General features: G+C 34.0%; 2 protein-coding genes across 10 annotated transcripts; both read right to left on the bottom strand.

The window, feature by feature from the left end:
* Positions 1-28,785: 28,785 nt before the first annotated feature.
* LOC124359553 (rhomboid-related protein 4-like) lies at positions 28,786-40,904 on the bottom strand. Of its 2 annotated transcripts, none has more exons than XM_046812396.1 (4): positions 40,374-40,904; positions 34,090-34,417; positions 32,444-32,677; positions 28,786-29,118 (listed from the first exon to the last, which is right to left on the bottom strand). In XM_046812396.1, exons 1-4 carry the CDS (start codon positions 40,494-40,496, stop codon positions 28,919-28,921), a joined length of 885 nt encoding a protein of 294 aa, XP_046668352.1. In that variant the 5' UTR covers positions 40,497-40,904; the 3' UTR covers positions 28,786-28,918. The 2 variants fall into 2 exon arrangements, with proteins under 2 accessions (XP_046668352.1, XP_046668353.1); XM_046812397.1 differs by lacking the exon at positions 40,374-40,904 and adding an exon at positions 37,761-37,960.
* Positions 40,905-45,066: 4,162 nt separating this feature from the next.
* Positions 45,067-107,431, bottom strand: LOC124359552 (E3 ubiquitin-protein ligase RNF168). Of its 8 annotated transcripts, none has more exons than XM_046812388.1 (12): positions 107,136-107,406; positions 98,875-98,975; positions 94,273-94,645; positions 90,724-90,882; positions 79,746-79,903; positions 76,582-76,692; positions 74,927-74,977; positions 67,576-67,786; positions 65,343-65,426; positions 53,718-53,849; positions 51,569-51,701; positions 45,067-50,426 (listed from the first exon to the last, which is right to left on the bottom strand). In XM_046812388.1, the coding sequence occupies exons 3-12, from the start codon at positions 94,583-94,585 to the stop codon at positions 50,213-50,215; spliced, it is 1,566 nt and encodes a 521-aa protein (XP_046668344.1). In that variant the 5' UTR covers positions 94,586-94,645; positions 98,875-98,975; positions 107,136-107,406; the 3' UTR covers positions 45,067-50,212. The 8 variants fall into 8 exon arrangements, with proteins under 8 accessions (XP_046668344.1, XP_046668345.1, XP_046668348.1 ...); XM_046812389.1 differs by having other exon boundaries at positions 98,918-98,975; XM_046812392.1 differs by lacking the exons at positions 98,875-98,975; positions 107,136-107,406 and adding an exon at positions 107,413-107,431.
* Between the last annotated feature and the right edge of the window lie 8,342 nt (positions 107,432-115,773).

The raw sequence follows: 115,773 nt of genomic DNA, 5'->3' as shown, positions 1-115,773 counted from the left end.
GTTCTACAAAGTTGAAACAGGAGTATTGTTGAAGCTACCGTTTCCTGCCCTCCACTTTGAGGACATTCCACGTTGTAGAACATACTGAGTATGCCGGACAAATATTAATAGCGTAACCAGTGTGTTCTACAAAGTTGAAACAGGAGTATTGTTGAAGCTACCGTTTCCTGCCCTCCACTTTGAGGACATTCCACGGCATGCACGTTGTAGAACATACTGAGTATGCCGGACAAACATTAATAGCGTAACCAGTGTGTTCTACAAAGTTGAAACAGGAGTATTGTTGAAGCTACCGTTTCCTGCCCTCCACTTTGAGGACATTCCACGTTGTAGAACATACTGAGTATGCCGGACAAATATTAATAGCGCAACCAGTGTGTTCTACAAAGTTGAAACAGGAGTATTGTTGAAGCTACCGTTTCCTGCCCTCCACTTTGAGGACATTCCACGTTGTAGAACATACTGAGTATGCCGGACAAATATTAATAGCGCAACCAGTGTGTTCTACAAAGTTGAAACAGGAGTATTGTTGAAGCTACCGTTTCCTGCCCTCCACTTTGAGGACATTCCACGTTGTAGAACATACTGAGTATGCCGGACAAATATTAATAGCGCAACCAGTGTGTTCTACAAAGTTGAAACAGGAGTATTGTTGAAGCTACCGTTTCCTGCCCTCCACTTTGAGGACATTCCACGGCATGCACGTTGTAGAACATACTGAGTATGCCAGACAAACATTAATAGCGTAACCAGTGTGTTCTATAAAGTTGAATACCGTTTCCTGCCCTTCACTTTGAGGACATTCCACGGCATCTACGTTGTAGAACATACTGAGTATGCCGGAAAAACATCAACACGTTTCCTTTGTGTTTTTTGCCATTTTGAGAAATGTTTTTGTTTAGTCCAGATTTTTCATTAGGAAACATATTAGCATATTTAGTATTGGGTAGCAGTGAAGGTCTGATAACTGACAAAAGTAGGGCCTTCTTGTCGGGGGTAAACTACTGTTTGAAGGGTTTGTGGCAGCCCCCTCGGTGAAATTTAAAACTGCAGCTATTCATTAGATCGTTTCATATTCATATAGATATTTTCGATAAAACCAATTTCAAAGCCGTGGTTTTGCTCATGGTGCTCAATTAAATTGTTGCTTTTTGTAGGATTGTTCGTATTAGTTAATAGGTATATGAAGTTGATCTTTTCTGTGTAGCCTTTTATTAGTTGCAAATGAGGTATTAATGGAATACCTGTATTCTGGCCATATGAGGATAACTCGCCACTGAATAATGGTAATAACTCAGAAATATACTGTTGAATTTGTACTTCAACTTTGAAACAGTTCTAATACCTGATATATCATTCCGTGTAGCCTTATATTAATTGCAAATGAGATGTTAATGGAATAATCTGGTTATATGAGGATAACTCGCCACTGAATAATGGTAATAACTCAGAAATATACTGATGAATTTATCCTATAACTTTGAAACAGTTATAATACCTGATATATCATTCCGTGTAGCCTTATATTAATTGCAAATGAGATGTTAATGGAATAATCTGGTCATATGAGGATAACTCGCCACTGAATAATGGTAATAACTCAGAAATATACTGATGGATTTATCCTATAACTTTGAAACAGTTATAATACCTGATGTATCATTCCGTGTAGCCTTATATTAATTGCAAATGAGATGTTAATGGAATAATCTGGTCATATGAGGATAACTCGACACTGAATAATGGTAATAACTCGGAAATATACTGTTGAATTTGTCCTTCAACTTTGAAACAGTTCCAATACCTGATATATCATTCCGTGTAGCCTTATATTAATTGCAAATGAGATGTTAATGGAATAATCTGGTTATATGAGGATAACTCGCCTCTGAATAATGGTAATAACTCAGAAATATACTGATGAATTTATCCTATAACTATGAAACAGTTATAATACCTGATATATCATTCCGTGTAGCCTTATATTAATTGCAAATGAGATGTTAATGGAATAATCTGGTCATATGAGGATAACTCGCCACTGAATAATGGTAATAACTCAGAAATATACTGATGAATTTGTCCTGTAACTTTGAAACAGTTATAATACCTGATGTATCATTCCGTGTAGCCTTATATTAATTGCAAATGAGATGTTAATTGAATAATCTGGTCATATGAGGATAACTCGCCACTGAATAATGGTAATAACTCGGAAATATACTGATGAATTTATCCTATAACTTTGAAACAGTTATAATACCTGATATATCATTCCGTGTAGCCTTATATTAATTGCAAATGAGATGTTAATGGAATAATCTGGCCATATGAGGATAACTCGCCACTGAATAATGGTAATAACTCAGAAATATACTGATGAATTTATCCTATAACTTTGAAACAGTTATAATACTTGATATATCATTCTTTGTAACAGTAAAAATTGCGAAAGCCATTGCACTGTTTAATTGCCATATAGTACATATGAAATTCGATTCGTACAAAATTAGTTCTTTTAGTTTTTCATTTACTTGTGGTTATGTCATATTAATAATTAGTCTATTGTGACAACATGTGTTTTAATAGCTAAAATGGAATGGAGTGAATCAAACTTCCATAAGTTTTCAAATCCAACATTTTAGATGTCCCAGCGGAATAGACAGTGAATTTATCAACAATTGAAACCCAAAATAAGACGAGTCTCATAATAACAGCTTGGTATGACAAATCTTAGAACTACAAATAGTAGAGGTTAAGAATATCGAAAACATAAAACTATACTTGTACACTTTGGGTTGTAATATTGGTTTTACTAGTCAACCCGTAACGCCCTAGTGGTGTAATGTGGCCGATCAGTGTGTACAGTATTTACTCCCCAGCCTAGGCGAATCCAGGGGGAGGGGATTCGAAGGTTGTAAACCCCCATCTCATTGATACAATTAATATTCAAGGTATATTTTCATTTCAACTTAAACCCGTAGTCAAACCCGCGTAATAGCAACATAATTGTTTGTTTTCTTTGTTTTTACATTTTAACTATAACAGCTGACATAATGTAAAAAAACAAGACTCATGATTTGTAATAAATTTTTCGGAACGACTAGTCCGTCTGCTACCCATTGACAAAGATACGCTTCCAGACTTCCCGCGCTTGGGCGAGAGAGAGCGAGTAATTGCCATGAACGCCTGTCAACCGGCCATCTCTTTGAACGGCTAATTTGTAATGACGAATAAATAAACATATTGTAGTTCATACTTTATAAATACATGCTCATAATACATTATTATTTAAAAACAAAATATTGACTACAATTTTTCATTGGTGCAAGATAGGAACTTGATTATTAATGTATGAATAGATATTATAAATCAACAAAATTGAAGGGACACCAACACTGGAAGGCCACACGTTATAACCTAGCGAAAGCTGGTGAGGGGAAATATCCAGCAGGTAGTGGTGGGAGAGTTGCCTACAGTTTCCGGCTGTAGCCGCCACGCGCGCCACCTGACAGAGCGTTGAATAGCGCTTACAGACCTTTCATGTCTGCCTTATTGTACCTTTACTTCAGAACTTTTTTATACACAGTTTGAAGTTTTACTCTTACTATATTCCAATCTACGAATGTCTGTATTTAATTCTTTAATAAAAATTCACGTTTTTATTTTATGTAAACGTTGAAAATGCCCTTCTTTTAAAAACTTTCCACCTGATGTGCAGCTTAAGTTAAATCGAAATTGAAATTTCAAAAACTAATGCACGTATACAAATATTTAGTTAGGCTACTTAAATGACATCAATATGTTTGTAATAGCTCAAAAAATGAGCCTACAATGAGGCAGATTCAAAACCCTTGCATCAGCGTTCACCAGAGTGGTAGAGCTTAACATGGTTCTCATTGCTTCCGTTGTTGGCGCTAGTCGTGCATTAGTGACTTTTGACCGATAGTGGTAGTAATAACATTTATTTCTTATAAGTTATAACATTTTACTCCCTGTTACTGCTATACACTTCTCCAGTATTGTTTAACCAAAATTATGTAAGACATACCGGATACGAAATGCATATTTATCAAAACGTGTTATAAAGATTTATATCTTGTTCTTGTCTGTTAATTTGTAATTTTTTACTAAATAACTTTTACTACTTATAAACTGATATTGTTTACCGAATTAAGGGAACGCTTGAATAGTCTCTAATAGTTTCTATAAAAGTTGAATGCTTTTTTAACATATCTTTCATTGAACAATCTATTCAATGGTCTTGTTTCAATGTATTTTTATAGTTTTCTTACTAAACATTATCATTTTTATTTTTAGAATCAGCGTACTTGCTTCTAAGAAACCGCTAAATAAAAGGCTAATTTACTACGTGAAAGATTAAAAAAGATGTTGTCTATACCGTTCCTCCCCTGTCAGTAACCCTGTCAGGTTGACGCCTGTAATAGTTTGTCTAAAATTGAAACAAAAAATATCTAATATGGCATTAGAATCTTGTTATGACTAGTATGATGACTTTACAATCGCCAACAAACAAAGTAGAAGTTTTGTTCTTCGATTCATATTCTTATTCGATTATTAATTATTACGATGGTTATTTTCTAATAACGTGTCTCTGTCACACTTTGTGGATGAAAACCCAAATTGTTAAATCACTTGCTTTGTGAGTAATATTTAATTGAAGTTCATATCTTCTATGTATATATTTGTTCATCGCCGAGTGTGTTTGAGCAGCCCGCCTGCCCGGCCATTGGTGGTGGTTCGGAAGTCACCTTTAAGCCGTTGGTCCCCAGGTTAAGTGTTAGAGAGGGCTTCTTAGCCCTAACTTCGCCTGGTAAAATAATACTACTTTACTTTACTTGTCTGTCGCGTATATGCGTAATAAACGCAGTGGACGTCAACCACTCAGCGGCGGTAAAAAAAACAAAATTACAAATTTCATATCTCAAAATTTGTGTAGTTGTATATACATTAAATATATCCTCTATAAAATACATTTCAATTTATATATCAATATTCTTATCACGGATCGCATGGTTTGAAAAAAGAAAGCATTTAAAAATATAATGCATATTATTTCAGTAATAAAAACGTGCCTTATTTTCAAGTAAAAGATATGTGTCCTGGAAACTCCTTTTAGAACGTATAAATTCTAGATAAACGTTGGAAAATGTGCCTTGTAGCTCTTAAGATACAACCATTTTATTATTATATATCCCGACACTTTTATGTTCTCTTTAATACACTGTAGATTTCTTGAAATTCTTTTGTCTTATCGGGTGGTCTCTGAAAGGTTAAATCATTGCTTATGTTATAGCCGTTTTTGTAAATCATAAAATAAAAACAATAGTAGGCCTAATGCTCTCAGACACAATTTTTATAATATTAGCATTTAAACATATTCTTGGGGGGGGAGGGAGGGGATGCTCCTTGGTCATCCTAGATACACTTATGCTGCCCTGTGTGGTACTCTCACTGCATTAACAGGGCTGATAAGGGTCAATACAACCCAAGATTGTGATTCACAAATTCGCTCTCAAGAACAACTCAACGGGACTGGCTTTTTTGTTAAAAGGTGAGTGGTATCATTGTGACGAGCGCGTTAACTCTGTCACAGCAGTGGGCTGATATTTTAGATCGACCTCTAGTCGAATAGGCCCCTATCGACTTAAGAAGTTCTATAAATTATGTTGTGCGAAATCGTCGTCTGCTGAGTTTTGAGGAAAGACGATCGATGTGCCTGGGTCGATACTCGGAGACATCGATCTGAGGCACTGTGGAGGTTACAAGAACGATTATATTATTTATGAACCTAGTACAATACATGTCACATAAAAAGGGGGAGAAATCTCCTGCAGCGTACTCTAAACCTAAACTCGTGAGAGACGCACCCGCATGGATGAATCACCCTTTGATTTGCGACGCCACTATGAGGACGGGATCCTCCGTTTCGCCGATCGCACGCAATGTTTGAGTGGTGAGGGTCACGCGCCTGTAAGTCTGCCTGGCAGTAGCACTACCCGCATGGGGTGGTCACATGTCCCGTATAGGGTGCAATCACCTCTTCACTCTAACTGTGTAAATGTGTTGCGTCGTTGGTGAGAAAGGGGGAGAAGCCACCACGAGACAAAAGTGATTGAGGTGTTTGTCGAGGATGACAGGATTGGATATACCTACACGTCGTCAGCATCATGTTCTGTTCCACAAGCATAAGTCTATACATTAATGCAAGATTATATAAATGTGTGCCCAAATATAAACGGTTTCCTTTGTTAATAGGATCCAAACACGACAGTATCGATTAAAACACTGTTGACTCACGATTTGGTTATCAGGAGAGGTGGATGGATCTATAGACATAAAAGATCAAACATTTGCACCGATTTGTAAATATATATAATAGAATTTTCTATTTGAATCAAGGAAAAAATACTTGTACGCCGTATTAATACAGTCAAACGTCTACCTTAGTACTGGTTGGTTTACATCACATGATTATCATAATGTGTGGTATAGTACTGGTTGTTTTACATCACATGATTATCATATTGTGTGGTATAGTACTGGTTGTTTTACATCACATGATTATCATATTGTGTGGTATAGTACTGGTTGGTTTACATCACATGATTATCATATTGTGTGGTATAGTACCATACTGGTATTTCTTACTCTCATGAGTTATCGTAGCAACATGTTATATAAAAATATTGAAAGTTGACCAGGAGTTCGTTATTCCACCCCATGTTTTTCAAGTAGTTTGATCCGAATCAGTTTTCCCATACTCGTAAACAGTAACTCATTCTTAAGCTATTGTTTTATTTAATTGTTGGTTTATGCATTCGTCTCCTGAAAAATTTGTTCTTCATCAAGCTCACATTTTCAAAATAATTCATTTAGGTCCCTATTTTACTTACTAGTTTCATAACTATTGTCATAGCACATACACCCGGAAAAAAGAATGCCGGGATTTTGAACGGTCGTTACTTAAAAACTTTTCAATACAACTAAACAAATCAAATGATGTAACTAAGTTTTGTCTTCCGTGTAGCATGGGAGGAAATGTTGACCTTGGTATGCGCAGAAAGAAAAAATACAACGTAATAAAACATGATATTTTTATTTACAAACAAATTTATTTAACAGTTAATCTTGTTTTCTCAATTTATCTCATCATTAAGGAACAAACATTTTGTTTTTGTTTTATTTTAACTAAATACCGTACGGTATTTTTTTACAGCTAGTAATGTATTATAATGAATAAAATCGATTTTTTGGTACTTATTTCTGTTTTATTTTAGACTTTGATTATATCAATTTTCTCAGAATTAAATTCTCTACAATTAATGTTTGTTGATTTTATGTATTTATTACCAATTTAACAAAGTTATTGTACATCAAACTTAAAAAAACATTGTTTCGTGCCCCAATTTTTTGCATTTAACCCTGAATCCCTCAAAAACTACTACAGGTACAGTTCTGAAACCTATTTTATTAGCTTTATCAGGTAAAAATACATAAGAATCCACGATATTTCTTACTTAATTAACCTTTCCAAAAGTTCAGTATGGCTTTATTTTACTCTTTACCCAGGAATTCAGGCGAAATCTTTCGCTAGCTGTAACTCGCTAACGAAGCGTTTTCGGACCTATGTTTATATAACATTTTTTCATTATTTTTACTAGTACAATGTGCTGTAGAAGTGGGGGGAGAACTTCATGAATCACCCTGTATATATATAACTGGATTCATTTATTTATGTATTAGTTTTAAAAAATCTATTGCAATAGCCTAATAATGTTTGAGTTAAATAATTATATCATTACTTTATAAGATAAGTAGAAGTAAGTCCTTCATAACTAACGTCCTTAATTATAAACAAAGTAGTATGTTAATCACATTTTTGACAAGAAAATAGCTAATGAAGTAAACTAAAATGTCCTTAATTTAAAAATTATTGATAATAAAAAAAAATCTCTTTGAGTCTCCAATATGGTATTAATAATTAAAAACTATTATGCTGTAAGGATATACACATTTTTTAAATTGAAACTTTTTCTAATTTACAGAGGTAGTGTCTGTTTGGAATGACAGTTATTACTAGACATTACTGAGTTTATTTTTTTATTAAAACTCAAAAAGAGTTTCTGTCCTTCAAAATACATAAGTATACTTCACACTTTGTGCACTCACTGGATGCGGGTCTTCCTGAGCAACCAGGATTTCGTCATCGCGGAGCGTCCTTAAGATCCAAGGCTTGAGAGAGATGCATGCTCCTTGCACCCTATTTTGCTGAGAAAGTGACACCTTTCCAGGCCCTCCTGGTTGTGTTTTACGACATGATTATTTCTACATCACTTTCTGAGTCTAACTCACGCTCTGGTAGAGTTTTCTCAACATTAAGAAGCTGCGCTATACTTAATTTAAGAAAAGATGGTCCATAATATAGCGGGTGAGTTTTTTATAGTGATCCAATAGCTAACATTTTAATTACACGTCTTAGCACCACATTTTAAATTTGGAACTTGCTCAATTCTTCGGGAGTTGTAGGGGGCGTGCGGTACACCTTATCCTTATCCTCACAGAAAAAATCCAAAGGAGAAAGGTCAGGTGATCGAGGAGGCCACACTACCTAATGGTTCGGATTTTTTCGGACCGATGATGAAAACTTCCAGTCCACGTAGCTCCTGAACCATTAGAGATATTGTAAAAACTCTCAAAAGCAAAAATGTCTTATTTTGTAGAGTAGAATCTAAAAACAACATAAAATACAGGGTGTTCTATAAAAGATTTTAAAGTTGGCCGCCATATTGGAAAATGGCGGCCTTCTTCAAAAAATTTGAAAGTGTATTCCTGAGTGAAACTTAAAATTGAGCAAGTTCCAAATTTAAAGTGTGGTGCTAAGTCGTGTAATTAAAAAGTTAGCTATTGGATCACTTTATAAAACTCACCCGGTATGTTATAGGAACTGCTGCCTTAAGACAATCATATAGGTAAGTCTACGAACTATTTAAAAGCACCATATCTAAAAAGTGCTATACAAACGTACAGTCAGCTTAAAAGTTCTGTGATAAGACCTAGTAGATAATAGTTCGATTGTGCAGATCCACTCCCCCCATGTTAACACTGTATTAACTTCCTTAGCTTTCTTCACTGAACTTTGAACTGTATTGTTGTCATTTTTAAACAATTTCTGAAGGACATCAATATATTTAAAATGTTTCAAAAACTTTAATTGTGAGATGTTTTGTGACTATATGACAGCGATTTTCTTTGTTTTGTTTACAATAAATGTGTATACAATATTTTAAAATTACCATTAATTAATATTTCTTTTAGTATAATCTTACTTGTATATGAATGATTTGGAATGGTGTAATTTATAATCATTTGAATAGTTTTTTTCTCTCCAAATTCACTTGAGAAACCTTTCAATTTGTTATTTCTTTATAAAAACATATTTAGGAAAGGTATCTACAACATTTAAGAAAAAAATTTTAAATCATTGCTTTATTCCGAAAACATTATAACTAAAGATGCGGCTGTGATAATCGATTTACAAAGCATAGGTAGAATCTTTTTTCATTTAAAATTCTTTCTTGTGGAAGTATGAATTACTAAGGCTTAAATTCAAATTTATTTTTTATTCAGTACCTTTACACTTTTTCGGGGGTTTTAAATGTCTTGATGCATTTACTTTTATTAATTTTACATTTAGAATATTTTGCTGCAATTCCATGTAAATCAATCTGAATTTAAAAGCCTGTACTCTGTCTTAGGTGACCAACATTACTGAAATTGATTTAGGACATCAAGGTAAAGAAAAGTAATTAGATGAAACCCATTTTCGAAAATGGTTTGTTTTCCATTTGTCTGCCTTTATGTGTTTTATAGACAAATACTTTTATTTTGACATTTTGTAAGCTGTAACACTGAAGCAAAGCACTGTCGTAAATATGCTGCATTTTATTATTTCATTATTCACACAAAGTTTAGAAAAGGCTTATTTACTTTTTAACAGTCCAGCTTATATGTAAGAAAACTCTCTACTTGTAAAACCCAAATGCACATTTTAGGCAAATGTACTACCATATAAATGTACTCATTGCAATCGCCGGAAAAAAATGACTGAATTTCCGGGAAAGTTGTGCATTTTCTCCGATTATAACCCCTATAATCCAAAACTACCATAATCCGAAAATGTATATGTATATATTTCTATTGTCGAGTTAATGCCATTAGTGTTGTGCGTATTGAATATGACTAGTAACGCATGTTCAGTTTGACATTTTGAGATGACATATGAAAGCAGTAAGATACATTTTAAGTTATTGCCGATTTCAATTAGCCTTTTTTAGTAATTCCTTTTTTATTTGCTTAAGTCTTTTGTTCCAATTTATTCAAGAAGATACTAACTCTTATATTTTAAACAGATTATAACAAACAAAACTTAATATTATTAATATGCCTTAAGAAAGACTTTCATTTGTAAAATAAAATTATCAATAGGACTACCATTTTACCACCAAATAAGAAAATTACCTAGCTTCTAGCTAGAGAAATTCTCTGAATACTGTTACAATAAATCTGTGAGCTCAAACACGGTCTTGAGTCCAGTCTCACAGATATACAACTCGGACCGAGATTTGACGTGCTTACATAACAAGAGGACGGTGCGGACAGACGGACACGAAGCTCTAAGTACAGGGTACCTCACAGTCAAGATGGCCGCGGGATAATGCCGCTCCGCACGAAAACCTCATTTCTTAGTCTCAGTCGCTCCATTTGGGTTTCCTCCGCTTGGCGCGCTAAATTTCCCCGACCGCGTGATCTGGCCGCTCACGACCGGACAGAGATGCTATCACCGCCACACGCCTCGTCCCGCACCCTTTCTCTTTCTTTGTCTACTGTACACTGACACTGGCAGCACAGTGTTTGTTTATATCGCCTAAATCGTCGAGATAGTTTGCCACAAGTGAAGCGGTAATACAAACTAGTCAGAATACACAATTAAAGTAAATATTCTTTATTGCTGTTGACACCGTAGATCAAGCTATATTTCATATCCATGAACTGACATGCATACGAGTTGCGCAACACATCTGACGCTGTCACAGACTTGACTCCTGGAACCTGGTGTCCACGTTCTTCTGGAGAGATACAACTCAAATTGCAGGCGTTGCACTAAGCGGAAGGTGAAATGAAGCTGAACTCAAACTCGCGTTGAATCAAACATTCGCACCATAGCTACTTACGTCGTGTACATTCTTTTAATCAAATCATCAAATCCATATTTTATATTGTCAATTAATTGCCGTAGCAATATTTTAAGGAGCGTCCGGTCTCATTTTCCATGCAATAAACCACCAAATCCTTATTTAACATCAGGTAGATATTTTATTTCGAAGTTAAACTGGGTTAAATATTTTATAGTGTTATCACTTCATGGAGTCTGTAAAAATTTGGTCATACATCATAAAATTCTGACCAAACGTATCAAGAACAATATCTGAATAATTCTTCTACTGTGTTTTTAAAACGCAGACTATTGTGATACTAATGTTCAGAATTTTTATCTTGAAGACTGAGAGAGTAGGAACATTCCGGTCTTGTATATTTATCAATAATACAGTTTACGCACAAAGCTGTGCTGGAGTGGTTGATGTCACCACGATGGTGCGAATTTGCGAGTCTTCGGTAGGCTTGAGAAGCTAATGATATATGTAGTTATCTCGGACCTTATTAATGTTTCTAGTTCAATGGCGGAAGGAACCAAATCGTATTTTGGTTCACATTACAGATTAAAATTGAAGACATTGAGGCGACACAAAATCAGCATCCAAGCTCTCTCTAGAAATTGCTACACAGCTTTCTAGCGCATTCTTTCAAACCTACCTTATTTAAACTCTTTCCAAATTATTTATGGCACAACTGTTTCAATTATGATTCAAAAAACTAAATAAGGATATATTGTCAAAATAAAATTTAAAGGAATAGAATTTTACTAGGCTTAGAAGAACATTAATATGTAACTCTAATATAATTCTTCCATATGGACTTCGACAGGAGGCGGCCCCTATACCTAGCCTTACCCATCCAGAATATCCGGTCACTCCGGAAGCAGCACAATAGTTCTTATAGGACTAGGTTGCAATTTCTAAGCTTCTTGTCCTAAGAGAAAAAACTCTAATGTAACTCACTCTACTAGTGTAACTCTAGCATGAAGACAATCCAAACCTAACATTTCACTGAGGATAGTAACTAGATTCGCTTGAGGTGTGCAAACTCCAGAAAATTGTAATTCCTAGATCTGGAAATAAGATCACGCTATAAGGTGTGTTTTGATGTGTGTGAGTTTGTCTGTTTTATTTTTCTGTGCTGTGCTTTAGAGCGAACATAAGCACTTATAATTGGTATTTCATTTTAATGCATTTGTAGGAATCTCAAGGAGAATATTCCTTGTATAAGATATTGTCGTCATATTGTGATTGTGTAGTTTGATTCCCCATCTATTCCAGATTCTTTTAATGAGTTTGATAGAAAACAAATATTTTCAAATTCATGCCTAAAATTCGTAAACCTATGAACTAGATGAAATCGCTTGGCAGTTCGGACTTCTTATAAAGAATTGTGAAGTTCGGAAATTGAATTATCTCTCCATTCTAGAATAATAAATTAAGACTTTTCACGTTCACGACAAAACATTTCAGACCCAAGTATTGATCCTTGAGGAACCCCGTGTGCAATGTTTACTTTCTTTGATATAAATTTTTAGTCTGAAGATACTATTGTCTGTCTGCGAGGTAAGACACACTATACCGTTAACTGGTACATCATTTTCTGATAATCCACACAGTCAAAGGCTTTTTTGTAAAGCCAAAAAACAGGCTTTAATAAATGTTCTCGTTTTTCTAATTTATCTAGGATATCATTGAGATTAAAAAAATTACTAATTAATTGTACCTTACAGTGTTATAAACCACTGGTCCCGCATACAGAAAAACAATATATCGGTCAATCTATCAAGGAATATAGCCATTGATTTTTTTTGTAGATGTTTTGTTAATATGAGGCAGAATCGAATTTCCCGACATTCATTTCCAGGGTTCAGATATTATATATTTTAAAATAATGTAATCCCACTTAGCAGTTTTTTGAAAACTGTATAAAGTACATCTCTGTCGAAAGAGAAATAGATTAACTTGGTAAATAACAGGTACTCAGATCAATGAGTAAGAAAATAAAAACCAAACTATAACAAAAGATATGAGGCTACATGATTTAAATTCTCTATTCGCTCATACATAGAATAGAGTAATGGAACTAAGTTTTATGAAATGGTACTTTTAAGTGAAATGAAATGAAGTGTTATGATACTTGAACGTTTCTAATAGGTATGCAGGCATAAGAGTAATCTGAGTTTGTGACTTTTAGGACCGATTTAAGATAGTTTAAAACAACGACGCGTCACTCAGCCGCTCGCCTGGTGTAAGCCAAAAGGATTATGATATGATTTAATGAGTGTAAACCATCATAAGGAATAATGCTGATATTAACTTGGTTAGTTGATTGAGAATAACTACCTAAGCAATACACGTATTTTAGTAATGAGGCGTTTTATACAAAACAAAAATTAAGAATTACCACTTTAATATTGGAAGTCAGTGGGGCAGAGCCCTATAGTCGGATGTGTTTCAAACTCAGATAGGGCACATCTATATTGGAAGAGCTTTCGTTTGATGTTAAATATGTATGTAAAATAATATTTTTAAATTACTAAAATCGCAGTAAAAATTAAGACATAACTGTATACGTACCTAATTTAAAAACAAACACTCCAATAATAACATTTTTGTTGTGTGAGGCCTTCCGTTTTCAAAGAGAACTTCATCAGACCCACAGATTTTAAAAATTAAGGACAGAATGCCAATAAGAACGAAACTTCTACAATGTGTACATGTCAAGACGTCAGAGAAGGAAGCCGTGTGATCATTGAGTTGGAGCTGGAGGGAGATAAGTGGTTGAAGGGGTGAGTGAGGCAGCCTGCAGATGGTGTAATGGTAATCCACTAAATTAATGAATAAACGTAATATATAAATTCTATTACATTGTATATAAATTCTGTATACACTGTCCTACAGGTCTAGAACTCGCATAACAGCCACGCACACTTTTAATATACAAATATGCTATAAGAAAAAAGCCATTTCAAATTATTTATAAGTTCTAAACCTTTTATCAGTTTTGTTCTAAATAGTCATAATAACTGAGATAACTGTTGTCTTTGAAATTTTGGAGGGCCGCTCGATATATTAAATGTTAATAGAATGAGGTGGCTAATGAACTTATTCAATGTATGTGTTACTATTAAAAAGAATAAACCGTCAAACAAAATCGTGAAATATACACAACAAAAAAGTCCACACAAACAGTGTCTTTATGTTTATACAACATGGTGGTTAACTTCTGTTTTGTTCAAAAAGAAATTACAGCATGTTTACTCTAGTAAAACCGTAAAAATAATCAAACAATTTGTAATTAGAAAGTTTATTTTAGATTTTTCAACTTCTAAAAAATTTGATGTTTGGTCTATTGGCTAAAATCAAAATCCTACCACTAACTTGAATCTTTTTAATGAACTTATTCAAGGCAAGTATTATTCCCATACTGTTACCAGATAAAAATTAATGATAGGCATATTATAACACGAATCTACATAATTTTGTTATCGGCCTGCCTTTGTCTGTATGTGTTTCAGATTAGTACGCGATTCATAAGCGGTGTACGTAAGCCATAGAAAGGAAATGTAAGACTAAATTATATGAAAGACAACCTTTATATTACGATACCTTAATGAAACATTACACCCATAATTTCCTTCAAGAACAATCGAGCTAATTATTTGGTATACCCCAGCGTTGACAAATAGTAGCGTTTATTGGTAGGATTTCTTACGCTTTATTTGGTGGCTTCAGCCATTCGACACAGAAGTAGCGGTTTCGAACTCAGCGGAGCTCAAAGATATGTTCGGTAAGATGAGGCTTGTACAATGATGCAGGAAGTTAACTAATAAATGTACATGAACACCTGATTAGGAATAGTTTGAAAAGAATTGTAGCCTGATTATGGATCTTATATTTTATCAGACATAATGAGATGAGATCAAATATATAGAATTTGTCAATTATAATAACCTATAACATGTTACGAATTTACATGAAACTTGTAATATATATTAAACTTGTAAATGCCACTGAGATCAATAACGGTTTTGGAACGTATCGTTATTAATTGAAAGAGCCGGTAGAGGAGATGATGGCTAGGAGCTAGAGACTGGAGGAGGGTCCTGGGACCAGCACAAAGGTAGAGGATAATTGTGTGGTGCAGCATCAATCATGGAAGAAGAGAAAGAGACGGAGAAAACTGGTTTCGAGCCCCGGGGCCCTCGCTCCCTCCCCTCCCACCTACAACACCGGACTTCTTTTGTAACGATTCATTTCCGTTAAGTTCAAAATCTGGACCTGTTTTCGTCCTGTACCGCCCCGCCGCGCCACCCGGCACTGCGATGTCCTGACGCGGATAACGGCGACGTGGGTTGGTGCACTCTGAGCAGGAACCGGCCCTCTGAATTGTGATTGCTGTTCCAAACCAGCTTGCTTGTAATATTGTTCTAGGGTGTCGGTTGGCTCCCGATCAAAATGGTCTTAAAAGGCTGCTTCTAAACTGGAGCGCATCCTACTACAATGCTCAAGCTGAAAACGAGGTTCTAAGATTATCCCTGATTCACTTCTTCTTATATGTAAACTCACCTTTTCTTCATTAGTGGGTGTGATATAACTGAAGGATCAAGAGAAAGCACATTATGCAGGAGCTTGGTGTTCTAATAGATTCCAATCTGAACAAATAAACAGCTTAGTTTCGAAATCCAGGAGACACTTGAGCTGTGTTACACCCAATGTGGATCGTAACAATATTCTTGTCCTATGCTTTACACATACTTGCTCTGAATCCACCACTAGCGTTTTACCGTAGTCTGGAAAAAAAATTGTATACTCATTTGATCCTATGTAAACACATTCCTATCATAGAAGGCCTGGACTCTGCCGAAGGAGATTGTAGTATAATTGTGAAAGGGGCTTCATCTCTTGCTCTGAATTTGACTTGATTTTTTATGTACTTCAGCATAGCCATGATAATTAAAAACAAAATTACATAAAAATACAGCTCCAAGATTTCAAGACTATTTTGTGAGAGATCTGTTCGTTTACCTCCGAGATATATGTCCCGGTAATTAGATGTATTAATATCAGAAACTCTTCACAATTTGCATTTTGCTATCGACATCGATAGTTATTACGAATCATGAAAACTAGATTGTGGTCTATTATTGTGTGACTAGCTTTCATACTCGACTTATTCTCAAGTGTTACATACTTGTGCCTTGCTGATCGGTTGACATTGTCTACTGTCAGAATCTGGGGTAGGAGTGAGGTAGAGCCTCACAAAATAAACTATGTAGAAGTATTTTGTTTATTTACAAACGTATTTGTAATACGTTACAACTTTAAAGTAACCATTAATAAAACACAATTAATTAGTAATATCTTACACTAAATGCTTTTTAATGCAACGAACTTGTTTTAGAATCTTTGATTATCATATAACTAGTATGACAAAGATAAAATGGATCAGACGTTAGGCTCATCTGTGTTACTAATAATAATTAAAACAAATTATTAGCCTCTGCCTTTTTGTATGAAATGAAGCGGACTTACAGATAAATTCTAATTGTGACAACTACATCGAAGAACAACGAAAATATACCAGTTTTAAAATAAAATAATAAAGAATAATTTAATAAAAGCTGTAAAAAATTCTAAACAAACACGTCATTTCCTTCAAACGTTTTCATCACGTTAGAATAAGCTCTCAACAGGAAGATTTCACGTTCAGGAGACGTGAATGTGTAAATGGTAAATGGAGGTGGTAGTTATTCATCCACCAACAGGTTTTGTGACAAGAGAACTAATTTCAATAGTTCCCAAAAATTGTTTATTTATTCCCCGCATATCACCACCACTTCACGTGATTTTATGACGTAAAAGAAGTGCCTTCAAGAAATGAATACTCTTACAGTGGAGTAGAAAGGAAAAGCGGTGAGTATTCCGTAAATCGAAGGCGATCCTTACGTTACAACATAGATCAAGAAATACTCATATAATTTTATTATATTTCATCTTTTTTAGTGCATTGTGAAGCCCAAAATTACGAAAATTGGGTTTCGGTTTTTTTCAAATTAATGCTATAATATAAAATAGTCATGTGACTACAGAGTGTATGAAATTGATGAGAGTAATCACAGTCGGAATTATGTAGGTATCTAAATGGATACTAGCTAAGTAAAGGGTTAAGATGGTTCATCTTTATAATAATTAAAATTTGACAAGCTTTTTCTAAAATCAACATTTCTCTGTTACTTTTTTAATTAGAAAATACATAATTTTGTATGTCTAAAAGCTTTTTAAAATATATTGTCTGGTATTTTGAAAGTCCAAATCGGGTTGCTAGGATGGCCTCAGGGTGCTCCTCCTGTTCTGTTGGCAGTATCTGAGCAGTTGAGCTCAATGGCTAGCTGGTCAACTGGAACAATTAGCTCCAATTTTGAGGTATACCACACATCACAGTGTTGTTTAGTAGAAAAATGGAAATCTGTCCTTTTCCTTTTGTTTTAATCAATTTATACATATTAATTAAATATATGAGTATATTTTATGAAATGGATTATTTAAGCAATAAAAACTCAAAATTGTGATTTAAAATGAGCTAGAAAATTCTTGGAGTTCAGCAGGCTTGGTTAACTTACATATAATGACCATGATTCATAACCTTAGTTATGGACACTTTTGGAGTGCTAGTCAGGTACCAAAGTGTTTATTAATTTTTTAATCACCCAACTAGATAAAAACTTGATTCTTTGTTAATTAATTTCTGGGTTGATATCAGCAAAGATTATAAAATAAACAAACCAGTAAAATAGTATAAACAGGATAACTTTATTTCTCTTTACAAGAGTTGTCATTGTTAGTTTACATTGTACTCTGACAATGCCTTATCAACATTGTATTGTACATCTTTCTGTCTATGCGATAACTCTTGATAGAAAGGTCCTACAGATTTGAAACCTGGTACATAGTTACTCTTAGTCAAAGGAAGAACCCTACTATTTTTAAGGTGAGGACAAAAGTTTAAAGAACAGTCTTGTTTGTCTGAGAGCTACCTCTTTTATTACATTCTGTCAGGTCGTTTGATACTCTGTTGTATCGGGATATTTGTATTATTATTTTTTAATTTTCAGAAACATTTACAAAATATGAGACATTGAAAAAGGGGTAAAAAAAGGAATAATAGAAAGGAACACTTTTAATACACCATTACCAGTATTTGGATTACCCGACCCCACAAGCAGCCTCAGCTCTTGTAATCATTCTATTCCATCAAGAGAAATTCATAAAACTGCCTCTGGGAACTCTAGTTCTCATTCTACCGACATGTGAGACTTTTGAAGAGTGAGTTGTTCTGATGGCCATCTTGATTTTAGTCCAGGATCTTTCTCCTTTGTTTTTATTGTCGAGTTGTGGATGTTGTATCATGTTAAAGATGTAAATAGTACACATCAAAACATTTTTATGCTTTTTATATATTTTTAATTGGTTATTCAAAATTAAATATCAAACTTGTACTTTACTATGTAAATATTTAAAATGTATAAAATTTATAAGAAAAATAAAATCATTGGTATTTGTATTAATCAAGTCTTTAAAACAAAACATAATTCTACAACCAATAATAATAAAATCCTTTTCCTTCACAATAATAATGGTCAACAAGTAATACAAACAATTAAAAAAAAATCAATTCCTACTTTGCTAAAGTATAGTTCCTTGTGAGGATGCTGTTATGGATCACTCATTTTAATCAATTAATCATGCTTTGCATTCCTCGTGATTAGTTTTGTAACCTCATTTTAATTTCATCTAAGTGTAAACGCTTCTCTTATGTCTCATTTGCAAGCTTCTCCTTGCGTTCTTATACATGTCAAACAGAAACAGTAAAATTAATAAACAATAACATTCACATTGTTTACATCAGCTATTGTTTACACCAGCTGGTATATTTAAAACATACATATATTATTTATTTATAATTTTATGGCCTACATTGGACCACTTTAGTCACTTTATATTTTCTAGTCTTTCTTCTTTTATCCACCCAATATTTCTTCATCCTTTCCGAGCGTAATTTCCTTTCCTCCTCCGGAACCACTCTTCCTATTCGTTGTTTGTTTCTTTTCAGCTGTAGTGTAGAGTATTTGTCATTCAATATCTTCAATGTGTTTGTCTTGTGTTTTAAATCCTCTACTGTAATTTGTAACTCTCTCATATCTTCTTTTAATTCTGTGATCCATTTAATGTCACTTTTACTATACCACAGTTTTTCTACTATTTTCCTGCTAATTCTATTTTCAGGTGTTCTTAACAAATGCCCCAGGAATGATATTCGTTTCTTTTTAATTATACTTGTAATGGGTTCTATATTTTTGTAGACTGTTTCATTGGAAGCTAGTCTCCAAACTCCGTCTACTTGATAGTTTTTGTTTAAGCAAGTTCTGACTATTCTTCTCTCCATCTTAAGAACCTTATCTATTGCAATAGTATTTGTTGTTTTAAATATTGTTTCACTTGCGTATGTAATTTGTGGCAGAGCAACTGTTTTGTAGTGTCTTAATTTTGTATTTATTGAAAGACATTTTTTATTATACGTATTCTTAGTAGCATGTTTAATCTTAGTTAGTTTGTCTATTTTACTTTGCCAAGATGGTTTTTCATTCAGGTTATAAGTGATTACTTCTCCTAAGTATTTAAATTTCTGCACAATTTTTATATTGTGGTTGTCCAACCTTATTTTATTTGCAAGTGGAGGCTGCGTTAATAAAACTTCTGTTTTTTCAAACGATATCTTTAAACCAATTTTCTGAGCTATATCTTGTAAAGATTTAATTTGCTGTTTTGTTTCCTGAATGTCATTGGCCAAAAGAGCTAAATCATCAGCAAACCCCAGACAGTTCAGATTAATGTTGTCCCTTTGATATCCAATCTTTATGTTTTTTTGGTTATTTCTTTCCCATTCCCTCATGACGTACTCTTATGCACAGTTAAAAAAAAACATATATATATATATATATATATATATATATATATATATAAAAGAAAGTCTTAGTTATACCATTTATAACTTGAGAACGGTTGGACAGATTTTTATGACTTTTGTGTTTTTGGATTTGCCTTTGTTGGGGATAAGATAATAAGTATTAATGTATCATGAAAGTTCACAAGATTTCGTCCCCACTGGTCTCTTAAAAGTGGTGGAAATACTCATAAGAAATGCACACCAGCAAATGTATGTTATTAAGTGAAAGAGCCTGTTAAAATTTAATCAGCTTTTCTTTGTAATCATATAAAATGTGACAAAACAATTATATGTTTATGTCATTTAATTACCATTAAAAATTTCTTTCCATTTATAATTTGAAAGCACAGAGCTAGCTAAGTAATTGCACATTTTATTTAAACTGTTTCTGCAATCACTGTTGAGCACAGACTTTACTATCCAGATAATATAAAATCAATTTTAAGTAAACATACATCTTTATTAACTGTAAAATTTAGCTAATATTAACTATGCCCGTGCTTGATCAGTAGAGCAATGCAGATATCAAAGTTACTATCTTACGTTGGCTACAAACATAAAGAATGTTATAAAATCCCCCTTAGTTGTTTTTGACTGAAGTATGGTTTTCAGAACAATGTGCGTATATATTTTTTTGATCGGGACAACAAAGCAAGTTCAATGATAGCATCGGAAATATAATTAATTCAATCCAGAAGTGCTCATAGACAGGCAAATCCTAAAATAAAAACCATACGCAATTTCGCGCTTAACATCTGAAGCTTTTAACAATGAACACGGAATAATATGTACCTAAAATATATCTACTTCCATTTCAGAATTACATTGAGCACCATCATTCATTAAATCATATTACATCATAGTGTGTTAACTGAAAGCTAATGACTTCGAATTTATGACTCCTGTCTACGCTCGGCTAATATAGTTCAATTGTATACAAACAATCATAGAATATAGGAGAAACATTCGTTATTTCACAGATGCATATTGAGACTGTTTTAAAATTTAAATCTTAAATGGATCATGAGCTTGGAATATCTTTCAGTGACTATCAGGAGAGTAGTAACAACATTCAAAACAAATATGCCTCTTGTGTCCCTGTTTTTCAGTAGGAAATTGCGTGCAAAGCCGTGTGTAAGTGCTAGTTACTAATAAAACCACTGTAGTGACGCAAAGTATACTTTGAACGTGTGACTAAAATTCAGACTATTTATTCACCAATGCATTTATTGAAGACTCTTGGAGCAATTGGAAAAAGCTTATAAATATGATTAAATGTAAATAATACATATAATTTTCTAATTTATTTATTTTTCGGGCGAGGCCTTTAAAAACCGAAGGTTTCTACATCAGGCGACTCCACAAATAAATATTTATATCATTTTTATTACAATTAAAATACCATATGGTGTAAATATGTAAATACAGATTTTGGAAATATTTCAGCCAGTATGAACATTAGATATGGCTACGGTGTAATTTTTGAATAAACTGAGAAGAAAGAAGACTGGAATTTTCAATAGGGCCCTCTTCATTGTTTTTGAGTTTTTCTTTATTTATGTTTATGTGTAGTGTTTCCCAAGCATTTAAGTTCATTGTTTTTGTTACTTCTTTTATTAATTTTAGATTTTGAATTGATATTCTGTGTCCTGATTCGATGCAGTGCTTCGCTACAGCAGATTTTTCAACACTTCTATATTTTGTGTGCGATAAATGCTCCTTAAATCGTGTTTTTATTGTTCTTTTTGTTTGTCCAATATAAATTTTGTCACAGTCATCGCATCCAATTTCATAAATTCCCGATTTATTTTCATTTGAAATTTTGTCTTTAGGGTTTCCTAAAATTTGGGATAGTTTGTTGCTTGTTCTGTGAGTGACAGTTTTATTTGTATGTTTAAAAAAAATTTATTTGTGGAGTCGCCTGATAAGGAAACCTTCGGTTTTGAAAGGCCTCGACACGAAAAATAAATAAATTGGGAATATTTATATTTATTAATATTTAATCCATTTATTATCAAGATTTCTTCAACTTTACATGCCAGTGGGCGGAGCCAGGGTAATTTAATCATTCTAAATAACATGTCACGGGATTTGCATTTATATACCAAATTTCACCTTGATAGAATAATGGAAAGTGGCTCAATGCAATATATATTTTGTGTGATATTAATATATACATACATTGTATGTATGCAAAAACAAATTAATACTCTTCAAAAAAAGCCATTGTATGTGGTTTGAAACAAATTTTAAATGTGCCTTTGACACGTCTTCAAATAAATATAAGGAGCATAAATATTTACAACAAATATGAAAGAAACAAAAGTGAGGATTCAAACTAGAAAACCAAATGTTATAAATGAATAAAATAGATCAATAGGCGATGGTCCATGAAATTGCCGTTTGGGAATATTACATTTTTCACTGTTGGAACGCTATCATCACTTTGTATATTTTCATAAATAGACAATAGACAATACTTCTTTATTTACATGTTCTTCAATAACAGTGTTAGCGTCATAAATACAAGTTTTACAAGGTTGTAAAAAATTGTGATAGGTTTATACATTAGGTTGATTGTAATGTAAATGTTTTGCTGTTATCCCCAGTTCATGAATTCTGATATCGTGTAGAATGGGTTGGCCAGTAGCCAATTTTTGAGCTCTTCATGGAAACGTTGTCCTCCAATTGTCTTCAGCTGCAAGGGTAGGGCGTTCCACATTTTTCCTCCAGCGTAGCTTGGTTTTCTTTCTGTCAGTGAGCGGTGGTGGATAGGGAGACAGTAGTTTGCTCTATGCCGGGTATTGTAGTGATGCATCTAGCCTGCTGTTTTCAAAGGCTGTAGTGACTTTAGATGATGGTGTATTATTGTTTCCATAATGTAGAGGTTTACTACTGTGAGAATGTTTAGGGTTTTGAACGATTCTCTACAGCTTTCTCTGGGCTGAAGCTCGGCCAGTATTCTTATGGCACGTTTTTGTATGATCAATAGTCGATCCAGATTGTGCTTTGTTGTAGCACCCCAAACTGAAGCTCCATAGCGCAGATGACTCTCAAATAGTGAGTGGTATGCAGTCTTTGCAGTGTCTGCATTGGCTATCCACTTTATTCTTCGCACTACAAAGAGGCCTGTACTCAGCTTGTTACAGAGGTGGTCTATATGAGGTGTCCAAGACAGAGAGTCGTCAATTAGTATACCTAAATATTTTGTTACGTTGTTATCTTCTGATTCGGGTAGTCGACATGTGTTGTCTTTGTGCCTTCCCAGGATTAACTGTTGAGTCTTTTTCTCATTAATAACAAGGTCATTTTGATGACAGTATTGAACTGCCATGTTAAAAGCTATGTGTGATGCTACTTCCAGCTGATTAGGGTTTTCATCACTAAGAAGTAGGACAGTGTCGTCTGCATACATAATGCATTGGCTATAGCTATTCAGATATCTTGTGAAGTCACTGGTGTATAGGATAAAGAGAACTGGCCCCAGTACAGACCCTTGTGGAACTCCTCGGATGATACTCTTTGGCTTGGACTTGACCTGTTGAATGGTTTTGTTGGTGACATAGCTCATCTCAACTATTTGATTTCTTCCTGTGAGGTAGCTTTTGAACCAGTCATGAGCTCGTCCTCGAATTCCCAGCCAATTTCTTCATAAGATGGTCATGATTAAGGGAGTCGAAAGCCTTGCTATAGTCCAGGAAAATGGCAGTGGTGGTGTTACCGACTTCAAGTTGGTCAATTATGTATTCTGTTAAGTACTGTCAAATACTAGAATCATTGTCATTTTCTATGTTAATAAATATTAGTATCATTGTCATTGACTTTAAAATCGTAAAAAAGACTTACTCAGTAATGACAGACTGAGTTACTAACATGAACGTGTCTGAAAATAGACTAAAAACTGGTTACAACAATAAAAGTAATAAAACTCAGCAGATGACAATCATTCTGAAACTATCATTATTAGTTCCTGAAAATGCTGTATGATCGCAGCACCAATTGGAAACATACAGGTGTGTTGAAAATGAAGTAAAATCTATATCATTCCAATAGTGGATGCCGTCCAATAACAAGTGGAACAGCAAAATTGCGATGTCAGACGTTGTTCAACATACGAGTTTTAATTTTGTACTACTACAAAAGCTCCTGAAAAATCCTGGTCTTCAAGTAGTAGAATATTTTTAATTATATCATAACCCGTTAAAATACAACACTTATTAGTGTATCAATTTTTTTAAGGCTTCATAAAATGCATTAAAAATATAATAAGCTAATATAAAACATAGTTATGTATACACTTTTATAACCACTAGTTTGCTAAATAGGTTTTTTACTAAAAAATATGCAAAAATATATACAAACTGAGGGTGAAAATAAGTGAAAAAAACCAATTGAAAGTTAACAGTATTTATACCATTATAATGCGGTATGCTATACAGAGATGTAACATTAACGGTGAGTAGAAATGAGATTTTTTTTACCGATTGATTTTTTATAGTTTTTGCAAAGAACTTATTAGTGTACTTTATGTAGGATAGTGAGTATTTGACAAATCGTTGTAGTTGGTCATCAATAAATACAAATATTCTCTCAGTTAGATAACCATAGGTGACTACAATTGGACGTTCTGGAGGTGATCTAATATCTTTATGGATCTTTGAAAGAAAATTGAAAGTGGAAGTTCTGATTATTTAGGAGTCAATACATTTATTATCTTAAAAAATAATTCTTAATTTTCCCAATGTTGTTTTACAAATTTTATTAAATTCTTTGAAAGCATCTTTGTCAAGTGACTGGTAGGTATTTGAGTCAGATAATTGACTTTCTGGTTAGGTAACATAATCTTATATACTTTAAATTCATATTTTACCACCTTTATATCGCCCTCTATTATTATAATATCTTTGTTATTTTTGAGTGACTATGGATTTTATTTCAATAGGTATCAAGTTGTTTCTTTTAGATGTTTGTTTTGAAATGTAGGATTGGATAACTATGATAATATGACTAATGAACTGTTCAACTAAAAGGCGTGTTCAGAAAGTAAGTACCGTTTCATTGTTTTGCCGCCGTAGCGCTGCAATCAGTATTCCACAAAACCAAGAGACTCAGAAGTGCTTTAACTTCTCACATGGTACAGTGATGATGGTGAGGATTTTTAAAACAAAATTGTGACAGGTGACGAAACTTGGGTCTGTCATGTCACAACGGAATCCAAACAGCAGTCATGTGCACTGTCTTTTGGGATCGGGAAGGTGTCTTGCTGATTGATTTTCTCTCAAGAGTGCTGAGAGTCCCAGGTTGTAGCGCCAATTTGATGTGTGTCACCCCCACGTTGACTGCTGTAATTTGCTGAAAGCCCTTTACCTTGACTGCATCAATTTGCTGCGGATCCCCTCCACGTGGTTGTGTCAATTTATTGTGAGTCGGTTCTTTAGTGTTGTTGACTCACCATGTAGTTGTACCCCTTTTTGTCACCAGTGGCACGTTGTTGTACCATGTTGCTCATCATGGTATTGGTCGCCATCTTGCCCAATGCTAGCTGCATTCCCTTGGTACTGCTTAAAACTTATTAAATTTGAATGTCTGTGGTGTTATCACCAACAACAAGTCTGTGTGTATCTCAGGTTTTAAAATATGTTAAGTAGTGATTAAAAAATTTAATATCACTTCATCACACTTTTTATAAAGGGGATATTCAAAGAAAAGTCAAACCAAGTGACCATGAGATTAATTTATTCCATGTCACACTCTCAATACATATTATAATTTCACTCACCTTGCAATGCTTTGATAATTTAAAAGACTAAAATAATATCCCATCCTTCATTAAAATTTCAATACACTATACAACAGATCACTACTACGAGTATCCCAGGAGAATCAACACAACCTCCTTGCTTCAAGTCTGGTGAGAGAAGACCGAATCTCCGTATAAAACTACGGATACCGACTCAAAACAATACTCATCCCCTCTCTCGTTCAAATCAGCGTCTTCACGAATAAATATAATTTGATTCTTTTCTTATAATTGTCGAAATTTATCACGTTTACTATAATTAATCAATCTAAGTCTTTCTATTTTCTTTTTATTATTTTTTCAAAGCTTTTTATTTAAATTTTTAGCAACATGTGCTTTATGACGTCATCAATATACAAGTCATTCATCCCACAATTGGCTTTTCTGCGTAATTCTATTTAGTGCTTTTGTAAAACACGAATTTTGGTTATGTTTACTTCATTTTAATTGATCAAATCTTTTCCCGTATAAAGTTCAATAAATTTCGTTATTAGTTAAATAAACTTCAATTCCGACAACATGTGATTCACTGACGTCACAGTCTGCCGATTCATTGACGTCACAGTCTGCCAATTCCCCGCGAATATTCAAATGTCGTAATTTGACCTGTTACAAGAGGTGAAACCATTAATATGGCAAGGTATTTCAAAACCTCAAGAAAACTAAGGTGGGCAATTCAAAACAAACGGAAAGGAATGCTCAGTAACGGAATTTTGTTGCTCCATGACAATGCTCGGTCCCATACCGCTGACACTCAAACATTGATTCGACAATTTCGTTGGGAGCAGTTCGATCACCCGCCCTACAGCCCAGACTTGGCACCATCTGACTACCACTTGTTCCTGCACATGAAGCGCGAGCTAGGCGGCCAACGCTTTGAAACCAATGATAAAGTGAAAACTGCTATGGAGTCATTGCTACATTCGTTGGCGGGAACCTTCTACAAAGAGAATATAGACAAATTCATCACCCGCTATGACAAGTGTTTGAACATTGGTGGGGTGGAGACTATGGAAAAATAGTTTAAGATTTGGGCTTATGTAGAAATAAAATTGTGTTGAAAAAATGGTTTTACTTTAATAAGCCACTTAAATAGCCAGGGGCTAATAATACAGGGTCATCGAAAAATAATGCCTAGATTTTAAATAACTGTCATAAAAAAACTATTAAAGGTAATTTAAAGGTTGTAGTCTTAAAATGTGCGGAAAGAAATAATTTTTTTTTTCATACCTTAGTATGTTTCAATGTGAGCACCGTTCGTTGCCCTGCAGATATCAAGTCTGTAGTCAACTTCCTGCCACGTGCGTCCAATCATATCTGGCGTAACAGTTAAGATTGCGGAAGAAATTCGCTTCCGAAGATGGTCCAAATCCCGAATCTTTTCTGCGTAAACTATATTTTTTTTACCCCCAGAAAAAGAAATCCAAAGGGGTAAGATCAGGACTTCTAGGAGGCCATGAAATGGGGGCTGCTCTACCAATCCAACCGTTTGGGAAGCGTGCGTTTAGTGCAGCGCGTACCTCGCGATGGTAGTGAGGTGGAGCCCCATCTTGCATAAAAATGATTTGCTGTCCAGTCTGTCGATATCGTCTAATTGGGGGAAAACAAACAGTTCAAGCATGTCCAGGTAAACTAGGCCTGTAATGGTTTTTTCTACAAAAAAGAAAGGTCCAATAACTTTGTCATGAAATTACGCGCACCACACATTGAGTTTGGAAGAATCACGCACATACTCGTGGATTTCGTTTGGCTGTTGCGATCCCCATACACGGCAATTGTGACGATTTACACATCCATTTATGTGAAACTAGCTTCTTCACTAAACAACACTCTCTGTAGAAAATTTGGATTATCATCAATTTCATTTAACATAAAACTTGCAAATTCAGTTCGTTTAGGGCGGTCGTTAGGTTTTATTTGCTGTTTTATCTGAATTTTATACGCATGAAGTCTTAGCCGTTTGTGCAGTACATTTTGTATTGTTGTTTTTGGAATGTTTAGTTGAAGACTTCGTCGAGTAATGGATTTTTTTGGGCTCCTAACAAAAGATTGCCGGATACGCTCAACATTCTCTTCTGATGTTCTTGGTCGGCCTGGTCTAGATTTTTTGCCGACGGTCCCTGTTTCCCTAAACTGGTTAAACCATCGAACGATAGCTTTGTTATCAGGTGCTGTTTGACCCGGATATGTTCTCCGAAAGATCCGCTGTACACTGACAATTGACTTTGACTCCGCGTACCAATCACGCACTGTGCTTTTTGTTGCACGGTCAACATCGTACTGAGCGGCGGCGGCGCGTCTGTGGCCGGCTGACCTTGACGATTGCGCAGCTTGTCTGCCCATCACAAAGACAGGGAAACACAATCAGACGAACTAAAAACAAAACTTGCGTTCTCCAGTTATCGTCCAGTGAAAGAATTACTCATTTAACATGAAAGGTTTTGATGTTATAATTTTATTAAATCTAGGCATTATTTTTCGATGACTCTGTATAGGTATTTTTAAAACTTATTTAAACATAGAAGGATATAAGTATAAGAATCTGAGCATTCTGTAGAAATTGTTGATATGAACCTCATGTTCATATATAATTGAACTTGTTAAGTTATATATAAACAAGTTCATATATACAAGCTTATTTTCAAATATTAAAGGTGTTAACAAATTTACTGCAATGATTACAGATGGATAAAAAATGGAGAATACCTGCAAAAAGGGATAAATAATTTAAGAAGGTAGAAAAATATAAAACAGTTATTTACTTTATGGTAACTTATAAAATCTATATAAATATTCCAATTATTTACAATAATTACACTTGTTAACAACAATCTTAAGACCACATGTTAATTTTTAACTTCACACTAAAATTTAGTAACGCCACCCATACTCTTGCTCTCTTGTTGTATATGTCCTTTGAAATATGTTGGGACCGAAGCCGTTGAATCCACTATTACCAAATTGTGAACCATATGCACCTGCTCTGAAACCCTGTGAGTCATAATTGTTGCTGTAGGAACTGGAGCTGGGAGGAGTGAACCTGGACTGATGCTCATGGAAAATTGGCCACCCTATAAACACACATAAGACTGGTAGGTCAGATGAACATTATATCACCTATTTAAAACATTATTGATAGAATGTAGAATGTAGGATGGGTTAAACCTTTTTTTGAATTCATCAATTCTAATCTTTACCCCCCCCCCCACCCGAATCCTCCACAAGACATCTCCCTTGTTTATACAGAAGTGTTACTACTTATTTTTAAAACACTACAGGGATGATACTTTGCTGAAGTATCATATTGTAAAAGAATGATAAAAGCCCTACTATAAACAAATTATTTATTTTATAATTGTAACTGAAAATCCAGAACTATCCCCATATTCAAAATTAAAGTTTTAAATATTGAGACACATCTATAAACATCATATTCTGTAACATTTCACCACCTAAAATTAGAGTCTAAATAACCGAGACTGGATGACAAGTACTTATTTAAAAATATAGACCTATCCTTACTATTATTGTTGATATGATTGTGGTATTGACACTGGGAAATATCATCAATGATTTTATAGCTAGCTTGGAATTGACTCTTATTTCACCTCCAAGCTATAATTATAGCTTTATATAATTTATAAATATTTATATAATTATAATTTTGACCTCTGTTTTTCTCTTTTGATTATATTTCTTGCAGCTTTAAATTTATTATTAAAATTTTAAACGCATGTCATATCTTGCAGTTATTTCTGCCTGGATGGCTTAAAATATGTACTTTTTCAGTCGAAGTACGATACTTACTATTTGAGTTTTTTTACAAATCATACATAATCAGTAACATCTATTTCAATTTTGTTAGTTCATGTAAAAATTACTACTTTTGGTTTCTTATTAAAAGAAATAATTTTAACTTTCTTTAAAACATAACAGTTATTATACATAACATATTTAAGGAAGGCTAGTAGTTACATGATACTGATAAAAAGTGATATGGTCACAGATAGGATTTAACCCATTTAGTGCCAATAAAAATTAAAATATTTTTATCCTTGTACCATACCGAATTAGTTTCTCATTTTGCAATGAAAGTCGTCTTGTGGGTGATTAGGGTCAACTAAAAATATTAAACAACATATAACATATTAAAATTTTATTTTATTACCTTATATTTGAAGTACACTGTGGGACAAAAAAAAAGGGACAAGCTTTTAAATTGTTTTAACTGTGTAATATTTTATTTAAAATTAAATATTTCTACATTTCTCTTATCTGTACCTGATTCCTCACATAATTGTTTCAAATCTATCCTGAAACATCTTGCTTACTTTATTAATATTGCTAATCTTATCATGAGTCTAAAATAATGTCTTCCTTATCAGCTCAGAAGTGAACTTTCAACCCCTTTGTGATCATTGCCTGCCTCAGTCTGTGTGTCTATTCTTTACTGCAGGTCATTCCCAGCTTATACAACAACAGAAAATGCCTCTGTCACCAACAGATTGTGCCAGAGCTGTTGCTATAGTTGATAGTGGCTTAACATTGCGAGAAGTAGAAAACATCACAGGGTTCCCTAGATCCAGCATAAGCAGAGCTGTGATTCACTTTAGATTAACAGGAAGTTATGAAAGGAGGCAGGGATCAGGCCGTAACAGAACAACAAGTGCCAGAGATGATCGTATTGTTGTGTCAGTAAGTTTGCGAAATCGGTTCCGAACTTCAGTTCAAGTTTGTAATGAGCTTACGAGAGCCCGTGGAGTGAATGTTTCCACACAAACAATTAGAAGAAGGTTACAGGAGGTGGGATTTGGAGCTTATCGCCCAGCTACAGGTTCTAGGCTGCTCCCGCGCCACCGAAGAGCTAGTTTGGAGTTTGCTAGAACTCACGTAAATTGGACCGCAGAGCAGTGGAGACCAGTGCTGTGGACCGATGAGTCTCGGTTCTCCCTGAGATCACCAGACGATCATGAAAGAATGTGGAGACGGGCTGGAGAGAGGTTTGCTCAATATGCAATATCGCCAAGAGACAGTTTTGATGGTGGATCCATTATGGTTTGGGGAGGAATTTCAAGAGAGGCTCACACTGAGCTTGTAATTCTTAATAGAGAAACATTAAATACTGAAAGGTATGTGGAAGAGGTTTTGTCAGAACATGTAGTGGTTTTTGCGGGATTTGTGGGTTCTAGATTCATGCTGATGCAAGATAATGCTCGTCCACACACCGCAAGGGTGGTGCAAAATTACTTACGTGAAGTTGGAATTGAAGTAATGGAATGGCCCGGATCTTAATCCATTAAAACACATCTGGGATGTCATGGGAAGAGCAATTAGAAATCTTCGAGATAAGTTACTCTCTTTGCAACAGCTTGGCCAGGCCCTGCAGGAGGAGTGGAATAACTTGGACAGGAGGTGATACGGGGCTTGATTGACAGTATCGGTCGCAGACCACAGGCAGCTATCAGAGCCCGAGGTGGGAACACAAGATACTAAAACGCCTTTGGACTACTCCAAGTTCAAGAAAAAATCATTCTAACCATTTAATTTCTTTCTCCTTTTTTTGAATTTTATTTTTTTTTAGGAATTAACTTGTAATTACGAATAAATCTTTGTACATCGTTCTTCCTTTGTTGCAGAAATGTGTAAAGAACACTTTTTAATTTGGTTTTTGGTTTTACATCAGTTATAACATTAAAAGATTGAAAAATATTGAGTGTCCCACTTTTTTTGTCCCTAAGTATATATTCACACATTTCCAATTAGGTTTATACCAGATCTACCATTACAAATAAATGTCTGTGTCATTTGCTTGCCTTTTCCACTCCCAAGTTTGAAGGTTAGGCCATATCAAATAATTTTCTTGAATTTATTCTTCACCACTTTCACTACTACATTCACTCATAATATCGTCATCAAATTTTACCATCAATCACTTCAGAGTATGTTCTCCATAAAGTTATTAAAACTTTTAGAAGATATAATATGATCTTGCTGCGACGCCATTTCAGACGACAACTGGTCAAAGCAAATAATCAACAAATGAAGTTGTAAAACACAATTGATTTCAAGTCAGTCGTCCAGCTTCGAAACCAAACATGTAATGGTTTAACAGACTGATTATCGGTTTAATAGCATAAACAATTATGCATATGCAAACTGATGACGGGCAATATACGTCAGTTATTAATAAACAATAAAGTCCGATGTTGTAGATTGCAACTATCGGCTTTCCCAATTTCTTTGTTAAATCTCAGTTGAAACTTGTATAAGGGTTGCCATTAAGGTTGTACAGTAATTTAGAGGAAACATTCCATTGTTTTATTATGGAGTTGAACACTTGTCAGAGTATCCCTATATATGTATAGGCTAATAAATTACTATAACTAACAATAGTACCTGTTATATTGGAGATGATCGAATCAATTACTTTGCCAATAAAAGTGCTGGTGTAGAGGCAGCCTGCAAGTATACCAGCCAGGTGACCCATGAATGAGGCATTGGGCACCATCAAGTGGATGATCAGCAATTCTGCCCAGGCAGCGTACTTGGATGGCATGGGCAGTCCCATGATGTAGGCGGTGCCAGGTGCTGTTTCTGCTGTTGTTATTACTTTCAGGGCAAACAGCACACCTTTCAACAAAAACATTCTATGTTACTATGCTACTATCTCAAGGGGCGTTTTTCATTCATAGCCAACAGTACAGAAAAATGTATTCCTATTCGAGATTACAAATTACAAATAATTCAAACTTTAAGATGTGGAAGCCGAATCTTAGTGTTTCATGCTTTGTTGATTGCATGGTCATTAATAACTACTACCAGCACCATACTTCTGAAATCTTAGCTCTATCTAACTGAATACTGAGGGTAATCCATGTGACAAAATTATTAATCTTTTTTTCTTGTTTTAGTTGTAAGGGAATATTTTCTGTAATTTTTTTTATTGATAAGATTCCCTATTTTAAGTTGATTTTTTGTTATATCTCTAGGAGTAGGCCTACATCATGTACAGTCAAAATGTAGATGGAAGAAGAATTTAATCAACTAGCATCTTTCCTAACATCACCGGTTACCAGAATGACATTATCTTGAATAAGAGCTAATGGTTAACATGTTCAAATAGGATGTAATAGTTGGTCAACAAATGAACTCAATGCTTTACCACCACAGTTATTGGAAGAACTTTCCTGTCTATGGTCAAGCATTCTTCTTGTGGCTGTGTTCATTGCTTTTAATTAAAAGTTATGAAATTTTATATATTTCCCCCTACTTTAATGTCTTATTTAGGAGACTTGAAAAAAATACTGTATACTCGGTTATCATCACTACAATACACAACAAACTTAACAAAAGAATAAACATGCCAGTTTTGAACACCTTCCTGTTCTAAATAATTATCTAGGAAACCCATTTCCAGCTGGCATAAAATCTTGAGTGCCAACCACAGACAGATTAATAAAACAAAAACCACACAGAGAGCAGAGCGAGTATTTTTGTGTATACCCTTCAACGATTGTGCTAAAATAGCATAAAACAGAACTTAGTCACCATAGAATAAAGGAGATGACATATCCACAGTTGCTTGCATGAGACATCTGTCAAACAACCACCAAAACATTGTCACAGGAAGCTGCATTTATGGTAAACGGTACTTAGAATATTCTTAGTCGCATCAAAAGTTTTTCAAACAATATCAAAATTATGCTCATTAAGGAAAATAAAATCATTGTCCTACACAATTTATCTCCACACTTCAACTCTAGAACAGCTCACTACGCTTAGGCCACGGTTTTGGACACAAATATTTTTTTTATTTGGCATTTACACACAAATCTCTAAAATACAACTAATCCCTTGCACTAAAATAGTAAAATTGTAATAGAATTATGCAAGTTTGGTTCTGGCTATTCTAATTATTAGATCTGGCTATTAGATTATTAAGCATACCACTAATCTTTGGTAGTGGAAAGAAGTCAATTTGTAGAAAATCAGCTTCAACTTTAACTTAAAAATGTTTCTATTAAGCAACCTATATAACTTACCTGAAAATCCAATAGCACAGGATCTCATCATTGAGTAATCTTCTAAAAACTCACTCCCAAACTTAGCCAGTGCAATGTAAAAGCTGTTAGTTATCACCACTAAAAAAGCCAGCAACACTGCAAAATTGGAACTCCCGTATCTATTTTCTAATGTTCGCCCTTTGATGATGAATGATATCATGTTGTAATACAGATGCATGTCATCCCCATGTTCAAATGTGGAGAGTATGAAACGTCTGTAGTCCTTAGTTCTTAGGACCGCATCGCCACTGATACAGACGTCCCACTTGGACCAAGGAACATTTATCACTCCCAAGTACAAGAGAACCTAAAACAAATTTACATTGCAGTTACTTCTTATTTTAATCTTATCATGTAGTTATCACTGCAGGATATGATCAATATCAATATAAATTAGGTACAAATGTAAAATTTAATAAGAGCATTGAAAAATTATGGTTCATATAGTATTAGTTCTTCAAGATTCATTAGTTCTCAATGTTTTAGGGTAGTTTAACAGTTAGTTGTACAATGTGTGCTCGCACTTGTTATTTATCACTATTCACATCAATCACTTGTTTATTGGTAACCATTTCCTCTCACTATACTAGGGTATGGTGTCTTGTTTTTCAGCTTTTATTCTTGATTGGTTGATGACACTACAAAAAATTGTTCCCAGATATATAACCTGTAAAATTTCTGCCCAATCAAAAAAACAAAGGCTGATTGAGCATTTCACAGCTTTGAAAATATATTTGTTGTCAAAACTATTATCCTTATGTTTTAGCGTGAAACATCAGAAATTAAAATTTCTAATTTAGATTCAACGTAATTTATAAAAACGTATGTCATTAATTTCTTAACATCAGTGTCAATAAATATAATCAAATATAAAACATATTGTCTGTTGTGTGTTTTCATTTACTTTTATGTTTTGTGATGTGTTATGATTTAAATTCACCTGATGACTCCTTCTGGTTGATCAACAAATTCCATATGATGAAAGACCTGATGATGCATTCATATCAAAATATGTCCTGGGCAAACACTTTTTAATTTAGCTGAATGATGGAATGGTATATAAGTAATCTAGTCTGAAGGAAACAGGGTTTTTCCGGACATTTGCCATCGTTCAGTGAAACAAAAAAATCAGTAACACTATGTTTCGAGATCTGCAATCTGATCACTTCTACAGGTAAATAACTAACCTAACCGATCAAAACGTAGTGTTACTGATTTATTGTTTCACTGAACGATGGCAAATGATGAAAAATCCTGTTTCCTTCACAATCCCTCCATTGTCAAAAATAAACTTCAAACACAGAAGTGCAGTTCAGGGGCATAGATTATTATAATGACTACTTACATCTATAAATTTTACTACTTTATAACCAACAAAATGGAAATTGGCTACATTTTTAACTATAACATCATTTAACATTTAACAGCTAAACCGGAATGGATACAATAAGTACTTTTTTAGCCTACAAAATCTGGTATACAAAGTATGCCAAAGTCTTAAAATAAAATAAGGAACGATTATGCCACACCATGTGTCATATACAGGTTCTATTGAGGTTGGAAGTAAAATTTCAAGTCCTAGCTCAATTCATTAGGCAACATGTGTTTCTGTATCACAAGTTAAAATGTCATACTATGCCCGGTTAAAATAAAACTTCCAGACGATGAAGGTACTGTTGTACCTGACTCAGTAGCGGATTTTGCGGAAACTTTAAATACTGCAAATATATAGTTTTAAATAAAGACCCGACTGATTCATTTGAACACAAAGTAGCAAACACCTTAAAAAAACACGAAGCAAATTTTTCAGATATATTAAGATCTAAATTAACTCCTCACCATTCCAAAATCCCCATCTGTAAGGACAAACTAGTAAGTTTTGACGTTGAAAGTCTATTCACAAATGTACCATGTCATCTTATTTCTGCTGTGATGATCACCATTTGCTATTGGCCTCTGGTCAGTCATAGGTGGTTGGTCGATGAATGCAGACGTATTGTGACCTGTATTCTGTAGTTCAGTTTTATTAATTAGTGTTGTGTTTAGTTTTTTATGAAGTGCATATTTTAGAGTTAGTGAAGTTTACACACAACATGGTGGTTGTGATTCCTGACTTTGGCATGTCACAACGCTCTGGTATGATTTGTTTATTTTAAGCTGGTTTGTAATTATGTGTTAGGTTAGTTATTTACCTAAAGAAGAGACCAGATTGCAGATCTCGAAATGTAGTGTTACTGATTTTTTGTTTCACTAAACAATGACAAATGTCTGGAAAAATCCTGTTTCCTTCACAATTCTTCCATTGTCAAAAATAAACTTCAGACAAAGAAGTCATATTATGATTGTACTCATATTTACAAATCAATTTATTCTGTGATTTTCTCATTGCTATCATGATTACCCATAACAACCAATGTAAAAATATTCACCTAACCCTCAGCCAAATTACATGGCCAACATTTACCATCATCAAACTCGATGTTGCTTATATAGAAACGAAGCTTCAAGCATAATTTCAAGTCTATAGGTCAGTTCTGTTTTAAGACATTGTGCGAACAGAAAGACAAAAATGATTTTTTCCAGTCCCTTGGGTTTTAGACGTCAATAATTAACAAATAGATTCAATAATAACTACATAATGAATCTGTTTCTCAAAGATGTGGAAAACTTCAATCCTGATGAATGGTAAAAATATATTGACCAACCATGTAATAGGTATAATGGATAACGACAAGAAACTAGAAGGACTATAGATAAACTGTTTGCAAAGAAACATGTGCAGAAGCAAATATCTGAGCAGCCACACGCAGGAGGGGCCTCCCTTGTTTCTGTTTTATCAGCTGTATGGATCGTGTCTCACTCACACCATTTTGTTTACACTACAGCTATTTTATAAGTATATTGTATTTTTGTGTGTGGGCCTATGTAAGCGTAACATATTAATTGAACAGACATTAATGTAGCCATAAATGTATCCAGGGAGTTTGCGTTTTGGTGTGAGGTTAGCAGCTAAATGAACAGCAGTAGTGATGTACAATGATGAAAACTAGGATTATGGTATGACACACTGCTGTGAAAAATCCCATGTTGTATAAGGTTGAAATGGGAGGTCATAGTACCTTTCCCGTAAATGGGGGCCTTTAATATTTTTAATTACCTCTACAAAGCTCATATATCTCTAAATCCTCAAAGGGCATGCAAAATTAAAAAAAAAAATGGATCATGGAAAATGAGGATCACCAGAATTTCTTTTGGTCTAGATGGTCCTAGGTTTAATACTGATTATTTGAATAAAAAATTGATAGTTTTAATTCTATTGGTGGCTCAATACAGAATACTAGGTAAGGCAAAAAGCATTCATTCACTTAAATTTTCCACAAAGTTCACTTAAATCTGGTGGGCTTGTTAAATTCAATATTTACGTAATAAAATGTAGGTAATTGTGAAATTAATGCACAGAGCGGAAAAAGACGAGTTTTGCAAATCTCGTTACAGGTGTGGATAAAAATTAATTTGAATTATACAAACAAATTGAACCAAACTTTCTACAAACGAATAAATAGTGTAAAAAACAAACATAAGATTAACAAATAAGGAAGAATAACGTTACCATAACTTCAAATTTTGTATGAACATGTCTACTTACATACCATGAGGTAACTTGTGACCACATAAAAATAGCTTTTCTTAATTTAAAAATAACACACGATTACATGACTAACTTATACTCTCACTTTGAAAAAACACAATGACCAATTAAAAGGAAATTAATTAATTTTCTACTAATATTTTAACACGTAATCCACAATGAAATACGTAAATAACTTTCAAAACTAAATGACAGTATAGAGTTAATGTATCGCAGTCGCGTAATGGATGCCATGGTTATCCATGACGCAGTGATAGCTACTGCCTGGGACAGTTAGTGGTGCTGTACTATGCTGATCTGACCACAGAACACCAAGATAAGCTATTGAGAGCAGATAACACTAAAAATCATAGATAACAAGAAGCACAATACACACATATAACCACAAATTAACATTTACAATTAAATTATTAAAAATCATAGTTATTTGTGATTTGCACCCACTAATACCATATATATTTATGTTCAGGAGGATGAGCAGAATAGCTGTAGCGATTATGATTATGATAAGTAGCCACCACGACAATTGAATCATTGATATTTCTGATAACTCAAACTACCAAACAATAACAAACCAAAATGGTGAACTGAACAACCATATAGGTACTTCATATTACAATGTAGTTCAGTTGTTTTTATATCTGAAAAGTAATAATTTAATGATGAGTAAAACTATATATGTGTGTTTATTAGGCTAAATGTAACAACAAAACTGAGTAAAACATACTTACACTATTTTGAAGAATTAGCATGTCTGACAGCCAGTGACAAAAACAAGTTAATGCAAGGTCATCGCCAATGTAGTTGTGGCCATTACTCAAATACCGCAAGAATGATTTTGTATTGTTTGAATTCATTTTATTGTAGTAATAAATTTAAAACAGTTAGCTATAATTAATTGTAAACAACTAACTAAAATACAACACTTTCTCAGTTGGATCGCGATTGCGGTGTCGTAAATTTTGAATGTTTTTAAGTGTAAATTGGTTTGTATTGTTAGTATCTTCATATTATTTTGTTTGTGTATGTTGTTCTAGTCTGTGTGTAAGTAGAACAATGACTTGACCGTGAGTTATGATGATCATAAGCATCTAGTACTTTACTAAATACGTTTGTATAGTTTTTGTGTTTGTTCAGTGATATTAATTTATAAACTTACAATGAGTCGTTAAAACATCGCTGACAATGAAGACCATTGCAGGCATCAGATTCAAGCATTAGCAGTGTAGACAATACACAGAGTGTTAGGTTAGGGTTAGGCGAGGGTGACCAAGATACAAATTACCAATATTCAGACAGTGAGAGTGATCTTAACGTTTTTGAAGATTCTTCCTCAGAATTAGACGATACTGATGCTGACATAGATTACTAACCATCATCTGATAATGAATCAGATTCGTCTAATACCAATGTAGGCTTAATGTTTACATCCACACCTAAAAAGCCTAATAAGAGAACACATCCTGAATTACAAGGTAATCAGAAAAGGTTGAAATTAGGCGTAGGCCTACAAGGAAGAAGTCCTATTTATAGTGACCAGTTCCCCTGACATTGATAACCCAAACATGACAAACAATTTTGATGAGCTGGCGCCTATTGACGTTCGGTTGCTCGACCCCCCTCCGATTTGATTGAAGTTGGGCCTGACGAAGATTTTGGATACAACGAACTCCCTGGACCAAAACGTATATGCCTCTTCCTGGATCTAGTCCTGTTGTTTGTTTTAATATTTTTTTTTACTGAATTATTGTTTAGTAGTCTGACAAGAGAAACAAATAGGTATGCAAACCAGTTCATTCAAAAAAATTCGGACTCGATGAAAGAGGGTTAGGGTATGGTTGCCAATGACTACTGATGAGATGAAAGCCTTTGTTATTACTTAGGCAACAATTTATAAACAAGTCTTGATAAACAACGGAAATACTATCCAAGTCTTGAGACACTGTCTGTAAACAAGAAACTGTCTGTAGTTTTGTAGTGGTTCATATTTTCATATTTATTTTCCAAAAACTTTATTTATAAGTATAAAAAAAGTATTTTTATGTCTTTTTGTAAAGAATTAAATGGAGTATAAGATAGCATAACTGAAAAAGAAAAAAAAATCAATAACTACATTGTGTTAAATGTAAACAAAATAAACATTAAAAACAAAATGTTTTTGCTCACAAAATTTGTGTTAATGTTTTTTTTTATTGGTATAAAATCGTTAAATAACTAATGAGTTTATTACATTTATAAAGAAAATATATTTATCTACAAAACAAACAAAAACCTATAGGACATTATACCAATAAATAATTTTTTTATTAATTTTTAACCAGACTCTTGCAAAATCAGGCATTTTGGCTCAGCATTTTATGCATACCATATAGTCAAAGGGTTAAAAAGAAGAAGCTTTTTATGATCAAAAATAACTTTTAGGTACATTTTTTTTTTAAATCTTGTGTTTTCATCCAAAACCCTCTGGCATTTTTCACATAGTCACACAAAAAATAAATCATCACTTTTCAACATTATTTTTATCTCTGGCACTAAAAGGGTTAAAAAAGACTCCAGCCATTGACCTCACTGATACCAAAATGTACATATTATAAGTAATTAAAAAGTACTGTACCTGTCCTAGGATTGTAAACAGAGTAACTCTTGGGATTGTGCCAAAACCCATATTAAACATTTCTGAAAGCAACAAGATCACTCCTAATTCCAACCTAGGTTGTCTTCTGTTTCCTGGACGCATGTCTTCTTCCAATAATATCCTAGGCTAAAATATCAAACACAACTAATTTTAAAAATAGTTAGAACCAATCTGTTAGTCTTTAATTTCACAAACTAGACCATGGTAAACTCTTCTTGAGTGTTATTAGGGTAGTTTGATATCACAGTTTTCATTCAATTGGTATGGATAAATAAATTACATAGCACATATAACTTTAGAAATGACGAAAAGACAGTCAAAAACATTAAAAATATAACACAATCACAAAAGGACTTTCATTATGATACATTGTCTTCTCTGACAGAACTATACATAACCTCGTATAGAGAAACGTACACTGTTGTAGAGGTTAATAAGTTCTAACAACTTTTGAATAATAATGCTTCTGCTTGGATGAGTCAGCTGTTATGTTCCTGACGTAAATAAACTTATCATTGCCTCCGTAAAGCTGCTAAATTGACGTCACAATATCGTGGCCCAATCGTATCAACGCGACGCACACATTACGTACCTTTGTGATTGTCTAAAAATATGTAGTGTTATATTTTTGGACTCGTTCTTTCACTGCCATAGAGCAAATTTAAAAAATTGACTATTTTATAATCAAAGACATTAATTGTAGAGTATAAAAAACGTTACTCTTATAATCAAAGACATTACGTTTAGAATTAGGATACGTTCATGGCATTGTAAGTGACGATAGCAGCCAGGGCTTTCTGCCAATTTAAAATTTTCTGTGGAAGGCACGGCACCCACTGCGACTGGACAGGTCCGGATGTTTTGAGATGTCAAAATACGTAATTAAATGGAATGCCGGTCCGTTTGGATTAAGCACGGCGCCCACTACGACCGGACCGGCCTTTTATACTTTGTCAAACGCATACAATCAAATGGACACCCGTCCACTGCGACCGGTCCGGGCTGGGCTGGGCCGGGCCGGTAGCAGTGGGCAGGTGTCCATTTGATTGCGTGTATTTCAACTTCATCAAAGCCTCCACCAGGCCAAGAAAATAGCCGACCAAGGTCAAATAGCCAACTCAGTCTAGGCTGGGCCGGTAGAAGTGAGCGGATGTTTAGTTGTTTAATCTATGTTGACATCTCAAGGAAGGCCGAGAGGGTAGCGATGTTATGGGGTTTGGGAGATACTCTTCCTTACAGGGTCACCTCCACCTTCCACGTTTTTTTTGCTACTGCCCGAACTAATTTACTAGTATTCGCTATTTTGAGTGAAATTTCTAATTGTGTTTATTCGATCAAAACTTATAGAATTGTCTATATGAATATTCATATAATTATTATAATATTCATATAAAAAAATTCAGAAGCTACAGAGTGGAAGAAAATCTTTTGGAGTGGTATTCCTGGTTCACCTAAGAACAGGAAGTTCTTTATTGGATATGATTCGGCTCTTTCGGATGAATTCATTCCTTCTTCTGCAGTACCCCAGGGCTCCCATTTGGGAACTTATCTATTTAACGTCTACACGTCCGATTTGGTTGAGTACTTGTCCTCCAACGTCCTACTTTTTGCGAATGACTTGAAGATATTTCGAGAAATCAAAAATGAGTATGACTGTGTTGCTCTTTATGAGGACATAGATAAGTTAAATGAGTGGTGCCAGGATAACTCTATGACGGTAAATGCCAGTAAGAGCTTCGTTATATCTTTCAACAGAAGGATGTCTACTCAGGAGTTCATTACAGGCTACTGGGAAACAACTATATACTGCCAAGAGTTTTTTAAAATAAAGCACTCCTAATATTTAATTGCTTTATGTTGATCCTTGAATGTTCAAAATGTTGATTTTAAAACTAAAAAGTTTTCTCCAAATTTATCATTTTCGGCGTATTATATTTTCTACGCATAGTAGAGATGTAGCAAAGGTACTGGAACAGTTAACTTCTTCGGAGCTCAATATCCCGTCGGTACGGTTTACTAGATATACCAAATGGCGTTCTGGCAGAACGACTAGGCTGGCTAATGTTCCAGTTCCGCTCTGGAATCCAGGCAACCAAAATATTTTCTGACTGTTTAGAAGGAGGTTGTTTACTTTGTTGTGTCATTTCTCCTGTTAGTGTGTACAGTCTCCTGATTGAACACCTTGGTCAGTGACGTTTTCGTTAGTGGCGCTAAATATTAAATACGGCCTGACACACCTCTAACACATAGTTAATTAAGTTTATCTTACATAATTTATGTTCTCCAATTAAACGTTCTGAATTTCTGTTTCAATGTTAGTCAATATAATTTAGTTTTTAATTTGAAAAACTCACTACACTTATTTGGTTAAAAAGATCAAATACGTTACAGTAAAATTCACATCTTATAGTTTTAATATCTTACAAGAGAAGGAGAGGAAAGAACAACAGTTTTTAATTCATATCTCAGTGTCTTTATATAATTGTTTTATTCCACTAAGGAAAAAAAATAAGTTTTTTGAAAATTTATTGATGCAGTGTTTGTTTTTTATATTTAGACCATTTGATAAACAATTACACATTCTTTCCTTTTTATTTCATCAGCTCAATAAGCGTTATTTAATTCCGTCATTTTAAAATAAGTTAATGTACCACAATGGTCAACAGTTTTTATTGTTTTCTGGTTAAGACAAATATACTAGTGACATTCAGATCACATAATCTTGCCTAAATATCTCATTGTAACAATTGGTAACTTCTGAGGAAAATCTTGTTACTCTTCCATTTTATTACGAGGGGTATTAGAAAAATAAGGTTCCCAAGATTTTTTAAAATAGACAGCTCTATATTTCTACTTAGTGTTATACATCAATTTAAAACTTAAAAGTTAAGCTATTTATTCACCGTAATCACCGTTTCTGTCCAAACACTTTTGTAGACGATGCTTCAACTTTTCTGTCCCCATGTTGTATAATTCTGCCGCCAATCCTTTTAGGAATCAAGTAACCTCTTCCTTGACTTCATCATCGGTACTGGAGCGTTGGCCACCCAAGTGTTCCTTTAGTTTTGGGAATAAGTGATAATCACTTAAGGCTAGGTCTGGGCTGTAGGGGAGATGGGGTACAATAGCCCAGCCAAAATTTGTCAGCAGTTCTTGAGTTTGACGTGAGACATGAGGTCGAGCGTTGTCATGGAGAAGCCTCATATCACTGGACAATGTTCCTCTCCGGTGGTTCTGGATCGCGCTGGAAATCTCAGGAATAAGCAAAGCAAGTTCGTGAATGGTGATTTTCCGATCTTCAAGCAATATTGTCTTAACTTTTTCAACAACTCCATCTGAAACTGAAGGCCGTCCACTTCGGTTTTCATCATGAATTTCCATGCGACCTTCACTGAATTCTGTACACCATTTCCGAACGTGTTGAACAGATATGCAGTTTTCCCCATAAACTTCGATTAACTGACGATGAATTTCAATAGGTGAAATCTCTTTTGCATTTAAAAAACGTATCACAGCACGAATTTCGCATCTGGCGGTAACAACGATAGGGAGCTCCATCTTCGAAGGCAGCTAGGCCGGCAGTGTTGGACGTAGCGAGGCGCGAGTGGTATGGATAGAGAGAGGGACACCTGATGAGTAATAGTGTTGCCAGATTTCTCCCAACATATCGCATTCTGTCTCGGCGGCATAGGGAACCTTATTTTTCTAATACCCCTCGTATTAATAATGCATTAAGTGTATTTGAAATTGTTGTATTTTTTTATATGATCTATTTGTCAGCTATATGGCAAGAGATGAGAAAGTTAACTAAGGTTAAGGTTGAGAGGCCACTAGAAGGAAGTGCTCGGTTGTGAGTTTAGAATGGCTTCTACTTGTGTGAATAAAGTTATAAACACCATTAGAGTGAAGACCATCAACAATAACACTGTGGAAGATTTGGTGTCCAACTCATGGTGCATCCTGATGAAAGGCTGAAATCAAAGATAACACATCTAGAATTGGTGAGTCTTAGAAATTTGTAAAGAACCTAGGAGATTGGAGGGATAGCTCAGTGAGTTTGAGAAGCACTTCCTAAGAAATGAAAGAAGAATATGAAAAAATTGTGTTTAAGAGCATCAGAATTGTTCCTTTAGAGGGGTCATAGCAGATTCCAAATAAATAGTGAAAGCCTACAATCAGATACAGAGAAACAATGGTCACTTAATAATATAGGTGATCATGAATGGGTGACCATGGAATGCATGGACATATTGAATTGTAGTTGAAGGTTCTTCAAGATGATTTGAATTTGACTATATTGTTAGATTGTGTATGTCACACATAAAAAATAACATATTTTGGTTATAATTAAGTTTTGAGGGGGAAGGATCATTGCACAAGTATTATGTTCAATAACAAGTCACTCCTTAATAAAATGATTGCTGTTATAAAAAATATATTAACTTTTTGAGAGCATAACTTTGCAAAGGATTAGATTTAATTAGCGCACTTACTACAAAGTGCTACAGCGAGGCAATTACTGCCACAAACTCAGAAAGGGTGCATTTTTGTTGGAAAATGTATAGGAACAATAAATTGTGATCCTTAGAACTATTTTAGATGTTTATAGGTTCATACCGATTCTGTATACAATTTTAAAACACTAAAGGTTTATATTGAACACAAAGACATGGAATGATCAACAAGTTTTATTAAAAAACAACATCACAGCATATTATATTTATATACAATATTATAAAAATAGTATTAGTAATAGTATACTTATTTTTTATGATAATGAAAAATTTTACAGTACAACATAACAATCAGGCTGAGTAGGACCAAGGTTATCTACGTAATTATGGAAATAAATTAAAAATTTAATTTCCTTCAGAATCAAATACATTTCTTAAAACTTAGACTAGATTAACCATCCACATCTTGAGCAGTGTTCTTATATCTGTTATACCTTTCCCATGGGTTTTTGCCTATCCTTAGCTTATTCAACGAGTAATTAAAAAACTATTAAATAAATGTAACACATTTGATATATACAGTTCATAACCGAAATGTCTATTAGAGTAGGAACATTAACTTTTAATGTTTGTGAAAGGTATTGGTGGGTACAGCATGAAGCAGTTAGCTTCTTCTTCCACAACTAGTAATCAGTGTAAATATCATAGTTGTTTGACAATTCACTATGTAACAACACAAACTGACCATCTCTTACCATCTTTTACAATCAGTAAAAAGAGATCAGTTTACTCACAAGGTCTGCTAAAGAAAAACAAAAAACAGTAACAGGAATAAGTGTATAAAATTATAGGTACACTTTTACATTACTGTCCTTTTCATCTATTTCTTTATATTATAAATAGAAACAAATTTTCATAATTAAGCTAAACCTACACAGCTCACAAAACTATGAAATTTTTTTTAGACTCATACTATTAACTGTAATGACAAAAATAGATATACTTTGCAATGAATAAAATGAAAACCTAAACCATTCTAAATGGCAGCAAACATCGTATCCAGCCACGTTCACACAATCAGCTGATATAAATCATCTGTATGGTAAAATACCAACTAAATAAAACAAAAAAAATCATTTTAATAATAATAATAAAAAACAGATAGATTGATTTATCCTCTATCTAGTGAGACAGCTGCTTGAAATAGAGAAATATGGTCTGCACAAAAATGTGGCATTCACGTGAAACCACTGAAGCGCGGTGAGTTTGTCAATCAAGACAGAAATGTGACACTACTTTGAAGACGTAATAACATTATATTTTGTATTTTCTTGTGAAAATTAAGGCGTACCCTTTATTTCTGAGTCTTATTTTGAAAATGACTGTTTTATTTTATTCATTGTTTAATTATAAGCTTTATTTGTTTTCATCCTCATTGACCATTTTCCTATTAACTGACAATCTTGTTATCTGGGAGACTGTCAGCGTGTAACCATGGTTAATTGAGGTTCTACTGTATATTTTTTTATAGAAGAAAGTATTGTGATGGTTCCAAAAATCAAAGTTTGGATAATACTTTGGAAGTCAAAAAAAGGTTTTTATCGTATTATAGCCTGACCATGTGTTTTAGACTAAAGTGAGTGCTGGCTGATGAGCAGAAAGATACAAACTAACTGCCTGTGTGTTACTATAACAGAACTAGTCTCTGAAATGTTTGGTACTATCTTAAAGGAAAATATTAATATCACTAATTCTTCCATTTTTTACTCTAGGTACCTCATTATTGTAACATACCATGAAATAATCACTTACAAAATATAACAATAACATGGACTAATCAAATTACTAAGAATAATCAACTTAAAATATCATAACTTCTAAAACCATAAAACATACATTTATCAAAACCTATAAATTATTGATGACACAATTTAAATTATTGGAAGCACAATTTACTCAAAAAATAATTAAAGTAAGTTTAAAAAATATTTTAAATTTATACTACTATAATAATATAGAACATTAGAATTCATAAAGCTGAAAAGTAGGAAGATAATTATTCAAGTTCTGAAATTGTTGGATTCTAATAAAATAAAGAAATCTTTCGTTCTTGTTTATTCAGCAGATTTTTGCATTATTCTGATTGACTTGTCAGGAAACTACGGAGAGGAATGTCAATAATATTATTTCACCCTTCCTCAGCAGAAAACTTGACACTATGACAACAAACATCTAAACAAATGTCTCAAAATTGGAACAGCTGATTAATTCATCTCAATTTTCTTTTAAAAAGTTAACAAACACAATCTTGCTCTCTGACTTCTACATGTCTCCAAAAGTCACAAGTGCTTCAAAGGGTAAACGTTTTCAGCCTGAAGAAAGGTTGAATAAAAAGTAGCTTTGCGTGCACTTGTTGGCTGACAAATAATCTGTACATTGCTTTGAAAAAGCAGCATTGTTTACAAAAGAGGTGATTGGATTAAATGTCTTTCATAATACATTTTAAATATAGTGCATTTTCACACTGATTCCTCTATTTAACTGTTACACCTTGTATGTAGTTAGTAAAAAAAATAATTAGTATAGGAGCACTAATTATTGAACTAGCAGGAACTCATAACATTATTGAGCTTTTAATTCTACATTATGAGTTAATCCTGATACAGATAAGAGATTATTATTATTGATTATTTATGGATCTTAAATTAACATTGCAACAGTTTTTTTATGATTAACACGTTCGCTGCGGGCCACTGTCCGGACAGTGCCGATACGCACAATGCATTGCTTATTCGTTTCGCTTGTCACTTGCTGCGATCTTGCGGGAATTGTCTGAAACTTTTCAAGCTTGTTCTAGATGAAATATACTTACTTTCTGATATGTCAGTTTGTCCTGGAAATGCGGGCCTTCTGTCCCGACAGTGCCAGCGAAACAGCTGAAATTTCACATGTTTGTAGCTATTATGAACCAGTAGGAAAACAATAAAACAAGTGTTCCTAATTTCTTTTCTCTTGTGTTATTGTTTTCGTGAGTAGACGTATTAGCAGCTAGGCTTGTTTACAAATTGGATAGGTTATTACTACTAAATTAAAAGTAAGGTAATCTTTTACCGGCATTGCGATTTTATCTATATGTGTGGTGTTAATATTTTGATTGCACATAGTATACATATATTTTGCTTTTTTGTATACAGTATGTATTGTCTCCTTAGTAAATTCATTTAAACAATACTTTTATTTGTTTTACTGTGCGGACAGCACGCTGCGGCGATCTTCACCACGGGCTCTGTGGGTGTTTTACGCTATGTGCGGGACTACTGTCTGGACAGTAGCGTTGTCTAGCAACGGAACCTGATGCATATCAAAGTCGATTGAAGTATTCTTGCTACTTTTGGACATCACACAACACATTTGGTATTTTAACATAAATGTTGCCATGCCAAAAATGCGGACCACTGTCCGGATGATTACGAACGCATACGAACGTAATATAATACAATATCATTATTTTATAGCGCATCAAACCAAAATAACGCCAATTAAACAAAAATCGCAAGTTAGAATTTTGCCGCATATCGGGTACATAATTGGCCGCTCTTGCCGCAGCGAACGTGTTAACTAACACATTTCTGATATTATATTACATTTTATTGACAGCATCCTGACTGATGTTTATTTCATACACAATATTTTTTTAATTTTCAATTTTTAAGAAACTTACAATCATAATTTTGTAACTAATTACCTACGGCTACAGTATCCAGCATTACGTTAATTCCTAAAACGTATTATTCCATTAGTTTACAGTTTTAGATTAATCAATAAAATAGTTGTAATTTTATTGACAGATTATTCTTTGTATTAAGTTCTTTTACATCAATTTTATCATACTGTAATTTATATATTCATAGTTTTGTATAATAATGAAACACAAGAATAAGTAAAAATAAACAGTAACAACTTCATCACTTTACATTTATGGTATATAGTAAGTTTGAAATTTCTGAACAAAAATGATATTAAACCATTATATCATAGATTACAACATTACCATCCTTAAACATTAAGATTACAATAATCACTCGGCACCAATTTTTGAACGGATTGTAGTTATATGTTGTTGGTAACAACATTACTTGAAAAAAATATTTTTTGGTAGGGTTTACTGAGTATTAAAACGACCCATTTAGACCTTGATGAGGAATATTAACATCAAGAAAACACATTTCTGACTTCTCTTCTTAAACAATAGACACTTAATCCCCTGATTAGAATTTAAAAATGTGAGACAGAGCAGAATTTTAATAGAATGACGACTATGTTATATCTTACCATGTTTTCCACTGCAGAGCACCAGAGTGTGCTGGTTATTTATACTGCAGACAAATGTAAAGACATTATCAAATAAAAAAAAATAGATGTAGGGTACCTAAAACATTTTATCCCAGGAGCAGACAGGATTGTTCCTTTTATTACAAAGTGGAGAAGACATAAATTGTTACTCATCAATTTTAACTTTTAAAGTAAGTTTCTGTTTAGGATGTATCCCAGTCATGGGAAAGAACCTTTGTTGTTCAGGTCAGGAAGTTCGTTGTCCATATTCCAGAGGGAACCTCTGTTCAAATTATGTGAATCAAGAAGTATTACCATTTACTAAAATAGTCCAAACGTTCTAAATGGGTTGGGATGGCTCAGACGCTAAGTACTTGCTCTTCAATACCAATCGGCATGCACACATGGCATAGCAACCTTCATTGTGTCACTGCCAGATGGGTGTAGAAGATCATGTCACTACCCCCACCCGTTCAGGGATAGCATGCCTCAGCAATTTACTTTACCCCCACCTCCTTTAATAACTCCCCCTTGCATAATAATAAGGAATCAGGTAACTGGCAGTATGGCTTATTAACTGTTCTCCTTCTCTCTAACACCAACTTTAGATTTATGGTTTTGGAATTTCACAATTTCAAAAACCAATTAGGTAGGGCAAATATAACGATTTTTCCTAAATTTGCTAAATGTTAAAACCACAACTTTATATCCAAATTACTGGTCTGTGGAAAAAATAATATAAAACACGTATTGTGCATTTCAGACAGTAGGATTGGTTATTGTTTCTTTCTATTGATATAATTAGTCCAACGAGATATTAATGCTGTAAATAAAATTTAATTACATCTGTAATAAACTAAATTGTTGACACACAAAGTATTATAATGAACCAAACATTCTACTATGTGTTATTTATATTTATTCCAATGTAATTAACATCCATTCCATTTCTTGGTTTGATTTAGTCTGTTATATTTAATATCACTTTACAAAGGTTCTGTACATCAGTCTAAACTTCCTGGTAACTAACTACTATTTTATAAGCATACTATCCAATGTAGCCTGAGCCCTGTCTACCAGCACTTGCTTTCTTAGATTACCCTTCTTTCTCTTCCTTAAGTTGTAATCAGTCTTCTGTGTTGGAACACTTCGTTTTCTCTTGTTTTCCGAGTTTAGTTGTTTTTGAAGCTCAAGTGCCAGTTCTCTATCAGCTTCCAATTGCTTTTGTAAGAATATTGAGTTTTCCCTAAAAAACAGAATAGTATTTTACAATTATATTTCACAATAAACTAGGCTATCCAATTTCTAATTGTATCCTAACAGTATCTAAAAAACAAAACATAACACTAAACTTATATTGTTATAATTCACTGGAATATTAGCAAATACAATAAATTATTAATGGTAATTATTTGTATATTTTGTAAACTATAAACGTGAACTCATAATTAGTTTACAATCACAACATGGTGACTTTTCAGGTCTTGAGCTCTTCTGTAACTTGTAAAATACCTTGTCCCATACTGTGGACAAGCACTGAATTAGTGTCCATGAGTGTTGTTAGGACTAAATGTAAAAAATGGGCAGTTGTGAGAGCAGTAGTAACAAACATTAAACTACTATGAATAGCATATCTATATGTCTTGAGAGAATGTTACCTCAGAGAGATACAGTACCATCTGAAAACTATTATAAATAACATGGAGGGTGTTTTAGAACTCTTGATGGATATTTTAGGGGAATGTCCCTATGCTTATAGTAAGCTAACTTTTAAGTTTAGCTGGATTTCTAATACAATTTTCTTTAAAAAATCTTATTCCTGTGAAACGCTTGTGTTCTGAGCCATAGTGAGTCAACATGTTTAAATGTCTGCCATCACAAAATGTATAAATGAAATTTGTCAGTCTTTTAATAGATATTAATATTGAAATCCATGCAAAATTTGGTTCATGTATATTTTAAACAATTGCGTAACTACAGTAGAGCATTAAAAAAAACATAAAAAAAATACATACAGACAGAATACTATAAAGTAAGTAGAATCAAACTAGATTTAAAGAAATGTATTATACCATAGGAACAATCCTCTAGCATATCTGACAAGAGATCTGACTTTGTAAACACTAAGCATTTTATCCTTACATAAAATATAAATTTCAATAATATTTATCATAGGTGAATAAGTGCACTCACATGCCAATGTATTCTATGAATATTTACAGGTAAAAAAGTAAGCTGAATCTAAGATAGTTCACTATCAAAGTAATATCACATTTCAAAACATTATATCAGACCCATAATTTTTTTGTAACATCATATCAGACCCATAATGATGTTATGGAGTACAAATACAATTAAAAATAACTGAAAAGCTACCAAACAACTTACAGTTCTTGTGGTGAGATATCACTATCAGGATTGTTACAGAGAGCTGATAACACTTCTGTGACAACAACCTGAGATTGGTCCGTCCCCACCCCTCTCTGAGCCACTACTATCTGTGGCAGCCAACTGCTCCCAGCTGCAAAATACCATTCACTATCAGGGTTGTTACAGAGAGCTGAAAACACTTTGGTGTTAGCAACCTAAGATTGGTCCGTCCACACCCCTCTCTGAGCCACTACTATCTGTGGCAGCCAACTGCTCCCAGCTGCAACATAACATTCACTATCAGGGTTGTTACAGAGAGCTGACAACACTTTGGTGTTAGCAACCTAAGATTGGTCCATCCCCAACCCTCTCTGAGCCACTACTATCTGTGGCAGCCAACTGCTCCCGGCTGCGAAATACCATTCCCTTTCAGGGTTGTTACAGAGAGCTGACAACACTTTGGTGTTAGCAACCTAAGATTGGTCCATCCCCACCCCTCTCTGAGCCACTATCTGTGGCAGCCAACTGCTCCCAGCTGCAAAATACCATTCACTATCAGGGTTGTTACAGAGAGCTGACAACACTTTGGTGTTAGCAACCTAAGATTGGTCCATCCCTAGCCCTCTCTGAGCCACTACTATCTGTGGCAGCCAACTGCTCCCAGCTGCAACATAACATTCACTATCAGGGTTGTTACAGAGAGCTGACAACACTTTGGTGTTAGCAACCTAAGATTGGTCCATCCCCACCCCTCTCTGAGCCACTACTATCTGTGGCAGCCAACTGCTCACAGCTGCAACATAACATTCACTATCAGGGTTGTTACAGAGAGCTGACAACACTTTGGTGTTAGCAACCTAAGATTGGTCCATCCCCACCCCTATCTGAGCCACTACTATCTGTGGCAGCCAACTGCTGCCAGCTGCAACATAACATTCACTATCAGGGTTGTTACAGAGAGCTGACAACACTTTGGTGTTAGCAACCTAAGATTGGTCCATCCCCACCCCTCTCTGAGCCACTACTATCTGTGGCAGCCAACTGCTCCCAGCTGCAACATAACATTCACTATCAGGGTTGTTACAGAGAGCTGACAACACTTTGGTGTTAGCAACCTAAGAATGATCCATCCCCACCCCTCTCTGAGCCACTACTATCTGTGGCAGCTAACTGCTCCCAGCTGCAACATAACATTCACTATCAGGGTTGTTACAGAGAGCTGACAACACTTTGGTGGCAACAACCTGAGATTTTTAATGAAAATTATTACAGCTGTGCTTCGAGTAAAAAGTGATTGTCCCAATTTTGTTTTCTACAGTTATTTAAATGCCATGCTGTTACAATGGTTTAAAAAATATAACAAGAATTGATAGTACTTCAGATTTTTGTAGAATATTACTAAAAGATTTAATCAGCTGATGCCTAAATAAACGTTTCCTTAAACATATAATTTTTAAAATTTAATTCTATTTCCAACGAAACCTTCAATATTAAGATGTAATCATTAACTTCTGATGAAGCTGCACTTACTCTCCTTCACCACATCATCTTTTGTTCAAAGCATATTATTTATGATGGATGATCTGAAAGGATAAACCAATTTTGGATGTTTGCTATCGTTATATGTTACAAGGATTGAAATCTATCTTCTGCTCAAGGTGTTGAGTAAAAAAGTTGAACATAAAAATCCAAATATATACCTATAAATCCAGATTGGTAGGTATGAACCCAAACAATGTCACTGCACACCACTCAACAAATGTCATATGCACCAGGGAAGGTGAGAGACTGAGGAGAAATTAATCCGTACTTCCTATGGTATTACATTTTTATTATTAATATTCGTTGTTACATCGTTGAAAACAGCGTTTTATATATTTACAATTGCATTGCAAAGTTCCATTATTGTAAACGAATCATTACAGTACATTATTTGAAACAAAGAAGACAGGAAGGGAAAGGTTGGTAAATAGAGGGGTAAAGAGCAGACACTTTTAGCCTTATGTTTTGTTCATGGATCTTATAATCGTGAAGTGTGTAGAAGTTTTATTGTCTAGGTTTTGTTAGATTGTTACAACTCGTTTACATTTTCTAGTAAAAACCTAGAAATTCTTTTTTTAATATTGGTAGAAAAGGTGACCTACCAAATAGTAATCTCACAAAATACCTTTAGGTGGGGTGGTGGGGGAGCTGCGAATCGGCTTGAAGTGACGCAATTCCTGTCCTATGCTGTCCGCCCCACTTGAACATCGGGACATCGACACGGGCTGCTGCTGTTGCTGCTGCTCTGGCTCTTTCTCTGTAACCAACATCACCTTCACTGTATCTTCTCTAAAAATTGTTGTCCAAATTAAAAAAAATGTGTTCAATACAATTACTAAAAGTTATCATTTAAGTTGTTTCAAAAAGAACAACAGTAAAAAAACTTGAAGAGTATTAAAAATATTACAATACAACTTGATGTTTGCAGTACTTTTAAAATTATTACATTAGAATTATTAAAAATTGGCATAGAGGGTCAATTTGGTCTTTGCTATAATTAGGTCTTTAGTTTGAGTACATGCTAAGTGGATCAATTTAAATATCAGTAACATTAGCTTGAATATCTCATACTCTAATAACTCAAACATAGCTCAAGGAACATAATGCACAACTTCACTACTCGTAAATACTGCGTTTTTTCAGGTGGGAAAGAAACCCATTTTGACAACTCCAAACTTTAATGCGATGTATTATTGCAAATTGCATCACTCTTTACGCCACAGCATGACTTCTTGCGACAACATACATATCAAAATCATGTACAAAAAGGAAACAACGAATTGGATTAGTGACACAACTGACTATGCTATTTATAGATACTGCAAAGAGAGTGCAGCTGAGCACACTGTCTTAGGGTACTCCATTTTCAAAAGTGACTGGATCAGCATGGGTTGCTCCCAGTTGTCATTTATAAAATTATGAATAAAGAATAGTTTTCATCAACACCCCATGACAGCAAGGTATTTACATTCTTCCATCACGCTGTGTCACATGCCTTCTGAAAGACAAAGAAGAATGTTAATACTTGTTTCTGCTCAAGAGTGCAATTGTAGTCTCTAGGGAAACCAACAAATCCGTTGTCAACCATCCTTGGTGAAATCTGCATTGCTGAGAGACAAGAAGGCGGTTGCTATCCAAATACCAGACTAGTCTATAATTCAGCATTCGTTCCAAAAATTTAGAGAGACAACCCGTAAAGGAAACTGGCCAATAACTAGCGGAGTTTGTAATATCCGTTTCCTGGCTTTAATAAGGGAATAACATGCGATATACACCATACTGATGGAAAAGTATGTTCATCAAAAACGCGATTGTACAGAGTGAATTGGACTTGCTTAAATGACTTTGGAAGATTTTCAGCATGCCACAGTGTATATCATGTGGTCCTAGGATGGAGTTTTTGGAACATGTTTTCGCAAAGTTTAGCTCTTTTAAAATAAAGTGTATGTTTCTAGGGGACTATTTGTAAATAAACTATTGTTATTAGGTGTTGTTTCTTTATTATACTTTATTATCTGAAACTCAGGACAGTAAGAAGACTTCTACACTTCAGCTGTGACAACGGCAACCTGTTTTACTATTTCTTTAGGGTTATTAATAATATTGTTTTCAACTTTTTCCATGATATTGAATCAGTGAAAGCTTGCCTCAATTGTCTATATTATGTTTTAAACAGAAGACGGCTTTTGCTCTCTTTTGTTGATAATTCTCCTAATTTTCCAACATAGGTGTGGTTTTAAACATCCTCAGTGTTTTCTGCTATCTTGTTACGCTTTAGCACATTCTTCTGTCCACCAAGGAACGTTATTTCGTTTTCGTGATTTTGAAATACTGTGTTGAGCTTCTTGTATGATAGAATTATTAATATAACACTGCTGTATTAACATTTAATGGGTGTTTATTCCTGGGAGCTTTTTGTTACATGTGCTCCATTTGAATTTTTTTATAATCCAATGCGGTTTTGTGTTCCTTTGAATGTTAGTTTCTGGAAAACTGATCCAGATGGGGTGTGATTGCTTCCAATTCTGTTATCAGCTGCCAATCTACTTGGTACAGAAGACCTGGGCTGCACACTGACAGATCAATAGCAGACTAAGACCCAGTTCAATGCCATAAGTATGTACGAGTACCATTATTTAGAAGTACCAAGTTAGGTCCATCGCAATCTCTGACATTCGGGTTTCCCCTTGTCAACAGGTATTAAAGCCCCAGACGTGATGGTGAGCGTTGAAGTCACAAACGAGTAGAAATGGAGAAAGTAATTGATTAATCAGATCTAACATGCCACTTTTATCAAGAACAATTAATAGGTACTGAAGATATGTCTATGGAGCAGATGTTTATTTTAAATAGAGGCCAATATTGAGATACAGGACACTTGTAGAGGGATGTTTAGGTTCACACAGTTTGAGACCAGAGTTTCTTTGAATATACCAGTGCCCCCACAGACAATACTGTCATGGAGATTATTGTAACCATGAATTTTGTATCTCTTCAAAGAAAAATGGGTTGACCAATGTTTCTTGTATACAGACAATATTTGGCCTATGCTCCTGAAGGATTTGTTTTAAATCTTTTATGTTCGATCTTATTCAGTTTACATTCCACTGGCTAATGGTTAGTAAATTGTATATGTTATCTTACATTTAAATGAAAAAGTTATTTTGGTGTCTTTAGAGAATGGGGGATTTTTTAATTTTCCATGTTACTGCCTTAAATTCTGTATGTAATTAAGGTCCGTCACACTCTCGTCCTCCTACATAAATGCTTGATAGGGAGGAGAAACCTGACTGTAGAGGGGTGTTTGTTGTTCCTTGACAACGATTTTCTACTTAGGCTTTGACGTTGTGTTTTAGTTTGTCACTTAGCACTTATTCTTTTTTGGCTGAGATTTTCGTATCACTGTTGTGCTTGTTTTATTATTCTATTTTTTTAGATACGTTGTTCATTGGTTTTGTTTGGTAGCGTTATCTTTGTCTCTGCTGGCTGTAGTTTCTGCTAGATTTGAGGACTTGAGCTGATGTTGGCGGAGATGAGACTAATGATATTAGCCACTTGTTCCGTAAGCAATTTAACCATTACCCCCAGAAAAAGGAGGTGGAGTCGAGGTGGCGGCTTGTGCCTTATCCTTTGGTAGTTGAACTGCTCTTCTTCTATATTCTTTTTTAGCATCAGCAAAAGATAACTTATTCAAGGTTACCACTCAATGTTAATTTTCAAATTCCCTGCTCTTTCACGGTCAATAGTTTATATAAAAATTACAAATAAAAATAGAAAAAGATGGTGTTTTTCACACGAAGTGGACCATTTCAGTATCTAGCGCCAAACCACACCATGAGTGTGTGCAGTTGCCTAGTCCTTGGCAATTTGGCGTCTGTTGCCGGTTCTCGTGTCTCAACTCAGCTTGAATACAGGATGTGTTTCGTTTCTAAGACGTGGCGAAATGGTGAAACTATTTAAAACTTTTCCTTGTGTCACTAACAATGTAGACAATTTGGACAGAAATAGATGGATGCAACATGCTTGTGTTGTAGCCCCCCCCCTTCTTAGGGGGCGGTATGCGTCCAACAGTATGATTTGCTGCCATAAAAGGGAATAAAATTTGCCGCTTGTATCATATCAGAACTCTTACTATTAATTCGTCACACAAGCGAGAATTGCACAAGCCTAGTCATGGAGCTTGTGGTGATTGGTCCTGGCGCGATTTAGAGCGGTTTCACGCGGTACAATTTCCGCAGATAAAAGCTGTTGGCTGTGGCAGCGATATCGCAGGACCCTTTTAGGCGGACAACGCAAGTTGCAGTGTTCTTCAGCGAATCAAGTTCCCCTTCCCCACCTCATTCAGCAGTAGTCTCTTGACATAAGTGAAGAATGTCTTTTATAATGCTGTTTTGCTGTTTCGTGATTTAAGGCAACACAGAAGAGACTAAAAAGTGCCAAGACAGTTTAGAGTTTATTCCATTTTGAATTCCAGGTTTTTATAAAGTTAGTTTTACCTAATGCTACTGCACTTAGAGCTTAGGGAAGATGCCAGAATTTTTAAAACTTATTACCAAATGACCAAAAAATCATTCAACGAATAAATGTGAAATATTAACTTGTTTCTTGATTCCTCAACAAAAGATTACACTCTATCTCCACCAGCTGTTCAAAGTTTAAGTCGCACATTTCTACCAGTAAAACAATGTTAACACGTTCGCTGCAGGCGGTAACTGTGGTTACCACAGAGCCTTTGTTCTGAAATGAGGTCAGTGTGCGGCCAGCACTCGAACTATCACAACGATGTATTTCTCGCTCCTCAGGAGGTACTTTTCCCACATTTTTATGCACTTCGTTTTCACATCAGACTTTTTCATTATTTTTAAAGTTTTTATAGTATTAAGTGATTGTGCAACACAATGCATTTTCCCCCGGGACCAAGTGGTGTACAATAACCAAGTTCTAAGCGTACAACAGAGCCAGTATCGAGTTCAAACGACGAGGATGACAACATGCACGATGTGGAGTACCAGACGGACTTGGAAGTTGAGGATCCTGATTACGAGACCAAACCTCGCCAATGGAGCGTTCACAACCGGATTGGAATACATTTTTATAAACCTATGTACTATAATATTTTTGTATCATTTCAAGTAAACATTTAAATATATTTTGTTATAATTACTCACCTCATATTTGAAAATAATAACTGAATTTGAGTGAGTTAGCGGAGATTTATATAAACTTTTACATTCATTTTGGTTTTCACATTTACGTATGAATATTGTTTATGTTTGTCTAAAACGAATAAAATACAGTTTATTTAGCTACAATGTATTCATCTGGAATATTCCAACTGCCATAAAAGGGCGGTCCCTAGTGCGAGCGGTAACTAGAGTTACCAGCTGGTAAGGAAGACTGTCCTCAGGAACTAACGGTAACCACAGTTACCGCATTCCTAAAATGGTAGAGAGTGATAACTTTTGTGACTTATGAGTAATTTTCATATATTTCTATCATATTTCATCCAAAAGTAAGTAAAAATATATTTAAAAAATTTCAGCATATAGGGAACTCTATATAGGGATTTTTAGCAGCGAACGTGTTAATTTCATCAGAACTGAAGTAAAACACACCTGTATTAAAGCTGAGTTGAGACATAAGACCGAGTGCTGGCCCACTGCACACGTTCATGGCACGTTTTGGCGCTGAAACACTGAAATAGGCCACTCCGTGTGAAAGCACCGATGCTCAACCATATGTTTGTAGAGAAGAAGTTGTAGAGAATGTTTGTAGAGGTTGTAGAGAAAAACCTCATAGAGGTGGGGGCTGTTCCATATTTGTTAAGGAAAGCATCGATTTTGAAATACTAAATGTTAATTGTTTTTGTGTTTTAAGTATTTTTGAAGTAGTTGCTATTGTTTTAAAAAGTTACCACATGGTTTTAGTTAGTATATATCGTACTCCTCAGTCTGATAATAACTTATTTTTTACAAAATTAGACAATTTTTTAGGTTTTCTTACCAGAAGGTTTATGCCTGAATATGACTTGGTTATCACAGGTGACTTCAATGTAAATATTTCAGAAAATTCACAAGAGTCTCAAAATTTTCTTAATCTTCTGACATCTTATAATTTATTTTGTTTAAACAAAAATCCCACTAGAGGATTGGCTTGTATTGACAACATCATAACCAATAATGTACATAATGTAAGTGAATGCAAAGTTTTCAAACCACACATATCAGATCATGATGGCCTTTATTGTCAGATACTTAGGGAGAATATAGAAAGCAAACAGAAAGATGCATCACCTTGTAGTTTTAGAGTGCTATCTGTAAAGGCTATCAATTCTCTTAAATACATGTTAAGTAAGACAGACTGGAGCTATATGCTCTGTGAGCGGAATGTAGAATTGCTATTTACAAATGTGTTAAGTTATCTTAGTAATACCTTTGAGCAATGCTGTCCTATAAAAACTAATAAATTCAAGCATAATAAAACAAAGCAAAGAAAGAAGTGGTACAACAATGAGTTGAAAAAATTAAAGAAAGAGTAATTGTACACTATAATTTATATGTCCAATGTAGTAATGATGAGTTGGATAGAAAAAAACAATTAAAAGAACTGTATCAGAAGGAAAAAAAACATTATAGATATAAAATTAATGAGGCAAAAATGTTACACAATAATGAATTTATTGAAAATTCTAAAAACAAGTGCAAAGCAGCATGGAAGGTAGTTAGAGTAGAATCTGGTGGAAACAGTAGAAATCTTGAGTGTCCAATCAAGTTAAACGATTTTAATGACTACTTCATTAATGCACTAACAGAAATTAACATTAACAAACCTATTGATGTCATGGGAGCAACCTTACTTGTAAACCAATACTTACATAGTAACAATCTAATAATGCAAAAGAAAACATTTTTCTGACATGCAATAACTGAACAACAAGTAAAAAAGATTGTCAGTAATTTTAGCACATCTAATAGTGAAGACATATATGGGTTTTCAAATAGAATAATCAAAGAAATCATTGATTTTATAATTAAGCCATTAGTTTTCTTGTTCAATAGAGCCTTAACTGAAGGTGTGTTCCCAGATGTGTTAAAATTTACAAAGGTAATACCAATCTATAAGAAAGGAACAAAGTCTAAACCATCAAGTTACAGACCAATATCATTAATCCCCGTAATAAGTAAAGTTTTTGAAGCATGTATTAAAGATCAATTATATAATTTCTTTGTAAATAATAATTTGCTTTGTGTTGAACAGTTTGGTTTTATACCAGGCTTGAATACAATTAAGGCCGTTGAATGTGTTGTTAATTATGTTTTGAAGATAAAATATTGACATGTGCTACTCTGATTGACCTGACCAAAGCTTTTGATTGTGTCTCTCATGAAATATTATTGAAAGAATTGCAATGTTATGGTTTGGGGGGTAAGGAACTTGGCTTAATGACATCCTACTTGTGTAACAGGAAACAAATGGTATATCAAAATAATGATGGATCTAATTTTCAGTTAATTAAATCTGGTGTTCCCCAGGGATCTGTCTTGGGACCATTCCTATTTTTAATTGCAATAAATTATTTTCCAGGTAATATACCATGCAAATCAGTATTATACGCAGACGATACTACTTTAGTTTGGAATGGAAAAGACATGGAAAAATTGAAAGTGGATCAGAATGTATCAATGAATATTGCAGAGAGCTGGTTTAAAACAAATCATTTAAATATAAATAATAAAAAGACAGAATCAATTATGTTTTCACTAACTAAATTAACTGAAGCAGAGTCTATTAAACTACTTGGCCTATACTTAGACAGCAGTTTGAAATGGGATGTACATATACAATACCTTTGCAAAAAGCTATCTAAAATCACTTATTTACTAAGAAAACTTAAACTGTGTGTTAGTAGTGATATGTTGATCAATGCGTATTGTGCTTTTTTTCACTCTCAGATTGTATATGGTGTTACTTTATGGGGAAATAGTACTTATATGGAACAAGTTTTTAGATGGCAAAAATATGCTATACGGATCATAAAAGGACTGGACAATCGTGAATCTTGCTTTACCATTTTTAAAGAATTAAAAATAATGACACTCCCATGTTTATATATATATTTCTGTCTAATAAACGTAAAAGAAAATTTGCATAAATACACACCTCAAAACAATTAAAGGATCACTTTTATTGCGACTTGTAAAACAAGTATTAATAACAGAAGAATGTTTGAACTTTGCACACTGATGAAGGAACCTCTCGGTAGCAAAGATAAATAATTCTTGTTTATTTCTGACTAATTCAGTAAAAGATAAGAGCGATTATTTCGATATCATGTCCAAACAAGATTGAGATAAGGAAAGGTTCAGGCTCAGTTTTGTCACAAGTTGATCTCGTTCAGTCTGGATTAGGCTTCTATAGTTAGCACTGTGTGTTTTTATTGTTATGGCGGGTGTTAGACGGTTTTTGTCTGAGAGTGATGTCAGTAGAGCTGTTAATTTGATAGAAGTGGGAGTTTCCCAACGAGACGTGGGTAGGCGCTTAGGTGTGAGTCAGTCAGTAATTTCAAGATTATGGAACCGACATCAGGAGCTAGGAACTCTTCGAAGATACCCAGGACAAGGCCGCTCGAGATCCACCACGCACATAGAAGATCGATTTTTACGAGTTAATGCACTTTGTAATAGATTTTTAACTGCTAGAGAACTCTAAAACGACCTAAGCCAGGCGACTGGAAATCGTGTGTCGGATCAGACTGTTAGAAATCGACTCCGGGAAGCTGGATTGAGATCTAGGAGACCTGTCCGAGTGCCGAGATTGACTGCGCGTCATAAGAGAGCCAGATTGCAGTTTGCAAGAGACCATAGGCGTTTGCAGCTGAGACAGTGGCGTAAGGTAAGTTCTCAGACGAGTCAAAATTTACAATTTTTGGTAATGACGGCCACGCTCGAGTGTGTAGAAGAGGAAATGAACGGTTTATTAACTGTTGCCTAGCTCCCAGAGTTCCGTTTGGCGAGGACTCAGTATTAGTGTGGGGTGGCATAACAATTGACGGTCGTACAGACCTTGTCATAATCCGAAACGGTACTTTGGCAGCCCAGCGTTATGTGGACGAGGTGTTAGACGTTCATATTCGTCCGAGAGCAGAGCAAGCAGGTCAAAATTTTTTATTTATGCAAGACGGAGCTCCGCCACATGCAGCAAGATTGGTCCGTGAGTACCTGTGGCGAACACAACATACCACTGCTGGAGTGGCCAGCCTGCAATCCGGACCTAAACCCGATTGAGGACGCCTGGGACCAACTAGGACGAAGTATCCGGGGCCGCCCAAACCAGCCCAAGACTTTGGATGAGCTGGAAATGGCGTTACGAGAAGAATGGGAGCGGTTACCTCAAGATCGCCTCAGACGACTCATCAGAACCATGCCACAGCGTGTTCGTGCGGTTATATCAGCTAGAGGTGGCAATACAAGGTATTGAAAGTGAGATTCAAAAGACCAGATCATTTCTTATTACATTTGTACTTTAATAAGAGAGTTGTTTTCGTTTTAATTTTATGGTTTTGCTTACTGTTCTAGCCTAAAATAAAATATCATATAAAAAAAACATATACAATGTATACATCGTATATGTTTTTTTTCCTGTCTATCCAGATTATTTTAACGACATCAGTCACAAAGCTAGTCTTAAGCTCTTCTTTTACCTCATCTAGATCACACTCAAATAACTCCCTTCAAAACAAAATTCCCTTTGATCAGTTAAAGGTGCTATAGGCTTGAACTGCTACTTGATATTGGTCATAGAATAAGTTCATCTTCAGTACTGCATTGCTTGTGTACTATTGGTCGCTTCTACCAGGATAGTTTCATCCCATAGGTTTTTAATAGAGATCAGCTAGCTCTCCTCCTACTCCAGTGATCGCTTTATAATAAACAAACTGGCTTTAGAAAGAATGTTCTTAGTTTTATTTTAAAGCTGAAATAACAGAGTATGTAAAAATTTATTTCTTCCTAATGTTCAACTTTTCTTTGCAATCTCTTGTTACAACAATGTGCCTTATTGGGGTTGCCAGACATTTTTATCTAGCGCATTGTGTGAAGAGGTGTGTGCCAAAACACCAGCCCTTAAGTCCTTAGACAAAAGGACCTGCTAGCTTGTTTAACCCTCTAAGTGGCAAGCGACGTCTGAGACGTTCTATTTACGCCGCCGTGACGTGGCAAGCGACGTCTTAGAAGTCGCTTCACATTGCCGCTTATTGCTAGGCAACCGATAATTGTTTTTACGCCTAGTTTGCACAGTTGCGTTCCACTAAATTTCAAATACATTTCATATAGTATCATCAACATCACGTTGAAATAATCAATGGTACTAACTGAAATAATCCTAAGTTTTCTCCCGCGGTCTGTGGCAAAACTAGCTGAGTAGGCCTACGTGACTGTTTTGTTTCTCTTGGCTTGTACATATAGCTATATATTTTCTTTATTATTATAACATTGTCTATCTTTTTGGTTTTTAATAAATTTGGCATTGTTTTTACGATCTTGTGTTAGTTTGTTTATTCACTGTTTCCTGGTACCAAATTTCATTTTCAAGTTTGATCACAAACAAAAAACTAAAAATAATAATTTACTGTAATAAACTGATCTGGTAGATCTGTAAAAAAACTCTTTCTCTTCAAAGTAAAATATAGTATGCACAAATTCTACAGCATTTAGGTTGTTTTTTTACCAGTTTCAACAAAATAACTTTTTTTGCTATTTTGCAAAAATTTTAAAATTTATTTTTTTATAGTTTTCAAACTGTTTCCTTTGTTATTTGTAGGTAATTATTGTTTCTACCTTTTATATATAATGGATTTTCTGTAACTATGTGTTTGTTATTTTTTACAAAGTGTCAAAGTTACAATTTTAGTTTGGTCAATCAAAATTTTTTTGGTTTTTCACATGATAAGTCCAATTCAGGTTTCAAGAAATCATTTTATTTTGTCATAATATGATAAATTCAACTCTTTCCGAAGAATTCAGTATGCAACATGACTAGGTTAGAGTAAAAAATATATTTTTGGTGAATTTAAAAAAAATACTCTTCAAAGTGGCCAAAAAGAGCTTGCCACTGTGGAAGTTTAGCATCGCCACTTCTAGGGTTAACCGAGATGAGAATACACATGTAACTTAGCTCACACATAGCAGCAGAAACTTATACTACTTCTCTGCTCACTGCACACTTGGGCTGACATGGCTGGACTCAGATACATGTCCTCACAAACACATCAGCTGTCCAAGCACAAATCAGCTCCAATACACTATCAGAAAGGCAATTTCCGATTAGTGCTGAGGCACTCCCAGCAGGTGACAAAGCGGACCAGTCAGGTGGGGATGTGTAGGAATGAGGATAAGGATTAGGGAGAAAAAGGCAGTTTAACGTCATACTCAGGGTGATTTACAACAGACAGACAAGAAAGTGAGTTAATAGAAGCAAAAGAATTTTTAACAACCATACATTAGATCCATGTCCATTTTTAACCAGTAATATCAATCAACAAAACACAAATTATCATTTTAAATACAGTTTAGCTTGCTATGATGATAAAATTACTGGTTAAACTAAAATGTTTAAACTTAGTATGAAGCAAACCAACCTGAAAAAGTAACTTCATTTCATGTGTTGATATATTACTGAAAAATGTCACATTACCTTCATAATAAACTCAGTTTGTTTAGTAATTAGTTAATTCTTGTTTTTCTCATTTCCAAATGACTGCCCATATGACTGATGTAACAAAGGTCTGTCCTTCCTTGACAGACCAAAATTACGACTATCAATACATCACTGATGTTTATCATTTTCAATACTGATGTACAAGTAGAGTTTCATACAAAATTTCAACCCTCTAGGTGAACTTGCTCAACAGTTATCATGTGTACAGACACACAGATATCGGATTTCATATTTAACTGGCAATAAAGGCTTTACTAATGCTCATTCAATAAAGTGTAATTAAAATAACATACAGAAAGTAGACATGAAAATGAATATTTTTGTAGATCTTGGATTAAAGTATTAATTACAGTTTACAATGGATACATTTTAAAAATCACAGGTTTCAAATATCAGTTACCACATATTTCAAGTTAAACCACAATCCAGGCAATATTTAGCTATTGTACAAAGGTTGATCTCCTAACTTCCTAACATGTAATTGTGATGTTTGTTCAGTCATAATACAAACACTGCAGTTGCGAGTGAACGTTACCTGAGGTTAAGGCTGATGATGGTCCTGGTCTCACTGTAGCAAAGTGGCTCAGATTCTGGTCAGAGAGTGATGTGGAGGTCAGGTCTAACAACAAACATAGATAAGAGACCTTAACCATTTCCCATTTTTAAGGAGAATTAAGTAAAAATTTAAATGTTTTAAGTTTGATATTATATTTTTATATTACTGAAAAATCATATTTTGTTTGTTTTATCTTAACATTAAACCAAAACTGTACTTAAACAATCAAATCTCAATAAATCTATTGTCAAAAATTCAAAATCCTCGATAAGATTATTTTTTTTAATCTCCTTGAATTTTCATAAAAGTCTATGTTGATTTTACTTATACAACTCTGTATTTTTTTATGAACATCTTGAAAGTCAAATTTGTTATAATCTGAAACAATTTAAATCAAAGTTCTAGCTATACAGGATTTTATAAGCAGAAGTGTAACTTCAGTAAAAATCAGTTTCCGTCTGTAATATTGAGTTTAATTAAGGTGAGGTATCTCGATGAATCAGAGTTCAACAACTGCACTAGAAAGTGAGCCAACTATTGCCATGTGCACTGTCATGTTGTAACATAATCTCCACATCAGTCGCTACAAATTCACCTGTTTATTGCAGTGTTCCATACTATGCTCTGTGACTTGCTATCATACAAGTTTGTAAATGTGATGCTGTGTCATACCTATAGTGTATGTTACTGCACAATAAAGTTTTGTTTTTCTTATTGCTGTTCTGTATATACAGGATGTCCCAGAACTCTATATTAATCTGTTCAGGTCCAATCAAAATATCACATTCCAAAACAAAAACTTAATAATTATCCTAATATTTTCCATTATGTTTTCTTTGCTTAACAACTTTTAATTTGAGAACAGCTTATTCTCAAAAATTTAAATTTGGTATATGGCTTTATGATCTAAAGACAGGTGACAGAAAAAATATAACTTTTACATTTATTTTTTAAATGGTAGCTTCAACAAACAACATGACAAAATAGACACAGTTATTAAGTTTTATTTAGAAAATGTAATTAAAAATCCAACAATACAAGATCTTTTTAAATCTGATGATAAATAAGGGAAATAGTTCATTTTTAAAAGGTTGAGTACTAAACAATACCAGCTATTCTTAATGTTCTTAATGTGCCTGGTGAGCTACAACCATTAACTGTTTTAATTTTAACTGCTCTAAACATCTGATTAAAACAGTAAATTGTTGGATTGTGATGATAATATCCTAATGAGGTGTAAGATTTAGATTTAAAATTTAGATTAAAATACAATAATACGTGTAGAATCTATATATAAAGTACAATAATAAAAGTGTATAATCAACAAAAATAACTTTTTTACTCGCATTGGATTGCTAGTTAAATAGGCAATGGACATTTAAAACTGTAATAGTTGTCAGTCAATAAAACATAAAACAGATTTTTTCCCCACCACAGCATGCTATTACACACAAGACTTGGGTAGCAATAGCAAAACTATTAAATTCAAGTGGCAGACAGGATGATGATTTTAAATTCACCATCCAGAGATAGATAGATCACATCTACAATTAATTAGTAAACTGAATGAAAGTCACACAGAGTTCAATGAATTCTGTTATACTAAGAGCCTTAAAAAGCTTGAAAATCTATGAACGAATTTATTGTTTTGTAAAAGAACAATATTGATGTACAAAAAATTAATTAAAAATCGTGTACTTCAGGTTAAAAATTCTTATTATTACATTACCTTACTTATTTAAAACAATATTTAAAATTATAGTAGTATAGTACAATAATATATTATTTTTTAACTACAAAGGTTGTTTTTATTATTAAACGAATTATGTAACTATATAAAAGCATCCTATGAACGCGTGTGCATCATCTTATTTGTAACTCTCCAGTGTTTAAGTTCAGAAGGGACTAATTATGATCCCCCACAATTAACTCCAAGGCAAATACACAACAGGGAGGCCCACATATAAGTTACCTTGTCCTAAAACTGCTAATAAGTTGAAAATAATCAGCACAGGCTAAAATAAACAAAAAAGCAATTAGTATTTTAATTCAATGTTTATATTTTGAGATATATCCCTTACGGAAAAAGTGTAGTCCACAAAATTTAATATTTTAATTTTGTACACTATAGATCTAAACTGTATCTCATTTTCAAAATGATTCATAAAGCACAAAATGCCTATTTCAATTCAAGGACAATTACAACACTCACAGTATTTGGCAAAGATATCTTCCTTGGAGGTCGATGGCTGGTCAAGAGGGATGGGTGAAAGGGCAGGTACTGCTTGATCTGGTTCTGAGCGAAGACACTTGGGTGTGGAACAGTGGACCTGGACCGAGCTCCCAGGGGTAGCATATTCCCCCAGAACAACTGAGTGACCTGACTCCTCGTCTGTGCATGCAGTTCTGTCACTGACTGTAACCTTAGCAATTTATCATATTATTATTATCTCTCAGGATATTCTTTGTTGAATGTGTACAGACTAGAGATTGCACAATACATGGCACTTAAACTAAATTAATTGGCACAGAAAGTGACCCTGATAAACAAAAATCCAGATATACCAGAAAAATAGAAAAAAACACAATATATTATAAATGGTAATGAATTTGTTTGTTAATAATATAACAGTAACAAATTAATACTATTGTTATATACAGAAGGCAAATTTATTATTTCGTTTAGCAGAAATTTATATATTTACTTTCTTTCAACAGCAACACCATTAATTACAAAATAAATACAAGAAGGTCAATGTCTTCAGTATCAAGATGGCTACAAATAAGATATTACAGATACTAAAAATAGGACAAATAACATTAATACATTCCAAAATATTAGAAAAAAGAACAACATTCCAACAGTGATAATATATAGTGATAGACAATCAGAGCTAGTAGCAAGAAACTAAATGGAACTGGTAACAAGGTAACTAACTATACATTGATAACAAAATATACATTGGAAATAGTAACAAAATATAACATGATAAACTATAGACTGATAACAAGTTAGATATTAGAACAAGTACAAGATAAATTTTTTTAAATATAAAAAAATTGTAGAACAATGGGTATCAAATAACAAATAATTATAACATAGGATCCCATCAAAAACTTTAAAATTAATTTCATAAAAAACAAGTTTAACCAAGAAAAACAAAATAACAAAAAATATAAACTGTTTATTGTTTTATAAAAAAAATCAGTTAGTCTTGTTTTTAATTTTGGTACACTGCTTTTGAGAAGTATGATCTCAAGATAGACAATCAGCTGGTCTAGCTGCACCATTAACATCAGAATGAGTCATAACATCTTCCGGTTTTTCATTATTAGAATAATTTTTACTGCTTACTTTTACTGTTGTATAAGCTGTGGATACAATTTCTAAATCGGTCTTTATAACGATGCTACTGTAGGGTCTGAAGACATTCAGTTACATTTTCCAAATTTATATTTACCATCCTGTCATAAGCCTATTACATCATTGTTAATTTGTTATCATACTGTAATCATTATTCTGAACACTGAGCATGAAACAAATTGCACTAGAAATTCAACAAAAATAGTTTATTCTTCATAAAACTGAAATCCCTTCTCTCAGTAAAAGCGATCTGGATAATCCCGAAATCCAGATAAATTATATTGTATCTTATGTTATTTTAGTTGAATCATATTTTATATAGTAAAACTATGCAGCTAGAAATAAATATGACAATAGAAAACACCCTTATAATATTTTTAATATACAGGAAGATATATTATAAAGGATATCATTATTAGTTTAATACAGTAAAATTAACCAAAATAAACTATTTATAAAAATAATGTACTCATTATTAAAAATAGTATATGAAAAATTTGATGAATTTTAATATTATTTATTGAAAAACAGATGCTGTGCAATGTCATAAGGGTTAGATTAACACTTATCTATTCTAGGAAAAAGTTTTAAATCAAACCCACATGTTTGAACTTACTTTATTGTTAGAATCTCGAGTAATATAGTCTAAGTGTCAATAGTGGTAGCCTTGATGGTAACACAAGACAACTATTGTCACACAAATTAGACTCTAAATTACTTTTAACAGCTAGAGCATTACTATTATATTAAATAAATTGGATTCATCTTGTTTTATTCAAGTATAAGTTTATTGTATTACACAATACAGACCTACCAACCTCTTAATGCATTTGACATTGATACTAAAAGCATAGCACTGGGTTAGCAAGTTTTTATAATTTTCCGAGGTACAAGACATCCAAAACATTTTGGAAAACCTAAAAATGTTATTTTTAAAGTTTAAAACCTATATTTATCATATTTTAAAGATTTTTAATAGTAGTAAAAAAGATATATTATATTACGATTGGTAAAATTGAGTTTTTTAACACAGAGCTAATGTGAGATGTGTGAGAACTATAAATAATTTAGATAAGCTCCGACTAACATGGCTTCACTGAGCTCTTGATTTGGTCAATAAAGTTATAAAGATCTCAATTTGGAAGCAAGTATAAAATTAATTATAGCTGATTTTAATATTATAAATTAAATGATTACAATTTAACCCTTACACTACATGGATGATACCTATAAATGCATAGCCTCTACTGCCACTGCATTACCAGCAAACAAATCTGTTAAAAGTAGCTGGCTAAAAAATTAATTTTTGTAAACAGAAAATCTAACAATCAGAAACATTTTCATTATTTCCATGGTAATCAAAATTAATTGCTCATTCCAAATTCAAAATTGAAGTGTTAACATGCTACAAAGTTTAGGCCAAATTTAATTCGATTTATACCCCTAGCTGTCGCCTCCATTTTGGATTTTCCTCCATAACGAATGATAGATTGTGAAAGAGCTTGTTAACCCTTTTAGTGCCAGACAAAAAATCAAGTTGGTCTGAGAAATGCCAGTGATTTTTCACATAATACTACTGAAGGATGCCAGGCCTATTTCAGCCATTTTGCAGTGTTTTACTAAAAAAATTGTAAAAATTACAAATATTGAGATATTTTCCTAATTTTTTCATTGTTTTGCAGTAAAATAAATTCCCTTATAAAAAACTATAAAGCAAATTATATTTATAAATGTAATTAACTTAAAAAAATTTAAAAAGTAGACATTTTACTTACAGTTTTTATATTTTTCCAGTTTCACATGAAAAATAGTACTTTAAAAAAATTATTTCACTATAACACATACTATCACTTGAAAGAGGAATTAAAACTGCATACACACATAAAAAGTTTTGGTTAATATTTCAAAAACCAAAAAAATCATGTTAATTTTTTTAGAAAGTTACATTTTCACTTTTTTGTGTTATTTACACTATTTAGCTTTGTTATAAAGCCTATAATATTTTCCACTATGAAACCATTAAAAACTGTCTGAAACTACTTTCTACTTAAAAAATAATGTACACTTTATAAAATAAAAAAAAAATTTACACACTTTTGTACATAGGTATAATAGTTAGGCGGACTTTCAGCAGACTAGTCACTCAAAGCACCATCACTCAAATCGTCTGATTCTAATATGGCAAGAACTGTATTTTAGCTAAGTGGAGATCGCGAGCGTTTCATTTTATTGAAGTTTATTTTTTATGTTAGTAAAACATTGTTAGTAAACTATTTATCAACAAACAAACACTGTGGAAGCAGCAACACAAACAACCAAATACAGAGCTTAAACGTGAACTATCAGCTGACACAACTTTGTCTGATGCAACAACCACGGCCATTTCTATCATGGCTAAACACCTGACTAACCTTACGATATTACTATTATTATTTTTTTTAATGTAGATTGGTTCATTCTGATTGTATACCAACACATTTATAACAAGTTAAAAAATGATTGCGGTATGACGTTTACTCCGAACGTCTGTATATACGGACGTCGGCATTCTTCGGTAGTTATTCAAACGTCCGTATATTCGGACGTTGGCATTTCTCGGTAGTTTTTCAAACGTCCGTATATACGGATGTTGGCACTACAAGGGTTAATAGCATATTGACCAGATTTCTACCTCACTTGGGCGAAGAAGAATGTGCCACCTCTGGCTCATTTTGGCCAGAGGTGAGTGTATGGTACCTTGGCAGAGAATGCAGTATAAGGAAGAATGGAGGATGATGGATATTATTATGGACACCGGCTGAGTCGAAATTCTTTGTTCCCGTATCTCTATACTTGACTGCTGAGGCCAAGCTTAGATTGGACATTGTCTGGGTCGAAATTCTCCGTTCCCGTATCTCTACAGTTGACTGCTGAGGTCAAACAGTTGAACACTGGCTGAGTCGAAATTCTCCATTCCCGTAGCTCTACAGTTGACTGCTGAGGTCAAGCAGTTGGACACCAGCTGGGTCGAAATTCTCCGTTCCCGTATCTCCACATTTGACTGCTGAGGCAAGCAGAGTGGATAGCTACCGTACATACGCCTTGCAATCATTATATGTTCTTTTCGACTGGGCCTTTCAAATTGTATGTAGTGGAGTCGAGGGGTGGTGGAGGATCGATATCATTTAACTATGTTTCATTGTTATTTAAATTAAAATTTGAAAAAGTTTCTGTACTTTCAGATAAACCATTAATTGATCAATGAAAATGGAGTATTCTTCAGTATTATGGTTGAGGAAGAGGGTTTTCTGGACATACCTCCAGAACTTTGAGGCAGACTAGTTGTGGGCCTGTTGTGAGATTCTAACGTTATAGGCCAACCATGATATGGTACAATTTGCTTATTTATAGGTATAATAAAACCAATTTAAAGAGCACTGAGATGTTGAGCCCCAAATAAGAAGACCATACTGTAACTCGACCTGTTCAAAATATATTATCTTAAGTAAATGTATAAGCAGTATCTTTCTGAGACACAAGGTAAGATGAAGACGGATACAAAACGTAGCTAATGTTCCAATTATTGTTATGACATTGGTAATAGTTGGTGTAATGGGTGTGAAGATTTCAAACACTATTCATTGAATCCTTAGTAGACAACTAAACTTGAAAAATATAAATATAAAAAAAATGAAAAGATTTCTTCTCGCTTCTTCCATATTAACAGATTTGTGGAAAGTTTAGGCAGATTGGCATAGACATCTTCATGTTTACATCCGATAAGTAACATGTTTTACCTAAAAAAATCATGTTGTTGTCTAAAATCAACTTTTTTAAAGGGCTGTAGTCATACTGGTTAAAATTTAACAACTTACAGTATTATAAATGGTTAAATATCCCACAACAAAGAATCCCACAGCAAGGCCCCTCGTTGTAGGAATATTTTCCATTTAATTCTTCGTTGTGGGATTCCTTGCTGTGAGACAGCAGTGAAATCTCTAAACAGTCCCATAACGTCGAATATTGAATTGTATCACAGCAAGGAATCCCATAGCGAGGAATGTTTTAACGAAGAGTCCCACAGTCATTTAAGTATTATCTGAAGCAACAACTGAAACAATAATCAATGTTGAGTTGGATCCAACACTATTATACACTTTCTTTTTGTACATTTCCATAAAAAGCCAAATGGAATCATTTCCAAACTAATAGATGGATCTGAATTACAAGTTGGGTAAATGTTTTTCTCTAGATCAGTCTATTGTGCTTGGAGAAAAAAAACATCTCCAACATATCAAAATAAACTTTACCTCTAATTGTACATTTAGTGAAGACAAATATGCTTATAATGGTGCACTCTCTACATCACATGTTCACGTTTGGCAAATATTACACACACTCCATTACTTCATTAGGTCGCTCTAACCTACAGATTCCACAGTTATGCTGATTTTAACACCTGTATCTATGAATCATAAATTTGTTCAGAAAACATGTTATATAGGTATATTGCTACACTGTTATTGATGTTATGAATGCCACTTGTAAACTGTACATGTTCTGGTTGATTGTGTGTTTATCACGCATCTCAGTAGAAATTTATACACATGTACATATAAACACTTGTGAAAAACGTTTTAGTTTACAGTTTTTTGTATAGCTCAAGCATGTCAGCCTACAAATTTTAGGGAGTTCTGTAAACAGGGTTGGAATACACATTATACAATTTTTTAAAAGAGATTATTTATTTTAATTTAGTACACCTCAAGATGCAATGAGCATTCATCTGAGCAGTCTCCATTGGTTGTGTGACTAACATGAGAAACCTGTACTAACCAAGCACAAAGTCATTCAAGAAACTTTTGGGTACCCCCTTGTATATTGATATGACAAATTTATGCTTATGTTTTTTTAGTTTAGCACTATTCATATATTTTTACTTTTATATTCATATTTATATAGCAATCAATGGGTTTTTTATAAGATTCACAAAGTAATGATTCTGTATTGAATTTCAAGAAGTCCATAAAATATGACTCAGTAGTTGATTTATAAGACAAGTAATATTAAATGTGCTACGAAAATCTTTGTGATTATGAAACAATACTTACAAAATAATTCAAAGCAAAATATTATGTTATTGGGTTTCTTTCAAACACAATTAACCTTTAGTGAGCCAAATTAAAATGAGTGTGACTTCCCCTTGCAGCTATATTTTGTGGTAAACCTGTTTCCAGGTCAAAAGAATTAAAGGTTTAAAAGCTTCTATATGCATTCCCTACCAATTAATAAAACACAAAACCATTGTTACATCAGTGTTATTTTAACTACAGTCTTAAATTAATAAAAACATACAATGTCTAAAGTTAAATGTCACAATTATTTAATTTATTAAAATTATTAAGGTAAATCTTTTTTTTTTAATTTATCAAAACATTTATTTTAATTAACATTTAAATAATTAATAACTATCATGAAACTAAGTACACAGACTTTATAAATAAATCGATATTGTAATATATGTTTAACATTACAAACACATAAAAAACAATGTGTTCTACAAATGAAAGTAAATAAATAAAGAAATTCATAAAACTACATTACATTACAAAAATACTTCAATATAACTTCATAAAACACACAGAAACAAGTATTTGCGGAAGCAACCATTGACAGACAGACCATAAATAAGCAGACATTGTTGGATTTGTAGTAGCCAATGGCCAGTAGTCATTATCTGTCCTCCCAACGCATATGAAAGTTGCATTGAGCCTGAGCTCTAGTCATATGGTTTTTAAATCCCAATTTATGGCTTTCTTAACATTTATATCATTTACCAAGTTAGTGAAACATTTTAAAAATACTTTGGTAAATTCACATTTAAGTACATTGTTGGCTTTTAATGCTATTTTCTACAAATCTACTCACTTCTTTGACTTGCTTAAATATGTTAGCTTTATTTTAAAATAACACAATAAATGTGAGCGGCCTTTCCAGTTTCCATGTACAGCACGAAATACAATGCTTTAACTACCCTTGTACACAATAATACTGTCTATAACAAACATTTGTCTACTACAATATGTACAAGAAGCAAGCACATTCAAGCGTAACTAGTAAATTAAAATAATTATGAATAACCAAAAAATTAAGCCATTGTTAGTTGACTGAACAGTCAGTTCAGCAAACAAACCAAAAGTCCCCAACACAAAACATCTACCTCATGTTTCCTAGATTTTCTTTGTTTTGGTGTAGTCTCTCTCGATTTTTCCTATAGAAAAAACCATTAATATAGATCAGTAGTATTACTATAAAGTAATGCTCATCCAACCTTCGCTAATCTAACTTTCAGTTTTTCTGACAACAATGACTTTTTCAATTATTATCACGGGAAAAATATAAATAAATTAGAAACAAGGTCCGACAATGAAACTGATTTTCTTTTCAAGATGTGGCAACAACTTTTCAAGGCTTGCATAGGTACAATATCTTTAACTTTGATCTATAAGATGCTTCTAGTCAAAAAGGCACATCGATGCAACTGTTCAGTTTTGAGTTTTGCTGTAATAAGTTAACACATGTTTGTGTCTCTCATCACGGAACTGGAACTGCATAATATTGCGCAACGGTATGCCATTTCTTTTTGTGTTACATTGGGTAAAAACGCAATGAAAACTTATGGCAAGCTTCAGAAGGCTTTTGGAGAGGAGTTTATGTCAAGAGCTCAAGTTTTTCGTTGGCATAAAATGATTAGTAAGGCAGAACGAATTTTGAAGATAAGACCGCAGTGGACGACCATCAACCTCACAGATAGATGTCAACTTGACCAGGGTGCATGAACTCGTACGATCTGATTGTCCTTAAAAGTGATCGCAGAAGAACTGAACATCAATTTATAAACGGTTCGTCTAGTAAAAACTTTGTAAAAGAGTTCTTCCATGTCCGTGCAAACATTGCTGATAATTGGACTCTGCATCACGATACTGCCCCATCCCATAGTGTGCAATTTTTAACCTCAAAACAAATGTCAGTACTACCACAGCCACCTTATTCACCAGATATTGCTCCGTGCGACTTTTTTATATTTCAAGAGTCAAAATGGAGGTGAAGAGACACCGTTTTCAAACAACACAAGATGTCCAAAAATCTGTGACGAGGGATTTAGAGGATATTACAGAAGATGAGTTCCAGAAATGTTACCATCAATGGCAGAAGCACTGTTAAAAGGTGTGTACAATCAGGAGGAAACTACTTTGAAGGAGACAACACTAAACTTGACTATAATAATAAGCAACATTTTTGTTCACATCAGTCTCATTACTTTATTGTCCCACCTTGTAATATTTATCTATAAATTATATTTAAGAGGGCATGCTAGTAAGCTGCCAACCACGCATCTGATACTCCGATTTTAACATGTGGCTAAAATTTAAAATTATACTGAAGGTAGGAACTCAATTCAAATATCTCAATGCTAATGAATTATTAAAAAAATTTGTTGTTAGTACTAATTGTTTATAATTTATATTCAGACAAGATTTTCCATGATAATCTCTATCTCTATATTTAATATTAACTATAAACAATTAGTACTAACAGATAATCACATTTTTTGACTATTCATTAGCATTGATACAATAAAAATAAAAATTTCCAAAGTGAAAAAAATTATGGATTTGAGATGTGTTTTTATTAATTTTATAACGCAGTATAAACAAAGCCTTCAATTTCGGAGGTGACATGTTATTCATTATTTACTTTACATTGTTTATAATTATTATCAAGTAAATATTGTTAGTATTTTATTATCAGTTGTAATAAAATTTAACCTTACTAAATTTGTTATATAACTACGTATATTTTTAGCTTTATTACCTTAACTGGATGAGTTTCTTCCTCCAACAATCTTCTTGCCAATTCTTCATCTGCCAACAGCTGTTCTTCTAACTTTCTCTTTCGTTCTTCTTCTTCTCTTTTTTCATGCTCCTGAGCATTGTTATATTTTGTTAAAATTAGTTGTAATATATAGGATGTCCCATAACTCTCTGGACAAAGGTACACCATGTTACTGCTTAGGTCAAGACAAACATATTTCACCATATAATCATGGGTTTCCCATCTGTCTACCTTTATGTGTTTTTTTATATAAAAAAATTAATATCTTAAAAACTAATAAGTTCAATTATACCAAATTTGGTTCAAATGTTTATGATAACAAGGCCAATTACCGAACAAATTATCGTGAAATTATCTTTAGTATTTTCAAAATGCCAGCCATCACAATTTTTAAACTTTGAATATCTTAAAAACCAGCAAACACCACTAAAACAATCTCTGGAACTATTGGTTGTATCACTTGATGAATTTCCTACAAGCAACAGTACAATCTGTGTTGTTAGCGACTTTAATACTGACAGCCTCAACAGATCCTTGGACAGAGAATATAGCAAATTTTGTGATGTTCTCACTCAATGTAACTTAACTTAACTCGATGCCACTGCACTCCCTACTGCCACTTCAATTGATATTTTATGTACTAATCTACCTTTTGATGAATTTGACATAACATAACAATCCATGAAAACAGTCCATGAAAACAGTTACCTCAATCTACATAATAGAGGTCATTATTTATGCTTCAAAACCAAACTTATTGAGAAATGAGGAGGTGCACACTCATCAAACTAGCAGAACTCAGGCATATCACCTATCAGCTCACAAAACCACTCTCTACACCAAAAAACCATTGTTTGCTGGAGCCAAGCATTTTAACAAACTTCCTGAAGACCTTAAAAGTTGTAACCCGAAGACACTGAAAAAAAAAACAACTAAATGACTGACTGGTGAAGAAGTCCATCTACAGTATGGAAGAATTCTATTGCATCCTCAACCTTTAATTTTTGTCTTCTTGTTTAAATTTATTCTATTGCAATTTGTAACCAATTTATTCTTCTAACTATTAATTTATCTTGTGACAAATATTCTGTTCTCAATGATCATGACTAAAGGTTTCTCTATTCTTAACAGCTTTTAGAGATATGGTCCACATTGAGAGCTGCCGTTTATTTAGTTATTGTATTGTTGGCTATCAGTTGAGAACTTCAATGTCTTGTCACAGTAAATTTGCTCTAAATCAGTTATTTATGATTCGATTGAAATAACTTTGGTGTCATTAGATTTGTGATATCCTCTAAAAATTGTTATTCGTGTAGTTCTTGAGAAAAACTTCTGGTTTTAAAGATATTCAAAGTTTAAAAGTTTTTATGGCCGCCATTTTGAAAATAATAAAGATAATTTCATATCAGTAACTAGCTTTGTTATCATAAACATTTGAGCCAAATTTGGTATAATTTAATTTATTGGTTTTTGATATATTATTTTTCTTAATAAAACAACACATACAGACAGACAGATAGGAAACTGAGTATCAAAGACGCTTGTGTCCCAGTGAATGAAATGAACATCAAACCATGTTCATGTGGTGAAATATGTTTGCCTTGATCTGAGCAATAACGTGTTATACCTTTGTCCAGCAGGTTACTGGACATCTTGTATAAATTATATATATATACGAGGGGTATCCAAAAAGTAAGTTTCCATTAATTATGAAAAAGTTAAAAAGACTCAAAAAATAACTGAAACAGATTTATTCAACTTTTTACATCATACCTTATTTTTCTACATAGTTACCATCCCTTTCTAAGCACTCTTGGTATCTAGGAAGTAGTTTTTTTATTCCAGCATCACAAAATTCACCCGCCAAATTTTTAAGCCAAGTATCCACCTCATTTTGAAGGTCATCGCTGTTGGCAAATCGCCGACCGCCAAGGTGTCTTTTCAGCTCCGGAAACAGATGAAAATCGCTAGGCGCAAGATCTGGTGAGTATGGAGGATGACCAAAAACATCCCACTTAAATTTCCTCAAAAGTTCCATTGTTGCACGAGCAGCGTGTGGTCGGGCGTTATCTTGAATAAGCAGAACCGTGCGCAACAAAAGTCCGCGCCGTTTATTCTGTATTGCCCGCCGAAGTCTGGTGAGAACTTCACAATACCTTTCTGCATTTATGGTTTCGCCACGAGGAAGATAGTCAATCAATAACACTCCACGGCAGTCCCAAAAAACTTTAGCCATTACCTTTCCTGCCGACTCAAAAACTTTGGCTTTTTGAGGAGCTGCCTCTCCTTTTTTTTGCCACACCATACTCTGGCGTTTGGTCTCTGGAGTTGAGTGGTGAATCCATGTTTCATCACCAGTGACTATTCTACTGAAAAGGTTTTCATCTTCATCGTCAAACAATGGCAAGAAAGACTGGGCAGCAGCCATTCGTTGTTGTTTATGGGCATTGCTCAATAAGCGAGGCACCCATCTTGCACACACTTTTGCAAGCTGAAGATCTTCTGTCATGATATTGTGCACAGATGACCGGCTAACTTCAACACTTGACGGCAGTTTATCCATAATTTCATTGAGAGTCACTCGCTTATCATTGTCAATAACTGCTCGTACAGCATTAATGACGTCAGGTTGCCGAGAATTGGCTGGTCGGCCACTACGCTCATCGTCATGAACATTTTCTCTTCCTTCCAAAAACATTGCACGCCAATGACGGACCATCTGAACGGACATAACATGTTCACCATACACTTGACACAACTGACGATGAATTTCAACGGCAGTTTCGTTTTTGGCGGTCAAGAAACGAATAACAGTACGGACTTCGCAACTGGCGGCAGAACGCAGTGGAGTCTCCATGATGTTTGGGCAGCAATTGACTGAGAAGCGTGACAATGGGCCAGTGACCGGCGCACCTGTTGCCAACCGAACCGCGCTACATATCCCCGCCCACAGCTGCATGCTGTGTTACGTACGCGTCTTTTTACAGAACAGGGAAACTTACTTTTTGGATACCCCTCGTATATATATAAATTATATTTTATATAGTGTATATATAGAATAAAATCAAGCCAATTTGTATATTTGCCAGAGACAGATTCTTTTGTAACTTTATACAGGATGAACAAACCATAAGAGGAAATACCTCAATCATCTTTATAAGAGGTTGACTCAGTCTGAAACTCTCATCTTCACGTCGTTTTTGTTCCTCTTCCTGTTTGCGAAGAAAATCCTCATATTCCAGACGTATTTCTCCAGGAGCAGCAAGACGTAATTTGGGAACATCATTTCTTCGTGGTGATCCTGAAGCATATATCAGTTGTGTATAAACCCAAATGAATCTCTTAGTATATAAACCAGAAAACTAAACTCTTATCTGTATACAGGGTGTAATAAAAAGGTTGGGCTGGCTTTGCATTTTCAAATTCTGTGTGTGATTCTAAGCTAAAAAATCAAATTTTCTCATTTCCACTAGCTGCCTTTTTATATTTTTTATTAACAAGTTATTATCTCTAAAACTGGTCAAGCTAAAGAAACCAATTTTGCCACATAAGTTTAAATAGATAAGAGGAAAATAAAAAGTGTGTTATTTTCTTTAATATTATCAAAATGGCGTCTGATGAAAATTTTTAAAGTCAAATAACTAAAAACCAGTATAGTTATAAAAAATGTACTTGACACCAACCTCCGGTTCATCGCACTATTTGACGACAACCAGGATGACCGGACGTATCGCTGTTGCCGTGGATGAACATTATTATTCCAGATCCGGCTTTACAACACAAATACTAATAACTAATTCAATTGCATAAAAAACGTTTTAAAGAAACGCAAAATATAATTTTGATTGGGTTAAACCACAATAAACCATAAAATAAAAATATTGGGGACGTACAAAATTTTTTTGTTAGTCAAACTCAATACGGATCATTGTCTGTAAGAAAAGTTAGAAGGGGAAGAGAATAGGAAAGTAAAAATTATCAACTGTTCACCACGGTCTTTACTATACTTAGTTTTGAGGAGGACAATCTCTGAGATAATTGAAACAAGACTGGTATTATTTGAATTTTACTAAATAAGAGTTGCTAGCTGTACTTATGATTCGGATTTAAACGATCCTGAAATAGTTGTGGTTCTCATTTGAACGATTTGCAGAGTGTGTCCTCATAGCGATGATTAACCCTCTAAGTGGCAAGCGACGTCTGAGACGTTCTATTTACGCCGCCGTGACGTGGCAAGCGACGTCTTAAAAGTCGCTTCACATTGCCGCTTATTGCTAGGCAACCGATAATTATTTTTACGCCTAGTTTGCACAGTTGCGTTCACCATTAAATTTCATATAGTATCATCAACATCATGATGAAATAATCATTGGTACTAACTGAAATAATCCTAAGTTTTCTCCCGCGGTCTGTGGCAAAACTAGCTGAGTAGGCCTACGTGACTGTTTCGTTTCTCTTGGCTTGTACATATAGCTATATATTTTCTTTATTATTATAACATTGTCTATCTTTTTGGTTTTTAATAAATTTGGCATTGTTTTTACGATCTTGTGTTAGTTTGTTTATTCACTGTTTCCTGGTACCAAATTTCATTTTCAAGTTTGATCACAAACAAAAAACTAAAAATAATAATTTACTGTAATAAACTGATCTGGTAGATCTGTACAAAAACTCTTTCTCTTCAAAATAAAATATAGTATGCAAAGATTCTACAGCATTTAGGTTGTTTTTTACCAATTTCAACAAAACAACTTTTTTTGCTATTTTTTATTTTTTCATTTATTTTTTTATAATTTTCAAACTTTTTCCTTTGGTATTTGTAGGTAATTATTGTTTTTACCTTTGGTATATAATGGATATTCTGTAACTATGTTTTTATTATTTTTTACAAAGTGTCAAAGTCACAATTTTAGTTCGGTCAATCAACATTTTTTGGTTTTTCACATGATAAGTCCAATTCAGGTTTCAAGAAATCATTTTATTTTGTCATAATATGAAAATTCAACTCTTTCTGAAGAATTCAGTATGCAACATGACTAGGTTAGAATAAAAAATATATTTTTGGTGAATTTCTAAAAAATACTCTGCAAAGTGGCCAAAAAGAGCTTGCCACTGTGGAAGTTTAGCATTGCCACTTCTAGGTTTAAATGACATGGTCCTCAAATAGTTTGGGTAACTTATAATTTCGGCTCGTAGTGTGTGTCCTCGTAGCGATGATTAAATGACTTGGTCCCCAAATAGTTTGGATAACTTATAATACCGGCTCATAGTGTGTGTCCTCGTAGCGATGATTAAATGACATGGTCCCCAAATAGTTTTGGTAACTTATAATATCAGCTCGTAGTGTGTGTCCTCATAGCGATGCTTAAATATCATAGTCCTCATATATAGTGTACAACAGTTCTTAGTGTAGTCATTTGAACAGTTATTAGTGTGTGTCCTAAAGATGATGGTTAAGTATTATAGTCCTCAAATAGTATGGTATATCCAAATTTAACGACTGTTATTTGTCCTCGCAATGATGATTCATTATCATACTCCTCAAATACGAGGGCTGTTCAGAAAGTAACCTCCGGTCGATTGAAAAAAATACACCAAGTTAAGTAAAAATATTTTAATATATACATCTTACAACTACATCTTTGCACTATTTTTCGACATAGTCTCCATCACGATTGAGGCACTTATCGTATCTCTTCACAAGCTTTGAAATTCCTTCTGCATAAAAATCACCCGCCTGTGCCTTGAGCCAGCCTGTGACCGCATCTTTGAGCTCTTCGTCGTCATCAAACCGCTGGGACCCGAGCCATTTCTTCATATGCATGAAGAGGTGATAGTCGCTTGGCGCCAGATCTGGGCTGTAAGGTGGATGGTTGAAAACGTCCCACTTGAAGGACTTAAGAAGGGCTGTTGTTCTGCAAGCAGAGTGAGGACGGGCGTTATCGTGCAAAAAAACGATACCGGAAGTCAGCATACCACGGCGTTTGTTCTGTATAGCCCGTCGTAATGTTTTTAGTGTTTCACAGTACACGTCTTGATTAATGGTCGACCCACTTTCCATGAATTCAACCAACAACACCCCTTTGGCATCCCAAAACACCGTTGCCATCAGTTTTCTGGCAGAAAAATCTTGCCGGGCTTTTTTTGGTTTGGTAGGCGAATCTGAATGTGCCCACATCTTTGATTGTTCTTTTGTCTCAGGGTTTACGTACTTAATCCAGGTTTCGTCACCGGTCACGATTCTGTTTAACAATGGTTCTCCTTCGTCCGCATAACGTGACAGAAAGTCTAATGCAGAGGCCATTCTTTGAGTTTTGTGGTGGTCGGTAAGAATTTTGGGCACCCATCGTGCACATAACTTACGGTAACCCAATCTTGCTGTCACTATCTCGTACAAAAGAGTCTTAGAAATCTGTGGAAAATCAGTAGACAACTCCGCCATTGTGAAACGTCGATTTTCACGAACTTTTGCATCAACTGTCTGAACGAGTTCGTCAGTCACCAAGGATGGTCTACCACTCCTCTCTTCATCATGAACGTTTTCTCGTCCACTTTTAAATAAACGTACCCATTCACGGACAACTCCTTCACTCATAACTTGTGGTCCGTACACGGCACAAAGCTCACGATGAATAGCTGCTGCAGAGTATCCTTTGGCTGTAAAAAAACCGTATAACAGCACGCACTTCACATTTGGCGGTATTTTCTATTGCAGCACACATTTCAAACTGCCACAAAAACTAAACTAGCGCAGGTACGATGTTCACTCGACTACAGCTTGATGCCGACTGACCTGCTTAGTGCGTGAATGCACAGATGGCGCGCTACTCCCCTCCACTACCCGCACTGTGACCAACCGGAGGTTACTTTCTGAACAGCCCTCGTAGTATGGAATGGCCAATTTTAACGGTTGTTGGTGTGTGTCTTCGCTACAATGGTTTCAAATTATGGTGCTCACAAGGTATGACTAGAAAATAATAAAAATAAAACTTAACATAGTGTAATGAGGTATAGTGCACCTTTATTGTAATTTTTACTTTCAATTTACATAGGTATCATGTCAAAAAACCTAGGATTTACTTATGTTGTCAGAAAATATGGTTAGAACTCCTGTCCTTGAAATGTACCATTTACAAAACTGTGTATGTGTGCGTGCGTGCGGAAATAATAACGGTTCCATAAAAAGCTCAACTCTGTTATTTATAGGCATAGAGAAAAATAAACAGTAATTTTGGAATACATATGACATTTCTTGACATTTTTGACAAAGAAGTTTTTAATAATCTCAAATGGATTTAAAGATATTGATTCCATGTAAAACCCACAAGAATTTTTTATCACCAATGAACTTGCGAAAAGACAAGTTCAAATCTGGTACGCTATTTTGTTACATTTCTAAAATAAACCACATTAATATTTCGGTTATCACAAAATCTAAGTAGTTTTAAAAACTATAAGAGCTATTTAATCTTAGAACTGGCAATGGTATCACTCTGTAATGGCGGCTCTATTTCAACAGCCACACAGATTTTTTTTACAATGTATCTCATGTTCACTTCAAACAATTATGTCAATTTAATTCACAAATACTTGGAGAATACTATAATAACAATAAGCTATTGTTAGTTTCCATCTAAATAATTTTGTTAACAAAATTGTAAATGTATAACTTATTCTAAATGTTGTGCTAATTCCAAAAATATATAGTTATTCTAATTTTTACCTCAAAACTAATTTTTTACATGCCTTTGTATGAAAAAGCTTGTGCAGTTACTGTTTTTGTGAAAATAGGTTTATCTCTAAAGGAATAATATCTTTCATGGGTAAAAATAATCTTATGATTACATTTATATTTATGTAAGTATGATAGTTAAAGCAAAAATAAAATGAAATATTAAATTTGAACCCTAGATTATTTTTATAATATGAACGATTTATACAAAGTTTCATCTTTCACTGAGAGTCACTAAATTCCACCCTGTGTTTGCGGCCTACCTGTTGAACTGGTCCACCATAGTGTTAGGGCAGATGGTAGGACTTAGGATGAACTCCACAACTATATCCCGGGTAAAAGATATTGGTTTTCTTTTATGAGTTTTTACACTCACATAAGGCACACAAAGGACAGTTCGTGTTAGGGAGTTTCGCTAGTTCATGAGCAGGGTCAAGGAAATCATCAGGTGGAAGAACAACTTCTCTGTTTGACTCACACAATTGTGAGAGGACGCATACTAGGAAATCTCGTCTGCTACATGGTCTGTGAGGTTTACATCAATCTCAGAATAAACTTTGTAATCACTAGAAACAGGATGATCCAAAACAAGCTCTCTAAGATCACATGTCAGTCTCTAAAGTTTTCACCCATAATGAATAACTAACATTATAACCTAAGAAAGCTAAAAAAAACCGCAATAACAACACCACAACAATATAAAATATATTTTTCATGAATACTATTAAATTCATAACTCCAAACAAAAAAACCCAGTAATCTACCATTTCACAACAACATCATGGCTGACGTGTATTACATTCACATCAGCTGTCCGTTGAATACAATGTTCGATGTTGTACAATAATTGAAGCAGGAACAATAAATCGATACTAAAGTTAATGCTCTGTCAGAAGATACAGTATCAAATAAAAATAATTTATATGACCTTAAATTTAAATAACTGTACATGTCTACTTTGGCGACAAATATTCGTTGTTGCCAAATCAAACGGACCATTGGTGACAAAAATTATTTTCATGCCAGCCTTTCAAACCTTTTTAAGGTTTACAGGGTCTGTATAATAAGTAACCGGACTGACTTCAGGTAATTTTTTATTGGCAAAATATGTACAATTTTTTTTTAGAAATCTTTAAAGTAGTCCCCATTGGAGTCGATAACATGCTGATACAGTATTTTCCAATCCCTGAACGCTCCCTGGAAGTCGGCAACCTCGATGTTGTCTAGAGCCCTCGTCGTAGCACGTTGAAGGTTTTCCAGGGAACGTTCTCTCATGCGCGCTTTTTTCGGTCGTGGTGACGCCGGTGTGTGCCACTCCGACTCTGCCGCTTCGTCTCAGGATCGTATTCAAAAACCCACGTCTCGTCTCCTGTAATAACGTGGTTGAAAAACTCTGGTTCGGTTTTCAGTCGATCAAGGATTTCCGAAGCGACAGCAACACAACGCTTCTTTTGTTCATCAGTCAGGTGTTTGGGTACCAGCTTCGTGCAGATCTTCCTCATGCCCAGATCGTTCTTAATAATGTTTTGAACGGTCATCTTATCAATTCCAACCTCATCTGCGATAGTCCGAATGCTCAGACGACGATCACTGTTCAACACATCACGCACTTTTTGCACATTTGTGTCCGTGTGACTCGTTGATGGAGGACCGACGCGCTGTTTGTCATGGACGTCATCGCGGCCCTCCCGGAAATTTTTGTGCCACTGAAACACCTGAGTTCTGGACAGAGCATCCTCACCATAAGCCTCTTGAATCATTTGAAGAGTTTCCGTGGCCGTTTTCTTGAGTTTGACACAAAATTTAATGCTAAAACGTTGCTCGATCGTACTCTCCATTTTCACTCCGACGGGGTAACTGAACATGCACTCCGCTCTCGCTCGATACTAACTCTCCAAGCGCTTGGAGGCAACTGCTGCAGCCCGGTTCCCTTTCACTAGACCCCCCACCACCACTACAGCACCAGATACCGGTTAGCAGACGCTTTGACGGAGCGGGGCAGGTTCAGCCCGGTTACTTATTATACAGAGCCTGTATTATACATTTTTAAAAGATACAGCACTTAGAATATAATTAGCTTCCTTCAATGAGTTTTAAATTCATTTTTTTAATTTTACAATACTGTAAAACAGCCTAAGCCAATTACATTACTACAATACTAATAAAAAATTATAATTTAAATTATAACATGCAATAATATTTATTTACTTTACAATTACAGGCACCAAAAATTTGATAAGAAGACATTAAATACTCTAGCAGAAATAAAAGAAAAACAAAGACCCATTTTAGTGTATCCCTACAAATGGCTAAAAATAGGTCAAGTAATCAAAATCAAGTTGTAGCTCCTGCAACACAGATATCTAACTCCAAGCTAACAGAGCAAATAGAAAATACGTCAGTGGTTTGCTCGGATACTGTCTTCAAACTGACTAAAAGCCCGCCTCTTAACTCAAAGCCACGAGCCAAGGATGAGACATGTGAGGAGTTTTTTTGCCAAAAACATTGTGTTTTTCAAGGACCACATGATCAAGCATTACAACTGCTTGACAGAGAAAAATAACTCACTGCCTATCTTTCATCCTCGATCTCCTGTGCAGGCTGAAGTCCACCAACCACACAATTTTTTATGCCACAGCAACATGACAAACAGCAAATTAAAATCATAACCAGTCCTTTGATTGAAATCCCTTCTCAAAAAGACCGTATACATCATTTAACAGTCCTTCATCAGAATGTAGATAGAATTAGTAATAAAATTGACCGTTTTAAAACCATTTTCTCCAAATAGTGAAGCCACACTTAATTGTACTAACAGAACATGGACTGACTCAAGATCACATCAGTAACACTCGACTTGAAGATTTCTGTTTGATAGCAGAATATAGTCGACAAAATCATTTGAAGGGAGGTGTTGCAATTTATTGTAAAGCATCTTTAAGCGATCAGGTGGAAATGGTACAAGTGCAGAATTTCAGTATTGAACTTGTGTGCGAGATAGCCATGGTGCGAGTGAAAACTTTAAACCAATATGTCTATATAATGGGCATCTACCGTCCTCCTCAGAGCTCACTAACTGAGAGCATGGGTGTGATTGCTTCAGTGTTAGACACGGTGCCAACCTGGAAGAGCCCAATTGTTTTAATAGGTGACATTAACATCGACTGCCTTAAACTCGAACATGACCAAGTGCTATTTGATGAGACACTTTTTAGCTACAACATGACAAGAATCCCTCTTCCTCCAACTAGAATAACACCACAGTCACAAACATCAATTGACTGTGTATGTACTAATCAAAAAGGGGATGACGTGTCAATTAAGATCTTAAATTCTGGGATTTCTGACCACACAGCCCAAATTTGCACGCTCAATGTTTTTACAGAAGATACTGGTAATGTTAAAGGACAAAAGAGAAATTTTAATGATGACAATATCCACAATTTAAAACTGGCATTGTCTAATGAAACCTGGGAAAGAGTCATCAACTGTAATGACACTGAAATAGCTTATAAAAATTTCTCTAACATCGTTACATCAGCACTGAACCAAACATGTCCTTATAAAAAATATAAGCAATGCAAAGGCAAAGAAAAACTATGGGACCCTGAACTGCACACTTTGAGGCAAGAATTCTTAGGTGCCAATGATCGTTATCTTCTTATGGGCTCATTAGAACACAAGCAGGAAGTTGCTACTAAGAAAAAGAATTATGACTTGAAGATAAAAGAACTCAGACGTCAGTCAACGGTCGACCGAATAGCACGTTCAGAAAATAAAACTAAAGCCCTTTGGAATATTATAAATAATGAAAGAAGAACCAAGAAATCGTCTGTAGGACTGAAAGAACTTAAAATTGACAATAAAACTATCAACGATCCTCAGCAAATTGTGGAACATTTCAACACTGTTTTTACGACCATGGCTGACTCTGCTATTTTAAACAACAACCCTCTGAAGAACAGAACTCCTAGTCCTATTCAGCAGCTTGACACTTGCTCTTTTTATCTCTATGACACAACAATTGAAGAAGTCATCAAAACGATCAACTCACTGCCAGCTAAAGTCTCTGCAGGTATTGACGAAATCTCACCAAAGTTGTTGAAGGCTTGTAAACATGAAATAGCCTACCCTTTAACCACTCTAATAAACATGTCCTTCCAATCTGGTAGATTTCCACATCAACTAAAACTATCTAAAGTAATCCCCATTTTTAAACAAGGTGATCAGTCTGAAGCATCAAACTATCGCCCAATCTCGCAAATTTCAACATTCTCTAAAGTTATTGAAAAGATTGTGCTTAATCGTCTCCTAAACTACATGACATACAATAATCTGCTTACTGATCAACAGCACGGTTTCACCAAAAATAAATCTACATCGACAGCTTTAATTAGTTTTATTGAATACGTAATAGATCAAATAGAAGCTAAAAATACAACAACAGCAATATTCTTAGATTTAAGCAAAGCCTTTGACACCCTTGACCATGAACAACTGCTGACCAAACTAAATACCATGGGAGTACGGGGCACTGAAGCTGAGTGGTTCAGGAGTTACCTAACCAATAGAGAACAGGTAGTTGAAATCCGGCATACTCAAAACAATAAAATTGCACACATCAGATCCAGTCCACTTCCAGTTCTAAGGGGCGTCCCCCAAGGATCAGTTCTGGGTCCTGTACTCTTTACTCTATTTACGAACGATTTACCTAAGTACTTAGATGAATTTGCTACAACTCTGATGTATGCAGATGATACCGTTCTACTTTTAGCCGATAGAACCCCAGAAAACCTGGAGATAGAGTCATTCACTGCAATGAACATGGCGGTACAGTACTGCCATATTAATAACCTGGTAGTTAATGAAGCTAAAACCCAGCAACTCATATTGGGCCCAAAAAAGGAACAAACTGTGCACCTGCCTAACGTCCAAGCAGCATCAGAGGCAAAGTACTTGGGAGTGACAATAGATGAAGATCTCAAATGGACAATGCACATTGACAACCTGTGCAGGAAATTAGGTACTGGACTGTATGTTGTTAAAAGAATAAAATCAATAAGTGATGTACCCTCTGCAAAAACAGCCTACTTTGCTTTATTTGAATCGAACCTTCGCTATGGTCTCCTGGTCTGGGGTAATTCATCTGCAGGAAATCTCCAACGTGTGCTGGTAACACAGAAAAAAGCAGTGAGAACACTTGCTGACTTACAGCCAAGAGAGAGTTGTCGACCAGCTTTTATCAACCTCTCAATTCTGACGGTTGTATCCTTGTACGTGCTGGAGGCAGTAACCTGTGTGCACGAGAGAGGTTTTCCCAGAGGATGTAACACACATCATTACAACACAAGACGAGCGACAGATTTTCATCTTCCTGGGCATCGACTTTCTCTATTTGAGGAGAAGCCCTCTTACATGGGTTTAAAACTGTGGAATCACCTGCCAGAAGACCTGAAGGGACATGGTGCGGCAAAATTCAAGAAGGAGGTGAAGCTGTGGCTGCTGCAAAATCCATTCTACTCGTTAGAAGAATACCTGAACAGAGAGCAAAACTAACAACCAAACTGGACATTTACCTGTAAATTCATTGTTTGTAAACTACGCAATTTTATTTATATGATCTGTAACAAATTTTGACGAGTTACAATTCTTAAAGAATTTGTAAATAAAGAATTTGTCTATTGTCTATACTCAAGTAATGAAGAGAAAGTTTTATATGTTTCTTTTATCTACATTATTATTTGTATTTTCTGTTTTTAACTGCATTAATACTTTGAATCACATTTAAAAAATAAAATTAATACTGTCAACTAACATTAAAAGACTGATATGTTTCAGGTTGGTTGTACTTTTGGTCTTACTCATTTTGTATACCATAACGTCTTTCCTAACTCACTATTATATCATGTTTTATACTATTTTTTTTATTCAAGTTCCTTATTCTTGCACAAAGTGCATAGATTATAAACTCAGTTCAATAAAAACTTGTAATACAGTGAAATATGCTAAAGAAGGCATCCAACAAAATACAGAATTATAAATAAATATACTATACATGCATAAATATATTCACAACTTCAACATCTACATCTTCACAATATTGTTAAAATAGTCTATAATGTAACAGGTTTTAAGTGATAAAAAAATGTTTTAAGGCATATTTTTTAAGTATAATTTCAATAATATTCTATAGCTTACACACAAGGAGTTATTGGTTTAATTAGCAAAGTTTTATAAAAATGATTTATTAAGTTCTAAATTTGAGCTCTATTAATGTTTGTGAACAGTTTTTGAAAGTCTTATTTTAGAGTCAAGGAAGCCAAACTCACGGATTTAACAATACATTAAGACCTTACAATATTAAATAAAGAGGAAAAATGTTTATTTACTTTGTTTGCCTGTTGCAGTTTGCTCCACAACCTGTTTAATCAAATCTCTGCATGCTGTCGAGACAGGGCCCTCCCATCCTCGCCAGTCTGATTTCCAATTGATTTTATTATCTTGAAAATGTTTATGGAGCTTTTCTGCCGAATCTTTCTTGGCTTTATCTAGTAAAATATGTCGTATGGTTAAAAACAAATTAATATACCATTTAAATTCTTACTACAGTGCATTATTGTTTTAAAAGGTAAAAAATGGCATACCAATTTTTTAATCTATGTTATTGTTGAACCTATAAAATCACTTTAATGTATACTATGGCTAATTCATTCTCTGATTTATTACACACAAGAGATATATCTAGCTCTTTTGTAATCTAAATCATTCGAAAATATTTGATTTTGAAACTGAAACGAAAACAACTGTGAGATAAATATTTGATAGTCTCATAATATTTGTTTATTGGCTACAAAATAATGGAGGTTAAGATACATTACCTTAAATATAAAATTAAATTGATTATACTGTGTTGTCATGCATCAGTAAAACAGTTCCCGAGGTCACTAAGACAGTAGCAAGACGTTGTAATACCTCTTAGAACACTATAGGTCACAGATTAGGTAGGTTGAGTAGTAGCTTGTCATTCTTTCTGTATATTTCTCCCCTCTTAGTTGTGAGTACTACTGTTTCGTATATTAAAAATATTACTATAAACAAAAGAGTAAAACAATGTAAAGAAATAAATAGAGAAGTAAAATGAGTAGAGAAATCTGCTAATATCCTTATTAAGTCTGCTTATATATAATATATATATAAGCAGACTTAATAAGGATATATTATTATTATAATATTAATGAGATATATTGAACTAAAGGTCAAATCCGCTAATATTATGCATCACCTGCAGCTCTAGTCATCTGGTCCTCAAATCACATCATTAAGATATATTGAACTAAAGGTCAAATCAGCTAATATTACGCATCACCTGTAGCTCTGATCATCTGGTCCTCAAATCACATCCAAAGTTCAAATGGTTGCTTTGAAACCCCTATTTTTATTCTTCTACTATCCTCAAAATACTATAAAGAATTTACTGTTTAAGTTGAACAACAGGTTTTAGTTTCTAAGTTAATTAATTGCAAGGCTTTTTTGCTCTTTGTAACAACATATAAAAGAAATGGAATCAGTACAATCTTTGTAAAATATTTATATTGAAAATGAAATTTGTAAATCGAATTTAAGCTGGCATGTGCTGTGCTTTCCCAGGTTAAATCCTGTCTGACTACAATTTTCTAATTTATGACCTTTCACAAATTTGTTCAGAATATATAAAATCGTATTGAAACAGTAAATAACCAACATGCATAATTTTTCATTGCATATATAAAGTTCACAAGATATTTTGTTGTTTTGTACATGAGGGCTCTTCTATGTATTAACATGTTTAGTGCTAAAACACATGTATACTATGCTACATTGTCATACAAATTCACTGTTACGTAACATAATTACTATAAATATGTATAAACACTGCCTCAATTTAAGAATAAGTCCCGAGGAACGATACAAATTTGATATACAGACAACAGTGCTTGCTGTTCACTGAGCTCACTAAATAATATAGGTGGGATGGGAGGAACTCCTCCCCTACACCACTGGTGAAACGCATCCCTGGGTAGAATACCTCACCTGCGCACTTAACTTGTTAATATCAGTTTTGTATTTTTTCGTTATTAGTTTTTTGTTTGAATGATGGGGAATATTTCTGATGCGCATCTTGAATAAAAAGTAAGTAATTTTAATATTTACATTATATTGTTAAGCTTAAGAACATAGAGAATATTAAATGTAATTAATGTTTAATAAATAGTCAAACACATATAATTTAATATTAAAACTTTAAACAATTTTTTAAAATTTAGCACATTGAGCAAATTTAGCATTCTTTCTTTCTATTGAGATCATGTTAAATTTATAGAGATTCTTGTCGACAACTCATGTATATTACAGATAGATTGACTTCTTTACATCTAATCCGCATTCTCTTAAATTCACTGAAAATTGCAGAAGCCCCGTTAAAACACACACAATTTCTCTTCAAAGTATGCTATCCATATCAGCAGACTTCAATAGCTCTAAGGACACCAATATCTGGACAGGACATGCGTGTTCTTTCATGTGTATCGAAACACACACGCTACTCTTGATGATTCATATAAGATGTATCATCACCAATTACTATGATTGGCATACTATGATAAATACATTTCTCTAGTTTTCTTTCAAATAGTTTTTTGAACAGTCATATTTTTGAAAAAAAAAATTCCAGAAAATGATAACTTACTGTAACAACCTCACTTTTAGCATGTACTCTATAAGTTGTTCAATTGTGACCAAAAAATTAAAAATATTGCAGGTAACAACTAAACCTTATCACAATTTTCTACACGAGTTTCACATTCTCTTTTTGTTCGTTTCTTCTGAATCATCCAATATTAAATCAAACATACTATAAAATAACTCTCCAACCAATCATATTCACGATTATTTATGGACACTGACACTTTAATAACTTTATGACAAAATAAATATACCACCCTGTTGTAAAAGTGTGCAACTAAAATGAACTGTCATTTAAATGAAAACAATTACATGCAAAACAACAAATACCAGCATTTTACTTTTTAATTTTAGCATTCTGTACTTCAACCATTTAACTTTTTAAATCAATAGTGTTAAACAATCATTACCTAGAACTGTTATCAAACGTGTTAATCATAATTTAAAATTTGTAGTTGGTATGTGAACAATAAGTCCTGATTGATTTTTTATTTTTATCGCCTTTTCTTTCACAAGTCAACAAGAATCAAGCCAAGCTGCTTTTTATCATCCTCTTTTACAAATAATTTCCAAAATGGAATCTGCAACATCTTGATTTTTTTAAATTTTGAGCTTTTCATATCATAGAAACTGTGTATTATAAATAGAAACAAAATGGTTGGGACAAGCGTTACTGAAAAATAAGTATACACGATCTCATATGGTTTAAAATATTTTATGTAAATGTAGTTTAGTTCGTCTATAGCCTATAAATGTTGGCGAACGCCTTGCAGCTCTGGTGACGCTGACTAAAATACCCCATACGTGATATGGCCACACATACTTTTGACCACGATTACCTTCATAATCTGGTATAACCACTTGTGTAATATGCCGGCACTGTATGCGAGTCACAAGACGACCCCTGGTGTTCTTTGCATACTGGCAAATTTACAGTGCTAATTACCTCTCTAGAGACTCTAACTATAATCATGTGCACTAATGTTGCAGACGTAATTACTGATTTAAGTGCCTGCAAAATAAGATGATACCACTACAATACACAGCTACACCATGTACTGGACCAGGGATCGTCTTGTGACTTGCCTACAGTACTTGCTAATGAAAAATGTTATAACAATAAAATCACATTCTCATCTAGAAATGATCACTTATGCACATCACAACTAACAATACATTTAAAAATACAGCATTTTATTACAAACGTCCACACTTACCAGCATTTATTAACGCTGATGATAACTCTCCATCTACATCACCATTTCTCCTCTTCTCAACTTCTTTTGGGTATATCTTCTGAACAGTTTCCCAAAACTTGCTATCCACTATGTTTGCATTAGTCTGATTAAGTTTCCGTATCCAGTTGGACAATCTTGCTCTACAGAGCGGGCAAGTAAAACTATTACATTTGACATGATTGTCAAAGCAATCTTTGCAGAAACGATGTTTACAGGGCAATGTAACTGGATAGAAAAAGACATCAAAACATAATGTGCAATAAAAGTCTCTTTCGTCCACATTATTTGGCATTGCAATTTGACTTACTTAGAACAAACTTCTCTTTCAATCTTTCATGTAATGAAACATAACCTATAACAGAATGAATGTGATATTAGAACAGAACCATAAAATGACAAAGTTATGAAATCAGTGAAATAAAGATTTAACAAATTGTTAATAATTTCATATTCGGACATTTATATAGTACTCATATTCAATATGTTACTCACTTGTTACTCTTTTACCTTACACAGTGGTATTCACTCGATTTCCACTAGTCATTGTTACATATCAACATCTCACCTATAGAGTTTAAATTGTTAAAAATAATATTTTTTGTTTGAGAACGACCTTTAAGAAGCGCCAATGGCTGTGACTTTTTTTTAACTTATTAGAGCAATATTAGAGAAAGTGCTCATAATTTATTGTTTTACGTCCCAGTTTACTCAAATTGTTGAAAAGCCAAAAACTAAATTGTTCCAATCACAGAGCCGATATTCAGTTTCCATACCAAAACGTAAATGGACCTGGAACTAAAATCAATTAACTTAATCCAATGTGTGCATGTAGCAAGAGATAATAATTACCTACCACTATGCAGAACCTAAGATTGGCCCAAAGATTACAAGTGCAACCTTAAGGAACTTCATGCTAAGCGGATTACAACCAATTTTGTAGTTCTGGTCTGATAATGATGTAAATACTCCTTTCAAAATATTTATCACTACATCATAAAAAGATAAGAGGAACTCAATTATGAGAAAATATATGGCAAATCTAGTTTTTTTTTTCAGATTAATTTAAGGAGTTAATCATAAGGAAGAATAACTCTGCTACTAAGAAATATTTCATCCCGCTCTGTGTATTAAATTCTCCGAAGTTCATGATGAGTGGAAGGAGCTTTCAAGAATATATTTTGATAAGTCTGTAAATTGTATGCAATGCTCCCTGACCTCAAATCCAAAATTAATTTATAGTATGTCAACACTATTAACACATTCACTACAACAGTTTCTTTCCAGACTTTTTTTATATGCCATTGAATTTTTTAATAGTAGGTGATAAACCGTAATTGTTTTTTTATATCAAATGTCTAAGTATAACGAGAAAAATATGTAGATTTCACAATTTTGCAACAAAAATTATTTCAATACTTTTTTTTTAATGTTTCTCCATGTAAACCAAGGGGTACCTAAAGATTTATTTACCTTAACAATTGTGCCCCCAACGGGCTACATTTCATAAATTCCATTACATGACATTGTTCTCCTATTAATAACGAAAAAATGAGGTCAAAATCAATAGTTTATCATAAAATTTTGCGACATGAGAATGATTTATATCTATGTGTGTCATAATTCGTAAAATTGTCTTGGCACTACTGCAACATACCCAGCGGCTACGCCGTGCCCAACGAGACAACCCACACCAGTAACTCTGGCGTTATGTGACGCGACCTGCCCAATATGCTTGGCACTAAAAGCGTTAAAATAATAATTAAAATAAACATACAATCACTACGATTTACTCTTAATAATTCACTTTTGTGTGAGTCTTTGAAACAATTTTTTAAATGGAGTGGGACCTGGCACTTCACATAGCCATCTGGTTTCAGACCTCTTCTTTCTGGATGAACATACTTTGCAGGTTCTTGTTGGATGCTGTTTGCATGGGATTGGAGGTATGAGCATGGGAAAATGTGCCCATTGTTTAGCTTGAAGGTGTAAGGTGATGCAGCGAGAGAAACGAGGCCAGGAGTACTGTGAGGAGGGAGTATAACATTTTTCAGGATATGTTTCACTAAATTTAGCCTCAAGTCTGTAAAGTGCATTTTTGGACATTTTTTGTGTATTTAAAAATGCAAAAAGAGCTGAAAATAGTTACGTCAATGAGGTACAAAAATATCTTCTTATGGGTTTTTATTTTGCACCTCATAATTGGGAATGAAGACAAAACTTGGTCTGTCTACCCCAACTATGCCCTTATTATACTCTATTACACACATTGGTTTCTTTATATCTTCCTCTGTTTCACTTCTACTTTTTGTTTTATATACTTCCATGTCAATATCTTTGTGGTGGATATACCACATGGATGGTGGAGTTAGCATATACACTTCTCTGCGGTCACTCCATTTTATGGCTAAAACTCCTCTTCCAGACCGTTTTATGGTATCTCCTTTTCTCACTTTGGCTTCTTTGAAGGCAACTGGCATACATTTCCTATTTAGTTCGACAGTCCCCACAGCATAGGTGTGTTTATCTAAAAGTTTGGAATAAAGAAGAGGTGATACCAGTTATCTAGGTACAATGTCTATCCTTTACCAAATAAAGGTTTCTATTAGGTCTAAGACCACAACCTCACTTGCCTAGCACATAGCTTTACAAGGGTTTAATCAAGAGCAAGGTCTTGTTTTGGTTCAAGCATATGTCAAAATTTAGTTTCTAGATACCTTATCACGGGTCAAATTTTTTTAGTTTGTCATTGCCAAGATCTTCTGTTTCTTCATCTTAGAAATGAAGGAAACAAGATATGGATACAAATCGATTATATGACATAACATAGTTGAAAAAAATGAGGTCTCCATTATTGATCTGTGTTTAGTACTGTTTGAGATTAGGCTTTTTATTTGGCCCATATTTATATACAGTGCAATATAGGCTTTCATTTTGTCTATATTCACCTTCAGCCATTTGTTGTCAGATTTCAATTTTTTCCTTGTAAGCATATCAGTAATTTGTTTCTTGGCGTAATCATTAGTCTCTGTGCATAACCAATTCCAAAAATCAATCACCTAAAAATTCCATAAAAATATCTAATTCAGTTGGATTTTGTCCTAGTCTTCCCTACATGCATTTATCCCTGGCATTCCAGTGCAAACTACTGTTTTGGGGGTCGTTTACCTGATCAACCCAGGGCTAGTCAGCATCACAAAACTTGCCTGTGTTTTTTTTATTTATTTTATTTTTTATTTTAGGGTTTGGGATAATAGGCCTAAGCTTATCAATAATAGTACTACTACAGCCAACTCTCAAATCAATTGTTTCACTCGTAAGCCTAATAGAATCAGTAGACAAAGTATATCTACTTCTGAAGTAAGCAAATTGTCTTGTTCCATGATTTAGCAGATGAACTATAAACCAAAAATTTCATTTAAAAATTAAAACCAGTTAAACATAAAACCTTCACAACCAGTGAAACATAAAACCTTGAGAACATGATGCGCAGAACATAAGCAGAACGTTGAAGTCACGAAAATTGAGCACATGGCAAAATGTAAACAATAATAAAACAATCTGTAAGTTTTGGTTAAAGTGTACCGACATAATAAACTTAAATGCATCAAATGTTCATATGGATTTAGGAGGGCACATAACTACGATCTAGTGGAAAAACAAACAATTACATGTTCGTTAGCATCTAGAAATAGCACGAGTCGAGCTCGGGCTAGATTATTCAGTCCTCCTTGCTGGCAACGAGTAACGCTCGGGCAAGTTCCCCAATGGATTAACCAGTTTACAACTATATATGCGGAGCAAGTACTTTTTTCGATTCAATGATTAGTGAAATTAAATTAGGCTATTGCTACTTATACAAATTTAATTTTTATATATATATATATATATATATATACATATATATATATATAATATATATATATACATATATATATATATATATATATATATATATATATATATATATATATATATATTGTATTAGTGAACGTGTTAGTTGAATAATTAAAACTAAAACCTTCCAAATTACCAAAAAATGATGTAACATCAAGGAATGATAAAGTGAATTTTTTTTAACAGGTAGAACCCAAATAGTTGAGCTAAAACACACAGAGAAAAGAGTAACAAAATTAGTGAGATCAAAACCACTACCAGTGATAAGAGGTGTCCCACAAGGCTCTGTGCTGGGTCCCGCACTTTTTATCTTTTTAACAAATGACCTCCCAGAATATCTGGCGGAATATAATGAAACACTGATGTATGCAGACGATACTGTCGCCCTTCTCAGTGAAAAGCTCCCTGAATGCTCGAAGCCCATTCATCAGTAGCATTAAATATGGCTATACAATACTGCCATAGTAATAGCCTGGTTGTAAATGAAGACAAAACCTAACAACTGGTGTTTGGCAGGAAAAGAAACCAAATAGGACGACTTCCTGACATAGAAGCATCCGAAGAGGCCAAGTATTTGGGAATAACTATTGATGAACAACTGACATGGTTCCCTCATATTGATAACCTATGCCGTAAATTAAGTATCAACCTCTAAGTCATCAAGAGGATAAAATCCATAAGTAGTACCAGAGTAGCAAAAATTGGATATCACGCAATCTTTGAATCACACCTGCGGTACGGACTCGGAAGTTTGGGGCAACTCACTGGCAACAAACTTGCAGCGTGTCCTGGAACACCAGAAAATAGCTATTAGACTGCTTGCAGAGCTCAACAACAGAGACAGCTGTCAACAGAAATTTAAAGAACTGAAGGTTCTAAAAGTGGTTTGCCTGTACATCTCAGAGGTGGCCACTTACGCTAGCACTTTACAGCTACAGAGAGGTATTGACAGACACAAATACAACACTCGACAGGCCTCAAACTTCAAACTTTACACTATCGACACAACATTTGACCATCTTTGAAGAGAAGCCTTCCTACCTGTGGCCCAAGTTCCTCAACCTGCTGCCCGCTGCAGCCAAAGGAGAAGGTGCACACAGCATGAGAAGACGACTCATCACATGATTACTGGATAGACCATTTTACATATTAGAAGAGTTCCTGAACTGGAGAACATCCCCCATTGACCTCTAACAAGAAATAATATTGATTCTACCATTTTATTGTACTGTCTACCATGTTTATGTTTGTTAACTATTTGACGCCAATTCTGTGCTCAAGTTCAGGAACAAAGTCTCCTGATTTCTGAATGCTTGGAGAGTTAAGGTTATTTCTGCTGTAGTATTATAAGTGGTCACCACCACAGTCAAATCATAGATATCTATAATTATCAAAAGTGAAATGTTCAAATTAAATTATATGTACCGGTATTTCAAATTAAGTATAGTTTAGCTGCTTTTATATCTAACATAAAACATTTTTATGTTAATTAATGGGTGAACAAAAGCTATCTGGGGTATGTGTATTTATTAAATATAACAATCAAAGCAGTGTAAAATTTAGTTACTTCTTACTATCTTGAATGATAAAAATATATCAAATAACGCATGTTCATCGCCATTGTACATGCAGCCAAAACTCAAATACTATACTAATTATTTTACTTCATTTCAATTAATTGTGAATACTATTGTTATACGATACAATAAAAGAGCTGGCAGTAATTAATTATAATTATAATGGTTTTTATTCAATAGTTTAGGAACTACTAATCAATAATTAAGTTCACAAGAGTTGATTGTGGAGGTGGCTGCTTATTATACTGCAGGCATTATTTCATTTCAAACATTTAATTTTTTGGTATAAGTAGGATCAACGGCTGGACAAGCCAATCAAAATTTCAATGTTATAAACATATTCTGCTCATCCTCCTGAACAAAAATATATATGCTTTTAGGGAGTGGAAATCACAAATAACTTTGTTTTTCAATAATTTATATGTAAATGTAAGTTTGTGCTTATATTTGTGTACTGTGCTTCTTGTTATCTGTGATTTTCAGCATAATCTACTCCCGATAGCTTATCTGAGTGTTCTGTGGTTAGAAGAGTTTAGTAATGCACCATCTACCATCCCTTGCAATCTCTTCAACAAGATATTACTAATGGCATCTATTACACAATCACAGTGCGTTAACTCTAATGCAGTTAATTAGTTTTGAAAGTTATTTTGATGGTTAAAGTTGCCATCAGCGCAGGGCAATAAAACATATTTTAATTCGATAAAATTCCCCTTATTTCAGTATTATTGTTAGTTTATGTTTCCAAAGATGACGCAACAGATGATATCAGCAGCCACCAATGGGAGGTTGACTTACAACCATAACAGAACCACTTAACGTCCGTAGAACAATGAAATATTACTCCGTTTAAGAATAGTAGTTCCACTTTTAATGTTGTATAACTTTGTTATTTGTCATTTCCACCCATTAAAATCCTATATTGTTTAGTTCAAGAAGATGATAGCAATAGGTTAATAACAAAAAACTCGTATTTTGTCGGAGGGGCCTTTAACTTTACAATTACCAATTTCGGTACTTTGGGATTATACCGACCACACCCAGACATGAATCGTTATTTAACATTTTGCTTCTACTGATTACTAGATTAGCGTAGAAGACTATTTCGTCAGTATAAAACAGGAATTGTCTTATCGCAAACCCCTCCCCATCCTCAGACAGAGGTCAAAGTCGAGCGTCTAGTAGATAACGTGATTGCAGAGCCTCGCCGCCCGTTCAGCTGGTGCATCGCTTTGTTGTACTTTCGTGTTTTACCTCTATATTTCTCCAAACACAAAAATTTAACAAAAACAAACATTTACCAAACTAAACTCTTTATTAAAAAAACACTCAAAACTTGTTTTTATTCTTGATCACATTCCGCCACCCAAAATGCGAGTGCCTCCGGCCATCAGCGCGGGCTTCGACAGCAGCACCTTCGGTGCTGCCCCGCGCTGATGTCGACGAAAGAAAATCATCCCTCGAGATAGTACCTATCAGTAAAATATCAAATTCTAGAGGGGCTAATCAGAAATATAAATTGAATTGAAATGGAAAGGCAATTATGTACCGTGCAAATCACGTGATGCCGCGCGGCCTGCCGTAATCAGGATTCTCGAGAAAGATAAGATAACAGCGACAACAATACCGATCACAATACCTGGAAATGCTTGTAAGTTTGTAATTTTGTAATTGAAGAGTTGTTTTTTCGTTCTATCATGTTTGTTTCTATAAATTTCTATTTTTGTGTTCTTCATACTGGTGTGGTCGGTATAATCCCAAAGTACCCCAATTTCTTTGAAGTTAAATCATTTGAGTGCTGTTGGCATTTTCCAAAGTCATATACATAAAGTGCTGAGCTGTTTTTTTTCATATTTGTAAGCTTTTGGGAATATAGCTGTAGTAAAATAACTATCCAACAGATTTTAATAAATCTTTTTTATGAAATGAAGAATATGAGACATATCTTTACAAACAACATTTGCTATATTAAAATTTTAGTTTTTACAAAAAAATTTTTATTTTTTTATAAAATGTTAAGTTTGGACCTAATTTGAGTGTATAGGGTATTTTTAAGATTTGTTTCTCTATACCATGATAAAGACCATAAAATTCTAAATAAAACCCATGTATAATATATGATTCTACAATAAAAACAAACATGTCATTATATATAAACAAAATGCTGCCAGGTACCTGACATTTTGTAAATTGTACTTCATTTGTCAGAGTTTAGAAATTACATATCAATGGTGTAGTTTTCACAATACATCAAATAAAACATCAAGATAACACAAATAAATATGATAAATAAATGTAGAGACAAATACTTGCTTATATGTCTTCTGTATGGGTGCCAGCAACTTTGTAAAAACCAAATTAATCCTATTTACACTGAAAACTCAAGTTTTCGCTTGGGCACTATTCAAATTACTTGGGCAGAGTACGATAAGCGGACCAGGTTTTTATATCGCTTATTACAATCATCGGTACTTTATGTATCGAATAACAGAACCATCAATCAATATCAACCACAAAATACTAAATTAAAGTCACATGGTTCAAAATTTTACAAATAGTTTAAACAATTATGCAATGTCATTAACAATAAAAAAAAACTCATAACCATTAATGAAACGAAAAATTTACAGAGAAATACACAGTAAATCATTGATTAGTATAAGTTTGTTGTTTTCTATATTTGACTAATCTTATTTATTTAAAACAAGTTACTTATAGAACAAATTGGGTTTAGAATATGAGAATGTGAGTAGATTTAGTACAGATGATTTATTTATTGTTCAAATTAATTACCTTTGGTTGATTATATCGATAGGTATAATAATTAAACATCAGTATAATTTTGGTATAAACAACCGGGTCCACTTATCATACTCTACCCCATTACTTTTATAAAGAAATAAGGTACAACACTGTATAAGTTACTATCTTAGTTTATATTAACTCAAATGCTTGGTTATCAGCACATAAACAACAAGAATGACCGTTATGCAACATGGTACTAATTCGCTACGTCATGATTGGAAGACAAAATCATCGCTTAAGTACTTCGATATTATCGTAGCCACTATTTTTGGACAAGTTTTCCTTATCAGGGACAAAAATAAACTTCATTATATGTTCCTAATACTTTCCTTCTTCCATAATGAATAAAAAAATACTCAATGAGTCATACTTCCTATCACCAAATTGCGAATAGGCCTAAACGAGCGATCCTTCAAGTAGGCATAGACCCACGAATCATAAGTCATTTTCAAATAATAATATGTACTTTTAGTTTTTGTTTTCATTGATTATTGTAATAACTGGTAAATTTAAAAATAAGTTAAAAAAAGTCTGTTCTTTTTAATACTGTAATTTATTTTGTCCCCGATAAGGAAAACTTGTCCAAAAATAGTACTCTCTTGATAAGTACCCAAATAACATATGTTTCACAGATCAAAGAGTAGAGAAACACTATGAAACTTGTATTTATTGATAGTTTGGAACCTATTGAATATAGCTATCTGGTTATTTAGTAAAAATAACCTTGTACTATTTAAAAATTACTACTATTTAAAATATTATCGAAATACTAAACGTCAAAATTAACGATGCTGGCACTTTTCGTACCGTCAAAATTAGTGACACTGCGGCACTCAAAAGGGTTAATTGTCATCAATTTTAGATGAAAATTACTTTTGGGACAAAATAGTATATTTTGAGAAATTGTTTGCACTTGTACAGGCCAAGTAGATTATTAAAATTAACGGTAATTGCCACATTAACGGCCGGAGCGGCAAAATACGAGTTTCGTGTTATTAACTTATTGGAATTGTCCTAAAGAACAAAACAATATAAGATAAGATAAGATAAGAATCTCTTTATTCATATTTGTATACATTTTATACATGAATAGTGTCAGCATTGTATATACAATATAATTGACTAATCTTTACATTAACAAATTAGAATTCTGGGTATATTTTCCAATTTAAAATAGCCATACATAATATATAATGGTTAATCTATAAACATTATATTTCTGCAAGTTCATATTACAAATTAAAGAGAACTTTAAATTATTAAAAATAAGCTTCAAATTAATGAACTAACTAATGGGCCCTCTGATTCATAAAATTCCTCTATTGAGTAAAGTGCCTTTGCTGTCAGGTAACTTGTTAATTTTTTCTTAAATTTTGGCAAGGTTTGTTCCGATCTAATGTGGCAAGGTAATCTTTGAAGAAATTTTATGTTGTGAAGAAAACTTTATTATATAAGGTTTGACGGGGTGGAAATGAGAAATAACGAAGTTCTAAAACATAAAAAATGGAACAACTGTTCAAGCGCGGAGCAATATTTCCATGTTCTACATCCACATCGGGCATCACGTGACCTTTTGTAACCATGATTCGACCTCGTGATGATATCATCGGATGCGGCACCATCTTTGAAAACGTAAATGAAAAATAAGGTACTTTGGGATTATACCGACCACACCAGTATGAAGAACACAAAAATAGAAATTTATAGAAACAAACATGATAGAACGAAAAAACAACTCTTCAATTACAAAATTACAAACTTACAAGCATTTCCAGGTATTGTGATCGGTATTGTTGTCGCTGTTATCTTATCTTTCTCGAGAATCCTGATTACGGCAGGCCGCGCGCGGCATCACGTGATTTGCACGGTACATCATTGCCTTTCCATTACAATTCAATTTATATTTCTGATTAGCCCCTCTAGAATTTGATATTTTACTGATAGGTACTATCTCGAGGGATGTTTTTCTTTCGTCGACATCAGCGCGGGGCAGCACCTTCGGTGCTGCCCCGCGCTGATGGCCGGAGGCACTCGCATTTTGGGTGGCGGAATGTGATCAAGAATAAAAACAAGTTTTGAGTGTTTTTTTAATAAAAAGTTTAGTTTGGTAAATGTTTGTTTTTGTTGAATTTTTGTGTTTGGAGAAATGTAGAGGTAAAACACGGAAGTACAACAAAGCGATGCACCAGCTGAACGGGCGGCGAGACTCTGCAATCACGTTATCTACTAGACGCTCGACTTTGACCTCTGTCTGAGGATGGGGAGGTGTTTGCGATAAGACAATTCCTGTTTTATATTGACGAAATATTGTTCTACGCTAATCTAGTAATCAGTAGAAACGAAATGTGAAATAACGATTCATGTCTGGGTGTGGTCGGTATAATCCCAAAGTACCAAAAATAATACTGAAATGAGCAGAATTTTGATCCAAATGAACAATGTTTTTCTTAAATTTCGAGCTACAAATTAATTAGTTGTTATCGAGTTGAGACGAGTGCCTCCGGCCACCAGCGCGGGGCAGCACCTTCACCGCGTTGATGTCAACGAAAGAAAAAACATCCCTCGAGATAGTACCTATCAGTAAAATATCAAATTCTAGAGGGGCTGATCAGAAATATAAATTGAATTGTTATGGAAAGGCAATTATGTACTGTGTAAAAAACTTGGTAAATCGTAAGATCAGCGACTACCGCTCCAATAGCCGTAATTGTTTGCATACTAACACAGGTTAACGTAATTTCACCGACAAAAATAGTCCCGATTATCGCTAATATATAAAAACCAGTTTTTCAGCAGTACAATGTTGGCGATACAAAACACATATATAACAAGATTTTCGACTATTAAACTAAAAACAATGGCCGACCATGGTCGTTTTGATGAGTTGACAGTAATCACGTGACAAACAGGAAAGTTTCCGATTGGCTGGGCGGATCACGTGTCCTATAGGACGGCTTCGATTGACCGCCAGACGTAAACAAACAAACCCACATGGACAAGGAATAATTAGTGAAGTTATTGACATGGCATGCAATGGTTCTTGTCACACGTTAAAAAGACCCTAGCTTGCCTATTCAAAACTCAGATCACGCGATGCTTGCCCGCTGCGCAGCCAGCGCTTTGCGCTTCTTGCTCTTTTAGAAAAAAAATTAACTCTAGCTTGTAAAGTCCAAGCCCAGATCACGCCATGACTGCTTACACACACAAAACTCAGACAGAACTAACGCAGGTTTCATTACAGGCAAAAGATAAGCGGCGCGCATTTATCACTGATAAGATAAGACGAGTTTATACTAGAAGTAGTACCTGGACTACTGCCCTACGAACTAATAACACCAAAAAAACGAATAAATGCACTATCAGTCAGGTTTTTTTTTATTTTATTTTTTTCAAATTTTTTTGGGGGGCGGGGAATAAACGGCTACAGCGATAATCGGGACTATTTTTTTCGGTGAAATTACGTTAACCTGTGTTAGTATGCAAAAAATTACGGCGATCGGAGCGGTAGTCGCTGATCTTAAGATTTACCAAAAACTTAATAAATCATGAATAGGCCTACCCCTAATATAAATATATAAATGGACATTAATAGAGAACACTTACCATTAGTGTGTTCCACAGAATGTACAGAAACTAAATAATCTCGTTTCGGTCGAAACATAAACTCTTAACATGCCCGACAAAACACTCCGACACACCAATTCACTACGATTGGTTGAACTAGTGGATGGTTGATCCATGATCGTCACACACTCACTCGATCCAAACTACAGTATACGATATGTAGGCCGCAGATAATATTTACGACACACCAGTTCACTACGATTGGTCGAACTAGTTGATGATTGATCCATGATTGTCACGCACTCAATCGATCCAACCTACAGTACACGTTATCTCTGACTTCTGCCCCAGAGCGCTCAGATAACAGATACGCTATCAGTCCCAGCCGCAGATTATATTTACAGATATCCAGACACAGCACACAAACAGAACATTAAAACATTAAGAACTTAACTATTTAAGTATATACCCTCTAAAATCATGTTATTTGTCATTTGCACCCCCTATATATTTTATTTGTTCAGGAGGATGAGCAGAATACGTTGATAACGTCAAATTCGTGATTTTCCAGGTCAACCTTTAATCTTATGATATCTTAAATAATAAATATATCTAAAGGAACATAATCAGTGTAATAATAGTAAATACGAATACCAATGAGTGCATATGCTGCTAATTTAACTAGGCTCAGTTGCTATATGAGAGGCATTCATTTATCACCCAAAGAGTGTACATAAAGTATAGAATAATTGTCCAATTTTTATAATTCTAAACCATGTAATTACAAAACCCACTAATTGGTTTCTTAGGAATAGTAATTATTAAAAAATTGGTACAAGATGTAAATATTAACATAACCTAAAGTGAATTCTATAATGCTATCATAATGACAAAATTATTCCTTATTCCACTGTGTATACTGCAGATATTATAAAAAAATAATACTACAATAAACATAATTAACGAATTACTAATAAATGTTAGCATTGATAAAATATATACCTTTTATAGGGGTTTTAGTATAAAGTGAACATAATTTACTAACAACATCCAAACCATAGTCTAACTCTAAACCTTCATGATTATGGTTCGGATTCAATATTTTGCTCCTTTAATACAGTTTTGATTTACCGCTAAACAAAAAGTTCATAAATTTACAAACAACTATACTCAGGCTTAAAACTCGTGCCTCGTCAAAATATTCTACAGTTTTGTATTTATAGTCTAAAACATGTCAGCAACAATCAAACACCCAAAATATTTTTGTGCAATCACTCACTGAACGCCGCAGACAGCTGCTGCAGAGCAGTCGGCATTCAGCAACCGCGAATCTTCCAAAACAGCTGTTGCCTGTTGCCTGTTTGATTTCAACAAGTATTTTTACATTAAAACCAAAACAAAATTCTCATGGAATAACTACAACGAAGAAAGAACACACGTCTCATCGACGTATATTGTAAATTTAGAAGTGCCCTTATCGTTAGAACTCCCCCCCATACTAGCGGGGGGATTCGAAGGGAATTTTTGAAACAACTAGGTAGTAAAATCGTTAAAAATAGTAATTCGAAACTAATAAAAGGAGATCAAATATCAGGTTAGAGTGTACAACGTTTTAGCAAAACCGCTATCTACCAATCACCAGGCAAAGCTTATACAGGGATAATTCAAATTTTCTGTAAAATATACTGTTTATATGAAATGTATTTAACTAAAACAAAATTTAACCATAACATTAAAAAAATAGTGAAGTTTAAATTACAAATAAAGACCAAAACTAAATCTGGATTTTTATTCTTAAAATAAAAAGTACAGATATCCGAATTAGAAGGTTGACTACAAACTAATAGAGCTGTGCGTTCGTACATTAGAATTTTGGTTTGCTTTTCATTTGTAATGGCGACACAATCTTAAATAGAAAAACAAAAATAGGTCAAACTGCTGATAGTTGTTTCTTGCAATGTAATGAAAAATAAAATATATAATTCTATATACTTTACTTACGCACAACTGGCAAAATAGTGCCTGACATTACAGGAATTTCAACAACCACATTACATCCAGGGCCAGGGTTAATGGTTCTCTACAGCTGCATGTTCAATTTTATAATATATATATATATATATATATATATATATATATATATATATATAATATATATATATATATATATAATTTTTTGCTAAATATGTTTAATACAAAAGAAATCATCGTGAATCTAGAAAATTTGAATGATTTTTATTCGTACACCTACACAAAGTGTCAAAGGACCAAAAGAAAAAAGACATACAGAGATAAGCACCCCAAGTACTAAAGACAGCGGCTCGGTTAGGGGCCATAGAGACGATCAGGCCACTCCTGCCTCGGCTGAGGTTGCCGAAAAACAAGACTAGAGTTGAGGTTGAAGCTCCTGCAGCGGAGAGTAAAGAGTAAGTCTCAGATAGGGACATCTCAGTCACAAAATGGCAATTACAATCGAAAATTATCCTGAGGCAAAGCTTATTATACAACAGGGAGAAGTCAACGAGGATGCACTCAAGGTTGCGATCTCTGACCTATCGAGCTCGGAACTATTCTTCTGCTTGCAGGCAGTTACCTTGAGAAAGGAGTGCTTTTCATCTCTAGCATCAATGACTCTGCCAAAATAGTCTGGAGGGTCCAGACCACTTGGTGATTATAGGTTAAGCCTATCACTGGATCGTGAAAAGAAATACTCAAGACTATGAGGGTGTTCTTTAAAACACACACTGAGCTTCTAAAAAGGTCCTAATAACAATGCCTAAATATGCTCAGCAGACACAGTCCTAATCTCAAAGTCAAAGAGTGGCCAATGCTATCAAACAAGTCTAACCCAAAAGGCTACAGCTTCGTCTGTTTAGTCACATTTTAGGGGGAATCTGGGAAGTCGCTTTCTTCATCCCAAGACAAGTGATGTTTCAAGTGATAAGGATCTTTCAGGTCAATCTTCATTACAGAAAAGGCTTCTGCTACTTTCTGCCAGTTTTCCCTCAAAGGAGGTTCTACTTTGGCTCTGAAACATGAACCTTGGCTACGTTAAATGAAAATCGAGATCCTATGGGAGAAATCACGGGAAGTTGTTCTACTGTAACTCTCTCAATAATGTAAGAACCTGCATTGTTGCAGGGAAAGTAATGGATTGCTTGACCTCATCACAGTTTTATTCTAGGGACATCGCCTCTGTGACCATAACCTGGAATGACAATGGTGGAAGACGAAACATTATAGTAGGCTCAAGACCGAGAGCTAATCGCGAAAACTGGACGCTGGCCAGACGCATTATAACTGTATCAAATATCAAATAAGCAATCAGTAAGTTTATCCCATTAAAATCGCCAGAAAGGGATGGAACTTTCCCAGCTATACTCCAGAAAAGCCCATAATCTCATCTTGTCCTACTATGGGACCTTTTTAGAGCTGGTTTGGTTTATGAATACGCTCCACATACCTGATGTCTATTTAAAGTGTTAGTTATTCCATGTTGACAACTCTAATCCAAAATCTTTCGTCCACCCGTTTATCATCATTTCTCTTGAAGACTTTAGAAAGACTGGTGGAGAGATATTTAAGATCCTTTAAAATCCTTTTAGGCACTCTTCTTCATTAAAATCAACACGCATATCAGCCTGGCAAGTCCTGTTACACTACCTTGCATCAGCTGCTGAGTATGATTCAGGACTGCAGCCTGGCTGCTAACATGCATGCATGATGACATTGAATAAACACTTATGTAATGTGCATCACAAGGCAAGATAGGCCCTCATGACTTCTAGATGCTTTGTTGGCATGACTGGGGCATAAAACCACTCATAGCTCGTTCGCTATATTATGCGAATCCTAAAGATGTATTTAACCGCTATACGTGTTTAAGACTCTGAAGAACTTGTGGCTTGCTAGACTGGTGGAAAGGCAGAGGAAGCCATGGTCAAAGACCAGCGTACAAAGTCGAGCTTGCTTGTTAATAACAGAAGCTTTTAGGAGCAGCTGCACTTGAAGTTCTTATAGGACTTCTACCACTAGACCTGTCATGGAGGAAGCATATAAATCCACATATTAAATGAAAACTGTAGGTCACTGGAGGGTAAGCTCAGTGAGAACTGCCCACTGCATTATTGCTAAAGCGTTATGCAATCTAATCTTTAAGACTTTGCGTTCTAGTAAGTCGTCTCAGCTGGGTTCCCGGACTTGCCGGTTTTAGGGGTAATGAACTCATTATGAATTGGCAAGAAATGGCTCAATGAAGCACTTTCTTGGACCTGAACTGGCTTATGGTAAGATATGAGCTGTCACTAGTGGCAGAGTTTCTATGGGTAATCATTTGTAAAGAAGCTCATTAGGGGCACCAACATCCAGTTCACGAACTGGCTGATAAAGCTAAATAAAGACTTACTGATACAGGTAATTTTTACTTATTACTGGACACAATTCAGGAATCACTTGTACACCTACTCACACACTCAAGACCCTAGGTGTAGATTATGTAATCAGCCGAAGAAGATTGCTAAACAGATTAGTTTGAATTGAGAGGCTTGAGAATAGGAGAAAAATCTAATTTGGAACAAAAGTGTCCAGTGAAACTTTTTCAATTTTGACTTAGTTAATCCTTAATTAGCCATTTTGTTTTTAAGCAAATGTTATTCTTTTATTATTAAAAAAAGTATTATTTCAAGGATTCTTTAAACTATTTGAAATTTGGCGAATGTCTTACCTACTAACCCTACCTAACATATACGTAACATTTCTAAAAACATTTGCGTTGCATGTAAATCAATGTTGCCCCTTAGTTTCTCATCCAATTTTTTTAAAAAAACAAGGCAACATTATGTTCAATCAAACTACTAACTTTTACTTCTCTTAATATTTTCTCACAAAATGGTTATTTTTCTTAGAATCACGCATTAAAATATTTAAATGGTCACCATTTTACAATTTTATAGTATGGAGAAACCAAAAAAAAATTAAGCACTCCCTAAAAATGGATGTGTCCAGCTCGAATGGAGCTTGAAACTAAGAAACACTGGTGCCAATGTAAGTTAAGTAACCCAGCATCCTCAAAAAGAAACAATAAATGAAAGTAAAATGAAAGCAATGGCTTTTCCAAGTGTACAAGTGGTACTAGTGTCTACAATTGTCAGAAGCTCTTAATTTTCATCTGCTGTGAAGTAGTATCGCCCTAATTTCTAATTTGAAAACATTAACTCAACGGTCCAATGTAAAAGCCTAAATATACATAAGTACACTATTCAAACACACTTAAAACAAAAAGTAAAAAAAAATTATGTGTGCTTTTGATCAAAGCTTTTTTTACAGCTTCTAGTAGTGATGACGTTGATATGACAAGAGGAGGGAGCATCAGTTTAGCCAACTAATGCTAACTACCAGAACAAAATTTTCCTCAGGTTTTAACCAGAAATCAGATAATAGAGATAAAATACACTTACTTCTCAGAGTTTCTTGGAGAATTAAAGAAGCACTGCTTTTCCAATTTATCAAATAAGGTATAAATACACACTTCACATATGTTGTTTTCAGAGGATATATTGTATTTGCTGTAGTTCTTTTAATCACTATGCTCTTTAAAAGTACATTTTTTTACTTAATATAGCTAAATTATTATCAATAGATTTTATAAAAGTAAAGTAATAAAAAGAAGATACAAATTTTACATTTAAATAATACAAATGCAAATATAAATGTTAATGTTCATTAGTCAACAACAACTGTAAAATTAATTGTAAATAATGAGTACGTTTAATAATGCATAACAGCTGATGTCAATCAATCAGAAACAAGGCACCATGACTACCACTCCTTGTAGTACCCAACTAGGACCCATATATGAAGAAGGTATGATTCATAGCTGGGGTAACCATATACGGTTGAACTGTGCCTGGGTTAGATAGCTAGACAAAGTCAGTTTCAATTATTTAAGTGGAATTTTCAGTTCACTAAAGAGATAAGTTACATTTAAAATTTTGCAACAAAGAAGCAATAGTTTGACTTAATACATTCACTGCTGACGATGCCTTTAGGCGTCACACTGGTCTTATGGTGTGTGCGGCTGACGCCCTTCGGCGTCAAAGACCGGTTATGGCGCGCGCTTATTTCCCGCCATATTCTGTAGCCTGTCAGTCAGTGGTTACCAGTGATACTGTAAAATTGCATTTGGAGGTTATATTACATGATGTTAACGATAGTTTTTATTACATGTTATACATCGTATAAATACAATCAAAACACACCACACACAATAATATCAAATGTAAATATGACAATTGTGGTATAAAAGACTATTATTTGTGAATTTTAATATTGGAAGACATTATACAGGTGTGTATTTTATTATAATAAACATTTGTACAAAATAAAATCGTTATATTATGTCCTGTATCAAAAATACATCAAACGCCCATAGGCGTCATCAGCACACACTACAAGAATGTTGTGTTATGTGCTACAATTATTCAAACTTAGAGAATCTATAAATAAAAGAAAACTAAAATCTTATATTTTTTCTGTTGCAGGTTGAACATTTTTAATCAGAAAGAGACGAGGCATTATTGTGAAATGCGGTTGTGTGGAGTGCCTGTACACATACTTATGGTATCCACTGTTTTGTGCAGCTATCATTGGGAATGCAAAATCAAAACACAATAGTTATCACTGATTGTTGACTAAATGTTGGATATGTAGATCAGATTATTTTTATCATTAGATATGAGCTTTTTTAGAAGAAACAATAAGAGTAAGAGAACATTTTATTAACTGTTCCGAATGTCTTGCCTTTAAAAGTAAAACTATGTGCAATTCATTCCTTTCCAAATTAAACAATTTCAGTCCAAAAAAAAGACTTTGAAATTAAATTATCTTGCATACATATGAGGATCGTCTAACAAATAGTGCCATTTATAGGTACCACTATCATGATAAATATTTAATTTTGAATTGTAATCCGATTAAATCTTCTAGTAATAACGTTGCTGTGATGAATTCACTTTATAATAGTGCATGTTATTGTTTACTTAATGTGACAGTTTAATACTCGATTATAATATATTTATAATCACTGTTTCTTTGGTTACCACATGATGGCATGCAACCAAAACATTACAAGTGGAACAGGAGCAGATTTTAGCAACTGTCTGTAGAGTAGACATGTGTATGTACATTTTTGGAGTAACCAAAGTTTTTATGCCAAAATTTGTGATTGCATATCTAGACTTTATATACGAGAGCTACCCAGAAAGCAACAGACATTTTGAAATAAAATATTAACCAACTGAAATAGGAAAGTGTTATTATACAAATTTAAAAGCTATACTCTTAGGTTATTTTTGAACGTAATTCCTGTTCAAATTGAGATATTTATCATAACATAACACAAGTTTTTCGATTCCAGCTCTGTAGAAATCTACCACCTGAGATTTTAACCAATGATTAAGTAACGTCTGGGGATCCTGCCTTTCACTTTGAAAACTTCAACAAGTAAATGTCTGGAAAACACATTTTACACTCTTATAGCATCTGAAATCCCTCTTAAAGTCGGTGCAATTAATTTTGAGTTTGGAAAATATTTTTTTGTTAAATTCATAGCTCTTTAAGAGAACTTCTCTGACTACAAAAAAGAATGAAACAATTTTTTTATCACTCTGTGTCAAATTTCAAGCAAAGATTTTGTAATTAGGCTTAAATAAAAATGTGAACTTTTTACAGTACGTACATGAGATGTAGCTTCAAGGAGTGACACTCTGTTATTGATTTATTACGAGGAAATTATATTTAGTTATAAATAAAATATGACACTCCCTGAAGTTATAACTCATGTACATGCTAGAAAAATTTCATGTTTTTAACTTCAATCATATAATGGGGCTGATTACAAAATGCCAATATGTTCTACTTTAAACGCCTGTTAGTAAAGTGATAAATTTGTTTCAGAGTTACCTTAAACAGCTATGAATTTAACATAAAATATATTTTCCAAACTCATAATCGACTGCACTACTCTAAATTAACTCCTTATTCAGGAGCTAGAGTTGACTTTATCATATTCCTGGAGCCTATTCTCCCATCATTTAAACAATTTAAAGTTCTGGCCAACTTCCAACTTCACTACTTCAGTTACAAATTGTATATTTCTTCACACAAATGAACTACATTATTGATTTGTAAATACACAAGCACAATTTTAGTAAAAAAATACTGTTAATGAAATGACTCTTGAAAATATTTCTTTTGTTGTAACAAAATGTAAAATTCAAGTAAATATAGTAATAGTTTCAGTAAAAAATTTTAATTTTTAATAATTTAGTATTATACACCCAAATCAATATATAGTAAATTGGTTTAGGTTAAAAAACATGTTTTACAGAGAATTCATTATTTATGGATGAATGCTTTTGATTTTGTATCTCTTTAACTCAGTATCCTTTAATCTTGATATTTTAATATCAAGATTAAAACAGTTTTGATAAACCAGGTTGAAAAGTTAGAGTAATAAATAACTACATACAATAATAATGTCATATTGATATCACATAGCTGATGACATCCGAGTAGAAAGAGCTAATAAATTACTAATTTAATTCAATTATTACAAAAGTTCAATTATAAAGTAGCTATGGTGGAAAGGGTTGATTCCATGTGAATGTTGGGTTAAGCTTCAATTTACCTTCCTCTTAGTGCAGCGTCTGGGATCTCATGCTGTTGCAGGCTTGACTCCTGAAATCTGGAGTCATGTTCGTCTGAAGGGATCCTAAGAGGTAGGTGAATTGGAGCTGAACTCAACACACAAGTTCAATTATCCTGTCACAGGATGAATGAATATATATTGCTGGGAAAGTTTTACATTCTTTTTATATGATTTATCATACATTTTCAAACATGTGTTTTCGAATGAGATATATAATTTTACTAGTTCATAAAAGAAGATGACTAATTTCCGAGTAAAAAGCTCTTAAACTCTTCATGTTGTAGTTTAGGCAAGGTGGTACAATTTATTTTGAGTGCAGTAAAATTATTTAAATATTTTGGGATTGAAAACATGTTACTTCCTCTGGAAGAATTATATCTAAAATTTGGAATTTTTAAATTGTAAAAAACGGCTTCATATGGAGTTTGTGTTGATTCTTAAAAAGACATCGCATACCTTCAGATTTTCTGTCTGCTTCCAGCCGTACTGCCCGTATTTATATATAAAAAAAAAAAATAAAACCTAAAGTTGAAATTTTTGGAAATCGAGACAAAAGAGAAAAGTCTTTATTCAGACAACATAATCAATTCCAGGCCTATAAAGCCCCTATTATTCTTCTAGTGTTCCAGCTTTCTCTTCTTAGTTCTTGCTGCTACTCTGGCAGTTTCGATCATCTCATCAGCTTTTTTATCGGCTTTTATTGGCCGCATTTGATCAAAGCCTTTACTCACAGTTTCCAAAGTCTTGTTTGAAAAATCTCTGTAGATAAGCTTGATTTTATTCACAACTAAACTACTACTGTTATAATGTATAATCAAAAACCAGGACCTCACGGCTATAATTATTTGGATTTTATCCTTACTACATAAAAGAGAGTAGTGCAGGTATGACGTATCTGCATTACGAGTATGATCTGCTTAAGTATAGACGGTT

The sequence above is a fragment of the Homalodisca vitripennis genome, chromosome 4 (genome assembly GCF_021130785.1).
Source record: "Homalodisca vitripennis isolate AUS2020 chromosome 4, UT_GWSS_2.1, whole genome shotgun sequence".
Lineage (NCBI taxonomy): Eukaryota > Metazoa > Arthropoda > Insecta > Hemiptera > Cicadellidae > Homalodisca > Homalodisca vitripennis.
This window is presented reverse-complemented; position numbering and strand designations above follow the sequence as displayed.

Excerpts from the sequence above, each read along its gene's own strand:
- LOC124359553 (XM_046812396.1), bottom strand. The coding sequence starts at position 40,496 with ATGCGTCCAGGAAACAGAAGACAACCTAGGTTGGAATTAGGAGTGATC. Across the intron at positions 34,418-40,373 it reads TGTTTACAATCCTAGGACAG|GTTCTCTTGTACTTGGGAGT; the intron begins GTACAGTACTTT and ends AATTTGTTTTAG. Across the intron at positions 32,678-34,089 it reads CTGTGCTATTGGATTTTCAG|GTGTGCTGTTTGCCCTGAAA; the intron begins GTAAGTTATATA and ends TTTTGTTGAAAG.
- LOC124359552 (XM_046812392.1), bottom strand. The coding sequence starts at position 94,585 with ATGCCAAATAATGTGGACGAAAGAGACTTTTATTGCACATTATGTTTT. Across the intron at positions 79,904-90,723 it reads AACTGCAACAGGCAAACAAA|GATCACCACGAAGAAATGAT; the intron begins GTAAATAAACAT and ends TATATGCTTCAG. Across the intron at positions 50,427-51,568 it reads GATATCTCACCACAAGAACT|GGAAAACTCAATATTCTTAC; the intron begins GTAAGTTGTTTG and ends TCTGTTTTTTAG.